At 42.1% G+C, this 144179-nt stretch overlaps 2 protein-coding genes and 1 pseudogene across 6 annotated transcripts; 2 read left to right on the forward strand and 1 right to left on the reverse strand.

The window, feature by feature from the left end:
* Positions 1–374: 374 nt before the first annotated feature.
* On the reverse strand, positions 375–10076 carry GNPDA1 (glucosamine-6-phosphate deaminase 1). 5 transcript variants are annotated; one of them, XM_033096702.1, is made up of 9 exons: positions 9934–10076; positions 9696–9796; positions 9155–9253; positions 8825–8960; positions 5822–5923; positions 4308–4490; positions 3131–3315; positions 1308–1482; positions 375–682 (listed from the first exon to the last, which is right to left on the reverse strand). In XM_033096702.1, exons 4-9 carry the CDS (start codon positions 8946–8948, stop codon positions 582–584), a joined length of 870 nt encoding a protein of 289 aa, XP_032952593.1. In that variant the 5' UTR covers positions 8949–8960; positions 9155–9253; positions 9696–9796; positions 9934–10076; the 3' UTR covers positions 375–581. The 5 variants fall into 5 exon arrangements, with proteins under 5 accessions (XP_032952593.1, XP_032952595.1, XP_032952594.1 ...); XM_033096704.1 differs by having other exon boundaries at positions 9681–9796; XM_033096703.1 differs by having other exon boundaries at positions 9337–9796.
* Positions 10077–10542: 466 nt separating this feature from the next.
* LOC117016601 (uncharacterized) lies at positions 10543–23690 on the forward strand (annotated as a pseudogene).
* A 39979-nt stretch (positions 23691–63669) lies between these two features.
* On the forward strand, positions 63670–107169 carry NDFIP1 (Nedd4 family interacting protein 1). The gene is made up of 8 exons (XM_033096328.1): positions 63670–63957; positions 85777–85864; positions 90219–90349; positions 93875–93962; positions 94857–94981; positions 97329–97395; positions 100268–100373; positions 106150–107169. The coding sequence occupies exons 1-7, from the start codon at positions 63895–63897 to the stop codon at positions 100369–100371; spliced, it is 666 nt and encodes a 221-aa protein (XP_032952219.1). The 5' UTR covers positions 63670–63894; the 3' UTR covers positions 100372–100373; positions 106150–107169.
* Positions 107170–144179: the final 37010 nt, after the last annotated feature.

The following is a 144179-nucleotide window of genomic DNA, read 5'->3' on the forward strand; positions in this document are numbered from 1 at the left end:
GTGCTTGGAGTTCATGGAAAGGCCTATGGAGCGAGCAGAAAAAAACAACTGAGGGAAGAAAAGGACAGTTTTCTTTCCATGGCACTTTTAACTGACCAGAGGGACTGCCTCCTTACACTGATTTTAGACATTGAGAGTTTGTTCCTTAATCTGAACAGTTAATTCTCAAATAAGGAGCAGGCCTGCTCATGAGAGGCTCTCAAAGCCTCTCCAAAGAAGTTCTGTCCAACAGGCCCCTATTCCCCCCATCTAAGAATCTGCTCGTAATGATAGAAATTCCTGACAGGAGTGTGCCGTTCGTCTGAACAGCGTCAGAGACAGAACAAAAAGCTAAAACCCCCTACTCTGTGGCACAGACATCAAAATTATGGAGTGATTTTTTTTTCCTGATTAAAAGTTACAAACAAGTCATGCCTCCCATAGCTGAACTCCACAACTAGGCTCCACCTTGCGTGTCCAAGAACAGTAAGTTCACCCATTTATCTGGAGTACTCCCACTGGATTAAAGAAATACGGTTCTGTCTTCCTAAAGACAAGTTCCAGCAAGACCTGCCTGTCTCACGGGGTACTTGGCACACAGGCTAATCACTGTATGGCTTCTTAGAAGACTGGCTTCTCTCTGTTTCTTTCTCTTTGATACTGTACAAGGGGTCCACCAACTTGTTATGAACGAGCATTAAACCTAAGAAAAAATTAAAAAGTAGTTAATGCAGGTAGAGGCAGAGTTCTATGATAATCAATAGTAACATCCAGGAACTTTCAAATTTGGTCCTAAAACTGATAATCATGTTTTTCCTGTGGCGCTAAATGATAAATACCCTACGAATAGGAAAAGAGTTTGTTATTCCGAGTGAATGCTAAAATCCACACGACTTTTGTAAATGCAATCTCTAGGAGAGTTGGCCATTAAAAGGTTAATCTTTTCAGCAAAGAACAAATTCCTAATTTGCCTGCTCAGTAAATGTGGATTTTCACCTAAGCATCTGTGTCCTTTTTAAGTAAAAGAACAAAAGACCCTCGTGACAGTTCAATGCCTTTCCTATAGGGAAAGAACCCGAGACATGGCCCTCAGACTCCAACTTTTCACTTCATTTTCTTTCCTCCTCCTCAGAGCAAACAGGTCTCCAGAAACAGCCCCTCACAGTCAGATGGACGAGAAATGACTGTGTATTCTGAGACAGTAGGGTCTCATTTTTATTAAAAGCAGAGCTGACGATTAAAATGGCCAGAGCATGAAAGATAGCTCCACTCCCCACTCCTGGCACCCCGAGCCTGGCCACCTCCTCCCAGCCGCACCCCCCCCTCACCTTTGAAATACTTGACGGTCTTCACTTTCAGCTCTAGGGTGGCATCCTCGTCACACACGAACACCGTGCGGGGATGCTGCTGGAAGGCAGACACTGTCCACATGTGGTTCACGCCCTCCTCGATGGCCTTGTATAGAGCGAACGCCTTGTGAGCACCTGTGATAAGGATCATCACCTGGGGACCAGAGAACAAGCCCATGACGGAGGAGGAGGAGGAGCGGCAGAACCCAAAGTCCAGGCTCCTGAATTCTAGTGCGGTCACCCCACACGGCTATAAGGACTCTTTATACCATCGTAAGTCGTTAGCATGTGACACACTGTGCTCCGTGCCCCCATGTGTTACCACACAAGTAGCCTGAGGTAGGGAGCACTATTATCCCCATGTTCTCTAAGGAAATGGGCCGGGGTGGGGGAGAGGGGTAAGTAACGTGCCCACGGTCTTGGCCACCACACTACAGCGCCTCCCACACCTCTGACGGTGATTGTGCAAGTGCCCTGTGACAGACATGCCACACAAAGGCCCACCTCTTACCCCAGCAGTTCTGACACTGGGCCCCAGGAGGTCCTAGGCTGGGTAAGTTTTCACAATCACAGACTGAAAAAGATGCGTCCCCAGTCTGCAAGGGGGCCTTGGAAACAATGGGGAAAGTTATCTGTATGGCCCCTAAGGTCGTATCCCAACAAGGCTGCCCTTTAATCTGGTCACTTTCGGGTCCAAGTATTAGACCTACTAATGTGACTTGGAGTAATACCTTTTGTTTAAATAAAACAAAGGTACAGACTCCCCTCATTTAAAATATCAAAAAAGTAAGTGCTGGACAGTGATTGTGAAGAACTCAGCTCAATGGATTTCCTTTCATTGTTGTAATTCACTTGTACCATGGAGCTGTGAACAAGATTTACTGTTCCTTTCTTAAAAGATGAGAAAACAGAGTCATAGAGAAAATGAGTTTGTTTAGGACTCCAGAACTCATTTTAGAAAAGAGAACTTCCTGATTTCCAGCCCCAGGTCCTTTCTTAGATTAAGATACACTCACAGGACAGGAAGGTTTACAAGCTGCAAGCCACGAACAGAGTGATCTCCCTGGGTAGTGATTCCAATAGGAATCTGGTGCCATCACGCATTTCACAAAAGTTCACTTTAGACAGGGAACCCTTTTCACTGATTTAGATGTTTGTTTATAGACTTGGGCAAAGAAGCCTGAAGCTGCTTCCCACTGAATATACCCCAGAAAGAGAAAATGCTTCTAAAATTCTAATGAAAGACAGTAAGGAAATCGGAACCACAAAAATTCAAATGATACCCGACTTCGTAGGGAAAAATTCACTAAATTCAGTTTAAGACACTTATATTTCACTCATACTTCTCCACATGTATGAATCCCTGAGCACAGGGCTATAACCAGAAATATCCTGGGGTTACAGGGGGAGCTCCCTTCAGTGACCTCCACCCAGTGCAGAGAACCAGAGGGTCCCTCTCAGTACCTGGGCAGGTGCAAATTCCTATTCAGACATTAGTAGTGCTGGGCTCCTCTCTCTCTGCCTGTGATTAGCTCGAAAGGGGCACGTAAGCAGAGGCCAGGGAGCCTGTGGTTTCCTGGGCAATCAATACTCAAAGGATTCACCTAACACTGGGAACAATGGTTCCCTCCAAAGAGGAAGGAGGAACAGTGACAGGGTCCGTGGGGATTTTATCCTTATTTATAATGTCTTCATTTTTAATACGAATGTATTCAGGCAGTACCTGTACAGTTCAAGTTTTTTAACAACAGAAAGACCAGTCTGAACTCCAGTGCAGGCCCATGGACCCCATGCACCCTTACCTCTCTCGCATCCATGACGGTGCCCACGCCCACCGTCAGCGCCATGGTGGGCACCTTGGCGAGATCTCCATCAAAGAACCTCGCGTTGGCCAGGATGGTGTCCATGGCCAGCGTCTTCACACGGGTCCGGGACACCAGACTGGAGCCTGGCTCATTGAAGGCAATGTGTCCGTCGGGGCCGATGCCTGCCCAGGAGAGACAGCCAGGGCAGCCCTGTCAGTCCCAGGAATCCCAAATTTCAAGGGTGGACTATCTCCTTCTTCACCTGGGGTCTGCAAAACTCCTTTTCTCCTTCACACCGCGGCAGGGACTCTAAGCATATGATCTTCCTTTCCCCGGCCTCCTGCCCATTGCTATCTGAGGTACACGCAGCCATTGTTAACTTGCTATTTACCCTCAAAAAGCTAAGTAAGGGGGACTCCAAATAGCTTCTGCCTCCCCATATCATCAAAGTGTAACTCCTCTCTCCTGCTGCTAGTCAGGGCTCCTGCTGCTGGGACAGAGTCACAGCAAATAAAACACACAGGCCTGGAAAGGGGCTGCCAAGTTCATATAGTCTCAGAACATGAGTATTCCTGGACTCCTCCCCTTAAAGCAGAGAAGAGTTAAATCTAGAGCAGTACAGGCAGCCCAACTTCATACTCTTGTGGGTGACTCCAGAGCTGGTGACAGATGGAAATATGACGGCAGCCCAGGGCAGGAACAACTGCACAAATCTGGGAGGGGGACACCCCAAGGTGTCTCCACTGCTCTGTCGGGCTAACCTTGGGCAAATCACAAAACTTCCCAGAGGTTCTCTTGGCTGTCTATAGCGTGCAGGGGCTGAGTATGGAATCTTCTGGAACTACACGAGTCTGTGATTTTAACTGTTTATACAAGTTCCAGGACTGAGCTGTAAAACTTTAAGGCTGGGAAACAGAATCTCAGAGTCCAATTTCAAACCTCTCCAACTTACAGACAAGGCATCAAGGTTCAGAAAGAGGGGCTATCCAAGGTCACACAGCTGCTGAGAGGCAGAGCCAGGGCCGGGAGCGAGGGCCCCACTCCACCTTCCCTACCTCGTCAGAGTAGTAAGTGACCCCCTACTGTCATTAGTACAGAGAAGCTGTTTGGAGACAAGCATGTGTTCCAGCCATGCTGGGTCTGGCCTGGACTCCCGCTGCAGTGTCAAGCTCACCTCCAACAAACAGTTCAATCCCGCCAGCAGCCTTGATCTTCTCTTCAAAGGTGTCACACTCAGCCTGCAGGTCAGCTGCATTCCCATCCAGAATGTGGGTGTTTTCTGGATGGATGTCAATGTGCTTGAAGAAGTTGTTCCACATGAAGGAGTGGTAACTCTCTGGGTGGTCTCGAGGAAGGCCTGTGGGGCCACAGCCAGGCTCAGTCCTGCCCACAGCCAGAGTCTGCCTCCCAAGCAGGATGACAGGATATCCCCAGGCCCCCAGACAGGGAGCTGTGGGCATCAGCCCTCTGACCGTCAACCCCACTCTGCATCGGCTGAGCTGGTGTCCCTAATATCTACCCACCACCACTACCTGTGGCTATAGGCTCGGGCCAGAGCGGCTACACACCAGGGGCCTGAGGAATCCTCTCGTTCTGACCTCCTTTTCACAAGGGAATGACCGTAGGCTGGAGGCCAGGCTCACTTGCAGCTCCTGGAGGTGGCCTAGCTACCCGGGGTGGGGCTGCCATCTGGGAAAGGAAGCAAGCACACCACTCGGCCTGTGCCTGCCACCCCACATCCCCAGTGACACCCGAACTCGAACACCAGGTGGTTAGAATTATCTCAGGGCTTCCCCAAAGGGATTTTTTTCAGCCAAGAAAAGGAATGTTTAACGTGAATATTTAATGTTTAATGTTAAACATGGAGAATGTTTACATTGAGCCTTAAAAAGGAAATTCTAACACATGCTACAACATGGATGAACCTTGAGGACATTATGCTAAATGAAATAAGCCAGTGACAAAAAGAGAAAAGACTGTATATGAGGTACCTAGAGTAGTCAAATTCATAGAGAAAGTAAACTGGTGGCTGCCAGGGGCTGGGGGAGTGGGAAATGGGATTGGTTACACAACAGTATGAATGTGCTAACGCTGCTGAACTTACACAAAAACGGTTAAGTGGTCAATTCTATGTTATGTGTAAGTTTTATGGTTTTAAAAAATGTTTAAAGTGAAGCCATTACAAAATTACAGGGGAGTAGGGGTGGGGGATGGGGATGGCAGGAGGTGACAGACGACCAAGGTGTAGCTGTTCAGCAATGGACAGGACACTAGTCTTAGCTCCCCTCCCCATGTTCCTGGCAGAAAGGGGAGCTAGAAGATGAACACTGGAGAGGAAGTCCAGACACAGACACAAGGGGACGCACCCCAGCCACGATCCCATTTCTAATCATTTGTTTCAAAAAGAAACCATGGAGTTGGAAGGAGACAGAGGAGAAAATACTCTAATATTAAGTGCTTGCTCTGAACAAGAGCTTCTGCTTCTGTGGTACCATTTAATGCTTACAACCTATGAGGTCAGTTTTATTAGCTCCATTTTATAACTGAGTAAACCAAGGCCTGGAAGAGACAGGTATCAGGAATTGAACCTATCACCAAATGCCACTGGTTCCCTGAGACATCGGCATTCCTGTGAGGGGAGGAGTGCAACGCTCCTGGAATCAGGTAAGGACCTTGACAGAGACTCACCCACGTACTCATCCATGTTGAAGGTCTTCACATATTTGAAGGACAGGTCTCCATTCTTGTAGTACTCAATCAGCTTCTTGTAGCAGCCAAGTGGGGTGCTCCCTGCAAGACAGGCCACAGCCATGAACACCCTTCAGCCCCCCAGCTCCTGGAAATCCACAGGACACCCAGGAATGATTCAGGGCTCTTCCAGAAGGAGAGAACCTGTCAGATCTGAGGTACTACCCGAATGCTCCAGTCCTAACGGCCATGCATTCACCGCTTGCTTACTGCCTACTTCCCCACTAGATGGTAAGCTCCAGGAGGGCAGAGCGGTGTCTGTCTTCTTCACTGCTGAACCCCAGTGCCCAGCACCCTAATGATTGAAATGACTGTGAGTAGTCCCTGAGTGGACGTCAGACTTAATGACACTCCCTGAGCAACTACTGCGTGCGAGGCACTGGGGCGTGATGGGAATGCAGAGAAGCGAGACACGCAGCCCCCCTGGAGGAGCTCACTGTCCAGGAGTGGGGACAAGCAGCAGGAACGTCAGCTGTGACGCGATAAGCACAGGCCAGCCTGGAGGTTCGGGAAGACTTCCCCGGCGTTCAGTATCATGAAACAGTCAGGCATAAAACACACAAACATAGGTAGGAAGACCGCAGTCGACTATTAGACTAAAGATGTCCAGAAGGGACACTGGATTAATTTTTTTTTTAAGTTATAAAAGATAAATGTGGACAATGAAGAAAAAATGTTTACTACGGTCAATATGTTACACATTGTGGAATGATTTTTAATTTTCTGAGGTATGTTAATTTTCTGTGGTCATGAAAGAATGTCCTTAGTCTGAGGAGATAGTAGGTGCTGAAGGATGAAAACGCTGCCTGGTGCCTTCATCTTTATTTAGAGGTAAAGTGTCAGGATATCTGGAGCTTACTTTCAAATGGTTCAGAAAAAAATGTGTGTGTGCAGCTAGAACATGAGCCAGAAGAGTTGAAGGCAAATGTGACAAAATGTTAATAATTGGTGAATCTACGTAGATGGTACTGTACTATTCTTTCCGCTTTTCTGAATATTTCACATTTTTCAGAAGAAAAAGATTGAAAGAAAAAAACCCCACCCAAGTCAGATCACTCTTTTACAACACGATGGCTTCTCATTTTACTCTAATAAGCAGCCCTCACAAAGCCTCCACATAACCTGGCCCCTGGCTACCTCTCTCCCTTTTACTTATCCTGCGCCAAGCAGTTCTACCTCAGGGCCTTTGCACATCCCTTTGCCAGTAATGCTCTTCCTTCAGGTATCTGCATGACTACCTCTCACCTCTAGGCCTTTACTCAAAATTTTCTCAATCCCTGCTACCATATCCAACAATGCAACCCCCACCCCTGCCTAGACACTTTCTGTCCTACTGCCTTGCTTCATTTTTCTCCTTCCGTCTTACCACCATCTAACATACTGTCTTATTTTGCTAATTGACTTTTTATCTATCTCTCTCTACAATTTAAGCTTCAGGAAAGCAGGAATTTCTTTTTTGTTCATTGCTGTATCCTTAGCACCTAAAACAGCCTGGCATACAGTGGGTATTCAATAAATATCTGCCGAATGAATGATAGCAGTCCCCTGCTCCCTCCACTCCCCGCCACACACACAGCCTGTCCTCGTAACATGGCCTTAGCCATGCCTGAGCCACACAACTTCCCTGTGCTTCCCTTGGGCTAGTCCATTTTCCAAACCTCTAGCCTTGCCATCAATTCTGTAAGCTCCCCAATATCTAGCCAATAAATTCCTTTTGTTTAAGTTAGCCAGAGTTGGTTTCTGTGGTTTCCACCCAGAATCCCACCCAGTGCTTCATCTAACAGATGGAATGTTCCAAGGAACCTCTTTGGAAATGTGCTGGTTCAGGTGTGACAGGAAGGGGCCAGGTCGTGGGGGGCCCTGAATGCCACTCTGAGGAGCTTGGATCTGATTCTGCAGATCATAGAGAACAAGGGAGGATTTCAGCAGAAGCCCAGACTCGACCCAGTTAGAATACAGGATGTTAGTGCGGCCCCCACAAGGCCTGAGGCATTGGTGCTTTCACAGATACTGGCAGATACTACTCCCACAAACCTCCAGGGCAGAGGGTGGCAAACGTCAGCCCACTGGCCAAATCTAGCCTGCTGCTGGTTTTGTATAGCTCATGAGCTAAGAACAGTTTTTACATTTTTTTGGTTTTTAAAAATCAAAAGATTTTTTGTGACATATGCAAGTTATATCATCTCAAACTTCAGTGTCCATAAATAGAGTTTTATTGATGTTCATTTATGTATTGTCTATGGCTGCTTTTGAGCTATGAGTATAGAGTTAAGCAGTTGCAACAGAGACTGTAGCAAAACATAAAATATTTATTATCTGGCCACTTACAGAAAAACTTTGAAGACCCTGCTCTAGTGGTGGGCCTTTGGGACAAATCCACTCCACTAATGAAAGAATAATTAGGACAGTTGCTTTGAGAAGCTGGGGTCAAAATTCTTCCTATAAAGACAACATTCTGATTTTTCCCAAAGAAACTGGGACTGTTGTTCACTTAGGTCCTGTTTAATTAAGCCTCCCAGAAAATGCTTTGAGTGACTGTCTTCTCAAGTCTCCCAAGGATGGTGGGACTAGCTAGGAGGCACTCCATATGTGCAGAGGATAAATTCATTCACTACATAAAACATGTGCCTTAGGGCGCTGGAACTTAACCCTGTTAAGGAACCCTGGCTGACAGCACTGACTGAGGATGTAGTCAAAAATCAAGTTCTTCCAGCTCTAGGATTCTTCAGGAGCAGGCAGCAATTAAACCAACCCAGAGAGGAAGCTGGGTCCTGTTTTGTATGTCCAGGGGCCAGGGGAGTTGTTCACTCAGCACCAGTACCTCAGAGTCCTCCTTGAAATCCCTTGGCTGAGTAAGCCCACCTACCTGGCCCCCGAAAATCTCCTAATGCCCACCCTCACCCGCAATCCATGGCACCCTCTCCACCCAATACAATAACGCACCAGTGGGGAGCCCCAGGGTGAAGTACTTGTCTGGTCCTGGGTTAAACTGGATGATACGGTTCCTGATGTATTTGGCAGCCCACTCGCTGGCCTGAGAATAGTGGTCCAGGATGATGAGCTTCATCTTCCCCTTGTCCTGCAAGGGGCAGGTGACAAAAGGAATCAGTGGTAAGGGGTCGGGAGAAAGGGATGGAGGTGGTTGGAGAAGGGTGAAGCCTCTCTCACCCAGCAACACCCTCTCCGCAGGCTGTCTGGGCCAGGAAAAGGAAGGCACTAAGTTGGAGCTCACAAGAGAAATTAACAGCTAGGCCCAGTTCCTCCACCACTCACCAGGAGGCGCCGCTGTAGCGCTGACCTGGGCTCCAATCTCGATTCCTGATACCAGCGGCAGGATCTTGGTCAAAGGGCCCAAGTTCTCTTAGCCTTTCTCTTACGTGAAAATAGGCACAAAAGCATTAGGTATGTGCAAAAGTAATTGCGGTTTAAAAGGTTAGAAAATACCTAATACCTACCTGACAAATTTCACGATGGTGAATGTTAAATGAGAAAATGCATGTAACCAGTTAGTACTCAATGTTGGCTATGATCTTGTAGGTCGACCCAGCCAGCCTTCCCCACCCATCCACTTCCACCCGCGGGATATTCTCTACCCACGGGCTCTTCCTCAATAACGAGAGGGGCCATGTGTCCATCTTGGGCCACCAGAGCAGGTGGGGGCTGTGGGCTTTGCCTAGAGAGGTGTGTTCTCACTACTGGAGAGGGGTGCTCCCACCCGCCGGCCTTGCTTATGGAGCTTCCGTTTCCCCGAAAGCACACCGGGTGAAGGTAATCGCTCAGGAAGGAGGGCGTTTGCTACCCGCACTGCGCTCACAGTGGGAAGGCCCGAGGCGAAGGTGGCCGAATCAGCCGTCGGTGGCGTACAGAAGTGTTTTCCTCGCCCAGATGGTGATCCCATCACCCCTCCGGTTCCGCCTGGGGAGAGGGTCCGAGCGGATCGCTGGGGTTTCGGTCCCGGGGTGTCGGAGGCTGAGGCAGCGCCAGGACTCCAACCCATGCCCACCCCTGCTCGCAAGGGGTGGGGGTCCCCGCCAGCCCATCTCCCCACTTACACGGACACCTCCCGCGGCTGCTGCAGGGAAGGCGCTAATGGCCCAGCCCGGCGCCGGTCACATGGGCGCGGGTCACGCGCTGCCAGGCACCGCCCACGGAGCAGACTAGGCAGGGCGGACTCTGCCCGGCTCCCGGCCACCTACCCTTTCAGGCAGGCCTGGGACGCGCAGGCCAGGGGACAGCCCTGGGAGGCGGGGCTTGGAGACGGGTTTTGTGCAGGAGGAGGGAGACTGGAGGCCCCGGGTCCTAGGAATGTGGGCTGGGGTTAGTGCTACGGCAGGGGTCGGGGGAGGAAGAGCAGAATCTCTTCCTCAAAGTCTCACAGGGTTAGGCCTGGTTCTGCCTTCAGTTTCATTGTTTTTGTTTTTCTTTGTTGTTGTTTTAGATGCCTTTTATTTACCAAGATATTACAACCATTATGTTGTTCTAAATATAATTGGGTTTTTTCCTGCCTTATTAAAAAAGGTCAACCTTTGCAGCAGCATATACTAGCGAAAAAGGTTAAGTCCCTGGTCTCCCCAACTCCCCACCCCAAGATAACCATTGCTAACAGTTTAGACTACATTCTAAATCATTCCTTAAATATACTTACATTATATATTACAGAAATGGGAACACACCACGAACGCTGTCCACAATCAGCAAGGTGGCCACATTCTCCAGTTCCTGTGACTCTGCTAACTGTGGACAGCCCAGGGGGCTCACCGCTCCCCTTGGCCCAGCTTCACAAAGGTGGGTTTAACCTGGTGAGACCCTGATGAGACACTGCAGTGGAGCTAATACCTTTACCGTTTGAGGGACTAGTTTGGCTTCAGTGGTGGTGTAGTTTGTTTTTAATTCCATCAGAAATCTCATGTCAGCATGAGGATCGCAGATGTTTCACAGTGAGACTCCCACCCCAATCTTCAAACATATCAAAGATCTGGTATGCAGCAGCTGCCTCCAGATCTTTCCAGGAAGCGCGACTTCATGTGACTAGGGCCTGTTTCCCTCTCTGTAGGGAACTAGTGCAAGGTCTCTTAAGCCTTCAGGCTCTGGAATCAGCCTGGCAACTAATCAGAAAGACCTGGTTTTGAATTCTGGTCTAGAGTGAGTGACTCAAGCAAATGACTCAACTTCTCTAGTTCTCAATTTTCTTATGTGGAACATAGGAGCTTAGTGGAAATTCAGTAAAACTGACCTCATATGGCTGTTGTGAGTATTAAATGAAATATTAGCATCGCTTAGCATTCACAGCTAGCCACGATTACCCCTTATTTCCTCCTACCCTCCTTATAGCCCATCCTCTAACCTTCTAACCTCTATCCTGACCTCCTGCACCCCTCATGCTCCTTCCACTCCAAGCCTGGGTTTAAACTATTACCTACACCCATCTTGTCACCCTTTTGTGTTGGAACTAAAGTTTAGTAAAAGAATTATGAGCTCATTCATACAGCGGAACACTGTGCAGCTCTTTTATGGATGGATGTTTTTGTAGTCTCTGGTATGCCTTTGCCTTGGACAAACACCCTGCCTCCCTTGCCCCCCAAATCTGGCTTGGTTCATGGGTTCATATGGGTTTGATGGAGCTGGCCCTACCAATTAGAGGCCTCCATGCCTCCAGCCGTGATTGGTTCAAGGCTGCGTCATCATGGAAGACACTAATGCATCAGCCAGTCACCAGCTGCCTTCTCCCTTGCTGCTCCTAATGTGGAAGCTGGAAAGTCACTACTCTTCCAGCTTCTCTCCCCTAGGGGGTGGCCAGGTAACCTGGTTCTAGCCAATGAAGTAAAAGGATAGCTTCTGGGAAGATACTTTACTTCCTGAGAAAAGTGGAGAAGCCCACTTGGCAAGGAAACGAGATCTTCTTCCAATAGCCACATGAGTCAACCATCTTGGAAGTGGATCCTCTAGCCCCAGTCAAAGCCTTCAGGTGACTGCAGTCCTGGTCAGTATCTTGAGTGAAATCTCATGAGAGACACTGAATTAGAATCACTCAGCTTACTTGCTCCTGAATTCCTGAACCACGGAAGCTATGAGGTAAAAATCATTTTTTTTTAAGCGGCTAAATCGTGGAATAAATGGTTCTGCAGCAATAGAAAAATTCCACAAGTGGAGTGGATGGTGGCCAGGGGAGTCAACCCTTATCTCTCTCCCTTGTACCTGGAGGTGCATTATCTGACCCACCAGAGACACTCGACTGCTCACCCCCACATTCCCACATTGTGCTGCCCTCCGCCATGTTCGTGGAATCTCCTGCCACGGCTGTCACTGAGCCTTTCTTCCTGTTACTTGGTGTCTTGTACCTTCCAATGAGCCGAGGCCATGTCTTACCTCCATTAATGATAGCTGTATCTCTCTGATCTTTGCATTTCCCATACCACTTAACTTAGTACCTTGTAAGTAAAAGCCAAAGCCCTACATGTTTCAGAGCATTGGTTCTGGAGCCCAGTGGGTTCAGATTCCATGCCAACCACTTATTAGCACATTCTTAACCTCTCTGTGCCTGTTTCCTCAGTTATAAAATAGGGATGAGAATAGTAACGACTGCATAGGGTTGTTGGGGGGATTAAATAAGTCGATGCTGGTAAAGCATTTGGAACTATGCCTGATACATGGTGACAGCTCAATAAATATCAGTTATTCGATTGAACCATATGACATTGTCATTTTTCTGGGTCAAAAACTTAAATATCGGCAATTCCACATAGTTTAACCTAATATTATTGTTTTCACCTGAGTTATATTCAGAGAAACAGTGCAGCAACCAAAAACAATTAAAATTGTTATTAATGTCTCTAGAATAATGTCAAAGAGGATCCAAATTAGAACTCAGAGCACCTGTTCAAATCCTCCTTGCGTCAGTCCTCTTACTGCTGCCACCAGGAAACCTTTCTCCACGTTCATTCTAAGGAAACCAAAAATTTCTTTGCCCCAACACCCTATCCCACAGAACCAGCCTAAGCGGGTTCCTGCCTTTCCCCTTCTTCACTTTACCTGCATTCTCCTCTTTCTTATAGTTCATTTCTCTCAGTCCTCTTTGGTGCAAATGCCTTTGTTTGACTTCTCATTTGTCTCTCTCTTCCTCTCCTCTCAAAAACCCAGACATTAAACTGCCCAAAACTGGCTTCTTAGAGAGCAGAAGAGAGGGGAGAAGCTGAAAAGGCAAAGGCAGAATTCCTTTTTTCTTTTTCGAAATATTAAATTGTGGTAAAAAACACATTTTTAAAAAAAAAAATTATTTATTTTATGTGTGTTTTTCCAGGACCCATCAGCTTCAAGTCAAGTAGTTGTTTCAATCTAGTTGTAGAGGGCGCAGCTCACACTGGCCCATGCGGGGATCGGACTAGCAACCCTGGTGTTATGAGCATCATGCTCTAACCAACTGAGCTAACCCCCGTCTTAACCATTTTTAGGTGCACAATTCAGTAGTGTTAAGACTCGTACATTCACACTGGTGCGCAACCAATCTCCAGAATTCTTTCATCTTGAAAAGCTGAGATTCTATACCCATTAGAGAACAACTCCTCCATTTCCTCCTTTTCCCAGCCTCTGGCAACCACCATTCTACTTTCTCTGTGAATTTGATTACTCTAAATACCTCATATACAGGGGATCATACAGTAGTTGTCGTCTTATGACTGGCTTATTTCACTTAGCATGATGTCCTCAAGGTTCATCCATATGGCAGAACTTCCTTCCTTCTAATGGCTGAAAACTTACACCATTGTATGTATACAGCACATTTTGCTTATCCATTCATCTGTCCATGGACACTGGGGTTGCTCCACCTCTTGGCTAATGCAGAATTCCTTTTAAACGGGGAAAATGAGCACAAATTTAGTAATTTTAGGCTCCTTCCCAAGGGAAAGACAATATAATAAACTGCCCGATTGTATGTTTCAAACATTAAGTGGGAAAGCAGGTCAGAGCCCCAAGAGAGCCACGTGGAGCAGAGCCAGACAGTCGTGGGTGGCAAATCCAGGAATGGGCTCCAGAGCCACACTGTCTGGCTTTGAATCCCAGCTCTGCCATTTACTGATGGGGTAACTTCTGGTAAGTTACTTAATATCTTTGTGCCTAAATTGCTTCATCCATAAAATAGGAAAAATCTTATCTTCCTTATAGTATGTACTATTATTACCAAGAGTAATTACCTCAGGAAGGAATAAATGATGTAATACATGTAAGGTACTTACAGCAGTGCCTGGCACAGGACTAGCCGTTACGAGGGGTCATATTATTATTATTACTACGGTTTTGAGATGGGCCTTGAAAGGGAATTCGGATTTGGTCCCTGAAGAGGAGGGAGGCATGACAGACAGAGATGATCAAAGGTATGGAGGCACAGAGGCTGGGGAAGTAGTGTTTCCACATTTAAGAAATAAAAACCCAGGGCACCCAGTTAAATTAGAATTATTTCTAATTGCCTATGCATATTATGTACTTCGAAATAAAAGAAAAATATTGCATGAAACCTACTTATTCTAAAAATGTATTTGTTGTTTATCTAAAATAAATTATAAGTACCTAAATTACAGGTCGCTTATAGTCCCCAGGTAACTTGGCTCTCCTTAAGAATTCCTCATTTGGCAGAATTTGCTTATAAAATCACTCCAAGTTACAGTCTATGTCCATTTACATTTTGACATGGTTTCTGCAACGATCATATCCAATTTATTTTGCTCTTGGCCATTGAACATGAGAGATTGCACTCAGCATTAACATGAGCCAGTGTACAAAACATGTACTGGCATGAAATTAGGACTCTGAGAAATGCTCTTCCACTTTGATTGGTTGAAGCACATAATACCATCTTTCATAGCATAATTTGCTTTTCCACTCTTCAGGATTACATTGCAATTCTTGATCAACGACTTTTTTAAATGCCCACTAATGAAAAGAAGCACTGTCATCGATTTTTATACCTTTTTTTTTCAAGTGCTACACATGATGATTTCACTCGTTCCTGTGCTGAAAGAGTACTTAGTAGCATCTAAAATAATTGAAGTTTTCAATAGATGAAATCCATTTCAAAAGAGAGTCATAGCAATAATTATCTACTTTGGCCCAAAACTTATTTTCCTGTTCATACATAATGTTGTCCCTTTTAAGAACAGCTTTGATAATCAAAGGGATACACTTTTCATTAATTCTTTAAGATAGTCAAAAAGTTTATTTAAGCAATGGAGTAATTCAATAATGTTGTTTGCTCCTCTGTCAATTTGCATAATCCTATTGCTAAACTGGTATTGAAAACTATGAACAAGAAATAACTAGACTTCCTTCAATGCATTATTTCAAAACTCAACCAGAATTTTGGGGTCCTTTTCTTCAGAATTGAAGTATAACATCGGTGCTCCATATAAATGGAGGATTCTCTCAACTGCGTTTTTTAAAGAGAGCCAATGGTTTTTAAATATGAGAGAAATGAAGAATACTGAATGCCAAGAAAATCACAAAAATCACCAAAACACTCAGTCAGAACAGTTTAAATGCCGAAGTAGAACAATTTCATGACAGTTTCTTCAGTCTCAACAGAAAAGACATCAGACACTACTGAACAGCATTATACAGAATACGGATAGGACAAGCATCACCTTCCATAGAGCTATGCATGCTTTGCTTCAACTTGAATAAACATTGTTTGTACCCTTACACAAACATCCACCAAAAGTTATATTATCCCCAACAAAAGTAGTAAGAAATTTCTCATTAAATCTTTTTTATACGTAAAAAAACTGCATGTATTTAATATGTATAATTTGATGAGTTTGAACATATATGTACACTTGTGAACTATCATCACAATCAAGGTAATAGACATATCCATCACCATCAAAAGTTTCCTGTGTCCCTTTGTTTTGTGTGTGTGTATCATCAACTTTTAAACACAAAGTCTCTGCAAAAATTTGCTGCTGTTTTCTGAAGTTTCACCTGGAAAGAATTCTACTTGCAATGGCCTTATGAGCAAGCCTTTTTCACAAGAAAAATATATTGCACAAAGGAAAAGTTGTTTCTGCATTGGGATTACCTGCATGGTGGTTATGCCATAAAAAGTGAGTCATTTAGAACTTTGATAATCTCTGTAATGATAAATGGAGCTATTACATTTTTATTATGGAAGTAGATTTCATCCTCGCATTTGAAAATTTGCTTGCAACTTTGGAAGCAGAAAACACTTCCGGTAGTAGTACATTCAGTGATTTGAGCTGAAACACTGATGATGGTACACAGTGTGGAAAGCCATTATATCCCTGCTGCGATTGTTTTATCAATCTGAATTTCTCTTAATCAAAAAAAAAATTGTTTATCACTTTCCTTAGGATGAGTTGGGGAAATTATCTCAAATGCTTAGCTGTTAATATATGCTGGTTTATATCTGTCTTTACACCTTTTTAAATGTTAAACAATTGCATACTGTAGAAAGCTTCAAAAGGAACTTTTCCTCATTTAATGTCCACTGCTCAGAAAGTTCACAAAATCTATGCTTACTTTTAATATTTGGGGGTTCAAATATACACAAAAACTAGATAATAGAAACCACGACAGAATCAAAAAGATTGAATTTGGTAATCTCACAGCTGCAACAGTGCATCTGTCACTCACAAATCTGAACTCATTACTGTTGAAAGGGCTTCAAATTTGCGAACTAACATTAAATTGAACATAACACCTAATGCAAAAAAAGTTGAACTTCCTGTTTGTCTGAAAGTGACTGTACTTTTAAGGCAAAGTCTCCCCCACACACAAAGCCAGAGCAGATTTGATGTAAGGTTTTGGGAAGCCTGGCTGGGGCTGGTGGCCTTTCAGAAGAAGAAGTATTTAGGGTAAGGACTTTCAGCTGTGTTAGTGTATCTCTGGGGGAATGCTGCCTTTGACTTGCTGACTTTGCGTATGGTCGTATGGTCCTTGGAGTGACGCACTTGCCGATTGGCTGTTGTCTAGGAGCGTGGGGGCTCTCACTGATTGGCCGGCTTTCAGAAGCTTGGGCTGCCATGGATTTGCTCACTTTCAGAAGCATGGTAGTTACCGACCGGGATGAGAGTAGAGCTGATTGGCTGATTTTTGAAAACAAAAATCGTAAGTTATCTCTTATTAACTAACAGTGGTTACTGTTCATGACTTGGGACTTTGGCCAAAGAACAGTGTTTTCCTTTTTTGAATATGAAAAGAGGTACCTTTAACTCCCAGTGTACCCTTTTGTACTTCCCGCAGCCAAACCTGCAGGAGACCATCCGGGATTGGCCAGATCTTTATTTGTGGAGATATGCTTTTCAGCTAGTGTTGCTATTTAAGAGATTTAAGTACCAATCACTGTGGAGGAAAATTGCTCTGGTGCATTTTTGTAATTTATTGAAAAAAGCTGAATGCAAACTACTCAGGGCATCTTGACTGTCAATACAGGATGCAGGACAAAATATAGGACATGTCCTGTGTCTACAGACACCTCTGTGGGGAAAGTGCGAAGGGATACGGAGGAAGCCCCATCCCCAACAGAAGGAAATCTGATTTTCATTTCCTTCTAGAAGGGCATTCATTATCACCCTGCTTGTTAAAGGAAAATATCGGAAACAGCCTAAATATACATCAATTGTTAACTGGTTGGATAAAGTTTTGTGTGCCTATAAAATGGAATATAATGTATCCATGAAAAAGGAGATAGAGGTCTGTGAACTAATGTGAAGGCTACCATGATAGACAGTTAGGTTAAAAAGAAATGTGAGATGCAGAACTCCATGTGTGGTATCATTTGTGCTAAAGTGTGCATGGAGTCATGGAGGTAGGAATAAATATATGTCCCCATGTATATAGACTATCTCTAGAAGGATTTTCAAGAAGCACTCATGATGATCTCTGGGAAGAGAAACGGAAAGGCTGGAACCCTGAAGGGTAGGGAGCAGAAAGTCTTCCTTCACATAGTATCTCCTTTTGGTACTGTTTGATTTCTTTATCCTTTGTGAATGCATTACCTATACTAAACGAGTGTATTCTTTTGAAAACAATGATTTTAAAAAGTCAAATGTGTGACCTGGGCATGCACCAGAGGTTTGATGTTGGCGGTGGGGGTGGACAGGATGTTTTCTGAGTCTGGTGACCCTCTGCACCAGGGTGGACTTCTGAGGCTGGCTTGCCAGCTGTGTGCAGTGTTTCCCATATCTCAAGTCTCTGCATCGCAGAACACAGGAAATAGCCTAAGGCTGGGAGGGGAGTGATGTCATCCCACATAGCAAGTGACCAAGAAAGAGAGCTCACAGGAAAGGCGCTAAACCGCACAGCAGCCAAAGGAAACGGACCATGCTAATTATTCAGTGTAGAGTTTACTTCCTGGGAGCTCTCTGCTGCTGATGGAAATAAAAATCAAGAAGGGTCCTCCGGACTGTCCATTACTTGGGAATCAGTCTGCTTTGAGGATAATAGCTCCTTTGCTGGCAAAAACAGATCTCTGAAGCACAAAATATATTACAGAGAGATAGTATAGCAAAAACTTTTAAAAATAGGGGGTTGGGAGCAGTGGAACCCCCGGTAGCACATAATCTCCATCATCATAGCAGCTCATAGTTACTGAGCATTTATTGTGTCCTGGGAACCATTCAAGTCCTTTGCATGCATTATAATCTCACTTAGTCCTTAGAGTAACTCTGTGAAGTAGGCAGTTATTCCAACTTGATTGATAAGAAAAATGCATACAGAGGTTTAGAAATTCACCCAAGGTCACGTCCGTGGCTGATCCAGGAGTCTGTACTCCTCGCCATTTGATCATATTGCCTCTAAAAGAGGGCTTCTCCAGCACAGCCTAAAAATCAACTAGTATTCAACCATCAAGTATTCATTACATACCTACTGTGTGCCTGGGGCTGGGAGAGGTGCCATGGGGGAACATGCAGTGTCTCTGAGTATCTGTGTAGCTCCTAGAATGTGATTTTAAAAAATTGAGGTGAAATTTACCTGATAGAATTAACCATTTTAAAGTGAACGATTCAGTGGCATTTAGTGCACTCACGGTGTGATATAACATCACCTCGATTTAGTTCCAAAACTTTCATCACTCCGTAAGGAAAACCCTCCCTCATGAAGCAGGTTCTCCGCTTCCCGCTCGCCCAACCCCAATAGCCACTAAATCTATGTCCTGTCTCTGGATTTACCTATTTTGATTATATGAAATTTACCTATTTCATATAAATGAAATCATACAATATGTGACCTTTTGTGTCTGACTTCTTGTTGCCACGCAGCAGCCTACCCGTCTGTCTCCTCGTACCTGCCCCTAAAGAAAGGAGAGTCTGTGAGACGGATCCTTTCAGGGACTTTGCTTCACCTTTATGTTTGCACCTTATGTCTCCCTGTTTGGTCCCAGAAAGATGGCTGGTCAGCCAATGACGAGTAAGATTCCCCACTGGGGGGCAGACAACTCAAGCCAGGCGCAGTCAGAGTGGGGGCCAACAGGAGAATCCATGGGGTTCATAGAGGTGGGCACAGCCCCCCACCTTCCCCCGGCTAAGGAGAGCCTCTCCCTCTGTGGCTGCATTCCTTCCCACAACCTGCAGGGGAAGAGACTCAGTGAGGTGCTCTCCATCTATTCATATGCACATAGGTTTTGTCCCTGGGGGAAGTACATTCATCCTGAGACTTACGGTTCAGCTGCCTGCAGGCAAGGGTGATTGGCTTGAATCAGTTTTCTATTATGATGTATAGGATTCACAGATCTTGAGATTGACAAACTTTCTCTCCTTTACTTCCCCACCGAACTAATAAAAGCTATGCATAGGCCCAACTCCCCGGCCCAGTCCTTGAGGCTGCAGGTCCCTTGGCCCCACGTAAACACTATTCATGGCTACTGTCTTTTCTTAACCCTGCGCTGGTCCTCGCTCCCCACAACCCTCGTTGCCCGGGATGCGACAACTTATTTCACTAAAGCATAATGTTTTTGAGGTTTATTCACATTGTAACATGTATCAGTACTTTCTTCCTTTTTATGGCTGAATAACATTCGCTTGCAGGCATATGCCAATATTTGTTTATCCATTCATTCAATGGTAGACATTTGGGCTGTTTCCACCTTTTGGCTGCTGTGAACATGTGTGTACATGTATTTGTTTGAGTACCTGTTTTCAGTTCTTTGGGGTATATGTCTATGAGTGGAATTGCAGGGTCATATGGTAATTCTATGGTTTAACTTTCTATGGAAAGTTAAATTCTATGGAACTGCCAAATTGGAATGTGATATTTTGACATTAGTATCTGTCCTTGGTACCTTAGCTTTCTCCTCCCCAAGAAAAGGAGAGCTCCTTTCTAAGGTAAATAAGAGAAATAGTGTAGTGTAGCAGAGAGAAGACACAGGCTGACGTGGTTTTGAGTCCCTATTGCTAGCACGTGGATAGCCTAGTTAGAAGCCTCTTTAAGGTTCGGTTTCCTTGTCTGTAGAAGTAGAGATGATCATACCATTCATTCATTCATTCATTCATTCATTCAGTGAATCTGTTGAGGGCTTATTGTGCGCTAGGCACTGGGGATAGGGTGAGCCATCGTGGAGTTTACAGAATGAGGGGCAGGGGTTGGAAGGGAGGACCCAGGAGCGAATCATTTTGCAAAGGGGAAGAATCTTTTTTGTCATGAGAATAATCTCTCCCTTTAATCACAGGTAGACAGTGAATACATTCTGGTGGGCCTGTGTGTCTTATTTCTGTGTCCCCAGCAGCCAACACAGGATCTACAGAAAGAGATATGTCATTTAGGGTCCTGTGGTGGCAAGTAGCAGAAATGGAGTGGCTTGATTTAACAAGGATTACTGGGAAAAGACTGGGATAGCTCCCAGAATGAAAGAAGGAAACAGTCATTCCTCTGGGAGTTAGGGAAGAGGCCAGGCAGTGACAGGCTTCTCAGCACCAGTGGCTTGTCACTCTGCCTCCCCTGGGGCTGGGGCTTCGGTGACCCTGCTCTGACCTTTGTCCCCCATCTGAGAGTGCCCTGCAGAGCTCCCAGTGCCTAATTGCCCAGGTCAGGGCACGTGTGGCAGGGTGCTGCCTGTAATTGCAGGTTGGGCTTTGTACAACTTCAAGGGGTTCCTTCATGTCACAGCCAATGAGGTTGGAGTTCTAATTAGGACAATCTCTAGCAAATAACTAACTGTACAGTGTCTGCAGGAAGGGTATCTTTGTGCAGAGTCACAATTGGGGCTGTAAGAGCCAAACCCGGTCTGGGACGGAAAGTGAGAGTCAGCTTGGACGTACATAGGAAAAAAGCCGTTTGATGGGAGAGAGAAGATGAAGCAAGCTGCAGAGCCAACTGGAAACCTGGACAAGTACCTAAACAAACACGTACATAAACGACTTTCTCCCAAAGTCATGCAGCAGCTGTGAAATGTCATGAGGACCCCTCTTTGACTACTGCTTCCTGAACTATGACAAAAGACAAAAAAAGGCCTACTTTGCTATTCTCATCTATCACTGGAGATAACCAACCTCTCAGCTGCCCTCACCTTATGACAGCACTCAGTCCGAGTCCAAAAGAACAGCCAGACCAAAAGTGATTCCTGCTTCGCTTAGACCCTCCTTGGAATCCTCGAGCTGGAACCCAAGATTTATGAGACAGCTGCCCTCCTTCCATGGGTCCGCTGGAGTGCCTGCAGCAGGGCAAGAAATCGGGTTCTGTGAGACTGCAGGTTGCATCCTGGTGGCCTCTGGCTGATGAGTCTTTAATGGGACTGTCAGCAGCTGGAATAGGGACTGTGATCGGCAGCCCTGCTAGGATCAGGAGATGGAGGAGTGAAGTTCTCCAAAGGAAAGTGGACTGCTGTCATCAGGAAAAGGTGCAAGTATCGGCATCCAGACCCAAGAGCTGGCTCTTGGAGTAGTGCTCGGTTAATGCTAATTATTAACGAGGCCCTGTGTTTAGAGACATTGCAGCAAATATAACATTATAGATAATAATAATGCCTAATAATGATTGAATATTTGCTTTGCTGCCTGTCAGGTACTATCTATCTACAACCTCATTTAATTCTTAAAGTGACATCACACCTATTTTGTAAGTCTCCGAAGTTTCTAGGACATGTTGTCTGTGCAGGCGGAGTCACCCAGCATGAATGCTGGAGACAGGTTGCTCCCAGCTCTGGATACCACCTGCTGGCCTGACTATGCTGGCCTGGCAGCTGGCCCCTGGATCCCTCTGGATCTTCGTGGGGATATGTGAAGTCAGAAGTGACTATAGATTCAATTCACCCTACTTCAGGACAGGGAACTCACACTCTACTCTGGCAGCAATAGTGATAATAACAACCATTAAAAACACTCATTACTGTGTTTCCCCGAAAATAAGACCTAGCCGGACCATCAGCTCTACTGCATCTTTTGGAGCAAAAATTAATATAAGACCCAGTCTTATTTTACTATAATGTAAGACCTGGCCTTTAATATAATATAATAAATATAATATAACATAATATAACATAACATAATATAATATTACCAGGTCTTATATTAATTTTTGCTCCAAAAGGCGCATTAGAGTAACGGTCTGGCTAGGTCTTATTTTCGGGGAAACACAGTAGCTGTTTTTCTACAAGCAGGGGCTGTGCTAGAAGCTTTGCATGTACCATCTCATTTAATCAGTAGAGCAGCCCTGTGAGGTGCGTGCTTTCTTATTTGACAAATGTGGAAACTGAGGCCAGGGGATGTTCCTTGCTAAGGTCATGCAGTTAATGAATGACACCCAGGACTTGAACTTGAGGCTGTCTAGAGCTCATGTGCTAAACCACAAGGCTGCACGGCTTGCCTGACCGGCAGCCATCTGTAAATGCGGCTTCTGATTATATTTTGCACTTGTTTATTTATATACTTGTTCATATGTAAATATATTTTTAATGAAGTAGTGAAGAAAGCACTCAGCACGGGGCCTGGCTCATGAGTCTCATGAGTCATTATTCTTACAGTTACAAACAGGAGTGTTCTTGAAAAGTATGTAAATCCTATGGTCTCTGTGACGTTAGCTTGCGATTTTCATTTTATCTTCACTGCTCGGTGATGTTCAGTTTGCTAAAGCTCTAAAATGCTCTCCCCTGACTGCCATCTGTCAGACTTCTCCCACACGCTCTTAATGGGGCAAACAAACACATAAAGGCAAGAGCCTAAAATAATACCAGCATCTCTTAGCAAATTCTTTGGGGAAGGGAAGAACCCTGTTGTCATGGGGTAAAAAAGTCACCCCTCCCCTGTTCATAATCTCAGGAATTTGGGAGGAATTTGGGGATGGAGACTGCGATGGCTGTCCCACTGTGATGGAAGCCCAGGGAAGTCTCCCTGTTGGGAGGAGCCAGAGGCGCTCAGAGCGGAGCCATGATCATCTGGCATCGTGGGCAGGTGGGTCAAACTGCAGGTTCCTGGGCTCCACCCCAGGCCCACGGAGGTGGTATTTTTGAAGATGGTGACAATGAACCTGCATTCAGCATGCTTCCTGAAGGAAAGAGCTATAGTCTTATTCTAACATGGAAAGGACCCTGGACCCGGGCTGGGGTCACCGACACAGTAGGAAGTATGTTTAAAAAATGCTTCGTGGATGGTGGCCTTTTTAGGGAGTTTCCTGAGTTTGCTCTCACATGTCTTCCCTGCACAACTCTTCATCCTGGCTACACTTGTCTTATCAACACCAACTTACTTATCACACTGTTGTGCTATGTGAGACTCCACCTCCGGAGAATGTGATGGGGGAGACATCACTCTTCCTGCTTCTCCCCCCAGACACGTTGCTGCTCCCAGAAGGCTGCTTGCACAGGACCTGACATCTTTCCAGGCCCCTCACTCTTTTTCTTATTTCTTCTGGTCTTGCCTGCTGCTGTCCCTCGGTGGAGGAGGCAGGGACAGTGCTCCTAGAATGTGCAAAGGCCCATTCCCCTTGTAAAGTTCAAGGATGGAATTCACATGAACCACTTCACATTTGGATTTGAGGCACTGAGATTTTGTACAGTATTCAGTATGGACTATATCAAGAGAGTTGGAGCCTGTTTGTTTATCCCCTTGGCTGACCGTCCCCGCCCTCCTTTCTGCTTTTATTTCTTGTCTCTCGCTACTACTGATGCAGGTTCCATTTGTCAGTCTGGTCTGCCTTGGTGATGCCTGCAGAGGAGGCAGGGCCTGAACCTGTCTGTACCTGGCTGGGGGTGGGGTGGGGGTGTTAAGAGGAGACTCTAGGGCATTGTGGGAAGAAAGGAATAAATGCATATAAAGCACCTTGCTACAACTCAACAACAGCAACAAAAAACCCAACTCAAATTCAAAAATGAGCAAAGGACTTAAATACACATTTTTCCAGGAAGATACACTGGTATACTACTGAAATCATCAGATATGTGTACCCCACCTTGGGAACACTGGCTTAAATTATGGGGCTCAGAGTAAATGGGGGTGGATTCTCTGAGGCTTCAGGGGAACAAGGGTCAACTGTGGCCGTGGGGACCTTCTTGGCAGTGGGTCGAGATCTCACCTGAGCCTTCTCTTGAACTGGGGACAAACCCAGTTAGAAGGCACTGTATTTAAACTTTTAGAATCACTTCACACTCCAATTACCATGTTTCCCCAAAAATAAGACCGGGTCTTATACCCTATTTCCCCGAAAATAAGACTAGATCTTATATTAATTTTTGCTCCAAAAGACGCATTAGGGCAGTTTTTCAGGGATGTCTTATTTTTTCATCTACAACAATCTACATCTATTCAAATACAGTCATGTCATCTTCTTCTGGAACATCGTCATACCGTACTAAATGCATCCGTCTGGCTGATGATCTTAACGGGCTTATTTTTGGGGTAGGTCTTATTTTCGGGGAAATACGATGTTCTCCCCAAGTTTCTGTTCTTTTTGTGGAGCTGGTTGCACCCTTCTCCACCACACCTAGGGTCAAGCCTCTGTAGTGCAGGCAGTAGTGTAGTGTAGTGAGCTGTGACCTTGGGACAGTGTTCTCTGTCCCAGAGAGGGCTGGTCAGCTGAGCTGAAAACTCACAAGCTGCTTTGCTTTGCTTGATATGTCTCCTAACCCTCTTTATTAAAAAGGTTTATTTAAAAGTTAAAAATATGTATTTTCTCGAGGAATAGCTTTGATATCTTAAATGTACAGCTGGATGAATTTTTATGTAAGTATACAGCCATGAAGCCACCACTCAGCTCTAGGTCCAGTCCCGTGCTGTTCAGTGCGGTAGCTACCAGCCACATGGGGCTGTTGAGTGATCGCAGTGTGGCCGGTTGGAATTGAGATGTGTTGCAAGTGTAAACACACTCTTGACAATTTAATACAAAAAACAAACAAACAAAAAAGGAAACGTATCGTTGATCATTTTAAAATAGTGATTAAATATCCAAATGACAATATTTGGGGTATATTGCATTAAATGAAAGCACACTGTTAACATTAATTTCACCTGTTTCTTTTAGCTTTTTAAATAAGCCTTTTCCTAGCTATAAGGCTGCTGAGAAACTTTAAATTATGTACATGTGCAGCTTGCATTATATTTCTTTTGCACAGTGCTGGTGTAGAACATTCCAGCACCCTGAAGTCTCCCTCATGTTCCTTTCCTATCAACACCATTCAGATCTCTGTCATCATAGATCCACTTGGCCTGTTCTTGACCTTCCTGTAAGTGGAATTACATAGTATGTACTTTTTCGTATCAGGCTTTTTTCACTCGACATTAAATCTGTGACAGTCATTTGTTCTTTTTCACTGTTCTGTAGTAGTCTGTGGTACCAACTGATTTTACCCAATTCTGTTGCTGCTGAGCACTGGTGTTTTTTCAGTGTTGGGCTGTTAATAAGGCTCTACTGAATGATTTCGTATATGTACTTTGATGTACGTACATAAACACTCATTTCTACTGGTGTGCACCCAGGAAAGGAACTGCTGGGTCATGGGGTAGATGTATGTTTGGTTTTGCTGATACTGCCCAGCAGTTTCCCAGAGTGGGTGTTACAATTTATACTCCCATCAGCCATGGGTGAGGGTCCCAGTTGCTCCACGTCCCCACCAATACTTTGTATTATCAGTCCTTTTGATTTCGGCCAGTCTAGTAGGGAGACAGTCAAGTTTTGAAATGAAAATAATTCTTACATTTTTTTTCCTCTTTACATGGTAGCAGACACCCACCTAGAAGATCTGTAGAACATACACGTAGACAAAACGAAGACAATAAAAAATCATCTCAATTACTGTTACCATTTGGTATATTTCTACCCATACATTTATCAATATGTATATGACAAAAACAGCATCATACCACAATAACTTTTTTCTGAGACTTGATCATGATCATGTCTCCATATCTATGAATATTTGTCTATGGCATCGTTTTTAGAAGCTAAATAATGTTCCATTTAATGGATGTGCTATACTTTAATCAATGCTGTTACTCTTAGCATTCACTAGAAGTTACTAAGTCCAGTCGATACTTAAGGGGAAGGGAATTAAATGCCACCATTTAAAGGGAATTGTCATGGCTTTATGCACATATTTTAAAACAACAACAACCACAGCCCAGTGTACTTCTTCCTCCTCCTACTCTGAACCTCTATAAAACATTACTGGGAGTGAAGAGAATTACTAGTCAATAAGTGTTATTGTGGTAACTGATTAACCATTTAGAGAAAACAAAAACGAAAACCCAAAACTACAAAATCTTAGATCCCTACCTCACATTTTGCACCAAAATAAATTCCAGATAATTTAAATATTTAAGTGTACAAAAGTACAAAAATATTGGAAGAAAATTCAGATGAAAATGGAAGTAGGAAGGATATGGGGGCAACTGTTCTTCATTCTGTCACATTCAAGTTATGGCAAACGAGCATTTAAGGGAAGGTTCAGTGGTTTTATAATAAATTGTTTTCTCTGGTTCAAAAAAAACTTGAAGTAGAGAAGATTATTGAATCATGACATCAAACCTTAGGCAACACAAAATAAATGATTGATATGATCACATATGAAAATTAAATACTGCGAGAGAGAAAAACAAGCTAAAAGGCAAATGAAAGCTGGAGAGAAATATTTGCAATTTATAAGACAAACAAGAACTAAACTCTTCGTGTAAAGTGCTCTTCCAAATTAGTGCGAAGAAGAAAATAAACTCTAAAATATGCCCCAGATATATTCTCCTCTTTTGGGTGCAAGGAGAGGCTGGCTGAAACGTCTTTGTACTGCCCACAGAACATTGCATGCTGTCAGGACATAATCTGTTCATTTTAGCTCTATCTTTCAGTTCCAAGATGTCTGCATCTCTTTCTGTTCTTCACCCTCAAGAGCTCTCCTCTCTCACTCAGAGAAATCTCATTAAGATGCTTCCTGTGCAGTTTGTGACCCACAGCTAGATTATGGCACGAACAGTGCTGATTTCAGCAAGAAACCCTCCCCACGGCGTAGATTAGGTTCCTGCAGTGCCCACGGAGTGAGTTAAAACTGGAAAGTGTTCATATCCATTCAGCACCTCTGTCTGATGCCCTTTACTATATGTCTGGAGCTGTATTTTTTTAAATCTAAGCCTGTGCTCACCAGGAAGCGTGCAGACAAGAAGCCTGGTCAAGAAGAGAAGTTGTGGGCTGGGAGAGCTGGGTTGCGTGCTGGCTCTGCCACTTCTTATCTGCGTGGCCAGACAGGCCCCTTGCAGCTCTGGGCTTCAGTTGCTCCCTCTGTAAAATGTGTGTGGGGGGGACCAGGCAGTCCCACAGGCTCCTCCAGCTCTGACATCCAAGGATTTAGCTCATTTTCTTCTTTTTAACATTTGGGCTCTAATATGTAGCCATTTAACCGTGTTTGAGACATTTTGGAAGTCCCTTGAGAGTCCTTCTCAGATTTGGGAACCCACTGAGAGTAAAATAGAAAATGCTTTCAATTACTGAAGTTGTTCTCTATTTTCTAAAAAAGATTCTGTTCCACTCATTTGGAAAAGGTAAAATTGCACACAGAGTGAAATGACTAAGGAGGCAGTCACCAGGGAGCGTGTGGCGGTCATGCGTATTGCCCTATAATCTGTGAAGTGCCTGTTGGGTTTCTAGGGACTCTGTATCTTCTGTTACCCCAGGAAACTGTCCAGAGCAGGGCTGGCTCCAGACTGAGAGTAAGCTACGCGGTTGTTTTCAGTTCCCTCCTGCCCCACAATTTCCTTCTGTTTACTGTGATGTTGGAAATCTCTAACACGCTTACCCTTTGAATTAAGGTCCTTAGTGATTATTGTCAGTTGCCCAGCATGTCCCTGCCACCACCTCCCCTCGTATGTTTAGTCCCCTTCTTCTTTTTTTTTTTTTTTTTTTTTTAAAGATTTTATTGGGGAAGGGGAACAGGACTTTATTGGGGAACTGTGTACTTCCAGGACTTTTTTCCAAGTCAAGTTGTTGTCCTATCTTAGTTGTGGAGGGAGCAGCTCAGCTCCAGGTCCAGTTGCCGTTTTCTAGTTGCAGGGGGCGCTGCCCACCATCCCTTCTGGGAGTCGAACTGGCAACCTTGTTGGTTGAGAGGACACACTCCAATCAACTGAGCCATCCAGAAGCTCAGCGGCAGCTCAGCTGAAGGTGCCGTGTTCAATCTTAGTTGCAGGGGGCGGAGCCCACCATCCCTTGCGGGACTCGAGGAATTGAACTGGCAACCTTGTGGTTGAGAGCCCACTGGCCCATGTGGGAATCGAACCGGCAGCCTTTGGAGTTAGAAGCATGGAGCTCTAACCTCCTGAGCCACCGGGCCAGCCCTAGTCCCCTTCTTCTGATCTGGCCACGGATGTGGCTGTGGGGGCCAAACATTAGACTTCATTTGCCTGGACACGTGATTGATCCAGGTATGGGCATGACGTAGCTGATGCTGGGACAGAGAGAGTTCCTGTCCCTAGATCTAAAACTACCCCTGGCGTTACGAAGCTGGGAGGATGTAAGTCTGAACTGCTGGCGACCATATTCTTGCCCTTGGGAAGAGGGCAACAATTCCACCTGCCGTGGAATGAGGCCAAGAATTCCACCTGCCGTGGAATGAGGCCAAGCAGAGGCTGCAGAAATGAGAGATGGAGAGAGTTTTGTAGGAAGAGGGCCCCAAAGAAACAAGAAATGAGGGGACTCAGAAAGGGGGAGGTGGCAAGAGTGAGAGGCAGAGATTCACCTTGAAGTCTTGGTTCCCATAACTCTTTCTTAGAATCTGTAAGCTACCCCACTATCTTCCCAGCTGCATAAGTAAATAAATCCTCTTTTTGCTTCAGACAGTTTGAATTTGAGTTCAAGTGTCCGGAATAATGTATCCGTGGATTTCCAGGAAGCTCTTCTTAAATTGTGAATGTCTTATCCAGGGGGAGGACACATGAAGCCAGTAATGTAGATTAGCTGTAAATAGTACACAGAACAGATACATTTTGACAAGGAAGATAAAGCAAGAGTATTGCTAAGAGAAAGGAGGAATTGCTAGAGAAGGGCAGAACCCTCGTTCATTGCCGGTGGGAATGTAAGATGGTGCAGCCACTGTGGAAAACAGTTTGACACTTCCTCAAAAAATTGAACAGATGTTACCTTATTACCCAGCAATTCCACTCCTAGGTATATACCCAAGAGAACTGAAAACATATGTTCACACAAAACCTGTATGTGAATGTTATTCGTAATAGCCAAAAAAGGGAAACAACCCAATTTCCATTAACTGATGAATGGATCAACAAAATATGGTATGTCCATACAACGGAGTATTATTCAACAATAAAAAGAAATTAAGTTCTGATACATATTACAACATGGATGAACTTTAAAATTATGATGCTAAGTGAAAGGAGCCAGTCACAAAAGACAACATACTGCATGATTCCATTTATGTGAAATGCCCATAAAAGGCAAACAGAAGTAGATTAATGGGTGCCAGGTGCTGGGATAAAGTGACTTGTATCCATTAAAAGGTTGAATTTTTGGTATGTGAATTACATGTCAATTAAAAAGAAAAAATATTACTCTTATTATCCTGTACCATCCAGGGTACATTTTGTGGTTTGATTCTAATTCTTCCCCAGACATCTCTCCTCTCATCGCCCATCCCACCCCAATCCTCCGCAATATTTAGAACCCTTGGACACTGCCGGGTATGGATAGGAACTGGGGCTGACCTCCCTTTCCAAGGAGCTAGACCCTTTTTTGCTTGCTCAGTTATTCTTCTCGGGTAAAGGACCAGTCTTATCAACTCAAAGGGGATAGGCAGCAGTGGGCTGAAACTAATTCACAATTCTGTTTAAATTTACTTGTCAAGGGCAGAAATATTCAATTTCATGCACACTCCCAATTCTCTGCACTGGGAGCAGATTTCCAGGAAGCAATTATGTAGAACAAAATGTAATGGGTAACAGGGGGTGCCTTGTGAATTATTCATAATCCGATAATGATTTTAACCCATTTTTACCATGACTTGCTATTGGTGTTAGCTTCTGGAAAGTTCCCAAAGTAAGCAACAGAGGCTTCCTTTAGTTATACTTATATAACCGTAAACCTCCTGCCTTTCCCCAAACCACCTGAATAATTAAAATCAAAAGAGGCCTAGGATCCTTTTTCCTCTGCATGTCTACAAAGCAAAGGTAAATGCTGCCTTACAGATATCTCCCTCCTTAGTCTTCTCAGCGAGGCTGGTGTGGCATAATGCCCAGCAGAGGGCAGGGCTCAGAGAAGGCACACAATACATATTTGTTTTTGATTGTTTGAATGAATGAATGAATGAATGAATGAACGAACGAATGAACCATGGAAAGAATGAGGTATTTGTAATAAGGAAGACGTGGGCTAAGCAGTTTTGTTACTTACCAGCTGTGTGATTTGGGCAAGTGTCTTGCTCTCAGTTTTGTTTTGTTTTTTAATCTGGAAAATGGAAAAAAAATACCTGGTTTACTGGGTTATTGGAAGACTTTGAAAACAGAATAAGTGTTCAGTAAACAATAGCTGTTATTATGGTCGTTCTTTCTAGCAGCAGCCCTCTCACGTCTCTAAATCGGGTAAATCTGAGAGTCAGCCAAAGCTTACGAAGGAGCCAAAGTTTCCCAAACCTGGCTGTGTGTCAGAAGTACCTGGGGAGTTTTTTAACTATTAAATTTCAGATTCTACTTCTGGAGATACCAATTCGGTAGGAATGGGATGGGGCCAGAGGGTATATTTTTTACTTTTGTTGTTTAAATTTAGGTAATATTTACCTACAGTGCAATGCGCAGATCTTCAGAGTATGCTTGTGTGAATTTTGACAAATGTTTGAATATAGAGCGTTCCCATGGCCCCAGAAAGTGAAATCAATCCCCATCCTGTGTAAACAACCAGTACTCCGATTTCCATCACCATAGATGAGTTTTGCCTATTCTACAATGTCATATCAGTATGCACTTTTTTGTGTCTGGTTTCTTTTGCTTCTGTTTGGGGATTCATCCATGTTGTTGCATGTATCACATCAACGTTCACTCCTTTGTATCGCTGAGTAGTATTCCACTGTATAGCTATACCTCAGTTTGTTTCTCTCTTCACCTTTTAGGGTTGTTTTTGGCTATTATGAATACGGCTGATATAGATATGTTGTCATTTGTCATGGGTAAATACCTAGGAGTGGAATTGTTGCGTAATTCATAGGGATATGTTTACGTTTATTTATTTATTTATTTAATTTACTGGGGTGACATTGGTTAATAATATCATATAAGTTTTAAGTGTACCATTTTATAATACATCCTCTGTATATTGCATTGTGTGCCCACCACCCAAAGTCTAGTCTTCTTCTGTCACCATGTATTTGACCCCCTTTACCCTCTTCAACTTGCCCCTACCTCTCTTCCCTTCTGATAACCACCATACTGTTGTCTGTGTCTGTGAGTTTGTTTTGTTTTTTCATTTGTTGCTTTCTGTTTTACATCCCACGTATGAGTGAAATCATATGATTCTTGTCCTTTTCTAGCTGACTTATTTTGCTTAGCATGATACTCTCAAGATCCATCCATGTTGTTGCAAATGGCAGTATTTCATCCTGTTTTATGGCTGAGTAGTATTCCATTGTACACACGTGCCACTTCGTTAAATTTATTTTTGAAAATCCTTCAAGTGATTCTGATGATCAGCCAGGTTTGAGAATACCTGAGGTGACAAAAGATCAACCTTGGCGATTAACCTGGTAGTTTTCAGTTTTTGTTCTGTCATGCAGGTCCGTCTTTCCTCAGGATGAGTCCTTCTGTTTCCCCTCGCCAGCTGAGGTGCCTAACTCTCCTCTCTCTCACTTGCCTATTTCTTATCAGAGAAGAGAGTTCACAGCCAAGGATCCCTTTGAGTCTCTTGATTGTGTCATCCAAATAGTTCCAGGAAGCAATGGAGTATTAGGGAATCAGAGCTGCCAACCCGACAAAGACTTGATCTCACCTTGGGATTGCTTGCTTAGGATGAAAGGCCAACCATTCAGTCACTTGGCGGGTGGGGAGTGGCCAACCCTTTCCCACTGGGCCACAGGTGCAGGCCTGGGGCAGTTTGGGACTGAGGCCTGCAGTAGACCACGTGGAACTCTGACGTACTTCTGAGGGAAGAGCGGAGGGCATGGTTGGTGAACTCCTCAAGGTCATGCTGGTTGTTGGCTCAGTACTAATATATACATTATTATATATACATTTATATATATATATATATATATATATATATATAATGAAATTGCTTTTCATTTGGGGATTATTAGAATTTCACAATGGGGTGAAGACATTTGGGAATTGAAGGGATGCTGTAATCCAGTGTTTCCCAAAGAGTGGCAAATGTGTATGGCACCCAGCATGGTTTCAAGGATTATGCAGATGAATATGTTTTAGCGCATAGTAGGAATAATAAAACTAGCACATTAAATATGTGACTTCATGGATATATTGCTTAGCATGAAGCCAAGTTAAAAAAATAATTCAGCGGCTGGCTCGGTGGCTCAGGCGGTTAGAGCTCCATGCTCCTAAATCCGAAGGCTGCCGGTTCGATTCCCACATGGGCCAGTGGGCTCTCAACCACAAGGCTGCCAGTTCAACACCTCGAGTCCCGCAAGGGATGGTGGGCTCCGCCCCCTGCATCTAAGATTGAACACAGCACCTTGATGCTGAGCTGTCTCCCGGATGGCTCAGTTGGTTGGAGCACGGGCTCTCAACCACAAGGTTGCCACTTGGACTCCCGCAAGGGATGGTGGGCTGTGCCCCCTGCAACTAGCAACGGCAACTGGACCTGGAGCTGAGCTGCACCCTCCACAACTAAGACTGAAAGGACAACAACTTGAAGCTGAATGGCACCCTCCACAACTAAGATTGAAAAGACAACAACTTGACTTGGAAAAAAAAGAAAAAAAAAGGCCTGGAAGTACACACTGTTCCCCAATAAAGTCCTGTTCCCCTTTCCCAATAAAAAAATAAAATAAAATAATAATTCAATTAATAAAAAATTAAGTATATAACAGTACAGGTGATACAGAGATGTGACAAAACGTATGAAGGTGGAGATGAGTAGCCTGGAGTTATGAAAACTGCCCCTGTCAAACCATGCATTTAACAGGTGAGGAAAGCAAGGCCCTGAGATACAAGTGATTTGCTCAGTCAAACTTCATCAGAACTAGGACTAGATCCCCAAAGTTACCTGGTTCCTGGCCCGTCCTCATGCCACTAACCCTGTTACTTCTCTCTTTTAAGAAGGGGAAGGGATCTCAACGACCATGTAGCCTAGCCCCTAGCTTCAAAGTCAAATGCATTTGCATCAATAGTTTGCTCAGACCACAAGTCAGAAGGAGTTCATTCATAGGTCCAGGCTCCAGGAAATCGGACTTAATGAGAAGGAACCAGCCTTCGAAGGAATAAGCACCAAGATTTTGGTAACTCGACTCATAATTGGGGAGAAGAGGGCAGAAGCAGAATGGGCAGCTGACCTCCCCATCCCCGCCTCCCCTCCCTCTAGAAGATTCAAAATGGCCTCCAAGGCAAGACATTAGAACCATGCATGAGTGCCCTGTGTGGTTTTTCAATGCCACAAAGAGGGCTCTGATTGTTCACAGAAATAGCTTCAGGCAGCTAGAAACCTGTAAGGGCACAACTTTCTAGATGACTGTCATCCTTGAATCTCCAATAGGGAGATTTATAGGAGGCAACTTGGTTAGAATTCTAGCATGTGCTGCTCCCCACAGCACTGAGAGTGAAAAGGGCAGGCCTTAGAAATGTAAGCACGGACTTGAACTTTTTCAGCTGGAAAATATAACTGACAATGGGACAGAGGGTCCCTGTTACTCTTTGTCTTCTCTGTATTAGATCTTGTGTCCCTTGCTGACGCCTACAGTTTGGGAGCTGTTCATTCCTCCTCTGTGTCACCCTCAAAGTGTTGGACTATGTTGTCACCTCTGAGCCCACCCCTCAAAGGAGGTCTAAGGGATCCAAACATTGGACGCCATCTAACCTCAAAGGCGACGTAATGGGCTATACCACGTGTAAGGTTTCCCAGTCACCCTTGCAAGAGCTCAGCACTGAAATGGACATCACCTTATCCTGGGGCCAAACCAGAGTCTGTGCACGAACCTCTCCACCCCCACCTCCTGTCCTTGCGCTGGTTGGTGGGGAGGGGAGCCCTAACAATTGGACAGTGGATAAGTTAAAGTAGTAACTTCAGTATCAATGCTTCTCCTCTTCTTTGCAGACTCAGATTGAAGACCCTTTGGCAAAGATATAATGTGTTTAGCAAAGCACTTTAATGTGTCTTTAGATATGCCAGCGTGGGCCCAGGAACCTGATCTGAGTAGAGGTAGAAAGCTGAATACTTCTGCATTAAAAAGTAACAAGGAATTTCAGGGTGCCTGCTGCGATTTCTAGGGGAAAGGTCAAGGAGGGAAGGAAACAATGTGATATCCTTAATCTGAACACTAAGGACAGAAGACAATGAGAATCGATTTACGGTTGGATTTCAAATTGGTCTTGTTCTGAGCTACAGGGTGTTTCCTATCTGTCACCCCCTAGACCTTCAGTAAAACCTGCTATACACAACAGCTGGTGTTGGTGGTGACTTGGGGTCATGCGTGGAGTGGCTGGGACTCCACATGAGGGTGACACAGGCGAGGCAGGAAGAGAAGCCCCCAGAGCAGAGGGTTACCTTAAGAATTGGGACTGAACTGGGGCACCCGCCACAAAATTGCCTCTCAGGCACAGAAGGGAAACCATAAACGTGGCAAAGCAGGAGTAGGGTAGGGTGGGGTGAGGATGAGGGAGTGGCGACACACATTGGATGGGTCTCACTGTGTAGAGGTGGTCTGGACCCCGGGCTACCTGCCTTCCCCAACCGCAGGGAGCTAACCAGAACTAGGGAGACTCCTTATTAGATCCAACCGTGGCCTTTGCTCATTATTCCACGCCTGGGAACCTCTGATCTGGGCCAACGTGTGTCTTCCCTTGGAGTGTTGGTCTTGGAATGGAGGAATGCTTGAGATCAGGCTGTCTTTCATGACTGAGGCTGTGGAAAGTAAAACTCATAGGGTCTGTCAGCCGCAGGGAGAAGAAAGGAAGCTGATGGCCCAAGAGAGGGATAAGATGGTGAGGGGGCCCTGATGACTTCCGGACCTCAGGCCTCCAGGTGTGTCACTGCCTAAAGAACCTTTTCCCCTAAGTCTGGTCTCTGCCACTTGCATCCAAGAGTGGCCCCTGGACACCATGCACCATCTCCTCATCCCTGTCATCTGTATTCCCCTCGCTCTGGGGAACTTAGGTGAGGATTGGAGTGCCTTTATCGTCACACTTAAACCACTATCCAAAGTTCTTTGTATTTGTTTATTTACCTGTTGACTTTTATCACCCACTCCCAGGAAAATATAAAGTCCCATTCTATCTTGTTTGACATAGTATCCCTACAGCCTAGAACATAGTAAGTGCTCATTAATCATTGAATGAGCACATGAACGAAGAAACCCAGCTTGAAATTGGGCACTGCAGACCCCCAACGAGATCACAATTGCGGCAGAAAAATCTTGGTGCCAGATACTAAGTCCCAGGTGTTCGAAATGTATGTGTCCAAGGTATCTGCCCATGTTGGTGTGTGAGTAGACTGGGGACAAACTTGGATTCAAAACCAGTGCTTCATAAACCACAGATAAAGAGCAGGGGGCCCTGATGTGACACACAGGCTGTGGGGAGGAGAAGCTCAATGTAGATGAGAAAGATTTCAGGCAGGACCAGGGAAATGAGAGGCAGCTCTAATTAGAAAGCATAGGCATTCAAAGCTGCCCGGAGGTCAGATGGGCTGCTGGCGGGCTGGGCGCTTGGACAGGAAATGGACAGGAGGCCCTGTGGTCTGGGTTGACATAATTGGACAGAGATGGGTAACCAGTTGCCATGGTAGCAGCCAATCCGAGGGGCTGCTTATGCAGTAAGGAGTCAAGGTTTCTAAAGAAGAGGCTAAAAGAGCTGCCTTTGTTCTCTCTCTGAGCCAGTTGCTGCGGCTCCCGTGGGGGTGATGTGGCATGGGGTCAGAGCCAGCAATTGCTGGCCACCATGGCCACGGGAGGACCCAAGGGGCTGGCTGGGGCTGGAGAAGCTAAATGTGTCATGCCCTGTAGCTGTGTGTGCCTCCCAGTGTGGAACAGTGGCCATGGCGTGGGTTTCCCAGTCTGAGAGTGCAGTGTTCAGAAGGCAGCTTGGCCTCTTAGCAGCCCCGTGACCCCAGGAACTATGGAGCCTATTTCTTTCCATGGAAAAAGGGACGACGAATACCTTTTCCAGGTAGTTATAAGGGTTGAGAGAAGTGCTGTGTGCCACACATTCACTCAGTGAGTGCTAGATCCTATGGGCATTGTTTTGACAAATGACACAGACTGTTTCACAGCAGCTTCCTCAAAGGGCTCTTAGCTTCTGGGAAGTAAAAGGCAGGTTTTGCTAAATTTAGAAGGACCAAAAAGACAGCCAACAGAGACTCCAAAACTCCAGGAGGTGACCAGTTAGACTAACAGAGTAGCATTTAAAAAGAAAACATTCTTAAGGCAGCCTTGAGAGCTGTGAGCCATCAGAGGATCCTTCTCCTTTGTTCTTCTGGCCAATCCATGGGCCTGGACAGGATACAAAGATGAGGCCATCGGGCCCCTCTCCCTCCACAGCGGGAGAGAGAAAACAGGCGAAGTCTCTGAAGGGAGTGCTTCCTCAGAGGTTCAGTGAGGGGGGCGGGCAGAAGAGGGTGCTCTGCTCAGAGAGACCAGGACAGGCCAGAGGCAGACAGAGCAAGGGGCACACCTGTGGACCGACTCCCCCGCTCCTGCCCCTCACTCTCCCCAGATGAAGTGCTGGGAGATGCACACCTCCCTATTTGGACTCTGGCACAGTCCTCTGTTGCTATGACAACTGGTGCTCTCTGGTGGGAGCAAGAAGGCAGCGGCTGTGTGGAAATCAGCATTGGAGGCAGCAGCTCTGCCCTTTGGCTGCGGTGGTCAAAGCATTTCTGAGTGACTGGAGATGTTCCCTCTGCCATTTCAGGAGGCCGCGGGGAGGCCTTGGGACCTCAGGCTGTCACTCCTGGCTGATCTGCCTCCGTCTCACCGGGGTGCACCAGGCTCCTCTATGGAGACTTGGCTCCTTTGGAGTCTCTCCTCCGATCGCACGTTCTCCTGGAGGTTTCCTCTTCATTTTCCTTGATGTATTAATATGTTTGCTTGTTCATTCATTCAACAAGTATATGCTGTGTGCTTACATGCAGGGTGCTGGGGACAGAACAGCGAACAAGACAGACAAAGCGCCTACCTCCACGGAGCTCACTGCTTTGTGGGGAGCAGACAGTAAACATGGATGGAGAGAGAGGGGAGGTAATTACCGGAGCAGTATGATCCAGAGAAATTGGGGGGGAGGGCGATGAGAGTGGGTGGCGGGGAAGGTCTTTCTGTGCTGAAACTGGCAAGCTGAAAAGTGGCCACTAGAGTTGCTGCTGTAAGAAGAATGTTCCAGGGAAGAGCTAGTGCAAAGGCTCAGGCGGCTGGGGCATGGCGTTGGGAGGGGCAGAAAGGAGGTGAGTTGTGAGGGCAGCAGAAGATGGAGCTGGAGAAGCAGCAGGCGGGTCAGGCAGAGCCCTCTTGGCCTTGCACGCAGCCTGGCTGTTACTCTAAAGGCAATAGGAAGCACTGACAGAATTTTAGCAGGATTGGGAAATGATGTGATTTATGTTTTTAAATGACTCTGCTAGCCTGTTAGATGATGGGTTGTAGGAAGGCAAGATGAAAGCAAGGAGACTGTTGCAGTGGCCCCGGTGGGAGCTGATGGTGGCCCGGCCTGGGGAGGTGGTGGTGGAGATAGAGAATTTGCAGGTAAACACAACAGGCCTTGCTGTGGACTGAGGGAGGGGATACGGGAAAGGTGGACTCAGAGATGACTCCCAAGTGTCCAATTTGAAGGCCTGAGTGGGTGGAGGTGCCATCTGCGAAGGGTGGGGTGATAGCAGAGTGCGAAGAGGGGCCAACTGCAGTGAATCTCAGCTCTGTGGCCTGGATGGAGCTCATTTACTTTGTCCCAGAGCCTCTTGTCATATTTATCATGAAACCCCTGAGAACTGAAGCATTTCATAAGCAGCATTTCTGAGGAGTTAAGCAGGAAGGAAGCTTCCTTACAACACAGTCACGAGGAAGAAATAATTACTTTAAAAGCAAAATGTCCTAGGTGGTGGCAGAACTCACTTAGGGTAGTAACTGCTCTTTCGAGAGGTCATTTCCTACCATGAGAAGTGATATCCTCATGGACATGATAGGAACTAATGTACCAGGTACTGTGCTAAATGCTTTCAATACATTCTTATGTCACTCCTGCTACATATTAAGAAACTGGAGCTCAGAGAGGCTAAGTAATTTGCCCAAGGTCACACAGGAAGCGAGTAGCAGAGCCAGAGTTTGAACAGATGGAGCCTGTTCACCACTCTGCAAGACCAAGAAAGTTAAAATGTTGGGCCAAATAAGAATAAAGCAATATGAATTGAGGAGCTGTTCCCCAGACAGCGGAATTAGAAGAGATTTGGAGAGATGACAGAGGGCCCTTGGGAGGGAGGAGGTGACCTGGCAAGTTGCCATGAGAAGTTCAGCGTACAGTGTACAGTGGTCAAGGAGATTTTCAGAAGAGCGTGGCCTGGTATTCTCTGTAATGTACTTCCTGCTCTACAGTGTGCTATGACCCCTCTCGTTTACCCACAAACCTCAGTAAACTCGTTGGTATTTGGGAGAACAGAGAGAGAATACTGGTGATGATGAGCATGGGCAGAGAGGTGAGAACAGAGAGGCCGATAGCACATTCAAGGATAGCACAGGACAGGGGCAGGAGGACATAAGCAGCCCTGGAATCCACAGAAATCTTCGGGCGGGACCTGGCCTTGCCATAGGTTGTGAAATGGAGAAAGAAGCCATTTTATTTGGATGTTAAAGGAAAGGGTAATGCCTGAAGGCTGGATGACTGGGGGAAATCAGACCACTCATGATTTTATTACAGCACAAACCGAGGAGCAGGGCATTTCCAGCAAGAGGCCCAGTGGAATGAAAAATTCTGTCTGGGTCAGTACAATTAGCCATCAACCGTTTGCTCAAAAGGTATGCTGACGGCATCCCCCTGACGTCTGTGTTAGAGCACATATCCATTTTTATTCTGCGTGGCTCCATCTGAAGTCCTCTCTCTCTCTCTCTCTCTCTCTCTCTCTCTCTTCCATGTGTCCATATTGCTTTATTAAACCAGAGAGTAGGAGGGACCCAGAGAGTAGGAGTGGAAGCTAGAGGAGGGAAGAGTGAGAAGGGGGCTTTCTGCTGGCCCATCTCTGCCCCCATCCTTGATGATGGTGCAAATGGGGCTTTATTTATTTTTTTAGAGTTTGCATCATCCTGTGGCTTTGCATGCCTCTTTTTGCTCATGAATACTACTTCAGCTTTAGACCACAATCTCCAACGCTAAAACAACCGTCCTGTACAACTTACTATATCACTGCCTAGTGGAGACTCCTGAACTTCCCTTTTGGAGGGGAATTTGGGAGTATCTTCAAATTTTAAATGTGCATAGACTTTACCTCAGAAATCCTTCTCTATTTTTAGAGAAATTACTTTACCTGTGCATAGTTTTCACCTACAGCCCTGGGTATAATGACAAAAAATTAGGATCAATCTAAGTGTCCATCAAGAGGGAAATACTTACATGAACAATGGTGTATCCGTACCATGGAATCGTAACGTGGTGGTGGTTCAAAGAAGGAGCACATCCACAGACCCTGAAATGGAAATAATGCCAAGACAAAATGTTAAATGAGAAAAACAAGTAGATTACATAGAGTATGACCTTGTGTAGGAAAACAGAACAAAAACAACCTCCCACAAAACCAAAGACTCAAAATGCACAAAGTACCAAATTGACTGCAGTGGATACTCCTAGGTAGAGTGGATGTGGGTTTATGGAGTCAAACAGGCTTTTACTTCAATTGTGTTTTTTTTTTTTTCCAGCAGGAATATATTTGTATGTTTCCTGGTTCATTAAAAATGAATAAATAGCTCTAAAAATAAACAAGTGTCCCTGAGCAATGGCAGAGGGAGGCTGGTGCTGACGGTGTGACCCCAGGTCGGCCTCACTACCCTGCTGGCCCCTGAGCTGCCCTCGCTCAGATGATGAGCTCCGAGGTCACCTGAGGAAATAGGGGCCCAGCTCCCCAGCCCCACCTCAGACAGTTTTAGTTTGGCTGCTACCACCTCCCTCGTGCCCACGAGGAATCACACGCACACAGCCCCATGACAGTGCTTTGTGACAGTCACATGGAATAAAGCTGGGCCTCAAGATAAACCGTTGACTGAAAAAGCAAGGTGGGAAAAAAAGCAAGGCACCGGACATTGCAAATCAAATTCCACGATGTGAATGAAAATAAAAACTGCAAACATGCAGATGTATGTATGCCTAGACTAGTTCTAGGAACTCATAACACTGATTGCTTCTGGAGAGGGCAACAGGATGGCTGAAAGACAGGGATGGGATGCAGCCTTTATTACAGGTATTCTTGCACCTTCGGAATTTCAAAAGGTTGTATGTTGCCATTTTAAAATAAGTACTTTCTTAAAAAAATAAAAATAAAATTGGACCAGCAAGGGAAAACTGTCAGAAAGGGCCCTTTTCTAAATTCTAAGGGCCTGGTTGGGGGAAGTTCCCCTGACTTAGGGACCTACGTGTCACTGCTAAGATGATATTGACACATAGGCTACTGTCTTAGGTTATAACTCTGCTTCTCCTCATGCACCTCAGGACGCCCTTTCAGTGACCCAGAAATCATGCTGATGCTGTGACAGAGTACCTCTGCAGGCATCTCGTCCCTTAATTTCCTTCCAGGAGTTTTAGGATAATAAAACACTCATTTATTATTGTTGTACATTGTAGTTGGTTATACCACAGTTAAAATTCTCAAAACATAGCTGAGAAAGCTTGCTGTTGTTGCCTGCCCAGGAAACATTGACATATGCAGCCACTCCAATTCCTTTGTGGAATGAGGCAGGACCTAAATAAAAATACATAAATAAATAAATTTGTCCTTCTGTGTGACAAATGAAGCCTGTACTAATGTCATGTGACAGTTTAAAAATACTATACACCCTCCTTTGCAAGAACGTATGTGCTTGCATGCACGTGTGCCAGCACGCACACCTCCTCACAAGTAGGTGCTCTTCCCAAGGGTACTAACCATGGGAAGCTGTTGAAGGGTGTTAAGCAGAGGAGTGACCCGATCAGATGTGCACCGTTAGAAGATGTCTGCCTGCAGTGTGGAAAATGGAAGTGGTCAGGGTGAGGCCAGAGTGGACGAGGGGAGAAAAGGTGGGAGGGGAGGCAGCAGCTGCTGTGGTCCAGGCTAGAAGTGATGATAGATGATGACTGGGGTGGGCGTGGTGAGGCAATAGAAGTGCTTCGTAATTTGTTAAGGCCTCATGTAGGGTCTCACTGTGGCCACCCTGTGTTGGCCCTTTGCAGCTCCCCCCCCATGCTATAGTTCAGGCAGCGACGATAGGGAGTTACGCGTAGCTGGGGAAAGAGGAGCAGGGGGCATGCTCAGGTTGCCACAGCTCCTGAAGTGAGAAGGAAACTTGAGTCTGTGCAGGAGCCCTGAGCTGCTCAGGATTGCAGGCCTCTAAGGTGTCACTGACAGTGGGGCTTGTGGAAATGATATGCATGCAGGTGAAGGCAGAGGAAGGCCGAGTTTCAGACAGAGGGGCAGGACTCCCTGCTTTTGCTTTGAGTTTATTTCAACCCACCTCAGCTCTCTTCTTCAGAAGTTCCCAGCATTCAGTGCATGGACAAACTCTGATGGAGCTGCAGAGTTAGAGACATGCGACCCCCAAGTAAGAGCGAGGAGGCCTAGCTTCTGGTTCTTCACTTCGTCATTTACCATCTGTCCTGAGCCTGGGACTTCACACGTAATCTCTTTGGACCTCAGTTTCTGCATCTGTAAAATGCTGATTATCCTCCCTCATGTGAAATTTAATATGAACAAATTATTAACCGCTCTTCTTTTTGTAACACAGAAAGCAACAGTCGCATAAAACAGTGAATTTTCAGACTGTGCTCCGGCTGCCACATGAGGAGTGAAGAGGACGGTGAGTTGTACTCTAGACCTCTCACTTCCCTGTTTCAACAAGGACGGCTCCACTCTGTACAATTTTGGAATGTTGAGTAAGATTTCATTGGTACAAAGGGTTCTGCTGCTAAAAGAGTTTGAAAACCTTTATGATGGAGCATTCCTCCTTGGACAATTCAGATCTCTGACCTGAATGCAGGAATGGCAAATAAATCAACCACCACATCTGAATCCTGTGCCTGTGGCAGACATCACTAATCGATCACAGCCCTTTCCTGCGACCTTAATACAGCCTCCAAATTATTTGCAGTACAACACCTCCAGCAGCCCACAGTGGGCATGTCTGATGAAACCAATTTTCCACTCTTTTGACTTTTCATTGTAGGTTGATCTTGAATGTTCAATTGAACTGGGGACAGTAGCTGCTCTAAAACTTCATTTGGATAAAGAAGTTTTAAAGCAAGTTTGGAGAGAGAAATCGCTCTCGTGACTCCAAGAAGGGCTCTAATCTCATGACCTATTACTTTTACTTCCCAAAGGCCCCACCTCCAAATACCATCTCACTGGGGATTAGAGCTTCAGTTTAGGAATTTTGAGGGGGACACATTCAGGCCACACAGCAGCTTTCAGAACCTTGTTTTACCAGCTTGTTTATTAGAAAATAAGATCAGTTACTTTTTGATCAGTTACAGATTGTTATCCTAGTTTGCTTTGCCCCTTCCCATTTAATGTACAAGTCAGACTAAATTCTTTAAATCCTAATTCAAACACCACCTCGTTACCTCCATGAAGCTCAATTTCCCTGAATTTTCACAGCATTCTGTCTGCCTTGGTCATGGCATTTAATGCCTTGTAGTATTGTTTTTTTCTATCAATGCTTTATGTTTCCAGCTAAACAGTGAGCTCCGTGAAAGCACAATCCCTGTCGTCACACACAGTTGTATTGCTCTAGAGTAGCCCAGTAGTTACCCAGTAAATATTTGCTGAGAGAATGAATCGACACAAGAAACTCGGAATACTAGCCCAAAAGCCTATTTCGTTTTGTTCAACAACACACTGACGTGTGCTTGGCTTCTATTGGTGAATTGAAAGTAGTGGCTAAATTGTAAATTCTAGGACAGCAGGTGATCTTTTTTTGTTTGTGCTTCACTGATGCCTAGAAATGTGTCTGGCATACAGTAGGCCCTGAATTTATGTTAGATGAATAAACAAAAGAATGAATGAATAAATTATGGTTTGCGAAAATACTGTAGCCTGGCAATGACTTCCTTTGTGTTTATCTCGCACGAGGTAAGGCATTAAATGATTAACAGGGTCTACCCACTTTTGAAACCAGCTGGACAATTGCTTGGTTATTTCACTGGACACTTGCCCATTTCACATTTTTCCAAACAGTTAAGATTTGGGGGTGTGTGTGGTTCTGTGACTTTTACCTCTTTCTAGGAATTCACTTACTCTTCCTTGGGGAAGTCTGAGTAGATGTGGTCCTTTAAAGGATGACAATATTCTGCATATTTTAAAATTTATATTTGTTATCAGAATTGCTCCTGAAAATTCTGTTGTTTACACTGTGCTTGGGAAATAGAGAGTTCTGTCTTCCAGGTCCACCCTGCCAAGGGAAGTATTGTTGGATTTTCCATTTTTCCTTGCTATGGGAAATTATTTGCTACTTTGGTGTCAAGTAGCATTGTTCGAAAGTTTGCTTTTCTGCTGGTTGTGCACTCACTGATGGAGAAATCCACATTAAGAGTGATGCGGTAACATCCCCAATCTCCAGGCAAAATATTGACATCAGAGAGGTGGCTTTTTAAAGCCTGATATTAGTATTAGGGTGGTACAAAAGTAATTGCGGTTTTTGCAGTTATTTTCAACCTTTTAAACTGCAATTACTTTTGCACCAACTAATAACTCACTGTCTGGCACATAAGAAGTGCTTGAGTAAAAGTTGAATTCTGACATTTAGTCATTCAACAGGTATTTATTCAAAGCTTACCCTCCACCTGAGGTTACCAACATTAAATTCAAGTTCTAAGAACATTACTGGTGTTGTCTCTCAGAGTCAAGTTGCCTAATTAATGTGGTCATGCTATTATTGTCTGCCTAGTACTGCCAAATGGCTCAATTAAAGCAATAAAACTGAAGAGGGCTTGATCTTCCTTTAACATTTGCCATTAACAGGGGCTCAGTTCTGCGCTAAAAAGGCCTGGGTGGAGATTTTATTGGGCCCTTTGCCGATTCAAACTACTATATAACCATTAACTAGTTAATCCAAATAGGTCCTCAGGGAGGCCTGACAGAGCCATTATCTTTACATCACTGAGAGTCAGGTGGCTTGTGCAAGACGCTGAATACGGTCAGAGCTGGTTCACAACGGTGGCAGACAGGAGTCCGTTCTTCTTTGCCAGGATTGGTCAACTGTCCCCTCCCCAGGCATTTGCACATCCGTCTTTATTTTTCCCACATAAGAGGAGCTCCATTTTGCCACCCGTGACCTCATTCTGACTGTCCTCTCTTCTCAGATACCATTCCCCAAGAAGCTCTCTGGTGAAAGTGCTGCCCCCTGGAAGTGACACTTGATGGCCTTCTAGTTCAGAAATTATGCCAAATTGCTGTGTAGACATCACCAACTAAAGCTTCAGAGTCCAGCAACTTGGGTTCAACCCTTGGTTTTGTTGCTTAGTGACCATATGACTTTAGGCAAGTCATTTAACTTTTCTCAAACCTCAATTTCTTCTGTAAAATGGGGGTGTTAATAATAGTACATACTTGTGTTGTTGCAACACTTAAATGACAGAATGTCTGTAAGCAGATTGCCTGGCACATAATAGGTGTCTGATGTATAATAGCTAACAAATTATTAGGCAACCGTTACACATTGCCTCCAGACAGAAAAATAAGAGACTCCTAAACCAGTCACATCTGATCTTCCCAAAAAAACTCACCCGAAAAATGTATAGAAAGAATAGAAAGCAGGCTCCCAAAGTGCGATGGAGTAGAACTGACCTACATACATCTGTGTTGGCTAAAACTTGGGGGGAAATGTATATCTAATGAAAAAGGAGTATGCCTTGTCGAACTTATTTATTTACCTGGATGCAGCAAATTGAAGGGAAAGCAGACACACTTTAGAGAGATGCATTTATTACCTTTGGGAGGCTGAGCTGAAGTGCAGTTGAGCAACCAAGATTCTGACATTTATCTGTTTTCCTGATGCTTTATGGGCTCTGTATAAAACCGGTGTAATGACCTTCCCACCAAGGCTGAACGATTTGCGGGTAGAGCTGCAGCTTTCTGTGGGCCTTGTATGTGTGTGAGTGGCTTTAATTTCATTTCTGGAATAAAGGAAGCACAAAGACATGAACTCCAAATCCATCAAGGAAAGAACTCTATAATTGCAATTTGGCAGCAAATGTGCTTGGGCTGTACGTACTCTGAAAGCCAGTGCTGATTCATCCTGCACGTTTATCTGATCCCAAGAGCAGACGTGTCGTAATAACAACTGTATCAGGCAAGAGAACGTTGTGTTTGATCACTGCAGACTTAGGCCTGCTGTGACATACACAAGTAGGAGCATCAGCCAGATCTCTCAGCCAAGAATTCCAGACCCGCATGTCCACTCTGGTAACCACTAGGCACGCGTGGCTGTTGAGCACTTGAAATGGGGCTAGTCTGAACTGAGATGCGCTTTAAGTGTAAAACACACACTGGGCCTCAAAGACTTACATATAAAACAGAATGTAAACTATTTTTGGCTTGACTGCATGTTAGAGTAATCATATTTTGGATCTATTGGGCAGAATAGGTCAGTAAAATTAACCTCATCTGTTTCTTTATATTTCTTTAATGTGTCTGCAAAAAAATGTAAGTGACATTTATGGCTCATGTTTGTGGTTCACATTATGTTTCTATGGGATGGGGCTGCTCTGCAGTCAGAGACTCACACGTGAGGCAGACACCTCTTGAGTTTGCTCCCTGGCTCGCAGTAATTCCCTTTACAGGTGACTGCCTGTGTTCTGATCTCAGGGTTGGCGTGCCCTCCCAGTTGCCATGGTGCTGGCTTTTGACCCAAGGATGGACAGCTGACTCAAGTCTGTCAATCAGAATTCTTCCTTGGGAAGTTGGACTGGGAGCTGGTGGTTAGAGCTATAACTCGTAAACTGGAGTGGTCTGGGTGGCTCCAAGGTCAGAAAAGCAGATGGAGCTGATCTGCCATGAGAAAGATGAGAAATGAAGCACCTGTGTAGGTTCAGCGAGGAAGAGATAAAACATGGGGAGTCCTGCGGATGTTTGAGTCTCTGGTTGCAGTATGTATTTGGCCGACCTAGATTCTCATCCTTGGGTCCTGTGAGATGTCCTGGATGCTTATCATAAATGTCAACTTTTATCACTTTATCTATCTCATATGGGTTTCTGACTACCAAAAGAGTCTGAATGATTCATACTTCAAAACTACTTCTCTTGGGGGCCGGCCCGGTGGCTCAGGTGGTTAGAGCTCCATGCTCCTAACTCTGAAGGCTGCTGGTTCGATTCCCACATGGGCCAGTGGGCTCTCAACCACAAGGTTGCCAGTTCAATTCCTCGACTCCACAAGGGATGGTGGGCAGTGCCCCCTGCAACTAAGATTGAACACGGCACCTTGAGCTGAGCTGCTGCTGAGCTCCCAGATGGCTCAGTTGGTTGGAGCGCGTCCTCTCAACCACAAGGTTACCAGGAGTTCCTTCAAGGGATGGTGGGCTGCACCCCCTGCAACTAGCAATGGCAACTGGACCTGGAGCTGAGCTGCACCCTCCACAACTAAGACTGAAAGGACAACAACTTGACTTGGAAAAACGTCCTGGAAGTACACACTGTTCCCCAATAAAGTTCTGTTCCCCTTCCCCAATAAAGTCTTAAAAAAAACAACAGCAACAAAAAAAACTACTTCTCTTTATAATCTCAGGTCTAAACAGGAATAGATTTTCCATGAAGTTCATGAAGCTTAAGCTTCAGTTCCTCTCATTTGCAAAGACCCTTCCAAAGCCCCATTTTTGTATTTGCACTTTTGTCTTATTTTTCTTTTCTTTTTTTAAATTAACCTTTTTCTTTTAATGGTTATCTTTTTTTTATTATTTTATTTTATTGGGGAACAGTGTGTTTCTCCAGGGCCCATCAGTTCCAAGTCGTTGTCCTTCAATGTAGTTGTGGAAGGTGCAGCTCAGCTCCAAGTCCAGTCGCCATTTTCAATCTTTAGTTGCAGGGGGCGCAGCCCACCTTCCCATGTGGGAATTGAACGGGCAAACTTGTTGTTGAGAGCTCACGCTCTAACCAACTGAGCCGTCCGGCTGCCCCTCCAGAAGCTCAGCGGCAGCTCATTGCCTTCAGTCTGGTTGTGGAGGGCGCAGCTCACTGGCCCATGTGGGAATCGAACCGGGAACCCTGTTGTTCAGAGGTTGCTCTCTAACCAACTGAGCCATCCGGCTGCCCCTTATTTTTCTTAAAGAGGGTCCCTCAAACTGTATAAGTTTCAGGCCACGTGAAATGTGGATTTGCATTGTGTATGCATTCGTGTCTGTGGTTGCAAATGCAAACCTTTGGTGACTTCAGGAAAACTATTCCTCCATAACACCAAACTCACCAAGCCACCATAGGGCTTTGACAAGCCTCCCTCTGCCTGGTGTGTACTTCCCCCAGACCTTTGCAGAGTTGGCTCCTTCTTATGTGATGGATCAGGTCTTACCTTCAATGTCACCACCTCCAAGAGGCCTTCACTAAATACCCTCCCCAAGGAGCGCTATCATACCATCCTCTTTTATTTGCATGACAATGTCTTATTTATTTGTCTATTTGCTTATTGTTCAGCTCCTGCTGCTCCTTCTAAAATCAAAGTACCCTAGGAGCAGGAACGCCTGTCTTGTTCATTGCTGTATTTCCACAATCTAGAATCATGCCTGGCACATTGTAGGCATTCAATAAACATTTGTTAGGATTATATCTATTTATCAAATATTTGTAAAAAGCTTCTTGTGTGCATAATTTGAAGAACTTTACAAATGAATAAATAAAGTTCTTAACTTTCTATTAGAGTCCATGCTCTGTGACTGATTTTCAATTCCTAATTCCTTCTTACTAGGCAGAAAATTAGAACTCATCAACAAATATTTATTAAGTTATGCCTGTGTTCCAGACCTTGGGCTAAGTGGCTGACAAACATCTTATCTGAATCCGCACAGCAACCCTATTCTTTTGGGACTTCATTTGGCTGCATGTAACTGGATTCTAACAACAGTGGCTTCACCTACTAAAGGTTTATTTTTCTCATGTAACATGAAGTCTAAGGTATGTGGTCCAGGATTTTTATAGCATCTCCATGAAGTCATCAAGGACCTGGTGTCTTCCTGATTTTCTTCTCTGTCACTCTTAGTAGGTGGCTCTTATACTCATCGTTGCAAAGTTGGCTGCTGCCCCTTTAAGTGTCATTTTCTTGCTTCAGACAGGAATAGTGGAAAGAGTTAGAGGCAAAGAGCATATGTCAGCTGCATCTCTCCCTTCTGATCAGGGATACAACGATTTTCTTGGAAGCCCCTTGTAATATGTAAGAATGCTCCTTATATCTCGTTGGTCAAACTGGATCACGTGGCCACCCCTAACTGCAAGGAAGTCCAGGAGGTGAGTATTTTTAACTGGGCACATTCCTGCCCTGCATAAAATCCAAGTTCTGTTGGTAAAGAGAACAGGAAACATAGATACTGTGTAGAGAATTAGCTGTGTTGGCCATGACAAGGATCTATTGTTGTATCCAGGGCCCTAAAGAGTGACAAGGTCGCAAGAACTCTAGGAATTCAGTGTGGTCAGAGTAGCTAGAGACACTGAAAGATCCGAGGGTGTATAGGATTTGGGTGACTGGATGAAGGGAAAAGCATTTTATTTTGCAGATGGAGGGACCAAGGCTAGAGCTAGTGAAGTGTTTTGCTCAAGATGTAGCAGCTAAAAAGATTGAGAGGGAAGAAGAAAATATAGAACTGGGGTTTAAATCTGGGACTCTGATTTCAAAGCCCGTATCCCTAAGGATTGGGCTTTGTGAGTCTTAAATATAGTTAACTGGTGATTTTGTGGGATCGAACGAGCCATCTTTTCATGATAGGTTTTCACAGTAATCACATTTACCATTGATTGAGCACTTACTGTGTATGATTTTCTTTATATGCATTATCTAATTTTGAAATGGCTTTATGTTTTCTGTAAAAATCATTCCTAATTATTGTAAAAAAAAAAAAATTAAATTCCCAAAGCAAACAAACCTAAATAGTGTGGGAAAAAAGCTAAGAAATCCAAATCCCCAAGAAAAGCAAGGTTAACCTTTTGGTAAACATCTTTCCAGACATCTCTTTTTTCAGATTAACATATTTGATATGTGTTTAAATATATAAGTGGAAACATACCGTATGTTTTCCTGTAGACAAAAATTGTCCCAGCTAATCATCCCAACAACCCTCCGGGGTCAGCATCATTATCTCCATTTTATAGGCTTAGAATGGTTAGGTGACATGCCTAGGACACCGAGTTAAGTGGTCAAATGAGGCTAGTTTCAATTTTACCTGAACCGATTACCCCAATTCCCTGGCAGAACTAGAACTGGACAAAGCAAAAGTCTCTTTTCCTGGCAAATTTTTAAATATGAAAATATATATCGAGATGGTTTTACTCTCAAGGCACCTTGGTGATAGGAAAGCATGTCTGATTTAGCGGAGTCAGCAGCCGTAATGAGTATACCATTATGAGTAAAATAAAGCCTGTCAGTGCCCTAAGTCTTCTGACACCTTGTTAATCTGAAGTCTCTGTATGAAGCAGTGCTGTGCTGACGTCACCCAGGGTGATACCACCTGGCCCCGTCACGTGACCCAGTCTTCTCGGACTGTCAGTGTTTGCTGCTTATGATCGTGGCAAGTGGTCTTAATTCTAGTGCATCACAAATGACTTTGTTCATCCCCAGCCCCACCCTGGCTCCGCGGATGCTTTGCTTTGTACTTATATTTGCCAGATGTGTGGACCAAGTGGAATAATCGTTGGATCTGCAGGATTTTGAGTGAATGAATGAAATAGGGGTCCCTCCGCTCTTATGGATGAGTAGAGTATCAACTGCCAAGGGCCCCACTGACGCCTTTAACAGATGTTTTGCCGTTAATGGGGTACTGATGAAATATATTATGGTGCATCCATATTTTGGAAAACCATGCACTGATAAAATGAATGAGGTAGATCAGGAAAGAATGCCAAGATATATTATTTAGTAAAAAAAAAAGCAAGTTGTAGAACCTAATATAAAGCACAGTCTTTCACCCTTTTTTGGGTAAATTTAAACAGAATGTGTGTGTGTGTTTGTGTGTGTGTGTGTGTGTGTGTGTGTGTGTCTATACAGACACATACTTTTTCTGGAAGGACTCATAACAAACTATTACTAATTAATATATTTTTTTTTTTTATTGGGGAAGGGGTACAGGACTTTATTGGGGAACAGTGTGTACTTCCAGGCCTTTTTTCCGAGTCAAGTTGTTGTCCTTTCAGTCTTAGTTGTGTAGGGCGCAGCTCAGCTCCAGGTCCAGTTGCAGGGGGCACAGCCCACCATCCCTTGTGGGAGTCGAGCCGGCAACCTTGTGGTTGAGAGCCTGTACTCCAACCAACTGAGCCATCCGGGAGCTCAGCGGCAGCTCAGCTCAAGGTGCCCTGTTCAATCTTAATTGCAGGGCACGGAGCCCACCATCCCTCGCAGGACTTGAGGAATTGAACTAGCAACCTTGTGGTTGAGAGCCCACTGGCCCATGTGGGAATCGAACCGGCAGCCTTCAGAGTTAGGAGCATGGAGCTCTAACTGCCTGAGCCACCGGGCCGGCCCCTAATTAATAATTTTTACCATTAGGAGGGGCAGGAACAGAAGCTATCTCTTGTTATTGTATACTTTACTGTTTAACATTCCAAAACGTATACATGTATTAAAAAATGCTCCTACTCTCAAGGCACCTTGGTGATAGGAAAGCAGCTATCAGTGGACTGAGCAGCTGTAGTGAATATTGGAATTATTGTTATAAATATTATCTTATATCAACAGGAATGATCTGGGCGATGAGAACTGGGGCCATTAAATGTTTTCTTCTCTTTACTTCTCCTTGCTTCAAAAACATTAAGACTTATTTTTAAAAGATATTTTCAGAGAGATTTCCTTCCCCCTTAAAGGAACAAGGGGCCTTCTCACCTTATAGACTTTTGAGGTTGGGAAAATTAATGTAACAGCACTACATGTATGGGGAACACGAGCTGAGCAACAGTGTAACTGAATCCAGTTTGGTGGACTGATTTATTTTTTCTTTTTCAATTATTGTACTAAACCAAGCAGGACTACTAAATAGGGCCAATTCAGTTCAGTTGGTCCTGGCTGCCTGGAGTGCAGTTGAGAAGAACCCAGACAGCATTTTCAGGTTTAGCTGTAGGTGCCCTGGGTGTGCAGGTGGGAAGTCTAGAGAGCAAGCTTCGTGCGAGTGGGTGTCGCCAAGGGACAAGTTCTCCTCAGGTTAGTTTTGGCCTCCCCCACCCCCCAGCATGCCAATACATCACAATGTGTTCCCTATAATGTTCTAACATCCCAGAGGGGGAAACAAGGTCTAATGGAAACATGAGAGAACACGAAACCTGATGGTGCATGAAATTAGCAAAGAACACTGGGAAACAAGTCACAGCTCTGTTTGCTCTGGGACAGGGTGAAACTCACAATCATTTCATCAGAGTAGGAGCTAAAACCAGAGAAAAACTGTCAGCTAATCAAAAGGACCACTGCCACCCTTGCAGATGGTGGCCTTGGCACCCCTCACCCTTAGTGAGCTTCTGTGGCTAAAAGGGAGGCAGGACTCGGGCACTGTGATGGCTGTCACCAACAGCAATGTCATCTTTAGGGTCTCAAGGGCTTTGTGAGGCGCCAGGGCAGTCCCCTCAGAGGAGGGAACATCTGATCTGATTACCAACCGCACATCCACAACCGCCATTTTCTAGTCAGGGCTAAGACTTCTGTGGGATTTGGGGCACTTACGGATGGAACATGTCACCTCTGGCCTGTCATGTCTGCCAAGGTTTAACTAATGAGGTGCAAAGAGGCTTTTTCTCACAGGGGCATTTTGGACTTCCCTGCAGTTTGTCTCCAGTGGATCTGAGGGAGCACATGGCTGTCCGGTCCGTGAAGGTACTTCTTGCACAAAACCCGATGTCTGCTGCCAGCCTGCAAAAATCCAACACGGTGCTTAAAACAGCAGCATCGAATGGTTGGCTTATTGTGTTACTCCCAGAGCTGCCGTGAGATAACACTGAGGGGTCAGAGAGCCCTGGGAGGAGGGTTAGAATCTCACAGTGCTGGGACTGCTCACCTCCACAGCCACCTGTGGGACTAGGTTGAATCAATTTGATTTAGCATGCAAACTCTTTGTGTGTTTGTTGTTGCCTCTTAGTACAACCTCCAGAGTATGAAGAAATTACTTTTCTTTCATAATTGGCAGATGAAGGACATGACTGAATAGGATCATTTGGTTTTCTACTGTTGATGCTACCCCCTCCCTTGCTCCCAAAACCAAAGACACTCTTCCAACTAGCCCGTCTCAGAGAAATCATCATTTGAGAATTTACCTTAGAACTTGGTGAGGCTGGGGTCTGCGGAGGAGCATAAACAATAGGGCGGGAGGGGATGTGGGGGGACAAAGGCTAGAATTTTATTTTATTTAACAAATACATTACATTTATTGTCTACCTACCACAAACAAGAAGCAGTCCTTGTTCTCAAGAACTTAAAGAGTCCACTGGGAGAATCAGGCCTGTGAAAAAACTATGTCTGTCTTTGTTTTGCTTCTTTGATTTCTTGCATTGAACCTTGTCTCCAGTAATCCTGTTAATGACAGGATTAATAGGCAAAATCTATTAAATGTTTAAGCTAGTCTAAAACTTGAACCTCTAGCCCATAAGCGAATGGAAGGAATTACCTGGATCCTCTTCTTGCAAAGAAAGGAACTTAAAAAGTGTAACTAGTGACTTTGCAGTTCTTTGTAATGCAGCACCACCTCCATCGTTATTCCTGGATCCTTTTGAGCACTCACCTACTCACAACCTACACCAGATCGAAGTTTCTTAATTAATTTTTTAATGGACTTTACTTAAGGGTGGTTCAAATTAGCATAGACTGACAGGATTAAGGCTTCCACGAATGAAATCACATTTGGCTTTAAAGAAACAAGGCTATGAGCAAATAAACTCCCTAATCGTTAGGAAAAGATGGCTCACAGGACTGGTGTTGCAAAGTATGTGACTTTATGCAAAAGATAATGCTCCTTTTCAAAGAAGTGTATAGTTCACGCAAAATGTGTACCTGGATGTTCATAGCAACATTATTCATAATAGCCAGAAAGTTGAAATGACCAAAAAGTCCATCAACTGATGAATGGATAAACAAAGTGTGGTGTATCTATACCGTGGAATATTCAACAATAAAAAAGAAATGAAATATGGTTACACATGCTCTAGTATGGATGAACTTTGACAATGGTATGTGTGCTAAGTGAAAGAAGCCAGACAAAAAAGGTCACATGCTATATGATTCTATTTCTATGAAATGTTCAGACTAGGCAGATCCATAGAGACAGAAAGTTGATTAGTGGTTGCCAGGGGCTGCGGGTGGGGGAGAAATAGGGAATGATTGCTGATTGAGTGCAGGGTTTCCTTTTGGGGTGATGAAAATCTTTTAGAACTAGATGGAGGTAGTGGTTGCACAACATAATGAAGGTACTAAATTCCACTGAACTGTACACTTTTAAATAGTTGATTTCATGTTATATAAATCATATCTCGATTTAAAAAAAAAGAAAGGTACAGATACGTGTTAAGTTATGGATGAACTTTGAAAACATTATGCTAAGTGAAAGAAGTGAGATACAAAGGCCACGTATTGTATGATTTCATTTATATGAAATGTCCAAAATAGGCAAATCTATACAGACAAAAAGTAGGTTGGTGGTTGCCTAGGCTGCAGTGGGTTGGGAGGAAGTGGGAAGTAACTGCTAATGAATACAGGGTTTCTTTTGGGGGTGACGAAAATGTTCTACTATTGATTATGATGACAGTCGCACATTACAAATATAATAAAAACTACTGAATTGTACATTTTAAATCGGTGAATTGTGTGGCAGGAGAATTCCATGTCAATAAAGCTGATGTTTAAAAAGATATGCATAAATTTAAACTTTAAAAAATTTCACTAATTTCTGGAGCAATTAGGGCAGCTTGCTATCTGCAGCCTAAAGAATCCTTTCTTTAGTTTATCAATGTGTATGTTGAGGTTTTTGTGAATTGAGTTTTCTAAAAAGCAGGACTTCTAATACCATGTATGAACAGAGGAGTGAAAAATAATCAGGGATCCAGAAATAAGTACAAGTATATATGGAGATTTTGTATATGATAAAGGAGACTTTTTAAATGATTATTCAACAAATGGTATGAGATTTAGCTAGCCATTTTTTTAAAAAACTGGATTCCTACCATATTCCCTACCCTAAAATAAATTGCAACTTGATCAAATATATGTAAAAAAGAAAACCGTAAAAGTATTAGAAGAAAATATTGGTGCATGTTTTTTCATAACCTTGAGAGTGAGGAAGACCTCTCTATATTAAAGCCAGAAGTCATTTTTAAAAAAGAGAGACATAGATTTGACTACATATTTTAAAACGCAAAAAAACTTCAGTACAGCAAATACTATTCTTCCTCCCTCCTGTTTCCTAGTATTTACCCCCTCTACCCAAATTTAATCGATCCTTCAAGATGATGCTAAAATTAACCTCCCCTGTGGCATCTTTCCCAACCACTCCAGAGCACATGGCCATTTCTTTCTTTCCTGAACTTCTGTTGAATTTGGTTAAAAATACATGGATGGAAAGAGGAGATGGATGGATTGTATTTTACCTGCCAACTGTATACAACTGGCAGTGACTGCTCAGAGCACCAGTTGAGAAGGAGTCTTAGTGGCATCTGCCCTCAGTGGGTGTTGTGATGGATTAGTGCAATCTCTCCTGGGCAGAGGATAGGTAGCATGAGTTGTATACCTGGCCCCTGCCTTTGGGCATTAACTATTTTGCATATTCACCTTCACTTGATGGTGCCATTGTTAAGTACCTAAAGCCCAGGCACATCTTACACTTATTGTTCTTGTTGTTATTATTATTGTTATTGCTTTTATATTCTCTCAGGATCGCTTGTGGAGCTAGGCACAAGAGTGCCCAATAAATACTGTAAAAACAAAATTACTATACAAAGAGTATAATGGCATTCTGAAAATCTTTCCTGGAGCACAACGGTTCCCAGGAACAGAAAATATCCCCAAAGTGACCTCTAGTTTATTGCGAAGGGCAAGGTGGGTGGCAGGGAGTGGATGCAACGGAAATAGGCACATCTTTACTTTTTGTAGTTAAACAAAACCAGTTTACCGTCAAGCTATGCTCACGGTATGTGGGCTTTGAATGTGGGCAGAAAATGGAGGCGTTTTTTAAAAGCTGCCCCTGGAGTAAGAATTAAATACCTATTTATTGACTGGATGAATGCATGAATAAAGTAAAAGAACTGGAAACACTTCTAACATGACAGGGTGTTCCAGGGAGCTCAAGCATCACATGCCCCGTGGCAAGAAAGTAGCAAACATGTCTTTGTCTTAAGAACAACCCCAGGTTAACACAGTGGCAGAGACTCAATTGGGAGGTCCTCCCGCAGCTGAACAAGGCTCTCTCTCTGTCTCCTCAATGCTGTTGACTGATTGAAATTCATTCTGACTCATTCTGGCACCTGCACCCCATATTAGCTGGCATGAGCCCAGCCTCAGAATTGCTTTTTGTAGTGGTCTTAATTTCATCTCAGCACACCAGGAGTTACCCATGGAAAGCCCAGGCTGGGAAAACTTCCTGGGTCTCTGCCAGCTGGAAAATCTGTGTCACCAGAGGTATCACAAGAAAGTCATCCCTTCTGCTCGCTATTTTGAAGATGCAGGGGACACATGCAGAGACACATGAAAACTCCCGGTATTTGCAGTTTACAAAGCACTTTTACATACATTGTCCCATTTAGTTGATTTTCAGGAGGTAAAAGACTAGGCCAAAGAACCACACCTCCTTCCTTGAAGTCCGTCATTTTTAGAAGAGCAATTTTTGCTGAAGCCATTTAAGAGGTCTTTCCTGCTGGTCAGGGACACTTCTCTCCCTTCCTCAAGAAGAAATTCTAGGCTCCAGAGGGGAGTAAGGCTTCTCTTTATGCAACTGCTGAGTTGGGAAGGAAGGGCTTTACTCCAGGAAGTGATGTCTGTGTTTTGGAAGGGAGAAGGGTATGGCATTTTTAGGCTGCAAACCTCTTCTGGGAGAGCTGGGGACCGATCTATTTTCAGATGTATTCTTTGCCACCCACGAAAAACTCAAAAGGTAACCAAGCACCTGGTGGGTTTCCTTGTGGGGAAAGTTGTAAGGGCCAGAGTGATTCTGAGTGTTCTGAGGCATGCAGCTTGCTATCATCATCAATCTGATGCAGAGAGAATACGATACCCACCCCCTTTTTGAATCATAGCTTAGTTGCATGAGGACAGCACACTTGGGCATGACACAAATCCTCAAATCATAAAAGGCTGGTTCACAGACTCACAGAGAACAGGAGACCAGGGTGATGTGGAAGGAAATTTGTGTTAGGTATCAGCTCTTGCCTCTTCCTGGCTGTGTGATTATAGGCACATGACTTAACCTCTCTGAGCTCAGTTTCCTCATCTATGAAGTGAAGGATCAGATCAAATGATCTCTAAAGCCCTTTTGAGACAGGTTAGTTAGCATGTTGTTAGGTAGACAGGAAAGTCCGGTGGAATAAACAAAGGCAACCATAACCTGAAACTCCAGGTTCTGAAATAACTCATTCACTTCAGGACAAAAATGTAACTGCGCCCTGAGGTTAATAAGTTATCTCGTAAATCCCTTTGGGCCTGGACAAACAGAGCAGACCTGATAGACAGAAATGGGTTTTTGTTAATCCCCTCAGGATAGACAAACACAGCAAATCTGATAGACAAATTCCATTAGAAGGCGCCAGCTCCCTTCTCCAAACAGACAAAGGAAAATATAAGAATAAGAGCCTTTTGCCTTAGTTGGTTGGGTACCCCCTTTCGCTTGAGAGCTGCAACTCTTTGCTTTAATAAACTATCCTCTTTTGCAACTTCTTGCCTCTCTGGTTTGTTGCTTCCATTCTTTGGTTTCGCGAGACTACGGTCCCTGCACACACAGAAATTTCCTACATCACTTTCAGCCCTAATTTTCTGTGACACACTGACACAGGCAAGATAATTAGCCTCCATGCGACTTATTCCCTATCTATAGAATAGAGATAGAAATAGACTCTACCCCACATATTTATTGTGAGTGGTAAAAACAGATAATAAATATAAATTGCTTGGCATAGTCCCTGTCATAAAGCAAATACTTGATACACTTACTGAGTTATTAAAGTAGTGTTCCGGGGCCCGTGACATCAGAGCACCTTTGTTAGGACAGTGAACAATTAAAGATGTGCCTTAAAACTTTTTCTGGGGAGAAAAATCAGTGGAATTTAAGCTGGTGTTCTGGATGACTTGCAGACTAGTATACTGACCATGTTTGCTTATGGAGGGACACTGGCTTAACAGGTCAGGAAAAGACAAGGCAAGAGGATGTTTGGTGTTTCAAGAGCCCAGAACAGCTTCCATTCAGCCACTTAGCAGGGGGGCATTTAAAATTGAAATCTGAGGGTTTTGTGACATGCTTTGGGGGAAGGGGGCCTGTCTTCCAATCTGTGGGCTTTAGTTACTGAAGATGTGGTGATGAGCCCCACACAGCATAGTGTTAGGGAGGAGTTCCTGAATAATTTGGCCATGATTTCAACACTGCATGAAAAGGAAGGCATTATTCCCTGGTCCTTATGTAACCTTACTTAGAACTGGAGATTCTCTTCTGCTTTGCCTGAGGCCTACTCTAAGTCACCCAGGCCGAGTTCCCTGAAGACCTGCAGGAAGCAGCCTGCATGCCCTCAAGCTGCTGCTGAGTTGGAGCCAACATCAGCTTCTTCCAGTGGGGGCCCCCTGCGTCATCATTAACACACATTGTTTCTCTCTTGACACACCACCGGCAGTGCAGAGCTCCCAGCTTTAGTATTTCCTTTGTGTAATTGTGTTTCTTATGATACTCCCTAAACACAGTAAGAAAACTACCATCCTGGGAAATGTGAGAAACCCTTTTCTTACTTCATGAATCAGCCTGAGGGTTGGAGTGAAGCGCTTTCCCTACTCACCACTTTAATTGCACACCAAATTCACGGTGCCTTTGTAACATGTCTAACTTCATTTTTGTGTTAACCTCATTCCTGATGTTATTTCAATCCTATAAGGGCTCACTGTGTGCCAGGCTCTGTTCCCATGGAGACAACAGAGAATGAGAAGGTAAAGTCTATTTCATGTGCTGCTCTTGTTTTGCTTTACTTTCTCATCTACTTCTATGATTTCTTGCAATCCTGTAAACACTAAGTTTCTTTTGGGTAAAGACACTATATAAAATAAGTAAATGCTATAAATATGTATGTACCTAACAATAGATCACTAAAATATATGAAGCAAAAACAGACAGAGTTGAAGGGATAAATAGATAATTTAACAATGGTAGTTGGAGATTTCAACAATCCATTTTCGATTATGGCTAAAACAACTAGGCAAAAGATGAACACGGAAATAGAAGACTTGAATTACACTATAACGCAACTAAACCTAATAGACACCAATAGAACACCTCACCCAACAACAGCAAAATATACCTTCTTCTCTAGCGGACATGGAAGATTATCCAGGCTAGACCGCATGCTGGGGCATAAAGCAAACCTTAATAAATTTAAAAGATTTGAAACAATACAAAGAATGTTCTCTAACCATAATGGAATGAAATTACAAATCAATAACAAAGGAATCTGGGAAGTTTACAGATATGTGGCAATTAAACCAGACACTGCTAAATAACCAATCAGTCATGAAGAAGAAATCACAAAGGAAGTCAGAAAATACTTTGAGATGAATGAAAATAAAGAAATAACATGCCAAATAAATAAATAAGGTACAAAAAATATAAAAAAAAGAAATAACATGCCAAAACTTATGATATGCAACTAAAATAAATAACCACCCCTACTATTTCTTAATGTCATTGTAGAGAATAAATGTTTTATAGTTTTAGGTTCTAGGCATAAGGCCACAGTGCTTGCACATATTGGTGCTAAATTAATATTTGTTGAATGAATGAATCAATTGTGTCCAGTGGCAAAAATATAAACCAAGGAATCAGGAGTCCATGTTGAGTTCCTACTCCGGTAATCCTTTTCCTCTCAGTTACATTTTTGCACAAGCCATTTATGTTTTAAGATCTTTTTTGAATTCCCATCTTCCTCTCTCTTTCCCTTCCCTCTCCATTAGGCCTTCTGCATTACTCTGTGGTTTCAGTTTCCTACTCAGGCTCTTAGCACATAAACTTTTTTTGCCCTGCTACTAAGCTAAGAGGTTGGCAGACTACTGCCTGGGAGCCAAATCTAGCCCATTGCCTGTTTTGGATGACTGGAGAGTTTTTACATTTTTAAATAATTAAAAAAAAATCAGAAGAAAAATAATATTTTATGACATGTGACAATGACAGGAAATTCAAATTTCAGTGTCCATAAATAAAGTTTTATTAGAACACAGCCATGCCAATTTGTTTGGTATTGTCTATAGCTGTGTTTACGATACCATGGCAAAGTTGGAGGCGTTGTGACAGAAAGCTTGTAGCCCTTAGAGTCCAAAATATTTACTATTTATCCTTTTGCATAAAAGTTTGCTGACCCCTGTTCTGAGATTTTTGTACAAGCATATTCCTAACTTGGGTGCCTTCTCCTCCTCCCATTACAATAAAATCTTTCTCTCATTCAAAACCCTTTCTCCTCAATCCTTACCTGGTTATCCCACTTGGTCACATAATTTTCTTCACCATCTCTCAGCATTAGTTAATATAGTTCAACACAGATGTAATCAACTTGCAGTTTTTATATTTAAAAAGTCTTGAATATCTTCTCTGTTTCATTGTGAAGACCCCAAGGGAGGACCCGATCATTTTGTATCTTGTATTTCCCTCCACACCCAGAGTAGAGCTCAACTTTTGTAGTCAGATGGATGGGTTTGAGCTGTGGTTCCACCACTCACTAGCTGAGCAAGGGATATACATTTCTTTAATCTCTTCATCTGCAGAATGAATTTGTCATGAGGATTAAGGAGATGATGTATGGAGCATCAGAAGGTGCTCCATAGATAGTGGTAATTATCGGTGGGTAATATCTTCATTTGCAGTATGAAGATAATACCTTTTGCCCTTAATGAAACTCAGCAATATAGTGAGAATAAAAAGAAGTAGTAAGTCTGTAGAAATGGAACTGCATGGTTTACTTAAGCCTGTAAAGATTAGCTGGGGAAGAAAAGAAAAGAATGAAAGGAAAGGAAAAGGAAGGGAAGGGAAGGGAAAGATGGGAAAGGAAGGGAAAGAAAGGAAAGGAAAGGATTAGCTGAAGACATTTAAGGCCTGAAATGAGATATTAGACCAGTGAGACTTTGTTTAAAATTTAACAAACCCTTCTTGGTTACCCATTGAGCTCAGTGCTAGCTAGGACAGGTCTCAGGTGGATGTGAAAGACAGAAGACCACATTTATCCTGGAGGAGAGGTTTTATCTAAACTGGGGGCATAAAGGGAAACAGACATGAGCTGTGCTCTTACTTGTCCATAATATTTTTCCTCTCTCTCAGGATGGATGATTCAGAATCAGCAATTCACATAAAAAGTATTGCACATGGAAAGTATTACTGTTATTCTGTGGGGAAATAAGTTTCTAAGTGCAGCAATCTGAAATTAATAACTTTCTCTGTGGAAACTCTCTCGACAACATCTCGAAATGAAGCCAAAGAGTGCAATTTTTACGGCCTTGGATTATCTTCTCTGTCTGCTCGGCTTGCAGCAGGCATGGATCCATGAGTTAGAAATTCAGTTTTTCCCTTCCCTGTGCAATTTGCTTGCCAGCTGGAGACGTTATACAGTGGTGACTCAGTTTCTCAATCCCCCTATTTATCAGTCCATTGAATCAATGCAAATCACCTCAACTTACGAAAGAATTTGGAGGAACACAGAGAAAAAAAAAAAGACCTGTCTTTACTGTTCACACAAAACATTTTGGTTTAGGGCATCAGAAAAGGAGTAGGAAAGGGAGGTTGGAAACTGGGATCAACTTTTTTTCTTTACAGGGGAAATTTTCCTGTGAGAAAACCCAGTATTTATATTGTGATAAATATTTATGACCACATGCAGGGAAAGTATAGCTGTTGAGGAAGAAAGTAATTTTGGAAAGAAGTAGATGGGAAGGATAGCAAATTCTTTTCCACAAAAGTCACAGTGCTGCAGACATGCATAAAGATGGTAGCTGTGCTTCCAGCGGCCATATGTGACATCTTTTTTATTCCTTCTTACATGTAAGTTTAGAAAATATGGGCGAAGAATTCTGAATTTCTACTCTTTATTGATAAGATTTAAAATTTTTTCAAATTAGACTTTTTTTCCTTTATATAAGACCACATTATGTTTGGGATGATTCACTGTACCTTATTTTTTACTTTTAAAGTTTTTTTGTTTTTTTCTGGGTTAAAAACAACAACTGAGGGACAGAGTAAGGAGCGTACCACTTTGAAACTCTCAGATTGGCATGTGGCTGGATTTGTTCACTCTCCCAGGCTATAAATGCGTGAAGCTAGGGCTTGGAAATAGGGACAAACACGTAGGATACTGGTAGAGAACTCAAAGCAAGGATGATACATATCTATAATTTATATTGATTACAATTGGCTCTTATATACAGAAACCTCAGGGTAGATTACAAACACAGCTGTCCTTTAGAATTCGTAGTTAACTAAACTAGAAAATTAGAAGCTAAACCAATAATCATATTAATGCCAACCCTAGACTTCCAACTTGGAAAGGCAATCAAGAATAATTGCAACAAGCCTCAAAGATCAAGTTTTCTTCTGTGTTGGACCTGTGGGTAGAAGCAATCCCAGATGGCTGGGTGTGACAAAGAAACAAGACACCTCAAATGCCTGCTAGATAAACTATCCTGTGCAAGATGCTGTGGGGGATATCAAAATATTTAAAAGACAAATACTCTTGTCTATAAAGTTTATAATTTAATTGCATGATAATGGTTTTAAAAACTGGCTTAATGGGTTTCCATTCTAGCTTTACCACTTACTAGCGCTGTGCTCTTGGGTCAAATATTTAGTCTCTTCAGGCATAATTTCCTCATCTGTGAAACAGTAATAATTATCTCCTACATAGCAGTTACATCTGCCTCCTTTCAGTTCTTCCAACCTGGCAAGTCTTGGATAACGCTGTAGTTTGCCTTTCATGTCAGCTCTTCAGAGAGCTTTGGTTCAGAAAAGATCGTTGTCTATATCCACAGATGAGGCTGTTAAAACACTAAAGGACTGCATAAAAATGAGGATGCTATTATTACCCACCCTAAATAGGCTTTGAGAGCTAAGAAGTTTTCGAGGATTTAGGGTCAGCAAACTTTTTCTGTAAAGGGCCAGATAGCAAGTAATTTAGGGTTTGTTTGCAAGTCATACTAAACTAAATGGGAGCAGCTGTGTTCCAATAAAACTTAATTTATGGACACTGAAATTTGAATTTCATATACTTTCCACAGTCACTAGATGCGATTTGGCCTCTGCCCTATTGCTGACTGACGTCTGATGGAGGAGGATGGCTGACTAAGAAGGGAGTGGTAAGAACCGGCCTTCTGCAGCCAGATACCAGGATCAACAACCTCTGAAATAAGGCTGTGGACAGAGTCAGGGGTGTGTGATAAGGGTTAGCTAGACCACGTAGGGAAAACTCAGTGCTTGAGGCGCGAAGGGCTGATCACCAACGTCGCCTTCTCGGTGGTGGCCTGTGAGTAACTCGTTTTTAGTGGCCGCGAATCCCACGCTCCAGCCTGGGAGCGCGGGAGGAGGGGCAGACCCCACCCCGGCTGCAGCTCCGGGCGAGGCCGGGCCGGGCGGTGCGAGTCGGGGAGTCGGGGGCGGGGCAGCGGCGCAGCGTCGTCGTCGTCGTCGTCGTCGTCCCCGCCTCCTCCCCGGGGGCCGCGTCTGAGCCTTGGCCGCGGCTGCGCTCACAGCCCGAGGAGAGCGGCTGGCCTGGAAGCGGCGGCGGCCATCGAGACCCACCCGAGGCGCGTCTCCCTCGGGCTCCAGCGCTCCTGTGCCGCGGCGCCCGCGCCCCTTCAGCTCGCTCGCTCCCTCTCCTGCCTGTTCCCTGCGGCTGGCTGCGCCATGGCGTTGGCGTTGGCGGCGCTGGCTGCGGTCGAGCCGGCCTGCGGCAGCGGGTACCAGCAGGTGAGCAACGCCGGGTCCCGCCCCGGGCCGGGGCGTCGGACCCCAGACCCTGGCCCTGCCCTGCCCGCCGGCCACTTCGGTCCTTGTGGGCCCGGCCTGTGGCTAATTCGACGCCGCGGCGTGGCAGGCCGCGCTGGGCCTGGACGGGCCGGTCAGGCCCCGGGCTCGGATTCGAGGCCGCCGCGGGCCGGGCAGGTCTCTCCGCGACCTCGGGTGGTGGAAAAACCTCTGCCCGGCCGCGTTTCCAGCATTTCCCACGACGGGCGGGTCCCCGAGTCAGAACCCGCGACCCTCAGGCGGCATCGACCTGGGGACATTCGGTTTTCCTTTTTCCACCTTTGGTTTGATGTCTTTGGAAAGGGAAAAAAAAAAAAAAAAGGAAAGCAAGCATGAAATGGAAAAGGAAACTAGATGGAGAGAAAAGATTAAAATCGCTGCTGCTGCCGCCGACAGCTCCCCGCAGCGAGATGCGGTTACTCAGGGTTTCAGAGCTTCGTCTGTGTGGCGAAACCCATCCCCCCGCCTTCGTTTTCAGACAAAAGTAAAAAATGAGCCCGCATTTTGCAGTAAATTTGGAAAGGGGGATGTTTAATTGCTGATGCCCCAAAATGTCGAGCTACGTTGAAGGCTGCAGGGCGTGTTCCTTGGCGTGTGTTTTAATAGCTTGGAAATGACGTTCAAAGAGATTTAATAGCATAGCTGGGGAGGAAATGTATAGGGGATGATTGGAGTATTATCTAGGGTGTGATTTATAAATTGAGGCCCTAGGGAAAAGAGCTGCTTGTTTCACTCGCCACTGTCTGTAGCCGGGTTTCCCTCAGAAATTCAGAGATCTTCTGCAGGGGTTTTAGAGGTATTTAATCTAACACATCGTAATTGTGGGACTCGAGCCAAGTAGTAAATGACGTTGATTGGGACCGCAATAAATTGCTTGCGTTTTGTCGTGTTTCAAATGCTTTCAGTATAATTTGCATAAATTGTCAATCGTGCTTCTGTAAAATGAACTGTTCAGTCATAATGATTTACAGTTTTATATTTTACAAATAAGGAAAAAACAATACGATTAACATCTGAATTAACCGTGGTGCACCCAGTTACTGTTTTGTTTGCTGTCATCAGCTCTGTGTTGTAATTTCCTCCCTCCTCCAGCCGGACTCTTGAAATGACTGGTTAAGAATTTAGCTTCTTGGTTTCATAAACATGCCCAAATTGTGGCAATGCAGTCTAGCCTTTAGATCTCTCATAGCCTGGGATCTGGCATATGCTTTTTTGTATGACCTTGGGCAAGGCTCTGTGTTCCTCTCTGCTTTAATAAAATATGAATGACAGTTGTCACTTAACTGCCACCAGGGTGTTTTAAAATCACCTGTACCCCATAGTGTGATTTAATTCATTTCTTTCATCCTGCCTTGGATAAGGCAAACAAGCCAAAAGCTGTAGCTTTTCTTTGTACTGCCATCTTCTTGAGCTATTAGGTAATGCTCACATACTGCTAGAATACAAAAAATTTGGTGGAGTATCAAAATCATGCGTTCCTTGGTATAGTATTTAATAGCTTTAAATATGCAGAATTGAGGTATGTCAAGGACAGGTCATCTTTATTTTAAAATCATTATTTTGAAGAAATAGTCTTAAAAACAAGTGAAAAAAATCTTCCTAGAAAAATTGGAAAATATGAAAGCCCCCCCCCAAAAAAACCCAACAACAAAATCCTATAACCCAGAAATAATCAAAGTTAATATTTTGATGTGTATCTGTGTGGACTTATAGCTGTGTAAATATTCACAGGTATAGATCAGTATACAAGTGACAGATAAGGAAAGCTAATGTTGATTGAGCATTGACTGTACACCGATCACGGTACTAAGTGCTTTATATCCATTATTTCATTTAATCCTCACAAAAGCCCTATGAGGCAGGGTTTGGTATTATTGTATAGAAGACCAAAGTCAAGACTCCAAGAGGCTCAGTAACTTGCTCAAGGTCGCAGCTTCTAAGTAGTGATTACGAGGATAAATACACATCTACTTAAAACACAGGCTCACAGTCCAAATATAGGCATATGCATCAGCAGATATTTATGCACCCATACGTACTATACAGGCACATCTTTGCACACAATCAATTTCATGGGCCCGATGATACTTGCACTATGTGCATATGTGCCCATGTATATCGTGTTCGCAGACATGTGCATTCACAAATTTGCATGTGTATTCACGCTCATGTATGTAGAAAGACACACAATATATCTATATAATAAGATGGGTTCACATTTTTATGTCTGCATTGCATGTAATTGCATGACTGAATCATAATTTATCCACTTGGCCATTTTGGTCACTAAGGATGTTTATAATATTTTTTCATTCACGGTCGTTTCTTTTACACACATCTTCATCTCTTTCCTTAGTATAAATTTCCAGATGTGGAAATGCTTAGTCAGAGAATATGCATATTTAAAAGGCTTTTGAATTATAGAATGTTGGTGAATTATCCAAGCAACTTGATAAGGAGCACGATACTCTGGTTGTCACAGAAGGGCGTTCTGACTTCTATTTGATCTGGTTAATCAAATTGAGCTGGTCTTCTGTTGAAGTAAATGTAATGAAAACTGTATTATTCATTCATAAATGCAAGCACTGTTTTGTCCTTAAGGTCTTTTTATTGGTAGTGCAGTATGTGCACAACTTGCATTGAGCATCGTGACAGACTACACAGAAAGGCGGGGCTTATGGCTTTCTTGCAGCTTTATTATTTATTTCCCCTTTTGCATTTTAAAACTGAGATTGTGTATCCAAACATGTGGAAGCACTGTTTGAGAAAGGTCTAGGTAGGCCCAGTGTTGAGAAACATGTTATGTGTTACTCTCTCTGAAGACATTTATTCTTGTTCACTCATTCAGAGTCCACTTTGCCTCACTGGAATAGGTTGCCTGTATCATTAATTTTGCCAAATACTTCCTGAAGTGTTTTGAGATATTTGTATTTGAATCCAGTATAAGTGGGCAATTATGACGCTGCCATATAGGCAATTATGACGCTGCCATAAAGTAGACTGCAGAATGTTTAGTTTGGGACTTGACTCATTGCCTGCGAAAGAAGTTGCCTGCTTGAGAGCAGTTTCTCTTGTGGTTTGATGATAATTGTGGAGCACTTTGGGAATGATACCTTTTTGGATAAGTTCTCTTAGGATTGTGGAGGAAGGGAAAGAATTTCATCTCTGGTAGGCCAAAACCTTATTCATGTTCAGATAAAGTCAGGATCCTGGAGCAAGGGCTGAATATTGCCCGTGTGGTTTAATTTTTGTAGTTTCAAGTCATTGTAGTTATACCATGAAATGCCTCTTAGAATGTATTTCAAGATTTTAAGGTTATTTTGCTGTGTTTGTGGCTTATATGACCAATGATCAAAGAAAACTTACAAAAGTATTGAGAAGGTGGGTAGAATTATTTCTTCAAAAATTTTTAAACTGTGGTAAATATATATATACATACCTATATAATTTGCCATTTTAACCATTTTTAAGTGTACAGTCAGTTCAGTGGCATTAAATATTCACATTGCTGGGCAACCGTCACCACCATCCATTTCCAGAACTTTTTCATCTTCCTCAACTGCAGCTCCATACCCGTTAAGTGGTAACTCGCCATTTCTCCCTCCTCCCACCCCTGACAGACACCATTACATTTTCTGTCTATGAATTTGATTAAGTACCTCATATGTATGAAGTCATATAGTATTTTCCTTTTGTCACTGACTTATTTCATTTAGCATAATGTCCTCAAGGTTGATCCATGTTGTAGCATGTGTCAGAATTTACTTGCGTTTTAAGCCTGAATAATATTCCATTTTGTGCGTGCTTGTCCACACACACGCACACACACACACATACACACCATATTTTGTTTATCCATTTATCTGTTGATGGACAACACTTGCGGTGGTTTCATTTTTTTTTTTTTTTAAAGATTTTATTGGGGAAGAGGAACAGGACTTGATTGGGGAACTGTGTGTACTTGCAGGACTTTTTTTTTTTTTCCAAGTCAAGTTATTGTCCTTTCAATCTTAGTTGTGGAGGGTGCCTTTCAGCTTCAAGTCTTAGTTGTGGAGAGCGCAGCTCACCTCCAGGTCCAGTTGCCGTTGCTAGCTGCAGGGGCCGCAGCCCACCATCCCTTGCAGGATTCGAACTGGCAACCTTGTGGTTGAGAGGACGCGCTCCAACCAACTGAGCCATCTGGGAGGCAGCTCAGCTCAAGGTGCCATATTCAATCTTAGTTGCAGGGGGCGCTGCCCACCATCCCTTGTGGGAGTGGAGGAGTTGAACTGACAACCTTGTGGTTGAGAGCCCACTGGCCTATGTGGGAATCGAACCGGCAGCCTTCAGAGTTAGGAGCACGGAACTCTAACTGCCTGAGCCACTGGGCCGTCCTGGTGGTTTCATCTTTTGATCATTGTGAATAATGCTGCTGTGAACATGGGCATACAAGTACCTCTTGACTCTTTAAATTCTTTGGGCTATCTACTCAGAAGTGGAGTTGCTGGTTTAAATAGTAATGCTATTTTTAATTTTTTGAGAACCTGCCATACTGTTTTCCACAGCAGTGCACCATTTTACATTCCCACCAGCAATGCCTAAGGGCTCCAATTTTATTTTTTTAAAGGGGAACAGGACTTTATTGGGGAACAGTGTGTATTCCAGGACTTTTTTCCAAGTCAGGTTGTTGTCCTTTCAGTCTTAGTTGTGGAGGGCGTAGCTCAGCTCCAGTTGCCGTTGTTAGTTGCAGGGGGCACAGCCCACCATCCCTTGTGGGAGTCGAATGGGCAACCTTGTGGTTGAGAGGACGAGCTCCAACCAACAACTGAGCCATCCGGGAGGCAGCTCAGCTCAAGGTGTCATGTTCAATCTTAGTTGCAGGGGGCAGGGCTCCAATTTTTTTACATAGTCATGAACACTTGTTATTTTGTTTGCTTTTTGATAAAGCCATCTTAATGGATGTGAAGTAGTATCATGTTTTTGGTTTGCATTTCCCTAATGGTCAGTGATATTGAGCATCTTTTTAATGCACTTATTGGCCATTTATGTATCTTTGGGGAAATATGTATTCAACTCCTTGGCTCATTTTTGAATTGGGTTGTTTGCTTTTTGTTGTAATTTTTAAATATTTATTTGCATTTTCAACTTTTACTATGAAAATTTTAAATATATACAAATATAACAAACCTTATGCATCCATCACTCAGCTTTAACAATTATCAACAAATGGCTAATCTTGTTTCATTTATACTCTGTACCATTTTGAAGTAAATCCTAGACATAACATTTCATCCATAAGTACTTCTGTGTATAACTCTAAAAATAGTATGATGTCTTAGGCAGATATTGTCACATGAGAAATATATCACGAGAGCACTTTTATAATCTATTACAAATAGGGAAACAGGATTTGTGAATGTCAGGAGCTGCACAGGAGCTACAGATCTGCAACTACCGTTTGCATTTCACTCTTGGTAAGCTATGTATACTTTGTTTTTGTAGCAGTGATGGACTGCTGTTAATCCATTCTTATTTTCTTGTCTGGTCCTACTGGCGACTACTTATTAGGGGAGATTTAATTGTTTTAATCATTCTATCTTTGCTCTGGAAACAGGGCAGAACTCCCTGTTTTTAATAGAAATCAAGGCACAGTTAGGTGAGATACCCTAGGAAATCCTGGCATCATCTAAACTGAAGCCACCCATTAGTTTGCACATAACTTCAAATTACTTTGTTCTAGACACCAATTATAGCACATTATATTAAATTGTATTATAAAGTAAATCCTACCGTGAGAGTGGTTTTTGTATTTTTATTAATAAAAAGAGGAAGGCTTGAAGAGATTCAAGTGACATCATCTGATTTATTTGTTCTTAGGGCTTTAAAATAATTACTTTGGTTTCTTAATGATTTATTCGTATGTTATCTTTGAAGATGTACAACTGTTTAGTGGAACCATATTCTTATAGTAATAGTGATGATGGCCATTTAGATAAAGCAGCTTTTAACACTTTAATTAGAGATTAATGCTGTAAATCAGCTTGATGGTCTTATCTTTTATTCTCAAGTCATTTTTGCCAGTATGCGAGGCAATTGGTAAATATTATGCGTCAAATTTACATTTTCCAGTTGTAATTTTTTTCTTTACATACTCCAGTTATAATTGCTTCTAGTGGCTGTCTAGATAGAAGTACAGTCTGTGTTGCCTTCACCAAGCGAGTGTTATCAGATGTTTAGCAGCACATCCTGCTGTTACAATTAGGCTGGCTAATTTTTTTCTGAATAATGCAATTTACATTAAAAATTCTAAATACTGATAGAATTTAAATGTTCCTGGTGGAATATTTCCTTACTGATTAAAGTTGTTCGTTTCATAGGTATATTTGTGTACCTCCCCCCGCCCTAGCAATTTAGTATAACCTTTGACAGATTTATTTTTTAATTTGTATATTGCAATGATATCAGTTAGTAGTTAATCAGAGGCTTGAATGTGATTTGTAGGTCTCTCTGGAGATAGGATAGTTTATGAATAGAAATACAAGGGTTTAGGGAGTGGATTCTGTTTAATAACAGTTTAATTTTTGTCCTACAGTGCTTAAATGTGGCATTTATAATTAAACATTGCTTGTTATACATTAGTTCACAGATACAGTCTTCATATACTAGAGTCAAACAGTAACTTTGGGAAGGAAAACTTGATTTTCTTTAACTCAAGTTTGGTGTGCGTTCTTCAGGTTTTTTGCTTAGTTTTCTTTTTCTTAAAAAATGTTTTTTTTTAATTTTTATTTTTTAAAATAACTTGACTTTTTGTAATGTTTGTAGATTTTCAAAAACATTGAGAAGATTTTACAGTTCCTATATATTGCACACCCATTTCCCGGATTACCATCTTACATCCCTGTGGAACATTTGTTGATAATTAATGAACCAGTATTGATACATTATTATTAACTAAAGTCCAAACTTTATTCAGATTTTAAGTTCTTACCTAACCTCCTTTTTCTGTTCCATGATCCCATACAGGTTACTATCTTACATTTGGTCATCGTGTCTTTTTCGGTTCCTCTTGGCTGTGATAGTTTCTCAAATTTTCGTTATTGATGATCTTCACAGTTTTTAGGAGTAGGGGTCAGATATTTGTAGAATGTCCCTCAACTGGGGTTTGTTTGATGCTTTTTTCCTGATTAGACTGACGTTGTGTATTTTGGGGAGGAGGACTGTAGAGGTAAAGTGCCATTCCCATCACATTATATCAAGAATGCGTACTACTGGGGTGGCCGGTTAGCGGGTGCTCTTAACATTTGCCTGTTCGATCCTCGCATGGACCACTGTGAGCTGCGCCCTCCACAACTAGATTGAAACAACTGCTTGACTTCGAGCTGATGGGTCCTGGAAAAACACATTTGAAAAAAAGAATGCACACTCTCAGCATGACCTGTCACTGTCCATGTTGACCTTGATCACCTGGTTGAAGTAGTGTTTGTCAGGTTTCTGTACTGTAAAGTTACTTCCATCCCACCCCTCTTTGCATATTGCGCACTTTGGAAGGGGGTCACTATGTGCAAGGCTCACTTAAGGATTGGAGAGTTATGCTGTACCACCTCAGTGAGGGCAGAGGATCTATGTAAATTAATGTGGGGTTTTTCTGCATGAGACATTTGTCTTTTCTCCATGAATTTATTTATTCAGTGATATCGGTATGGATTCATTGATTTTATTTGGGTTACAATCTAATGCTACTTTATTTTGTTGATCAAACTGTTCCAGTTTTGGCCATTGGGAACTCTCTCATTTGGCACCTGTGTCCCTTTGACATAGCTCCATCATTGTGGGTGTTTGTTTGTTTTTTAAAGCACTTTCTTACTTTTTGGTACTACGCTCATCATGAATATTTCTATACCATCGTAGAATCAGCCATTTCTCCAAGGAGCCCTGGTTCCTTTTATTAAAGAAGGATACTAGAAACCAAGATGTGCTCATTGCTACTAGCGTGTCATTCATTGCTTCTAGGCCTCCTAAGCCGACAGAGTAAAGAAATGTATGTGTGTATATGTATCTGTAAACATCTATATGTAACTATCTGTATCTATATTAAACTAACAACTCTAATCTATTGCTACATGGATCACTCTAGCTTCCTCCCCTCTCTTATCTGTAAACTCCCACTCCAACAGTGAGAAAACTGGCTCCCAATACCTGCTATCCATTTACTTAATTCTTCAGTTCTAATATAAATGTGTGGCAGTATCAGAATTGTTAACTCACACCCCTGTGGGAATCAGTTTGGTTAACTGGAAGACAGGCTATGTGTACAGTTTCTTTTGCTTTTAGTCATACTGATTCACTCATTTCCAAAGTTACTTAGGTCAGCACCTTTTTTCCCTACCCGCTTCAGTGGGGTGGTTTCATACATTTATAATACGGTTAGATTGTTTTGTCGAATTCTGCCTACCATCCTGAGAACCAGCAGCCACCTAAATGTTTTTTTTCTTTAATTTTGCAAAAATTACAGTTTACTCTTTGTGCTGTAAAATTCTATAGGTTTTTACAAATGTAGTCCCCCCCCTTTTTTTTTTTTGCATTTTAAGCTATACTTTTTAAGGAAAATGGTAGGAATGAGTTCTTTTTATTTTCCAATTTTTCTATTAATATGTTTTGCTTTAAAAAATTCTTTAAATTGTTTTATTTGGAAATAATTTCGAACTTACGGAAAATTGCAAGAACAAGTATATGTATTGCCCACGTTCACCTTAAAGATTAAGGTTTGATTAACAATGAATACAAATCTTTAAAAATTGTAAACTATAGGTAAAATCCAAGTCCCTTTAATCACCACAATCCTTTCTCTATAGAAGTCAGTGCTTATGCTATTTACTTTGTTATTCAATTATTTTTAATTTACTTTGTCCGCATTACATTTAGATGAAATTTTGTAGACTAGGGACTCAGGAATATAGTATTCTTGAATTTTGAAACTTTTAAGATTTTTATGTTATAGCATCCAAACTTTTGATATAAGTTTGTGTTAATAAGCAGCTTTTGAAGCTTGTAATGTAGACTTCAGTATCTGGAAGGTTCGCCTTGGGCCTTGTCTAAGTAGAGACTGATTCAGGAGAACATAAAAGGACTTTATTAAAGCACTTAATCAGTAACAGTCGGCTTCTGTCATGAAGTAAGTAGTAGTGTGACTGGGCAAGTACTTGAACCTCCTTTTAGCCTTCGTTTTCTTCTTTTGTAATATGAAGTAGTTGGACTAGACAATTTTGACTCCTTGCAGCTTTATAATTGATTTTGTGTGAGCGTGTGTGCGCATGTGTGTGTAGAAGTTGGTGGCTTTGCTCCAACAAGACAGTATTCAAGTGATGATTTAGCAAATTTCTTTCATGATGAATAATTATTTTTAAAAGTGATGTCTAAATACAGATGGGTGAGTTTATGCCAAAAGAAAAAAAATTATGCATGGTTTAAACAGACCGATAATATCTCCTTAATAGTATACTTTAAAAGAATGAGTCACTGATAAGTACAGAATACTGTTTTGTAATTTTGCAGTAGTAAAAACATTCTGTTTGTAAGTCTTAACCTTTTGGTAAGCTTCAAACAACATTGTGTATATCATAGCAGAAAATTAATAATGCTTTTAGAAATCAGGAAAATTAATCATTTTTTAATTTTTTAAATAAACTATTTTTAGGTCAACTTTAGGTTCACAATAAAACAATCTTTTAAAAACAAGAAAAGACAGATTTCAAAAGTTAAGCTTTTTTTAAAGAAGCTGGCTCTTTGATTTTTAGTATTCTTATTTATTGCTTTTAGTAGTTGCATTTTCAGAAGTTAAGAAAATCTGCTCATGTTACTGTAGAAACAGCATAAGATGTATGATTTGAGAATTATCTGTAGCCTTGGAGATCTTAGACATAATTGAAAGTTGATAGAAGATTATTTTCAACACTTTTGTCCTTGTGTCACAGAGTTGCATTTTCAGATACAGTATTTTAAAGTGCTTGCAATCCATTCTACTCAGTCATGCATGTGAGGGTAGGCCACAGGTGGTCCAGTTTCATTTTACGTGACTGATTTATCAAATTGAGGTGAGCCCTGTTATGTGATCTTGTGAGCTTTCTGGCCATCTTCCCACAGTTGAGCCCTGGCCAAAATGACTAGCTGAGTAGAGAGGGAGAAAATAAATTAATTGTTAGGCATGAAAGCTAATCATTGGCTTATATTAGCATCTACTATTGTTTGGAAGGTTAACGTATCTTCGTTTTCTCCATAGATCAGTTTAATGTAATCCAAATGCCATTATAAGTTTAAGACTTCACATTTCAATGCAAATATTTTAAGTGAGAATCTGTAATTATGTTTAAAAGGATCTCAACAATTAATGAGATGAGTTAATTGATTTTGTATTTCTCTTAACAGGTTGCTTAAATTATTATTTTGCTGTCCCTACTTAATGCTGTAATTATTTCTGAGAAATAAACCTTTTTTCCCTTTAAAAAATATATACTGACTTTCAAGTACTACAGTGATATTACGAAAGGATATTTAATGATGAAGGAAAATTCCACCATGGAGTGAGTGAAAAAGGGTATAAGATTATTTGTATTTCCCCCAAAGGCTGGAAGGATATCTGAAAGATGGGATTATGGTGGTTTTATTTTCTTCTCTATATTTTTATCAAGTTTTCTTGTGAATTTTTTTTTTTTAATTTTTATTGGGGAACAGTGTGTTTCTCCAGGGCCCATCAGCTCCAAGTCGTTGTCCTTCAGTCTAGCTGTGGAGGGCGCAGCTCAGCTCCAAGTCCAGTCACCGTTTTCAATCTTTAGTTGCGGGGGGCACAGTCCACCATCCCATGTGGGAATTGAACCGGCAACCTTGTTGTTGAGAGCTCGTGCTCTAACCACGCCACCCCCTCTTCTTGTGAGTTTATACATTTTGTAACCAAGAAGAAAAAAGTATTTAAAAAAATCCCTCTGTGCTGTCTTCATTATTATAAAAATGTTACTTTTATGCTTGTCTTAGAATATGTATAGAATTCAATGTTTTGGGTTTGTTTTTTTCAAAATTTGTCTCTTGGTTTTAAAAATGTCAAGCTATCATTCATCAAAATCTTTTTATGTTATGAGCCATTTGTAGTTAAATGAATAAGTGGCATTTATGAAGTGCCTCCTTGCGTGTTTAAATACCATTACGGAATGCACAAAGGTGTGCCTCAGTTCTGCTGGTTAAAAGTTTTCTAAGCACCTGTGACTGCTGCTTTGTTTGTTCTTTTTCCCTCTTTTCCTCCCCTTTTTTTCCCCCTTCTGTTACTTGATAGCACCTTGCACAATTTTATACATGTAGTAACTATTCCTTAAATACCCGTTGAGTGACTCTAATCAATGAGAATGTACTATGATATTGATAAAATATTAATTAATTCAGAGAATGAGATAGTAGATAATTTAGAGAGTAGAATAATAGATAAAAGGCATCATTTTGAGATGGAAGAGATCACCTGTTTCCTGACACTTCTGGGAAGCTTCTGAGAAGATGAAACTTGAGCCTGGCCTTGAAAAATGGGTAAGATGTACATAAGGGAGACAGAGACTTGGGGGAAACGGTGAACTCCTGTGATTTGTTGTTTCCCACGGGGACCTCGCTCCAGTTCCTAGAATGCATCATGCTGTCTGGTCTGGAGGCCTCCCCTCTATTTCCTCTTCCTGGAAGGCCCCCTTCCTTCTAGTCCCTCATCTTAGTTTAGGTGGTCTGTCCTAAGGTGAGTGTGAGTACCTCCCCCATTTAGGTTAGTTTCCCCTGCGCATGAGATTCCCCTTTTGTGACACGTTTCGTAATTACATTTTTACCTTTTTTTTTTTTTTACTTTTTAATTGCATTTTTATATCAAAGTTTTACACACATAAAGGTTAGAGTTAAATAGATCCTTTAGGCTTACCAACAGCAGTCTCCTGTTTACTTGTTTACCTGCCTGTTCCTTAGCTCTTTCAACTGTTTCTTTTGCTGTTTTGCTATTATCCCTGTAGCTAAATGACATTTATAGTGTTCTGCGTAATTTCTCAGTTTTTAGCATTTTTAAAATTGACATACCAGTATGGGATGTAAGGATTTTAGCTCTTTTACCACCCTCCCACAACTGCAGTACTCACACGTCCTGTTTCTCCATTTTTCGAATACAGTTATATCCATAGTATGGTTAAATCAATATTCAGCATTCACAATAATTGAAAGTAATAAACACTGTTCACAGCTGAGATGTGTAATGTATTGTGGTTACTTTAATTTGCTTGAACAGTACTTTATTTTTCCTAAAATTAATTTTTTATTTGGTTAATTTTCTATGTACCTGTCATAAATTTGCCAATAGCAATCAATAATTCATCGTCAGACTCACCCAATAATCTTAATAGTTTTGATATGTTCAAACACATCAGGTATTTCCTTGACTTCGTTTAATGGGGGTGGAGATCTTTCTTGGCCTTTTGACTCATTCTAGATATTGCTCTCAAGGCTTGCTGTTTAGTTGTCATCCTGGGGATTTGCATTCCCAATCATTTTAATTGAAGTGCCTTTCCTTGAGTCACATCTTTGTCCCTTGGTTTATATCCTCGTTTTCCTGGAACACACCTCCAAGTATCTTTCTGAGGAAGAATGCATGGGAGGTTAACTTTTTTTTTTTTTTTTTTTAAGACTTTGGACATCTAAGAATCTTTAAAAAAAAAATCTTCATAGTTACTTAGACTTCTGCAGTGGAAACATTTTCCTTTAGAATTCTGAAGGCATTTGCTTCATTGCCTTCTAGGTTCCACTGTTGCTGTTAGGAAGCCTAAAGCCAATTATGATGTCTGATTCCTTAGATGTGGGGTGTCTCTCTCACTCTCTCTCTCTCAGCTTTTAGTAGCCTCCTTTTCTCCCCAGTGTTCTTAAATTTCACTGTGTTGTATCTTTCTGTGGATTTGTTTTCATCCATTGTGCCAGGTACTCAGTTGGTCTGAAAGCTCGTGTCTGTTGGTTCTGGGAAATTTTTTTAAAGTATGTATTTGATTTTTTTTTTTTTTGCTTTGATATTTTTTTCCCTTCTCTCATTGGATCTTGGGCTTCATGTACTGATTCTTTAAATATTTTTAATCTCTTATATTTTCCATGTCTTTCTATTTTCTGTGAGATTTTCTCAATTTCATCTATTGATAATTTTTTTTTTTTTTAAAGATTTTATTGGGGAAGGGAAACAGGACTTCATTGGGGAACAGTGTGTACACTTCAGGATTTTTTCCAAGTCGAGTTGTTGTCCTTTCCATGGTAGTTGTAGAGGGTGTCGTTCAGCTCCAGGTCCAGTTGCAGTTGTTAGTTGCAGGGGGCACAGCCCACCATCCCTTGCGGGAGTGGAGGAGTTGAACCTCCTCGGCAACCTTGTGGTTGAGAGCCCATTGGCCCACGTGGGAATGGAACCAGCAGCCTTTGGTGTTAGGAGCACGGAGTGCCAACTGCCTGAGCCGCCCAGCCGCCCCTGATAAAATTTTAATTTCTGTTGCCACTTACAATTTGCAGAAATTCTTCTGTAATTGTTCCCCATCTTTTTTAAAAAAAGAAAAAATTGCGCCCTGTCCTTTTTTTATGGTTCTAATTTTTTCTCCTGTTTCTCTGAGAGTATTGAAAGTATTTTCTTTCTTTTTTAAATTTTCATCTTCCTGCATGCTTGTTTCCTCTGCGTTGCATTTGCTCTCTTTGCTTTGGTCTTTTATGACCTTTTGTGTTACAAGCTTTCTTTTGGTGCATGGTGCTCTTTGCTGCCTGGTTAAGAGTGTGTGTGTGGTCTGTAATGCAGTTGGGAAGCTGCTCAGAATGCTTGGTGGAGCTTTTCACTGAAGCCTGCATCATGTGACCTGACCGAGACTGTTTCTTTGAATAACAGTGTCTTTAGGTCTCTTCTCTCTGGCTGGTCAGTTTTCCCCGAGAAAAGGCCTGGTTGCTGGTATCCTGGCAGCTGATGGGGGAAGAAGGCTGGGAGATCTCAACATCTAGTACATACACCTGTCAAGCACTTTTGTCTGATATGCTACCCTTTCTCCTAAACTCGGATGTCTCCAGTCCAGAACTCTTTGCTTGACTCTCTCCAGAGAATAAACCTCTAGTCTTCTAATGGGGAGTTTGGGAGCTGTGTGTAACTGTGTCTCCAACCTTTCTCTCTGCTTTTAAATCTCATTTTCACTCCTACTTCTACCAGTATCTGGTGCCATCAGTTCTTGAGCATTTTGGGAGTATAGTGTGAGACAGGTTGCTTTTCTGTTTTCTGGTTTAAGATTCCTTTTTCTAGGGTTTACTGTATTACCTGTCACCCAGTTTCTAGCTTTCAGGATTTTATTTCTGCTTCCTCTCCCGGTACTTGTCTTTGTAGTTAGTGGTTTTTTGTTTTGTTTTTTTTTTGCCTTAAAATTAACAAAACTTGACTAACATTTACATTTAAGAGGGTGTTGGAAAGGATAAAAGGAAAATGTGTGTGTTTAATCTTTAACTGGAACATTATAATTGTCATTACTTCTTTTGATTACGTCTTTTTTTGCTAAACTGCAGACTTACTGAGGTCAGAAACAGCAGTCACATTCCTTGCTGTGTCCTCAGACCCCACACAGGTCATGGCCTGTCATGTTCTTTGAGTGGTGTTAGATTAATCTAGCAGTTAAACACCTGCATAATGGAACATTCTGTGTTGAAGGGGTGGAGGGAAAGATAGGAAATGCTTAATGCATTTCCCTCTCGGCTCTCATTGTTCTTGCAGGAGAAGGGAACCTCATGACTAGGCCTAAATTAAGGCAGGCTCTCTTCAGTAGAGTGCCTTTTCCTTGCCATAATCTCTGCCCTCGTATATTCTGCTCCAGTCGTCATCGTGCTCTTCACGATCATCAAGCATAGTTTTGGAACTTCACAGCCAGAGCGTGAATTCTGGTAGCTCCTGGGCTGCCCAAGCAGGCTGCCACCAGCACACGTGCCCGGGTTGGAGGCATGTCTGTCACTGTCTGTCTGTACATTTGACGTCACTGTCTTTCTAGTGTAGAATATTCCTTTTTTTTTTTATTGTTCTTAGGAGGAAAAAATATTCTAGGTATTACAGTGTGATCAAAATACCAATTTTCCTTCATATGTACCACAAATATTTACTGAAACACCTATTTGTATCCAGTACTCTGTGCTAAGTGTTACGGGTTAAATACTAAATGTTGAACATTTTTTATTTCTAAAGAGAAAGGTTGGATGGCGTCTTCTTTATGTTTCTTGTGCTTTTGTTACCATTTCTTTTTAAAATTGGGAATTATAGAACCATAATCTTTTCATTTTTATTACGAAATACTGGATACATACAAAAGGACCTTACGAAACATGAAAATAAATAAAACACCAGTAAGTCTACAACTCAGGTCATAGCAATCTTTTTGTGAAAGTTTTTTGTTTCTCAGACCTCCTTGCTTTTAGAGCAGTCAGTAAGAGATGCTTTTGCCTTCATTGCTCGATAAAGCCCTGTTTCTCCTTGGTTCTCCCCATGTTTTCTGTGCTCCTTGTGCTAAGGCTCTGATTACTCCTGGAGCCATCATCACTGTCCCTTCCACAGATGTGGCAGTCATCTGCCTGTGCCTACATGTCTAGCCTATACATTTATTCAGTAAGTTGTAACATCATTTGAATACATTAAATAAATGTGAACGGGTATGTTAAGATGGCATTGAGGTAGCTACCATTTCTTCGGGTAGGATTCTGTTAGAGTTCCACATCCATGCCTGCTTCAGGCAACATATGCTGATAGGGTATCCGTGATGTGCCACTCGCTGTGACATGCTGGGTGAATGTAGCAATAAATCATGCAAAGGTCCCCGTCTGCAGATAGCCCACAGAACTTCACAAATCCTCTGACAGGCTCTTTTTCTCCTCTTCCAGAATTGTTAATGAAGTATGATTTACATACACAGATTATAAATGTACAGCTCAGTAAATTTTCACAAGCTGAAAACACATTTAACTAGTACCCAGACCAAGAACCAGCATTACCAGCACTCAGCTCCCTTCGGGTGCCCTTCCAGTTGCCCCTCTCCCAGGATAACCACTTACTAGCAAATGAGGTTTGCCTGGTTGGTCATTGTCACATGCACCTAAGGAACTACTTCCTCTGGTGTTTCAGTGTAATGGTGTATAAGAATAGTGCTTCTGTCAATAGATTTAACGAAAAAATTATTTGTCCTTGTTGACATATGTTGATCCTAACAATTACATATAAAGCAACATTTAACAAATCTCATCAAATTAAATTTTTAACATCCAAAATTAACAGCCTAAATCGTGTTATGGCTTAAAGTAACAATCAGTCTGTCTAGTAAATTAATGAAAACAATGGAAGTGTTCTTTCAGGAACATTAAGGGGAAAAAGTAAAAAATTGGTGTGTTTCTGGCTTGTTGTAGTAGTGCCTGGTAAAATTTCATTGAGTGAAATATTCACATTTCTGACTGTCCAGGAGGAAGGTTGTTATGAGCTATGGCAGAAGAAAAGGCAGGGGAGGGCATGGGAAGCTTGAATCGCAATGCATTTGCTTGTGATATAGCAGCCAGTCCCTCCCCCTTCTTCCTTTCCTCAGCATCTGGCAACCACTAACCTACTTTCTGTCTCCATTGGAGTCCTTTTCTGGACATTTTATGTAAACGGAATCATGCAATATGTGGTCCTTTGTGACTGGCTTCTTTTGCTTAGCAAAATGTTTTCAAGTTTCATCTGTGTGATGGCATGTGTCAGTACTTCATTCTTTTTGGATAGGATGGGTTATTAATACCATATTTTGTTTATCCATTCATTCGTTGAACATTTTCGCTATTATAAATAATGCTGTTATGAACATTCATGTACATGTTTTTCTGTGCAAATATGTTTCCAGTTTTTTTGGATATAAGGAATGGAAGTGCAGGATCTTTTTGTAACTCTATGTTTAACTTTTTTTGGAGGAATTCCCAAGCTTTCCTTATAGTGGCTGCATCACTTTCCATTCCCACCAGTGATATACAAGGGTTCCAAATTCTCTATATACTCAACAGCTCTTGTTATTTCCCTTTTTAATTTTTTATGGCCATGCCAATGGGTGTGAAGTGGTATCTCATGGTTTTGATTGGCATTTCTCTGGTGACTAATGATGTTGAACATCTTGTGTGTACTGGCCATTGGTATATCTTCGGTTACATTTTTTGCCCTTTAAAAAATTAGATTGTCTTTCTATTGTTCAGTATCTCTTTGTCAGAATTACTTATTTTAAATGTCATCATCCCCTAATAACAACATAATAGAGAACTGTTCTTGATGTAAAGAATTTTGGTGATGTTAGAATAACATAATTTACAGTCATTGTACAATTAAAAGTCTACCATCTATATATAATAGAGAAATTACAGCCTCACCAACGTGGGCTGTTTCTGAACGGCAGAGTACAATAGCATACTCAGTTGTTTACCTAAAGAAGTGTGCTTGTTTACTTTCTGATAAGTATACTGTCTCATTTGGTAGGATTTAAAGAGTATGCAGAAGTAGTGGGTTGGTAATGAGAGGTTTAAAAAATTGCATTTTAAGGTAAAAGTTTTAGAAATTAACTCTAAAATTAGAAGTGGTAAACAACATTTAAAGCTAGAGTTTAGGTATTAATTCAGGATTTTGAGACTTATTATTTACAATTTAAAAACGGGATTTAGAACTTAAAAGAATTTTCTTGCTGTTATAATCGGGCTCAACCAAGAAGAAAATAATGAGTGGTATACAAATACTTGTAACTTCATGGAATCATTGGATAGGTCAACATTATTTTCCACATACTTGTTGTTTTTGTGTGAATTATGCGGTATGTTTTGAAACCTCTTGTGTATAAGAATTTTTTGGGGGTTTTGTTTTTGTTGTTTAGTAGTGTTGTTGTTGTCCCATTCTTAGTAAATAGAATCCAAGAATGACTTTTAAGTGCCTTTAGGTACTGCCTTGGGTACAGTTGTAAATGTTTTTCTTTACTTAGGCCTAATCCTAGCCCTGGCTCTGCAATTGCTTAAAAACAGCTCATTTCTAAATGAAAGGTAGCTTTAAAATTACTTAGGGGAGCGTAGTGATAAAGTCTTCTAGCTGGGGTGGGAACTCAAATCAAAATTGAAACCCATAGCGTATAAATGTCTTTAAACTTGTTAAATTCAAGTTTCCTTCTAGTGGAACTAGAGCCATGAATAATTTCTCATGGAACTTCCTTTAAACTGTTATTTAGCTAAAACATCATGTTTATTTCTAATAGCAGCAGTACAGGTAGGGTACAGAGGACTGTAGTAAGGAAAACACCCTTTATTTTAGATGTGCTGTATTTCACAGGCTAAATCTACAATACATTATTAGCACCTATGTGCAGGTAAATATTTAAAAAATATATCGAGAGTGATCAAGGCCAAGAGGCACCCAGAAGATCGTGATGTATCTAAAGTGGGAACATGGACGAGTTTTAGGGTTTTTTTGGGGGAGCCATGACAGAGTCCGTTTGGAGTATAGAGAGGAGTGTCAGGAAAGTGGGAGCGAGGCACAGTCTGGGGTGTGCTAAAGAGAAGGCCACCTGAATTTTCAGATGGTTGGATTATTCCTATCTCAGCAATGGGGACACAGGTAGTTTTGTACTAAACTCAGGACTTTATATGGCATGCATAGGAAAAAAATACCATTTTTACATATTTTAGAGATAAGTAAAAGTGGATCAGCAATGTTGAAAAAAAAATTACGTGGCAGGAAAGAATCCAGCCCCCAGCAGGTATTTATTATCTGTCAGTTACACAATGAAATGATTCCCCCTTTCCCCCACCCCGCCGCCCAATAGCACCGTGCAGGGAGAGAGCAGAAGGTCCCGCCACTTTCCAAACCTGCCTCTCACAGTCTCCCCTACAACCAGGATGCTGTGACAGGTAGGCTGTGCTCAGGCTCTCACTGATCCAGGTGATACCTAGAAGAGACTGAGTCTCTTTCTAATGCCAGCCCGAAGTGACAATGATGCTTGTCTTCTGAGGGGAGCCTCAGGAAAGAGCCTGAAGATCCCTCAGCCCTAGGGATGTGGCAGGGAGGACTGCACAGGAAGGGTTCTCAGGGACGGAAAAGGGGGACCTTAAAAGTACATTGTGGAACCAAGTAACCATTGTATTAGCCTTAGAGATAAGCCCCACTCCAGGCCCAGTGCACGTGTCTCCGCTTATCCGTGTGCCTGACTTGTTTGGCTGGCAGAGCCTAATTTGATGGCTGTAGATGCCCCCAAAGTGTAAAAAGATGTATAATAGGGATTCGGTGGTTTAGCCAGTTATTCACACAGATGGTGGTCACTAAATACTTTTTTGCAGGTGATTGCCTCTTTTCCTCCCACACTGTGATATTTTATTTTAAATACCTTTCTTGATGGAGCCTAAACCTACCACCAGCATCATACCGTTTCCCCGAAAATAAGACCTAGCCGGACAATCAGCTCTGATGCGTCTTACGGAGCAAAAATTAATGGAAGACCAAGTCTTATGTTATTTTAGATAAGACTTGGTTTTATATTATAGTAAAATAAAACTGGGTCGTATATTAATGTTTGCTCCAAAAGATGCAGTAGAGCTGATTGTCCAGGCTAGGTCTTATTTTTGGGGAAACACTAGAAAACAAGCCAGCGCTGGGAAGCCTGTACAGTGAGGTCCTGGGGTCTTCTCAGTATGTGTAGTTTCCGTAGTCAGAGTGGGTATTTTTTGTTGTTTATGTTTTCAGTTGGAAATAATATTAGTACATGATGCTGAAGTGGTGAATTTTAATGGAGCAAAAAACGTCACCCGGAAATGTTTCTTTTTTGCTCACCAAAGAGAAAATGGGGGTTTCTGAGATGGTTGGAATTTCTTTGCTCTGTTATCTGTTACCCTGATGTGGGATGATCAAATTTCTTATTTCCAGGTTGCTAGGAAACAGGCAACCTATCTTGTAGATACTGGCATATAAGACCTCTTTGTTCTTTGGACCTCTGTATTTCTTAGAATCGTCACACTTCCTTTCTAAAACCTAAATTATGCAGAGGCAATATGAGTATTTGACCAAGCTCAGGAAATATAAAAACAGGTTGAAAGAGTATTACTAGGTTTAACGAAAATTACTAGCTGCAGTATATTAAGGCAACATTCTTGAAAAGTCTGTATTTGCCTTTGTTTTTGCCCTAGACTCTTCTTTTTGCGATGTTCCCAGGGCACAAGAATGGTTAGGTGGGAGTAGGCTGAGAAAACCCTGTCTAGAGCTTCAGATAATGAGAATAGTATTCCAGGTGAACCATGGCCCCAGGAACCCTACTTACTGATTTGGTGTCCCAGGAACACTGGCTTTACTATAGCTATCTTGCCCATAGCCTTCCTTTAAAAGGCAAATTCATCTTAGGTTACAATACAATTATTTTGGGAGTCCTTTTAGTTTAACATTAGATGACAAGAGTTTAAAAAACTGTGACCAGATGGCAGATGGTGATGAAAATATGGCACAGGAATTTATCTGAAACAGAATGCTTTGTAGTATTAATCAGAAAAGTTTTGTTGGCTTCCAATTTTGAATAGCATAGGGGTTGGAGATTGAGATGGCTGGTTAAAACTGAATGAATTAGGGAGTTGTACTTCACGTTATGACAGGTCAGGCTCTCTGTTTTTTTCTTTCAATTCAAGAGAGAGTTCTTCGTAGCAGTTGGTTTAGAGTGTGTGTTTTTTACAGGTGGCTTAGTTGACTCTATATATCATGATTGTACACAGTGGGGACCCAGACCCCTGTCAGATACACTGATAAATACTCTGTTATTACTTTACAGATGGACTCCCATTCTTAGCCGATTCACCATGTGAATGTAGTCTGTTGTCACCTTGGAAAAATTAAATCAAATGCCATTGTTCTATGAAGATGAATGAGTTGGGTAGACTATCCAGATTGGCAATGGCAGGAAGACACACTTTTAGTGTGAGTTATTTAAAGTAACAGGAGCTGTAGATTTGACCAATGAGAAAGTTGGCGAGATAAGGAAGAGAGATGTGTTGACAGGTTATAAGTAGAATCAGGTAGAATTTTATGTTTTCTTAAATGTCTCAATTAAGATCTAATTTCTATGCACAAACTGAATATAATGGTAAACTTTGGTTTCCTATAATTTATCTTTGCCGTAACAGATTATTATTAGATTATTTTTCTAACTTAAAAATTATACAAATGATTAATGTTCATTACAAAAAATTAGGACATACGTATAAATAACAAGAAAAAATCCCTTACGATTGCATCATCTGGAGATAAACAGTGAAAATGTAGGTGTCTATCATTTTGGACCTTCTTTCCATTATATATCTGTCTATCGAAACCAAATTATATAATGTATACTGTTTGGTAAATTTAGCTTTTTTCATGTTACAGTACAGCATAGGTATATATCTGTTTGAGTCATCAAGTTTTCTTCATTTTCATTTTTGTGGCTGCTTAGTCTTTTGTGAGATTAACTGTATTTTATTTAATGTTTCCTATGACTGGAGTTTAGGTTGTTACTAATTTTTGCTGCAGTAGCATTTATATCTACCGTTTTGCCTTTTTGTTTATTTCCTTAGGATAAGTGCCTGGGAGTAGAATTCTTGGTAAAGGATTTGCACATTTTAAGGCTTGAAACACATTGCCAAATAGCTTTCCAGAAAGGTTATTCTAGTTTTCTGGTTCTCTTCTGTCTTACTGGCTTTCGACTTGCATTAAAATGTGAATTTTTTATTTAGTTGCAGAATGAGGAAGAGCCCGGGGAGCCGGAGCAGGCTGCAGGTGACGCTCCGCCACCTTACAGCAGCATCTCTGCGGAGAGCGCAGGTAGGTGGCGCGAGGTGACTGCTGAGCTCTGGAAATGCTCTTCGCCCTGGGCTTTTGTCTGCTCTGTGTTTATTGGTGTCTGCCTTAGCTTCAGCTTTCCTTAAGTTGTCTTTGACATTATTTTTAGTTTGTAGTCTGAGGTAAAAAAACAACTCATGTTACTGTTCTGAAAAACAAGTAAAATCCCATTTTGGTGTGGCTTTTTCAGTTCCATAAAAAAGTCTTAATATTATATAAAGGAAGTAGACATCCAGGAACTAGGTGATCACCTAATTTTTGTTCTTTTTGTAGTTTCCTCATTAGCTGTTCTGCTCTTTGTGATTTTAGTACCTATAACCTGGAATATGTAGTATGTTAGATTTCTTTTTTTCTATTCTTTTTTCTTCAAAAAAATTTTTTTTCAGTCTTTTATGTTAGATTTCTTTTATGATAGTAAATTCTTAATTAAAAAAGATTAGAAGTCCCCCAACTCTTTCATTCCGTTCCTGAAGGGTTAAGTGTTCCTCATAGTTTAAACCCCTTAATTAACCTTAAGTCTACCCATCTTATGCCAGATTATTCTTTTAATTTTCATGTACCGTGTTTCCCCGAAAATAAGACCTAGCTGGACAATCAGTTCTAATGCGTCTTTTGAAGCAAAAATTAATATAAGACCTGGTCTTATAAGACCGGGTATGATATGATATGATATGATATGATATGATATTGGGTATAATATAATATAATACCAGGTATAATATAATATAATATAATAATGAGTCTAATATAATATATAACATAATATAATACAATATAATACATAATACTGGATGTAATATAATACAATATAACATAATATACCATAATATACTGGGTGTTATATTAATTTTGGATCCAAAAGATGCACTAGAGCTGATGGTCCAGCTAGGTCTTGTTTTCGGGGAAACATGGTATGTGTAGAAGCGAAGGGGGAGAAGAAAGAAAATCTCAGTAGTCGAGGACTTTTGGTACCACGAGCTTCCTGGTAACCAGTTCTGCTTTAATTGCTGAAAGTTGACCAGTTTTGATGCAGTCCCTTCCATATTCTCTAACACAGAACTGTGGCAGAGTGGCACGTACAGGGCCCATGGCGCCACAACAGAAACCCAACGTACTCCCAGGGTAGATACGCACGATGAAGACAGCATTCATCCCAAACACATCCCTGTCAGAATCCTTTTCAACACAGCACTTCAGGCAGCTGTTGTCAGTTGATGTGAGAGTTAATCTGTTGGTATTGTCTGTGGCCCTGAGGCTGCCATTATAATTAGGAGAAACGTAGGTCAGAAAGTTCCTCACTTCCACTCTGGCTTCAAATTCTGAACTCGGTCTCCTTGTATTAGGTGAGATTCTTTTATTTATAAGCATCTGAAACTAACAATGCTAAGATAAGGTTTTGGAAGAATTCTAGGGTGTTTTATGGAATTAAATTTTAAGAACACCAAGATTTAGGAAAGAATTGCAGTGCCATGCCTTACTTACTCGTCTCTGCCCAGACTATAAGTACTAGTTTTCCATTAACTACCTGCAGTGAAAATTCCAACCAATTAATAAGAAATTGGACTCCTATTTTATTAATGAGAAAAGTCCTTTATATTTATTTATAGGAGGTAATTTTTCCTGAATATCTGAGTTTCTACTTTCTGTCGTTATAAAAATTTATAACCATTTTAGATAGAAATTTTTCTCAAACACTGCTCTCCCTATTCACTTACATTTCATATTCTTTGTTTAAATTTTTCTTTATGATTTAGGGGTTATAGTCAGAAACATTCTCCAGTAGGTATTCTGTTCTATACTATAGTGATGCTTTTATTCATTAAGATCTATAGAACTTTTTGACTCAAGCATCAAATTTCCTCCTTGCTGTCAGATGGCATCTCCTGTTGCTGTCAGCCTGAGGTCTTTTACCTCTTTCTCTCTTGTTTTTGTTAATTTTGCTGTGGGCCTCAATAGCAAGTAACAAAATTTCTTCAGATTGGGTATAAAGGTAAAGGTAAACTGTTTCTAGTTATAAGGCCTGAAGAACTCCCTCTTGAATAGTCTTTGGGTTTTGTGGCATTTCATCTTGTAACTGCAGAACCAGCTCAAAATGGTCCTATTCTGTTGAACAGTCCACTGAGTTGCTCTTCAGAGATAATAGACAAAAACCACATGTCACGTAGCTGAAGCATGCGCAGAAGAGAGAACTTTGACTCCCACTGCGCCCCCTACCCCACACACCAAAGGACTGGGGCATAACCAGAACTTGAACACTAGAACCCTTTCAGAAGTCAAGGGCCTGTTGTCAGGAAGATGCAGTGCTGACACCCCTTACCCATTTATGGTCTTCCAATTAAAGCTTGCCACTAGCACTTCCGCATACCTGTTCCCCCCAGCCCCTTAAAAACCCTGAATCTAGTACAGTGAACAAGATGAATTTGAGGCACCATTAAGTTTCCCGTCTTCTTGGTTGGCGCCTTCTTGATCAGTAAACCTCTCCTTATTTGAAACTCTGATGTTTTGAGTTTTGGCCTTTAACTTGGGTTCGGTAACAACCTGACTATGTGGAGGCTTTAACAAAACAAAACAAAATGAAAAAAAACTCCAAACTTAACTTCCTGGGTCTTTACTGAGCTCTTGAGTTTCAGGTAAATGAAGTGTCGAGGAAGTATGGTTTCAGAGATCATAAGTTACTCAAGACCATTAATTTTTTTATTATTTATAACCTGGAGTTTTCCATTTTTACTGTTTTTAAAGGCAACCTCTAAAATGGTTTAAACAGCCCTTCCCCCTTTGTTGTTAAATTAACATGGCTTATTTTTTTTGGATAATTGTTGAGTTGTGTATACCTATTAGTCCATATATGAGAAAAAGGGTTAGAAACAGAATGGCACAGACATGGGTAGATGGAAAAAAAGCACAAGTCATTATTTTGTACATTTATTTTACCTATTTTAATTGTGACGTGTACATTTAAGCAATCTAACAAATTGGATTTGTTTTGTTTTGAATGTACTAAGTAAACTTGAAAAGATTGTCATTAAACTTTTCATGGAAATTAAAATTATGCGAGGTATCTATATTGATGTATCTCATTAAAAAAATCTTTTGAAATAGGGAAATAAAAATGTTTTCTCCCCCCTCAACATAATGTAGTAGGTACCCGTTTTATTCATGTATTCAGAATTACTATGGCAGTGGGCTAATTCAAAATTGTACATTTCAATTTGTGATATGACTTTAGTATGATTTGATTAAAAGTAAAGTTTTATCGGAAATTATATGGGGAATGTTTTGTAATATATACATATTCATGTCTGTATATGTGTACATGTGTGTTATATGTGTGTGTGTGTATGTTAAATAGTTGTTCTGACATGGAAAAAAACCCACGTTCCTTCAGTTGCATTAGGTGGCAGCAGCTTTAGTTCAATAACACATTTTCCTATATTTTTTTCTAAAAGTTTGATATTTTATTTTTGTCATTTAGATCTGCATTCCACCTGGAGTTGTTTTTTCTGTATAATGTGAGATAGCAGTTAAGATTAAGTTGTTTTTCCATATGGATATTCAGTTGGTCCCACACCATTTATTGAAAAAAACAAAAACATTCTTTCTCCTCTGCACCACAGCGTCACCTTTGTCAAAATAGGTGACCATATATGTGTTTCTGGATTCAATATTCTGTCCTTTCGTCTATTGATCTTTGTGCCTGAGCCCTACTGTTTTAATTGTGGAGCTTTATAATCTTGATATCTGGTATTGTAGGTCCTTCAGCCTTTTTGTTCTTTAAGATTGCTTTGGTTCTTTTTGACCTTTTTTAGTTCCGTGTACATTTTACAATCAGTTTGTCAAGTTTTATAAAACAAACAAAAACCCTGCTGGAATTTTAGTTGGGATTGTATTGAATCGATAAATCAAAGACTCAAAGTACCCAAACAAACCTGTGAGAAATGAGTTTTAACTTTTTTTAAAGTTGATTTTCATGTTTGTAAATGGGAAGAAACCATGGCTTCCACCAGATTTACACACACACACAGGTGAAGTGTTTTTAATTTAAATGTGTTCCTTATGCCACAATTAATATTCAATGCCTTTGTGAACACACTACATAACAATTGAGAAAAGTGTACTAAATCACTTGGGAAGGCAAAGTGAGTCTGGAATTCAAATGATTGAAAAGTGGATAAATTTAAAAATCATTCCCGCCTACTCATCTGTATTACATCTTTTGATTCAATTATATGTCCGGTTAGAGGAATGCCTGGTTTTTGTTTGCCAGGTAGTGGAAATCCTTTTTTCCTCTCAAGTCAGCTAATCATCAGATAATTGTGGCTTCCTTTTTATTTTTCAGCATATTTTGACTACAAAGACGAGTCTGGGTTCCCAAAGCCCCCATCTTACAATGTGGCTACAACACTGCCCAGTTATGATGAAGCCGAGAGAACCAAGGCTGAAGCTACTATCCCTTTGGTTCCCGGAAGAGTAAGTCTAATTTACTGTGTTTACTGTGTGGCTGCTTTATGGGAATTAAGTTATTTTCATTACCCACTTTTGATTTATTACTTAGGATGATAGAAGTACAACTAGTTTTTTAAAAACAACAAGCACATTTTCTTTTGGGACAATAAACTCATGTCCCTGAAAATGATGAGGTAGAAGGTACAAATGAGCAGAAAATCACCAGTCAAGCCTGCTTATTATCCCTATATCTTTATTGCTACCACCACTTCTCAAGTCTCCTGGCGCAGCTGAAATGTCTTGGAGCAGGAGCTGGTTTAGGAAATACACTGACTTCGCCTGGATTCTGCACACTTAATATTTCAGTGTTAGGTCGATAGCGGTTAGGGAGATCTATGGAAGGAATAAATAAGTACAACTTTATAGAATTAAACCGATAAAAGGGTCCTCACAATCATGTAGATGAACCCCTGTGCCTCCAGCAGTCCAGATTACACCATCTGTGGGGGCACAGTGAATTCAGATCCCATCTGTCCTGATGTTAATTCGTGGACGTTGGGGGTGGGGTATGATGAAAGGGACCTGGAGATTTTTGGGGGCATTCTTAGTTCTTGATGTCAGACCTGTAAATAATGTAGATGTGGTTTAAATATTCATCCAGGTTGAAGCAGATACAAGTAGGGCCTTGGGCCAGATCTTGGGAGAATGGGGAGCAGGATCCAGTCTCCAGGAATGTGGGGTGACCAGGGCTCCAGACCCTAGTCCCTGTAGAAAACTAGAGTGAAAAATAAGAAAGAACAGAAACTCAATCTGGGCAGTGCAATGGCACAGGTCCCAGACGTTCAGGCCTTAGAGCCGCAAACTGTTTACAGGCCACACCTTTAGGGCTGGGGCTCCTAAAACCACTGCTTGACAGACATAGTAGTTTGTCAGTGCACTCTAGACTGATTTTTCATGGTGATGTGGATTCAGTTCTTTTAGGTGCCTGGGAAACTAAGGACCCACATAGAGCTTACTGTCTCAAGGCAAAACAGTTTCAGTATAAATACTATGTATTGGAAGCAAACAACAGGGTTGTTCCTATGTTTGGTATATAGTAGTATTTATATAGTAGTATTTTTATATATTTCCAGTCCTCACAGTAACCTCACAGGGTGAGGATTATATTATCTCCATTTTATAGATGCAAAAACTGAGTCCCAGAAAGATTAAATAATTTGCCCAAAGTCTTATAGCTAATAAGTAGCACAGGTGAGAGCCAAACCCAAATATTCTAAACTCCAAAGTCCTTGTGTGTACTCTCTAGATCTGTTGAAATATATGGCAACTGTCCCATAGAAGTAAACCAGGAGATTAGCTCTGACTAATCCCAGAACTCTTTAGAATACTTTTGTTTGACAAGTGTATGTATTTAGGAACATCTTAAAGGGTTCTGTATTATTCAGCAAACCTATGTAGAGCACTTGTTTATACAATGTACAGTCTATGTATTTTGCAGTGGATAGGTAGGAAGCTTTGTATAAGACAGTGTTCCTGCCATGCAAGAGCTTAAAATCCAGCTGGGGAAAAGGCCCGCAAATACGCATATCTAAGCAGCACAGGAGCAGTGAGCGATAAAAATTGACTTTTTACTATGTGATCGTGGGGAAGATGGGATTTGAAATGGGCCCCAAATTTTAATGGATGATAAGAACATTCAGAGGGAAAAGCCCAGAAAGGTGGTATGAATTCATCTAGGTGCAGGGCAGATTTTGTGCATGTAGTGATTGAACCAGAACTGGAGGTCGTAGCAATCTCCTGAATGCTAGGCTGAGGCATTTAGACTTAATTTGCAGGTCACACAGAATCTTCAAAAGTTTTTGAGAAGCTATGATAAGACAAGTATGGTGTTTTAGAAACATTAGCCGGCAACAGTTCGTAGGAGGAATCCCAGTAGTATGGACATCAGTTAGGAGGCATTTTGATTTTCAATGGGGTTACATCCTAATAAACCATTGAAGGTTGAAAATATTGTCATTTGAAACTACATTTAATCCACTTAACCTATTAACATTATAGCTTAGTTTAGCTTAGCCAGCTTCTGTTGGTGTGTATCACTTTGGCACCACCGTTAAGTTGAAAAAACTGGTAAGTCAAACCATCGTTAGTTGAGGACCATCCATCAGTGTTAGAAATTACCTCCATGCATTTTTGTAGTATTATCTTTGAGTAATTATGGAAAAAAAGAATTAGTTTCTAATTTGGCAAAGAATTATCCTGCTAATATGAATTCAGAATACGAGGTATTTAGTATTTTTAAATATATAACAAACACATTCTTGTAAAAATTTCAAACAGTAGAGGAAATGTGTTAAGTTAGAAGTGGAAGCTACCACTGACCCGTTTTCTCTAGTTCCCGCTCCCCAAGGAAAGCACTACTAACAGCTTGTTAAGGATTTCTGAGCCCCTTTTCTGTGTAGGGCAAGTATTGATTGCCCCGAAATTTTTTTATTTGATTTAATTTGAGGAACCCTCATTGGATTGTACAAGTCTGTCACTTTTACTTTTAAGCATATATTCATTTATTTTTCAACATATCTACATAAGTTGAAAAGGTAGGCTACAATATGTTGGTGTCAGTGTTGGTCAAGATCATATTCTTTCTAGACTTGGAAGGTTATATTTTCAAGTTAGGATGGAAGGGATCCTGTTTGCCAATAAAATTGGAAGTGAGGTTATTTCCGACCTGTATACCAATATAAACAAATGGTGATGGAGTTGAGCAGGGGGCTGCCCCAGAGACTCTTCATGTATGGTCACGCTGTCCTTTTCCCTATGTCAGTCTCAGAAAATACTTGAGCCACTCAATTGTATCTCCTTACTAGGCCCTGGGTTACTGATATTTTGGGCCCTAAACAGGGTCTGGATTATTGACGTTCTAGAATTTAAGCCAAATGTGTAAGTAAATTTTCTCCTTCATATATATAGGAGAAAATTTACTTACACATTTGGCTTAAATTCTGGAATATATGTATACATATATATGAAGGAGAAAATTATATATATAAATATGTCATATGTAAAATATATAATATATACTGTGTATATTATATATGTATATGTATATAATATATATGTATATATGTATATATACATATACACACTTATGTACGAATGTCTATATATGAACTTTGTGAACTTTATATTATTTGAAGTGTATTGTTAAAAAACTTGGATTATAAAATGAAAAACTTTCATTTAGAAAACTATGGAGATAGACGAAAGATTTTTTTTTCTTTAATTTATCTTTTACCTTTAGACAATGAAGTTAAAAACAAACTTAGGTCTTTTTAAAAATTTACTTTTATTGAGGTAACATTGGTTTATAACATTATAAAGGTTTCCGGTGCAAAATGAAAATTTTTAGCATATACTGAGCCGTAATGCTCATAGTTTTAAATTGAGCCAAAGCAGTACATTTCCCCTTGGTACTGCTTATGTCCCTTTCTCTATTTTCCTTTGCCTAGAATTAGTTCACTGTGAATTTACCTTCTTTTTCTTTTCGTTTAGGATGAGGATTTTGTGGGTCGGGATGATTTTGATGACGCTGACCAGCTCAGGATAGGAAATGATGGGATTTTTATGTTAACTTTTTTCAGTAAGTATATCCTCATAGAGCCACTTCCCACAAACCAGAGTGCTTTGGATTATGGGTGAATCTGATGGAATTAAAATAACTAGTTGAACTAATATTTTAATAACATTATATTTATTTGGTACCTTTTACTGAGATGACAGAGCATAGTACACTTTTATCTTAATATCCCTTCTCTTCATCTTCTACTATGAATATCTATGGAAAATACAATTAAAGCAGTTAAGGAGATGTCGCATTTTTACATGAGCTATGTAAGCCTCATCTTTCAGGTCTGCAGGTCCCCTTACTTGTGCTTCTTTCTGCTGATACCTGACCTAGGCTAGGAATTAAATGCCTTTCTCTGATGAACTTTGTTTTGGAAGCTTTATTTTCTAGCGGCAGATCAAAGTCAGCATGATTTTTATCCCTTGATGTTATTCTGCATTATCTTTCCATGTGCCTCTCTTAGAAGTGAGCCACCATTTCTATTATTTGTGGTATTTAGAAGATATAAAGAAATGCAGTGCTTTTAGAGGTGATGTTAACTATCAAAATTCTTAAAAGTAGCAGGATGAATGACTTGGATCAGATTGTTTGGGAGCACTAATGTAATGTTCAAGACATTTATTTACTGAAGTGTAACATACAGTAAAGTCATAAGTACACAGTTTGGTGAATGTTAAGGCATTTTTTAAAGTGAGCAGCAGTAGACAATAGTGTAACACCTGATACTCAGAGAGGATGTTTTCTTGTTTGCTTTGGGGAGGAGGGGTAGGGGTAAAGGTGGTGGAGGGCGGGCTGGGCTGTCTTTTATCCTTGGGAAAGTCATGTAAGCAGGAGAAAGTAGAGAAGGCACTCTTGCTTCTTGGGTAACAGGACCTGTCTGACATATTTTTCACCTCTCTCCTTTTACAGTGGCATTCCTCTTTAACTGGATTGGGTTTTTCCTGTCTTTTTGCCTGACCACTTCAGCTGCAGGACGGTATGGGGCCATTTCAGGATTTGGTCTCTCTCTAATTAAGTGGATCCTGATTGTCAGGGTAAGTTGTACAGCAGAAAAGATAGACTCTGTAGAGAAATAATAAGTAGAATAACTTTGAGTGTTTGATTTTTTTTTTCCCATTTGCTTTTTTTGCATTATGTCAGCATTTAAAATTATTTTCAAACCTTTGTGCTAGTTTCACGAAGATGAACCTAATCAGTTACAATTGATTCATGCAAACAAGTTTTGTAGTTAAATCTAGTGACTATTGGTGATCCAGGGACATCTATCCTACAAGTTGTTCACTACCTGCTTTCTCTGTTTTTAATGTTTCTAATATATGTGTTTGTTCTGAAATTAGTTGTTTTTATAATAAAAAGAAGGATATCACGTCTCATTACTTCTAAAGTTTTAGTTTATCTTCTTCCCTCCTTCGCTCTCTTCTTTTCTCCCCGTTTTCTCCCTTTCTTCCTTGTTCTCTTCCTCCCTCCCTTCTACGATTGTTTATCAGTAGTATCACTGGTTATGCCAAAATGTTTGGGGAGTCAAAACTGTTTAACAAGTGCTACTCCATGAGGGACCTTATCTGTAAAGTAAATTAAAGATATCTTCGGTTATTTATTTGGAAGTTACCGGTTAAAATTGCATGAAATAATTTAAAGTTATAAAATATCTAGTCTCTTCAAGTACCCTCAGATAAGTTTATTCAGATAAGTTTATTATTATTTTTTATTCAGATAAAAAATTATTATTATTATTATTTATTCAGATAAGTTTATTGTTATTGTCAACTTTCTAGATGAAAACAATGTATTCATCATAAATTGACATTATTAACTAATTAATGGGTGTTAACTGACCACTGGAGTTTTTTCAAACTTATTTATTCTAAAGAATTTGTTAATATTTTTTGGGATTCCAAGTTCCTTTGAGAATCTGATAAAAATTACGGGCTTTCCCCCCAGGTAGTTAATGTATATACTCATCTAAAACATGGACTTTAGGTTAATAACCCAAGCCCTAAAGCGGTTTTTCATTCCTTCTCTAAATCTTAATTGTCATTAAGAAATAAAACATTATATTTTAATGCTCAAACTACATTAAACTTACCACCAAAGCCCCCAATAGAAAACAGATAAAATTAGTTACCAATTTTTTTAAACTAAAATTTTGAGTAAAGTGACTAAACTTTAAAGTTGAATTTAATGAATCAACTTGTATCAGTTAGGATGACTTTGTCTGCAAATAACAGAAAACTTAGTTCAAACTGGCGTAGAAAACAGTGGGAAAAATTTATGCTTACGAAAATAAGTCCTGACATGGAGGTTAGTTAAATCAGTGTTTCTTTGACGTCATCAGAGAAACTGACGTTTCTGCCCAGCATGCTGGTATAGCCGCTGCTCCCCGAGGGTCAGGGCAGCTCAGCACATCAGAAACACAGTGGTTGTTCAACAGAAGAGAAGGAACTATTTCTTCTTTCCCTTTCTCTTTAAGAGCAGGGAAGCTTTCTCAGCAGCCCCCAGTTCCCATCGACCAGAATAACATCGTGTGCCAGTCCCTGGCAAAGGAATGGGGTTATCATGATGAACATAGAAAGCTTCCAAGGTCAAGGCATGGCTGGAGGAGTAAGAACAGACGCAGGGCTTATTAGAAAGGAGGCCAGATAGTTGGTTTGGGCACTGGGTAAGCAAAGTAAAAGCATCATCCAAACACATTTCTGGGGGCCGGCCCAGTGGCTCAGGTGGTAGGAGTGCCGTGCTCCTAATGCCGAGGCCACTGGTTCAATTCCCACATGGGCCAGTGAGCTGCGCCCTCCACGGCTAAGATTGCAAATAACAGCTCTCCCTCTCCCATGAGCAGCTGGAGGTTGGTGTGGCTGCCGTGGGCTGCAGCTGGCGAGAGCTTCCATGAGCTGCTGTGAGCGGCCGACTGACTGCTGGCAACCGACTGCCTCAGCCGGAGGGAGCGCAAGGCTCATAACACCAGCGTGGGCCAGGGAGCTGTGTCCTACACAACTAGACTGAGAAACAACGGCTTGAACTGGAGTGGGGGGGGGGGAGGAAGGAAAAAGGGGGGGAGCATTTCTAGAAGGACCAGTCTTATGTGGGCCAAAAATAAAGATTTAAAAAACAGATTTGAGCACTTTCAAAACAAGTAGTCTATAAATCTGAATGTTATCATACTTCAAGATTGCTTTTTCATGGAAGGAAATACATTTGCATGTGTCATAAGCATTCCCAAACAGTAATATATGAAATACTTTCACTTATTTAAAAAATGTTATTATAAGAGCTAAATGACAGCCTTCGTGTACACAATAAAGTCTTGTGTTTTGTGTGCCCTTAAGTTAAAATGGGAAATTGTATCTGCTAAGCTGCTATGAAATGTTTTGCTTTATTTTTCAGTTTTCCACCTATTTCCCTGGATACTTTGACGGTCAGTATTGGCTGTGGTGGGTGTTCCTGGTCTTAGGTAAGTGCTTTTAACATAGACAAAGAGAGAAAAGATTATGTTAAATTTTAGAAGTAAAATTACTTTTAGTAAACCCTCACCTTGCTTGCATATATTACTATAGGGTAATAAATTAGTCAGCAATACGTATAATTTTAAAAATATTTCTCTCAAAGATTAGGCTGTTATCACCATCAGAATAACATGCGTGTTAATAAAATGCCTCTCAGTGGTGGTAGGTTTTTCCTAATCTATTCATATACACTTCTCAGGTTCCCAACGTGTCCCAGTGGGACATATTCATAAGACGACTTTATAGCCTGTAGATTTTTTTTCTCCTTGTGGGTTATTACCGCAGAGGGTTCACAAACAACCCCAAGTTGCTTATAGGCTTGTTGTAATCAGTTGAGCTACTCCTGAGTGTATGTGTCCCATCTTCAGCTGAATCTGTCAGTAGAAAACAGAAAATATATAGCCTTGCTAAACAGAACTTCTGGAAGAACCACTATTGGGTTTCCAGAATTCTTTAGTTCATTATTAGTGAGAATAAGAATTATTTTGTGATGGGGAAGAGGCTGTGTTTTTTTTAATGTCAGACATTTCAGGTTGTTGGTCTTAAGATTGTATTTTTCGCTCTAAATATTTATTTCAAAATCTTTTCTTCCAAGACATTTTAAAGCAAAGAAATGAACATTGAGATGAATGAACATCATTTCTCTACAATAATAGCAGGGCTGCTCCATAGCTATTGCTCTGCTTCTGTGACATCACTTTTTTCTGTCTCCTATTTTGGGCCTCTTGTTGCCTCCTTAATGAAGATCCTCGATGGCAGTGCTGTTAATGGGTCTGGGTAGCACAGTACAGCTTCATGCCCAACAGGTACTTAGTACGTCAGGACCTGCCTTTCTCACCGAGGGTGACAGAGCCATCCATGCATTGCTGACCCTCAATTTTATTTAAAAAGTGCAAGTCCTCCATCATGCCGTCCCTCACCGCCCCACGAGCATCGTCTACTCTGCTGTTAGTCACTGGAATTCTAAGGAAAGAGAAGTAGTGATTCCCCCCCTCCTTTGATTATTGAGGAGCTTATTAATAAAAATGACTACAGGAGAGTTACTTTGCAGGCAGTCCTTTGGTTGCTTATTCTCAAACTGTGTCTTTAAGAGAAAGGCTGACCCCTTCCTCTTCCCGTAAGCCTAAAGTCCAAGCAAATCCTGCATGGATCAAAGAAGAACCACTAAGGTGATTATTGACAGCATAGATAGTTTAAAGAAATTTAATGGACTGATTTTCTGCCTATGTTAAAGTTTCATGGGAGATAAATTTATAATACTTTATAATTGATCATTCTTGCTATCTTACTGCTTACTAGTAAGCAAATAATAGTGAGGCTTTAGATGTGTACTTAGTTTATTTGGTCCCAATGTTTGGGTCATTTTTGGAACTTCTCTTGTGGAGAGAACCAACTTTTTTGGAGTTTTTCCTACAAGGTGCAGAGTTCTTAAACTGGCAGCTCATGAGCTACATCGAGCCTGTAAGTTGTGGTTTGTTTGTTCTACAGTTATTTTCAGAATATTTTTTATTAGTTGCCATCATTTAAAAATCAAGAGTCTACACATAAAATATTTGATTTTTTTTTTTTACTTTTGTTACAAATTGGAATATCTACCAAAACTGGCTTACACTCCCACATGGCACCCACCTTTTGACTGGAGCTGACTTGTAGCTGCCCCCTCCATACAGGTTATGTGCGCTCTAGTTCACTAGGATCCCCGCACCCAGCACTTGAGCGGGTGACCCCTGCTCTGTAGTCCTGTTGCTTTTGGTGCCAAACAGTGGTGTTCACTGAGCCCGTGCTAATGAGTCTTGGTTACTGACAAAACCCCATTCTGAGCACAGAGTTTTCTGCCACTAAGTATATGTTAAAATGTGTCCAGAAGAAGTGGTTTCCTAGGGCTGGGGAGAGGGGGTGTGGGGGAGAACAGGCTAATGGGGAGTGACTGCTAATGGGTACACATTTTTTAGGGGTGATAAAAACGTTCTAAAATTAATTATGGTTTTGGTTGTACAACTCTATATAACTATACTAAAGGCCAGTGAATCATATACATTAAATGGGTGAACTTTATGGTATGTAAATTATATCTCCATAAAGGTGTTTACAAAAAATGTGTCTAAGACTCAGGGACCGTCTCTGAAGGAGGAGGCCGGAGTGTCTGAGCCCCCATTGGAGGGGCACGTCACCTTCCAGCTGCCTCTCCCAAGTGGTGCAGACTGCAGGGAATGTATGGATTCTGGTGTAGCCGTGCAAAATCAGTCTTACTCCTTTACCCGCCTGGTGAAGAAACGAAAGGCCCCTGTTTGTATGGAGTTCTTAAGACTAAAGAAAAGGAGTTGAATGTTGAGATTACTGCCGTGTAATAGGTGAGGAGGTCCTGACATCTAGTGGACAACGTTCTGTACTGTCGATGGGGGAAGAAGCCCATGACAGGAAAAGATGAAACTCGTTTTCACTTGAGAAAAGCAGTTTATGATCTCTCTTTTTTGGAGTTAACTCTCTTGGAATACTTTTTTGGAACTCAGAAGGAAGGTTTTGATAGTGCTTCTCAATGAGGCTCCCAAATGTGAATGTTTGGCCACATCTTATTTTTTATTTCCTTTTTAGACCAATTAGATTCTGAATATGCAAAAGAGACTTTTATTTGGTTCTTGAGATTGTTTGCTTACTGAGAAATGGAAAACTTGGAAATTTTGGAGGAAATTGCTCGTGTTTCGATGGCTTTTAGCAGAAAAACGATGAAGTAGTGCCACCAAGAGGGAGGGGTATTTCTGGGGAGAGGACTTAATGTAGATATTATAAATTCATTTTTAACTTTTTTTTTTTTTTAATTAGGCTTTCTCCTGTTTCTCAGAGGATTTATCAATTATGCAAAAGTTCGGAAGATGCCAGAAACTTTCTCAAATCTCCCCAGGACCAGAGTTCTCTTTATTTATTAAAGGTATTAATGGAAAGAAAATGTATTCTAGTCCCAGTGTGTCTTGTGATGCATTGCAGCTTTCTGTTCAGGTTTAGGGTAGAGTGTTCCTCCTGTGGGTAGGGGATATAGAAAAGGTAAGGAAGCCGCAGTCCTGGCCTTTAGCAGTTTCTGGTTTTGAGTGGTGTTTCTACAAAAAGCTGTGGAAAAAGGTAAGTTACAAAAAACTGCCGTAGGAGAAAACATTATCTCATATTCTGACAATGCAGAAAAGACGGGGTCTTAGTAGTCATCAGGGAGCTAGGATATTTGGCTGGGACTTGGGGTTTTAGATCTTTCAATCCTAAATCCCAAAGTCACTGCTTACTGTTGTGCCAGTTCCAGAGGGCAGTATCGAGAAGGAGCCTTTGAGGCCCTTCTCGGCTCAGCTCTGATTATATGGGGCCCCGAAACCCCGAGTTGGAGACACCATGGGGTCCTTTAGGAGCTCCTTTTACCTGGGCTGCTAACAAGCACACCAAGGTTTCCATTTCTTACAGTTAGAGAGGCTTTCTGGTGCTTTGCTTCAGGGTCACACCCTGATGTTACCACGCTGGTGCTATGAGGATCAAACCCATGGAAAGGAAGGGGAGAAGGGGCCTTTTCCCGGCCTAGAACCGGAGGACAAGCCCTGCCGAGGCTCACCTTTCATTCACCCGTGGTCTTCCCCAGAGGCTGACTCCATCTTACATCAGTAGCTGCAAAAAAGAAGAGTTAGGGAGTCTTGGGAAAGAGTACCGGAGAGCAGCTTTTCTGGCAACAAGGTCTGATAGGCCTTCTTGGACTTCACTCTTCGTTCCTTCCGACTGTTGAGTGAGTCAGTCCTGGCCTGGCCCCTAGGTATCTTCAGTAACACCTGGGGGCCAGGCCGATCAAAGGGCTCAGGCAGGGCTTTGTAAAGGGTGTAGGGAGTGAGATAAACCAGAAATGGTAGGCAGAATTTCTACTAGTGAGAGTTTGGATGGTGTGGGGAAGAATTTCAGAATCACTTGAGGCAGAGTGGAGAGCGGAAATACAGGCATGGGAGTGTGGTGCTTGCTCAGGAATAGCAGTCTGATTGTAGTATAAGGAGTGTTGAAGGTCAAGGCTGGACAGCCAGGTTGAGACAGTGTTCTCAAATATCTTGAGTACTAAGGCCATTTACAATGGGGTCAGTAGAATTTGTAGAGTAGCCCTTTTTTAAGCCCAGGGACGGTTGGCTCAGTGCAAGGCTAACCCCATGTGAACATCAGTTTGTTCTGTATTCACTGTTGGGTTATCATAGTTTGTATACAGTTAATATGCTAAGAGTGGACTTCTCAGTTTATAGATTCATGTAGGTCTTAGAATGTGTGTTTCTCAACAAGACAGTATCTACCATATTTAATTTTCCAGGTGGTGGGGCAGCATTGAAGGTTTTTAAGCAACAGAATAATATGATGTACATTCAAACAGAACTTCTTGAATGTAACAAAATTTTTTTCAAACATGGTATAATAATAACATTTATCAACTTTCCTATATATCAGATGCTGTGTTAAGCACTTTACATGTATAGTTAAATGTACTTATGCAGGTAACAGAAGGCTTTAGTGATAGATAAGCTCTACAACATGCATGGTGGAGTGGATTCATAATGCATTTTTTATGCATGTTAAAGCATACAAAGGACTCAGTCTTGTGTTGGTTATAAAGTTGGTTTCCTCAAGGGAATATGTACTTTTATTTGAAAGAAAATTTTAGTCATTAAGAGTACCATTCGTGTTTATGATTTTTTAAAAGAAAGGTAATGTTTTATTGTGTGTTTAAAAGTGTGTAGCATGTCCTGAATTTGAAACACCTTGCAAAGACTGGATACTGACCCGCTGGCATGGCCCTAATGCCCGTGATGGGTCTTTCTTTGTGTGTAAGACATCCTAACTTCAGGAGGCTTATCAGATGTTCTGTGCAGGTTTATGCAATGATCATTGTCATCTTGTTTTCCTCTCCATGTCTGATTATAATTTATAGTTACTTCTGAGCCTTAGGTTTAACTATTACCTACCAGAGATTCAAAAGTTAATTCTTTGGGATTGCCACAGTTTGCCTTCTTGCAAAGGGCGCTGAAATCACCTACAGATTTCCCCTAATCCATTGGTGCCCGAAATATACTAAGGGGACAGATTCCTTGTTTTTCTATAAGTCTAGTTGAAAGGTAGCTTTGAATTTCTAAATGGACTGAGGTCACACCTCTGTCTATTCTCTTCATTCTTCTGTTAGAGGGAAATTTCCATCTTTATTGGGGGATTACACATCTTCTTCATCTTGTTTCTAATACGTAACAAATAACCAGGTGGAGAGAAACCCTGAACTCAAGGTTTTCTGAATTGTTAAGGACTTTATTGAGGTTTTTTTGTTTATAAAATTCATTATTGTTTTGTTTTAATTTTCTAAACTCCATGAAATGTTTTATGGGAGTATCCTAAATGTAAAGAAAAGCATCTTTAGGGTTATGATTTGAACTAGGCGGTCCTTAGTAATAAAGCTGTTGGAGTTGTGAAGGGAGATTACAGGCCTGCTTGTTTCTGTGTTTTGGAGTCAGGAGCCTTAACGGTGCTTCAGGAGTTCTCAGGAAATCAGAGTCTGTGAGCTTCCCCCGTTGGAGGGCAGAGGAGGGTTTCTTTGCTTTTCTGTCTGACTTTGCTATTCTAGTTGATTTGAAATCATTCCTGACATGCCCAGAGGATTCAGAGCTCTAAATGAAAGGTTTGGGGGCTTAGAGCAGCATTTAGAATTCTAATGACTTCCTTACTAATTTTCAGTATCCCCAGAGGGGATAAGCCATAATATCCCATGAGACTGAAGTTCTTTTGTCCGTAGGCAGGGTAAGAACTGTCCGGACGGAATGTTTTCTTTAGTTCAGAGGAAATTTAGTTTAATTAAGTTTAAAGATGTACTACAGAAACATCATGTAAAGTATGAAGAATTTATTGTTTTTCATTGAGACTTCTTACTTTCTTTAATGGAGATGTCACTAGTTAAATGTCAGCTGTAGGCTTACTTTTTGCCAGAAAGACACCGGGTAGGGAATTTTTAAAATAACTTTGCTGTATCAGAATAACAACTCAATTCCTATGCTGTACTAAGATCTAGCATTTTACTGGAAAAAAGTATAAGCATAGTGACTTTTCTATTCAGGCTACCCAAAACATAGTACACACAAACAAACCTTGAAATGATTCCAAAAGGCCTCTTTCTAATCAGCCAAAGTAGATGTTACAAGCCGAACACTATCATAGGGGCAGCTCAGGTTCCTTTTGAAGCCCATTTAAGCTTAAAAAAGGAAATTTGGTTTCCTACCCCACAGTAAGAAAAGCTAGAAGGAACTACTAGAGGTGGGCACAGTGGCATCAAGGAGACGTATGACTGAGGAAGCAGAAAAAACAATATTCCTTCTATGTTGTTGAAAGAGAAACAGGTACCTTTTAGAAACATCTTTATCTGAAATGGTAAAAAATGTAAGGTATTCATACTTTTTCTTATTTACCAGTTAATGGGAAAATAAATTTTTATGGCTTACCATTTCCTCTGGTGCTGCCAGGTAATTGAGTGGTTAGCTCCAGCAGCTATAAGGTGGTAACACAGTTAAATGGGATCTAACACTATTCCAAAAGCTCTTGTATATATGAAGCTTGCTCGATTTTAAATTCTGTAATTTTAACCACATCTGAAATAGAAGGTGAGAGAGAGTTTGTAAGTCCTGGCATTAGTGAGATAGAGAGGGGGCCCTTTGTAGTCAGTGACTGCTGTGACCTGGTGAGCTATATGTGCCATCAGACTTTTTCCATATGATGAGAAATGCTTTTATTTCTCCCTTTCTATAATCTCCCTCCTCTTTTGTACCTCTCTTACTAAAGAAAATTCTCCTTGAGTTAAAGTTTGATTTGTTGGACTCTTATAAAGTAGCAGGACAAAAATGTTTCCATGGAATTTTTGCTTAAAAAAAAAAAATCACAGTGTCCAAGAAGAAATGGTTGTCTTTCTCTTGGAATTAAGTGATCTGTAGGCTGTTGGATTCCTGTTGTTCCTGAAGTGATAGGATAGGATCTACAGTTTAGTAATGACGTACATGGTCCCTAAAACCTGTCTTCCAGTTCGTGTTCCACCCTTGTTTTTGCAACAACTTGAGAGTTAAGTTGATGTAAACAGGCCTCCAGGTCTTAGAGAACAGTGAGCGACTCTCAAGCAGTTTTCATTTGGCATTGGTGTGGTGATTAAGATCACCCGTTAGTAAACTACCTGGGTCCTCTTAGTGGATCTTTAATTTTTGTTGGGTGACTATGACTTTGGGGGTTCTATTATAAGCTAATTAACTTCTGCGGAAGCTGCAGGAACTAAGGAAAGTGGCCAGGTAGTTATCTGGGTCATATGATACGTTCTTTTAAACGCTAGTGTTTTGACCTAATAGTAATTATTACATTAGTTTTCATCTATTAATAGAAATTGATAAAACTAAAGTTATTTAGGTTTCTGTTGAGTTCAGGCTCATTGCAAAAACCTCCATTTGACATTGGTCTACCAGTTTTCTTTTTGCTCTTTCTTGGCTTTTAGAGTTCCTTATATATTCTTGTGTTTTTGTCCCTGTACATTTTGAGGCCTCTCAATCTAAAGAATAGTTGCACTTGTGTGGCCTCTCAATCTAAAGAATAGCTGCACTTGTGTTGGTATCATTGGTTTACTTCAAAAACACCAACTGAATTTGGAATTTGGAAAAATGCTAACAGTTTTAAAAAGAATATGTTGATTTCCTCCAATGTTGTAGCTTCTCTGCATGTTGTCAGCCTTTTAAAGACTCATGCAGTTGTCTAATCAGAAAAGATATAAAAGGGCTGGTTGTGGTTTTTACAGTAATTTGGAAAGATGGAAAAATAAGCTAACGGGCTATACATGAGTCCATCCAACTCTCATTTGGTGCGGAGTAGCAGAGTAGTTTCTCAATAAATATTTGTTAAGTACTGTATGTCTTTAGTGTGTGTTTAGTTACTTGTACTTTTTCCTGTTATTTCCATGAGAACCAAAACAATTTAGTATGCTGGTACAGAAATGCCTCAAAGTATTGGGTGAAAACTACATTTAACAAAACAGAGATATTATTGTTAGAGCATTGATTTCAGTCCTGTACTTTCCTTTTTAAAAATTAGTTTGGGACTACAGATATTTCTTTCCCCCAGAGATAAGTGCCCAAAAGTATATTGCCTTTTTTTCCTAATTGATTAAAAAAAGTATTTGTGATGCCTGTGAGTTTACAGTCGTTTTTTAGCTATGCCACGCTCTAAGTACAGTATGACATCACTGGTGTCCTTACTGGGAATCTTCCTCGCATGAAATCGGGCAGAATTGTCAGGGTAAACAGCTCAGGTGTTCGGAAAATGACCTGTGTGCTTGGATCGTACTGTCTCTTTATCCCCAAGTTTCAGTTGTTGCTGTTGAGGGTAAGTGTGCGGTGGTGATGATGATGAAGGAAGTGCTATTTGCATTCTGTTCTTTTGTTAGGAGGTTTGGAGAGAGAGAGACCCCTAACCTCATGGGTCTTAAAGAAAGTATTTAAGTTCTTTCTAGTTCTAGAGTCTTTGATAACTTCCAGAAATTTTGATGTTATGATGTCAGTGTATAGTAATCTTAAAGCTGTGTTAAAATGGACTTCTTGTGTCTCTAAACATCCTGCCTTCTTTTGTGACCACATCCTTCTTTCAGCCAAAATAAGCTAACTGGAGTTTCAATATTCAATATCCTTCTCTGGCAGATGTTTTCTGGCAAAGGCCTTCCTGCGTTTATGAATTCTCTCTCAAGAAGCAAGAGAACACCTGCAGGAAGTGAATCAAGATGCAGAACACAGAGGAATAATCACCTGCTTTAAAAAAAAATAAAGTACTGTTGAAAAAGATCATTTCTCTCTCTTTGTTGCTAGGTGTAAAATTTTAATAGTTAATGCAGAATTCTGTAATCATGGAATCATTAGTGGTTAATGTTTGAAAAAGCTCTCAATCAAGTCTGTGATGTATTAATAATGCCTTATCTATTGTTTGTAGTCATTTTAAATAGCATGAGCCCTGTCCCTGTAGTCAGTAGGGGGCAGTCTTGCTTTACTCATCCTCCATCTCAAATGAATTTGGAATTAAATATTTTAGTGTAAGATATGTATAACGCTGGCCATTTTAAAGGGGTTTTCTCAAAAGTTAAAACTTTTGTTATGACTGAATTTCTGCACATAATTCATATTTGCTGTTATAATTTAGAAATATATTCAATTGTACTGTGAGCCCTTGGAAGCAAAACCATAGTGCAAAATACATTTAAGGTGTGGTCAAGAATATGTTCTTAATTGGTAAATAATAAGCATTAATTTTTTTATAGTCTGTATTCTAAATTTGCAGTATCCATTGTTTGTTGTGTAAAGGTGTTGTCACTGTACAAAATAGAAAGGACAAGGACAAATGCAGCTTAACTACTAAAATGCAGTTTTGACACTTTCTGTATGATTCAAGTCCCTATCCCTTTTTCTTCTTTTCTATCGCCTGATGATTAGGCCAGGGGTTAGGAGTAGGGAGGCGATTAGCTACTTAGGAGCAAAGAAAGAATTAGCTTGGAACTTTTGAGATGATCCCTAACATACTGTACTACTTGCTTTTATGATGTGTTAGCAGAAACTGATGCGTTATAAATGTAGAATGATGTGCTTTCTGCCAAGTGGTAATTCACCTTGGTTTGCTATGTTAAAACTGTAAATACAACAGAACATTAATAAACGTCTCTTGTGTAGCAACTTTTGCTGTAGATTAGTGTTTAATTTCTTGGTTTGCATTTATTGTTTGATAAGGCAGTTTTTTCTAATCTTCATTCATACAGAGTCATTCAGTAACTATAAAGAAATTGATCTTGAGCCAATTTTTTCTTCTTTATTGGCACGAGAATTTCTCTTCTTTCATATCATACTTAATGCATTCCTAAAAACGTATGTGAAAATTGGTTCTGTAAAAGATAATGGAATAAAATAGGGAGGAGTTGTAGAGATGTTAAATCATTCTGGAATTCCCAATTATGCTTCATTTTATAGATATAATCTTAGATAATTTATTTCCAATATTTTCTGCATGTCCCCTGCATTTGCCCTTTCTCTCAGTTGAATGCAGCTAACTGGTATAAGTCCTGTGAGCACCAAGTTGAGGCTAAAGATTCCTCACTCCTGATTTCTGTTTTTGTCTCAGTTGTGTTAAATTTAGAGACCAATGGTTCTTAAAATATCAGCCATTTGATTTTTTTCCCCTTTTCCACTTAAATAAAGTATAAAGAAAAAATGCAGCAAAATGGTCAAATAACTACACAAAACTCGCACTAACATGGTGTGACAGCTGCACGTGTTTATCTGTTGCACGTGAGCATCTGGGATCAGCATAGCAAGTCTGTTTAGGGGCGTCCGTGTGTAATGCACAGAAACGGAGGTTGTTTGAAAGCCAAACAAGGAAATTGAGAGCCTCTTGGACTGACATATCAATGATCATTCTAACTAGTTTATTAATTATTGTAAGTAATGGGATAGTATGTTCTTGTTCAAAAGTTATATTTTGCTATAGATAAATGGGTTTCACAAAAGTCTCTTTGAAGATTTTAAAATTTTGATTTCAATTATACCAACAATAGAGTTTGGACGAGTGTATAGCCTGTAATCTGTTTCATAATGAATATATCTCTAACAGTCTGAATAAATGTGGACATGTGCATCAGAGAGAACTATTTAAATTATCTTAGAGGCCAAAATAGAAGGGCCCTAAATCACGTTAACGCAAACATTGTAGACTCGTTTTGTGTTTATTCTTTAGTTCCTTGTGCCTTATTTGGTTCTGTATATTCAGAGAACTGAAATATTTGGAATTCCTATTTCTACATATTTGACGATCTGTAAGACTTTGTGAAATGTAAACCTATAGTTTGATATGCTGTAAGAGTCAGGAGGATATTTTTTTTCTTTTAAATATTCTAAAAATTAAAGTCTCTTCAGATGCCTGAAGTTGGTGCCGTAGGTCACCTAGAGTCCTTACTGTTCAGGGTGGAAATGTTTATACTGAACTGTTACTTTTCATTTTTTTCTCATTCTGTCTGCCTTTGGTAGGTTCATTGTTATTTTTTCTTTTCAAAGATTTTTTTTTTTTTTTAATTTTACATCTTACAGTTCCCACTGTTTTAAATTTTAAACCCAAATTTAGGTAATTGAGTTTTTTTCAATCCTGTAAAGTTGTTTCTTTTTTCTTTTCTTTTTTTTTTTTAAGATTTTATTGGGGAAGGAGAACAGGACTTTATTGGGGAACAGTGTGTACTTCCAGGACTTTTTTGCAAGTCAAGTTGTTGTCCTTTCAATCTTAGTTGTGGAGGGCGCAGCTCAGCTCCAGGTCCAGTTGTCGTTGCTAGTTGCAGGGGGCGCAGCCCACCATTCCTTGCAGGAGTCCAGGAATCGAACTGGCAACCTTGTGGTTGAGAGGATGCGCTCCAGCCAACTGAGCTGGGAGGCAGCTCAGCTCAAGGTGCCCTGTTCAATCTTAGTTGCAGGGGCCACTGCCCACCATCCCTTGCGGAACTCAAGGAGTTGAACCGGCAACCTTGTGGTTGAGAGCCCACTGGCCCATGTGGGAATCAAACCGGCAGCCTTCGGAGTTAGGAGCACGGAACGCCAACCGCCTAAGCCACCAGGCCGGCCCTTAGAGGGTTATCATTCTTAATAATGAACCTACTGGGCTGGCCTGGTGGCTCATTATTAACAGGGCACCTTGAGCTGAGCTGCCTCCTGGATGGCTCAGTTGGATGGAGCGCGGGCTCTCCAACCACAAGGTTGCTGGTTTGATTTCCGCAAGGGATGGTGGGCTGCACCCCCTGCAACTAGCAACTGGCAACTGGACCTGGAGCTGAGCTGCGCCCTCCACAACTAAGACTGAAAGGACAACAACTTGACTTGGAAAAAAAAGTCCTGGAAGTACACACTGTTCCCCAATAAAGTCCTGTTCCCCTTCCCCAATTAAAAAAAAAAATAACCCTCTAAGAAAGAGGGTGGGTCTTTAAAATAAATTATTTGAAAGGGGATATTGAGGAACCACTGTTATTTGCCCAAGGTCATGAAATAAACTGGCTTGACCCTCTTGGCTAAGGGACAACAAGGGCTCCTTGACCACAGAGGTCCTTCATGTCTCTTACTTGTTACCATTTGGAGTTATATAAACTGTTTAAAGGATTCTCTATAGCCATTTCTCTTTTCCAGAAAATTAGATTGCTTTGTGTGAGAATAAAAGGTGTTACTAAAATTTACGTGTTAAAAAATGTTAAGAATGAATATATTAATGGGATCAATTTTGTTCAGAGTTTTAAAGAAACAAGATTTTTAGTGATCAAATGATATTCCAATGTTTTTGGTGTGTTTATTTTCTTTTTTCTTTTTTCGCATTCTTGGTAAGTGTAAGTTATCTGACTTGAGCTGTGGCCCATCATGAGTCATTAGTAGCACAGATGAAATGGCCTTTGCTATATTCTGACACTAGGATATGCTACCCTTAGCCATAAAGTGTTTATATTTAAAGGAAGAAATAACTACTGAAAGGGAGTTTCAGAGCCAATAGAAATGCTAATTCAATTAAGTGGTTGCCTGAGGCAGCAGAGTTCTGGGGTGAGAATCAACAAAAACATACCCCTGGAATGGAATGGAGCACTGGCCTTAGCTTTCAATCCAGCCCTCCCACCTCTACCCAATGTCCGATGTCTGGGCATTGTAAGGGTTGGCATAGTAGGTATTGAAAAATCACTTAGCTCTGATTCTAATAAATACTAATAAACAACTCTTAAAACATGCCAATAATAGAACTGTACGTTTATATAAAGTGTGAGGGAATATTTTATGGAAAAGTAATTGTGGCTCCTATTACATACCCGAATCTGGTTCTTGGTGAAACTGCAATGATGAATCCAGGTAAATCACGTGCAAAATAGAGTTTAACTTTATATATAGTTAACTAATATGTGTGTGTGTGTGTGTGTGTACATATATAAAACTATATATAAACTATATATATGTGTGTGTGTGTTTATATATAGATAAGGTAGATTGAGTGAAAGCATTTATTAAACCAACACTAAAGTACTTGTGGTTTAGCTTTCCCTTTTGCATATACCTGTGTGCTTTTGTGTGTGTGTATAGCTGTACTCATTTAGAGCACCCTCAAAAACTGCTCTTTGACAGGTAGCCTCTGATTATTGGCGCTGCTACTAAAATGGAGGACATGTCAAAGAAATACACCAGGAATTCTCGAAGGGGAGAGTAAGTGTAGGTTGAGATTAAAAGGTTTTCCGGAGGAAAAGATAGTGACAGACACTGATATTTATACCATCCCCACTCTAAAATGAGGCTATTTCATAACCCAGTTCATGCATTACCTACAACTCGATAGCCTATACAAAGACCAGTTCTTATGGCAGATGTATGAATGGAGAGCTGTCCTCCTGAGAACAGGTTACAAGTCTATAAAATTTGAAATAGTCCATCTACTGCGTGGCATTTTGATCCCCTCAGTTCTCTAGTTAGTCTCAGAATTTGTCATTTGTAGAATAGATATAACTCAAGTTTTGGTTTGATACCTGTTTTTACTTAAATGCCTGTTTTTTTCTTTTCTTTACCAAAGAGCATGTTTTCTGATTTTGAGAGTTTTAATTTTTAAGTTCATCAACTGGTGAATTAGTAAGATGTAAAACTTTTAAACCTGAATAGAGAATATATTAAATATAGAGAATTCTCTTGCGTTTATGCAGGTTTCCATCCAGGTCAGAAATTGTGATGCATGCAACTGTGCGAAATAGACATCTTCCAATCCTGCTTTGTACGTTGTTCATCCTGCTGTAAAAGTAATTGGTTTTTATCGTTTATGGTGGAAATGAAATGTTTCACAAACTTTCCCTCATCCCTATGTGATTGCAGGTTTACAGACACCAAAACTGAGAAAAATGGTTTCCTTCAAGTCTGACAAAGATTAGTTCTGGAGCTCTGAGAAGGCTATTCATTGTTGTGCATTAGTTGTTGGGAAGGTTCACGAGTGGTATATGCAGCCTGGGAAACAAGAAAATGGGGCAAACACCTAAAAAGAATCTCTCAAGTAGAGAAGGTGATTTTTTGACACAAAGCATTGTCAGCTTAACTATAGAACTAAAGAAGGGCTGCGTTCTGACTATGAAACCCAGCCTGACTCTTCTGGAATTCATCCTGAGCCGCAGTGATTTTTCACCTTGCATGTTAGGGTTTGCATTATGTCCCCTACTGAGAGCTGCTTCCCCCGTTTAAGCCAGTTATTTCCTGAGCCAAGTAGAGAACATTGGAGCAACCTATTATCATAACTCGGCTAGCGTTACACTTGATGAAACATCCATCTTTTCATTTGCACAACTGTCAGGAATGCCTAAAATGTTCCCTTAAATGAGGTTTTAGAAAGAATTTTGCCATCTGCTTCCTGATTCCACGTCTTTATTTTGACAACATTTCACAGGCTGTATTTGGCAGTCACTGGGTTTAGATGTCATTGTGGTCATTTTAATGTTTTTCCCCCTCTGGTTATTAACACTGAGGATTTTTACATCCATGATTTATTTCCAGTTTATATGTTAACTGGGATTGCAGATACATTAATAAGTGAGCCACTGGATAGATCAATATTTTCACCCACACTTTTATTACTAGCATCATTTGGTATTGTTAAAAACAAGAAAGGGAGGGAGGGAAGGAGGGAAAGAGAGAGAGAAAGAAAGATGGTGTCCTAAAACAAAATTAGCAGGCCATGTTTTTCTAGGTCTCAGTGACTCAAGCCTTAGATGTGTGTGCCCATGGTCATGTGATGAGAAAAGCCTTGTTTGGGGTAGTTAAGAATGTTTATACTGAGGTATATGTGTGAAATGGGGTTTAATCTGTACTAGGTCTCCCACATGCTTCTGGCCTTAAGCCCTTCTCTGATTTAGCAGTTCCCCAGATTTAGGTATTAAAGTCAAATTTTTTAATGTTTTTCTAACACCCATCCTGTAGAGGTATAAAAATGGTCAGACTCGGTTCCTGCAGCAGTTCTGCAGAGCTTCCAAATAAGGATAATAGGTAAGTACTCATTCCAAATCTTCACTCCATAGAAGAAGGTTGAATAGAAGAAACTTGCAGACCATGTATAGCTATATGTAAAATTGTGAGTTAGTTTTTCATTAAAATATTTGATTGTTGGGTAAAATGAAGAATTATTTTGTCTTCATGTAGGTCTTCTCAAAGCTCATGGCTACAATATTTCCCTCTTCTTTATGCCAGGACTGTAAGAAGGAATGTGTACGCACAGCAGTGGGGAAAGGCAGTGGGGAAATTAATTTCTAAATATTTGGGTAAGAGTGATTGTGGACTCTTCCTTGGAGGTCTTTAGAAATAGGGTAGCTTCTCCTTGTTTGGAATGGTTTAAGGGTGAAGGGAAAGGAATGGAATTAGCAGTCCCTTAAAGAGCTCTAGAGGTTTATATGTGGCCCATGTCAGTGACAGATGGGACAGTAAGTGCGACAGATGTCATGTCTGCTGTTCCCAGGCCATGCACCCTTTAATGTGGTGACCTTCGGGAGCACTGTCCTCAGTAGTCTGCGAGAGGGAAAGGAGTGTGTCTAAACTATGGTTAACCTAACTTGGGTGGCTTATTACCTACTGCTACATTTTTTTTTTTTTTGAGAGCCAATGATCAAAAGAAGTCGCACTTGGCTCAGAATTCCAAAATAAGAAAACAAAAATGCACCCTCTAGTTTCCAAAGCCATTTTCAAAGCTTTGTATATTCTGAAGGAATTTTATTTCGGTGGTGGTCCCTAATATTATCTTTAAGAATCCTTCCCCTAAGAGACCATGGGTAGAAGGAAGAAAGAAGATTAGGTAGGTAAGAAGGGCCCTGGAGGAAATGAAGTCTGATTTGTTAAGAAAGGAGGACAGAGAGGAGAGTATAGCAAATCGGTTCCTTTTGTTCTGTGCTCCTGCTTTAATCCTGTAGACTCACAGGATAAGATTGCCAGCTAATTGCTATGAGCTCCCTATAAAAGAGGATTGGCCTAAATTGAAGAATAAATTTAAAGAGTGACTAAGGATATTTTTTAAATTCCTCTTTTATTCAGGTCACCTTTCTTTACATACGATTATGTCTCCCCGAAGTGGTTAGATACCCTCTCGAGAGGTTTTCTTTACAAAAAAGAAAGAAAAAAGTCCCTGAAATTCCAAAGACTCTTTCACCCTCCACTGTAGCATTTATGTAAGAGTGTGATGAACTAACTAGACTGTAGTTTAAACTTTAAAAAAACAAAAAGACTAATGTGTTTTATGGTGGCATTTTTATACAAGTGACTCATTGGTAAAAGTATATGGACCATTTTAAAGTGCAATCCGATCTTTCAGGGAGAGACATTTAAATTCTCTGAGTACAGACACTGTACTTAGGACAAATTATTTTGTTTGTACCTTAGTGCCAGTCTCAATCATGTCCACATTGGCTGCTTATTTTTAAGTAATACCTGATCCATCCAAAACCAGTATACTAAAAATTGTCGTTAAAAACATATCAAGTTTTAATAGCAAGCCATGGATACTTTTACTGCTTTTTATTTATTGCCGGGTGTATTTTATTAGAAAGAAAGGTAAATAAATGTGTTTTGCAGAAAATCTGTAGTGTAAGTCAGCTCCGGTAGCAGTTAGGTTATTATTTTTTAAGTAGATGGTGGAGCATTTACACACTTAGTTTATTAGTGACCTTCCCATAAATTTTTTAGGAACACAGAGCCAAAGAGAGGTCATAAGTTTATCCAAGCTGGTCCTTGAGAGCACTGCCTTGGTGACATCAGACAGCTGAAGAGAAGCCAAGACACCTTCCCTTCATCTTCAGATTCCAAGTTCCTCGGCTTCACCTCCATCTACAGTATTTTATTCCCCTCAGAAGGACTTACAGACGAAATTTGGAAAATCACCTGTGTTAAGAGTGACGAAGTTCTACTTTTGAAAAGTTTCTGTTGTTAGAAATACTTGTGCTCTTTTTTCTTTTTATTAGCTTGGTGCAAAAGTCATCGTGGTTCAAAACGTTAAAAATTGCAAAAACTTCAATTACTTTTGCACCAACCTAATACTTGCTTTACACCACTTTTTTGAGCTATAACTGACGTACAAAACCTGTACATATTTAATGTATACAACTTGATGACTTTGGAGATAAATATACGGCGATGGTTTCACCACAAACATATCTATCACCTCCCAAAGTTTCCTCCCACCTTCTTTATTGTTATCTTTTTGTGTGTGTGATAAGACCACAGCATACGAGTAAGATCTACCCCCTTAGCAAATGTTTAAGTACACAGAACAGTATTGTTACCTATGGGTACTCTGCTGTACAGTAGATTGCTAGGACTTCATTCATCTTGTGTAGCGGAAGTGCTCTGGCTTCTTGCATATAGTTGTTTTAGGCTTCTGTTTAATAAATACTCATTTTTTAGCCGGTTACGATGTGTATGACCATGTGCTGGCTATAGCGCCACATTTGTACAAGACAGACCCTGGCCACACAAGGAGGTTTTGCTCTAGGTAGAGGGTTGTGTAGGACAGAAGACAGTGCTTTTCTATCCAAGGAATCTTAATACTCTATCCTTTTCTCTGCCTTATTTGTGTAGTGGCGGAAGAGGCTTTTTATGCTTTGCAAGTTATGATTACCTGCCTCTAGTTTGCACCAGAAGGGCCCTAGAGATCTTCATAAACCCAAATACCCTTCAAGGAAGGAAACAGTACTGCCACCTGGGGAAGCCACCTCGAGGGGCCTAGGAGAGGGGAGGGGGCAGCTTTTTCCGGTGCTGCAGGTCTGAGACCTAGAATAGCAGCTGCGAGGGGAGAGAGAAACACACGAGTCCGTCCACTAGACCAGGGCTTGGAGACTCGCTCCTCTCTTACTAGCTCTGTGATCTTAGGTCATTTGCATGCACTACCCAAGTTCTGGTTTCCTAATCTGAACTAGAATATTTTCTCACTGGGCTGTCTTTAGTTCTAAAGAGAATAATGGAGGTAAAGTGTCTGGCAATGGAAGACAGCTCCTTGCAACTCTCCAACCAACTATAGCATTGGATCCAAGGGTCGGACATGAAAAGCGCAGACCTGTAATTCAAACCAAGGGCGTTCGTTTCCTTCTCAGGACCATGTCGCTTTCCTAAGTTCTGCCTTGCCTCATTCCTTCTTTCCTAAAGGCTGTCATTAGACCATCCCTGGTAAATCAGACCACTCTTCCTCCTAAATTCCTGCAGCCCTGATGAGAATATGACTTCCTCTTGCTTTCCTGGTAATACCATCATGCGTTTACATGGGACCTTATATTCATATACATGTTTGTTTGATCCTCATAGGTTACTATAAAAGGGATTATTACGCGTTCTTTACCATCAAGTAAAAAAAACCTCCCTCCTCCCCGACAAATAATTTTTCGACACTCATCACATTAAAACACTATAAATCCAATCAACTCTGATTCTCATTTCCTTTCCTGAGTCCTATACGCTCACATTCTAGCCTCCTTTTCTCTTGGGCCATTTGTATTACAGAATCTGCTGTACACTATTTTTGTGTGGATTTAGGTCTTCAAAGCATCCTTTGAACTTCTCATCCTTTGCCTTGTTTCTTTCCACACTTGCTTTCAATTCTTTGCAATTTCTTCACATATCCTCTATGCCAGCCTCTCTGCACATCCCCCTAACAAAGTTTCTAGTACTTCTTAGGTAATTCTACTTCTCTGCCTTTTCCTGGCCTACATGCCTATACATCTTTCTATGACTGCAGAGAGAGCCATTTTCTCAGTGGCTACCTCTTCCTTTACTTTCTCCTCAACTCTGGCCCAAGTCAATTCTAGTTATTACTTTCTGCCTTCCATCACCATCCCACTTAGCCCCACCCAAAAAGAAAATCACAGGCTTTATTTTCCTTCCTGAAGCCCTCCAGGTCACATGCCTGAAAACATCTAGATAGATATTCTCAGCCTGTGTGTCTGCCTTCATCCCGCAAATCCAAGCCTGCTAGGTATGACTTACCTGCTTTCTCCTTTAATTTGGGGTCTGTGAGGCGTTTCACAGATGTGGCCTTTGTCACAGTGTCCCCAGGCTCGCCTTTTCTCTCTCCATGCCCCTCTGTGTTGATTTGGTCATAAAACAGAAGATGTTGGGGTGTCCTCTGCTTGCTGTCCTTCCACACTTTACATGAACACAAAGGAACTGTGCATGAACCCTGGAGTATGTACGGAAAAGCACCTGGCAATTGATTGGCCCCAATTTTCATAATCCTCTCGATGTCTCTGAACTACCTTCCAAGAAACACTAGGATTCGGTAAGCTTTTAATGGGAGTTTATCTTCTAAAAATATATTTAATCATTAAAAACATAATAAAATGTCTTTATTCAAATGTGTATTCAACCTTTGTAGTTATTTGTGCTTTCATTTACACACCTAAGTGGATCAAGGATTAAAAATGAATGAATTTGCTCAATAAAAGTAGCATTTTATCTGATTCATATATTGGGGTCTCAATAAGGATTTATTGACCAAAAAAAAAAAAAAAACAGTTCTGCAGTCAAAAAAAAAAAAAAAAAGGTTTTAAAAATCACTGCCCTTGGTGAATACCCCAGCTGATCTCTGCATTGTACCCAAAACTTAGAACATCATACATGTGTTCTCCTTGATTTTCCAGGAGTTTCTAAAAATACCCTGATTTTGCAAAAATAACCAACAAATCTAACAGTCACTCTAATCCCACTACCCACCAAAATCAACTGTTGTTCTTTTCAGCCTTGTTTTTATGAAGTTACCCTGTTTACATACATAGTACGGTACTCGCTTACCAGTACAGTCTGGTGAGATGAGGTCTCTTATAAAAGCCATTCTGCTGATGTCAGACATTACGTTTTTTTACAGTCTTTTGTTAACACGGGAGACTATCTTGCCTTTTCCTGCTTTTCAACTAGTTTTAATGAATCTTCAAATGATAGTGTTTTTTAAGCCAACTACTAATGCTGCTGCTTTTCACTGTTGCATTGCTAAGGAGAATGACTAGGCTTTTGTAACAGTTAACAACAAAGGCTCCTATAATCTTTGTCTTTCATTGATAGGTGTCCAAAAGAGACCCAATTTCTCTGTTGATCTCAAATTCACATCAAATTCCTTGATCCCAGGGATTAACCGGACAGTAAATACGTGTATTAATTGTTCTGTTGCAGATGCCCACTGTAGATGGATAAAGTATTGGGTACCACTGATGAAGCATTTACCATGTGCTAAGTACCCTGCTTCATTCTTTATAGACATACCTCATTTAATCATTGTCCCAAACCTTTGAGGTGGGTAGTGATATTAGCCTCATTTTATACTTTTAAAAAGGAGGCTCAGAGCAGTTAACTGATTTACCCCTTGAATGGTGAGGCCCAGACTAATTTGGTTTGTGTTGTCATAGCATGACGTGTTAGCGGGGATACAACACCTGCCCCTCCCATTGTGCACCTGTTTCCATTCCCTCTTTGTATTTTCCTGCCCATTCTTGATCCATTTTTAACTTACTCCTTTCTCTTCCCCCAGGGCTTCAGGTCTGCCAACTCCCCTTCATTGGAGGTGGGAATGGGGGATTCTGGCCTAGAGGCACAGAATATTCACGCTAACACAGCTACCTGAGATGGTCTCTGGTCCTTGCATATTCTCCATGAAGTGGGCTCATGCCCTCCTCTCACTGCTGTGCCACCCCCACCTGGCCTGGCCTTTGACCTTGGCCTCAGCCTCCCCAGCTTGCACTACAGGGCTTTTTATTTCCCCTCTAAGCCAATGAGGCAGGACTAGATGAAGACAGGAATCTTTCAAGCTACTGCTCAATTGAAGTGCAGGCTCTGCAGGCTTGTAGAGCTAGCCCTGGACAGACAGGACAAGGTCCTGGTGTCTTCACTCTCAAATTACACAGAATGACATCTTGAGACAGTATTTCAATACTAAATTCTTATTAATAGTTTACATTTATTCAGCACTTACTGTGTCCAAATGCTGTTATAGTGCTTTTCATGCATAATATCTTTAACCCTATAATATTAGGGTGGTGCATATGTAATTGTGGTTTTTGCAATTTTTAACCTCTTAAACCACAATTACTTTTGCACCAACCTAATAATTCAACAGCAAAAGTGCTATTATCCTCATTTTATGCTGAGGGAGCTGGCTTAGAGAAGTCCAGTAACTTGGGGAGGGTCACACAGTGGATAGAGCAAGGATCCAAATCTTGACCACCACTAGTCAATACTTCTTCCTCCTCCCCTACCCTTTTATTTTTCCCAAAGGTAAAATCCATGTTGATTATGGAAACATTTCAGCTCTGATTTTGTAAAATCTGCCTTCTGTCAATAATGCTAAATCTGGAGTACTTTTTTTAATCTCTTAAAATACCACTAATGTGTACAGCTGTGACCCTTCCTGTAGTCGTTAGACTTCTAAGAATAGCCTGTTTTCATGTCAAAGGGTGTTTGAAGTTGCCGTACTGATGTCATATATAATGAGCTATTCATGAGAAATATTTCTTTATTTAGATTTGAGGACTGATTACTGAAAACAAAATTTGTTATATTAACAGGTCTATTATTATTAGTCTCATTTTTTTAAATTGAACTTTATTTTTTTTATACTCGATATTTAGGTTAAGATCTGTTGCAAACCTGAAAGGAAACAATCTACAATTTCTTATTATCCGTTCATACGCCTTTCCAGGAGCTTTACAAATCTCTAACCAGTACTTCTCAAAACGTAGCATGCATTTGAATTGCCTGGGAATCTTGTTCAAATGTAGATTCGGCTTTAGGAGGTCTAGTCTGCAGCTCAAGGCTCTGCATTTGTAGCGGAGTTCCCAGATGCTGCCCAAACCGCTCTAATCCACTTAATATTCAAGAAAGAAATTCACATTCAAAACTCTTACGTTACAAATGCTATTTCCTAAGTAAACCCAAACTCGGAATGGTTAAAAGAAACAACCCCTGTCCTCTGACTTCATAGCAATCTGATTTTCTGGGAGTTTCTGGGGGCTTGACCTTGACTCCCTTTTCGGTTTACATTAGTGCATGCAGGTAAACTCACCAGCTTCCTCTCCGTGCTTCTCTGTGAGCTGAGTCATTCATCTCTTACTACCAGTGTGATGTGGGCGGGTCATGGCTTGGACTAGCACTTTAGGTCTTGCTTCAAGGAACTGCAGTGAATTTTCTAGAAAACATTTTCTCAGTCTCAATTGTTACGAGATCTCTGTGAGGTGGGGCAGGAGCCAGGGACAAAGATTCGGAGCCCCAGGACGGAAGATCAGCTTGGTCCTACCTGTGTGCGTTTATCTGATAAAGTACAGGAAAGGTTTGCCTCTCTCCCACCCCCACTCCGCCTACCCTGAGCCTTGGTCTCGTCTAGAATGGACTCCGGATGGCAGTTGTGGATGCTCAGAGCACAAAAGGTTTCTTGTTTGCTCAAGGGTCTATCAGTGTTTAAATAGAACCGGCGGAAGCACAGGCACACCATATCAGCAGCTTATCGGGGCCCATGGTTTCCCAGGTACATTGCTAGTCCCTTGAGTTTACCCAGCTCCATCAGCACTGAGTTAAAAATTGCAAGGCCACGCTGAACTGTCCCGAGATAGGGCAGGGAGAACAAGCCAGTTACCGAGTGTAGTGGTGTGTGTGGGTCCTCGAGACCATATTTGCATTGTGCCCATGTAGAGAATAAAGCTGTGGTGGCCTGTGTGTTAAGAGGCACCCAGAGAGAACCCAAGTCTGGATTAGGAATGCATCCATGCCTTTCTGGGGTGGAGATACTTCTTGGTATCCTGGCTTTCCCTCTTAGTTTACCAGGTAGTCAGCTGAGGAAGTGGTTAAAGGAGGTGTCAACTGGAACACCTTAAAACTATGCAATTTTGGCGTTTGCAAGTGTGCCTGCATGCATATTTTTCTGGGAGTGGATCCACTCCCACATGACCCACAGGGCTAAATGCTCCTGTGCTATTTGGGCTGCATCTTCTTGGAAGGAACTTTTCAGGACAGATAGGCGGGTAGCCCGCTTTAGAACGAGTCCTGTCCATAATCATCGCTCCTACTGTCTAAACACTTGCTCTGTGCCCGGTGCTGTGCTAAGTACTTTATGAGTATTACCTCATTTAATTCTAAGAACAATCTTAGGAGATAGGAATTTTTATTTTACAGATGAAGAAACTGAAGTTTAAAGAGTTATGATTTGTCCAAGATCACAGAGTTAAGTATAAAGCTAGCATCTGAACCTGGGCTTTCTGATTCCATAGCTCTTAGCACCATGGAAGGCTGTCTCTAATGTTTTAACATACTTGTTCGAGCTTTTCGTAGACATCGGTTAATTTGTTTAACTGGCACAGAATTGTCCCAAATTTTAGCCATCTAAAAATCAGCTTCATGGGGTGGCCAGATAGCTCAGTTGGTTGGAGCGTGGTGCTGATAACACCAAGGTTGCCGGTTCAATCCCCACATGGGCCACTGTGAGGTGCGTACTCCTTAAAAAAAATAAAATAAATAAAAATCAGCTTCATGAAATTATTTCCCTATTTATATACCACCTATATTATTAGATTACTATTTAATTAAAATTTTTATTATTAAATATCATTAGATTTGTTATTACTTAGCCTCATTCATGAAATAACCATTGATGTGCTGGTTTCATTTTTCTTGAATTCACACTGAAATAACTACATAACCCTTCAAATGGAAAATGTTATGCCCCACCTAACATCACTGAAGGTACCATCAGTGGATGGGTACCGACTGTACTTTGAGCAGTTATGATGAGATGTAAAGGCTGCATGTCTCTATTGCAGCAAAACTGGGGGTGAACTACAATAGCCTTTAGACCCCCACCCCAGGCAGTCTTTCCTGCCCAGTTCTGGACTGCCTCAGGGTGGTGCTAGGAGCCTGTCAGGTGGCTGGGCTGATTCCAGAGAAGCCACTTTCCTGGTGGCGACCACCCTCTGTATCTTTCAGGGCCTGTTTTCACTACTGTCATGAGAAAGTGGTGCCAAGAAAAAGAATATTACTTAGCTTGTCTTGAAGGGGTTGAAGTGTTCTGGGGACTGGGGCAAGAATCTGTACTCAGTCATTGTGTGCTCCTACTGAAGAGAATTGTGGGGGTACTGGGGTGATGGAAGAAATAGCTTTGCCAGAGGAAGAATTTGAGTGGTAAGGGGTCCCAGTCTAAGCTGAAAGAGGCCTCTAACGACTCCATTTGTTCCCATTTTCTTTCTATCTAAATGTTCTTCCCTAAATTCCATCCCCTCTGGGACATAAATTAAAGGGAAATCCGAAGTCCTATGGTCTGAAATTGTGTTTGCATCTTATTTACATTGCTGTGTCTTTAATACAAGCAGCTAAAGAATAATTCCTCACTTCCTGACATAGCTGTAATACTCCAAATATGCTAAGACCCTCCGTAACCGAGCACCTTCATTTTTACTCCCAATAAAGTTGCATTGTACATGTTAAACTTCCCAGTCTTGGGCCTTTTGCAACTTTATACTTGGCAATCCCGCTAACTGTCAAGTAAGAGAGGATGGCAGCATACTTGTATGGTGGTGGTGGTGGTGTGGGGTGGGGGTTGAGTTCCTGGAGTCTGTCTTCTTTCACCCGCCTGAAGAAATTAGCAAGCGGGAAAGTTTCTTTTAGAGGACTGGCTTTCACATCTCTGACTAGGCCGCCTGTAGCAGAAAAGTGGTATCTGTCTGCCCCACAGCTGATCCGGCATCTCCATCATCCCAGATGATGATTGCCTGTCCGTGGTGATTCTGCTTGTTACTACTTCAGTACCGGCATGCTTCTTTTCAGTGCGCTTAGCTTTATTGTGCTTCACAGATGTTGCGTGTGTTAAAAGTTGAAGGCAAGACCCTCCATCAGCAAAAGATTATGACTGCTTTACTGCAAGTCTCGTTTTACGTCAAGTCTCGCTTTACTGCAAGACTTGCTTTACCTCAAGGCTCATTTTGCCGGAAGGCTCGCTTTATTACAGTGGTCTAGAACCCAACCTGCAACATCTCTGAGGACTGCCTGTACTAAGATGTGAAAAAAAAAAAATCTGTAAAGAAGAAAGAAGAAAAAAAAGGCAAGTCTGCTCTTGGATTGCACTGGGCATTTTGCATTCTGACCATCCTCATCCTTGTGGGTCAGCAGTAGCTGTCCTGGGAGACTCCTCTGGGAACCGCAGCAGTTCTGGTCCCGAAAACAGAATTTCAGCGCTTGGGGGTGTGGTTCCTAGTCTTCCTCTACTGTCTATCCCCCAAAATGGCTTGGCCTGACCAAGGACTGGCAGGTATGGTGTTTTCAAAAATGTCTGTCACCAGCTTTCAACTTCATAATTCCATTCTCACCTCCTTCCACTGGGAGCCTGTGGGTCGAATTTACAGGAACACCAGGCACAGATGGAATGCTGCCAGTCACAGGAGATTCCAAGGGAGATAAAAAGCACATCTTTGACCACTTCTTTACCAAACAGACCCAAGATGTGTAATTAAAGGCCCCGGGACTCTGCTGGAAATAGGTTTAAACTTGAGGTAATCCCTTCTGGCACTTCCTCTTTCTAATAACCATCAACAGAAATCAAACAAATCCACCTGGCTCCAGCCAGTGAGTCTGTAACCAGCAAAGGTCACAGAGGAGCGATAAGAGAAGAAAGCGGCCACAAAGAGCGTTACTGGAAACACATGTCAGGACGTGTTAGAAAGTGACTCCTGCCAGGACCATCCTGGCCCTGAGATGGGCCCGCTGTGGAGAAACGCATTCTCTCCCACTGAGAAGGAATGTCAGTGGAACGGAGTTTGGGAGCTCGCGGGTGCCCTGGGCCTTCGTCTCTTCCCTCTGTAAGATGTGACTCAACCAGAAAGACTAGAGGTGAGGCAATTCTTAACGTTCTTTTAAAGTTAATGTTTTCCTCTTTCCAAAAGTAATGCATGCCCATTATTGAAAATACTTTTGATAAGCAAAACAAAGAATGAAATCATTACCCTTAATTCTACCACACAGTAGTGGCCCCTGCGAACAGTTTGGTGCATCGTCTTCCAGTCTGTTTTTGGTGCATGCACGTGTATCCAGGTGTAAAATGTATCAACACGTATGCATGGGAAAAGTTCAAAATGTTTTTTCAAACTGCATTACACTGTGCAAACTATTTTTAGCCTGCTTTTTGTTTCGATCTGTCTCGAGCATCTGTTGTCATAGTCTTGTTTCACCTGATTTTAAGTGGCTGAATCTATTCCATCACCTGATTGTACCATAATTTACTTTAATCATCTCCTGTTATTCAATGTTTAGGTTGTGACCCAATCCCCACCCCTTCTCTCCCCCCATTAAGCTATGTTGCGGAAACATCCTGACTATTGGGTTTTTCGTTGAAAGGGCGGGTGTCAGCTGGTTTGAGCCTGCCCAGGTGAGCTCAGTATCACCTACCTCCACTTAGAGAGGAAGGAGACTTTGGGTTTCTCAGAGACAGTTGGACCCTCACTGGGTGAGCCCGTGCCCCTCGTACCTTGAGGACAACCAGAGCAACCCCGGGGTAAGGGCCAAGCAGGTCCCTCCCTGGTGCTGAGGAGATGTGAGCTGCAGAAGCCAAGGAGGTTAATCCAGGATGACGTGTCTCGGGAGGGGGGTGGTGGTTTGCTGAGGGTAGTGAAACAGAACTGCATGAGAGCTTTAAAGAACAGGAGTCTTCACTCCTTTCCTGGGTGTCTGTGGTCCTCTGGGCTCAATGCTGGGTCCATGCTAGACTGAGGGTTGTGATTCTAAGATATAGTTAGGTGACCTTGGCCCCCTAAGGTTATGCAGACTGCTTATCTCTGTGTCCTGTTCCCCCCCCGCCCACTCCCCCCGTGTGTTCTATCTGTGACATTTGCCGCAGGGGATTGCAGTTAGGGAAAACTGCAAAGTCAGGACAAACAGAACAAAATGAGCAGTGAGTGTGTACCGAGCACCTACTATGTGTCAGGCTGGTGTCTGTTTCCATCCCCATGGACCAGGAGCCTACACAAGGCCCTACAGCTGGGAAGGTGGAGCTGGGACTCTATCCCAGGTCTGACTCCAGAAGCTGCCCCAAACCAGGGTGCACCACTACCTCATTATGAAGCATTTACAAAAACTTTATACCCAGGCGGGTTTATATACATAACTTAATTACAGTTAACAGGACAAACTAAGGTCTTGGAAAAAATGCCATTGATTAGTGGTATTTAGACAACGTGCTTCGCAAAAAGCTGGGGTTGGTTGGGGCAGAGGGAGAGGGCGGGTCTTGGAAGCATCCTGTCAGAATGGTTTTGTATGAATTTGTCACAACAGGAAATAGGACTAATAGGACTACATTGAGTATTTGTATCTTGGAGTAGGAGACAACTTCAAATGTTTACTATTTTGAACTGAATTTCTTAATTCAAATATCTTGAGTGAATATGAATATGTAACTTCAGAATTGTTCAATCTAAAATTTGAGTATGCCTTCCAAAATTTGCCGTATAGCTTTAAAAACAAACAGGGACAGAATTCCAGTTTTGTGCTTTACAAAACTGTTTTCAGGCTTCCGATTCTGCCTGTGATACTAATGATTTTGACCTGATTGATCAAAATGAAAAAAGGCCTTGAAAGCGAATGTGCTCGGCATTATGCATGTTGTAGGGTCTAAAAACTGTGTCAGTGAATAGCGTAGAGTGAAGAATACTGTGGAGTCATTACAGCCACGTGGGAGCCTGGAAATCATGCATCTTCAGTACCATCCCCGGGAAGGAGGGAGCAAAACGTGGCACTGAGCCACCAGCCCACACTGAATGTGACATTCCAGCCCATAGAGGCACAGACGACGGGGGAGGGATATTTCCTTGGGAGTGGCTACTATTGCGAAGATTCCAATTTGGCCACCTACCCCCTCAGCGGAAAGACACTTGCACCAGGTCTGTGTGGGGTTATTTGCCCACTTGGGACTCTTGGGGAGACCCATGTCCTTGGGGCCCCGCTGTGTGTTATGCTGTTGTCCTGCCAGAGCCCAGAGGACTTGCTGAGGGAGCCAGGCCTGACCCAGGAAATAGTCTTAGCAACGCGGCTAAGACAAACACGGCTTTATCTTGATTTGTGTGGGGAGGGGGGCGGGGGAGAGGGGTCTCCTATGCTCTCTGCTCCCTTGCCCAGGTCTCTGGGCTGGATCGAAGGCAGTGGATCCCATTTGCCTAGTGAGTTCCCATCACCGATGGAGAACACTGGACGGCCTAGAAGCCGGGGGTTGGGGGAAATAGGGACTAGCACTGACAAGGTACCCACCGCCTAAGGATGGAATAGCCAGGCGGGGCTCAAGGCCTGGAGGACACCTTTGGTTCCAGCAGAGCCCTTAGTACCTGTGTACCAGGCTCTGTCAGAAGCAACAGCACCCCCCTCCACAGCTGGAGAGGAAATCAAGAGAAACTGGGCCAACTAGAGGATTTCAGGATGATTGGGGTGTGGGGAGGATAGAGGGCAGTAGGACAGTAATGTGGCTGGTTCCCAGGACTCAGCCGGGCAGATAAGGTGGGGCATTGGATGATGTCTGCACACCGAGTCACTCTCTTTCCTACCTGCATTCAGTATGGCCCACACCCTCTCTGTGCCAGCAGCATTGTGGCTTAAGGAGCCCATAGTCGCTAAACTGCAGAGGTAGGGGACCGTCGGTGCAGTGTGACGAGTAGAGTAGCAGGAGGAACCAGGTGCGAAAGGTAGTGTTGGTGTAGGTGCCATACAGTCTAGTATGTTATTCTTTCTAATTATGTCATGTTGTCTTTACAAATGGATTGGAAGTGCTTTTAGGCCAGAGACCAGTTTTCTGCCTCTGGCATCTTCACGAACTTCACCCAGTTCAGAGTTCATGGTTAAGTGGTGGTCACAGTGCTTTTCAATTGACCAACCAGCCTTGAACCCTGCAGGAATGGGGTGGGTACTGATATGTTTGGAGATTATAACCCTAGAGTCTTTTTAAGGGAAGAGGCAGGAAAGGTTCCTGGGCAGGTTAACTCAGGCTCTGCTTTCTGAAATGTCTGTTTATAATCTATCGCACATCAACTGAGCTGCTTTGGGCAAGTTACTTAACCTCTCTGAGGCTGTTGCCCTAGCTGTAAGAGTGGATCACCATACTGACCTCATGGAATCTGGAGAGCTGCCTTAGAACTGTGACTGGCTGCAATAAGCATTCAGCATAGGTGTGGCTTCTCAGGACTCCAGGGTCTGAGACTCTGTATCTTGTTTCATCAGGCATTGGCTCTTTCTAGAATGGACTTTCTCTGTTCTGCTCTGAGCCAAACTCTGTGGAGGTCCAGAAAGGTCCTTAAGGTTTACTTTTAAGAGAAAAGGAGGATTAAAAAAAAAAAAAAAAGCTTTGGCCTCCTATTGGCTTTTTGAAAGACTTAGGGTTGTAAGTAGGAGAAAAGACCAGGTGACCAGAATGGTGTTTATTAGTCTTTTAAAAAAGTCTTTATTTTGAAAAGTTTCAAACTAACAGAAAAGTAGAAAGAATAGTAATAGTATAATGAACACCCACCACCGAAGTTTTTTTATTGTGGTAAAGTATACATATAAAACTTAATCATTTTTACCATTTTTAAGTGTAGAGTTCGGTGGTATTAAGTACATTCATATTGTTGTGTAACCTGGGGGGAGTGGGGAGGGCAGAGGGTGGAGAGAACAGTAAGGTTCATTCCAGCTCCTGTGTTGGCTCCATTTTTGGAATTAGCCGGGAGGGCCTTGTGAGTGGGGGTAGGGTTATTTTTCCCCAGGGGTTCTCTATCTTGGCTCTCTGCTTGTGGGAGGTTATGGAATTTACCAGCCTTTTCCTGAGTGGCCAAATATTTCGAGTCCTTTTTGCTCTTCTTCATATGATTAATAATGGGCCAAATGGATAGCAAATTATCATTCACCTAATATTTACGGAGCATTGTCTATGGGCTTCGTTCTCAGGCTAACCCAGAGGAGGCCCCCCTAAGGGGCTCCCTGTCTTGTTCGGGAGGAAAGACATATACACATAGGACGTGGAGCAGAGAACAGTGTGAGCCCAGAGACCCCTGGGCTGAAGCGTGCTCCTACCACAGAGCCAGAGGACAGGAAGGAAGGGGAGCTGGGCTAGGCCCACATTCTGGCCTGGAGAAAGAACAAGACGTACCATCCCTCACTCCATCTCTCACCCCCTGGGGCATGTGGGGTACCTCAAAGAATGCTACATAAAGAGGCTCTACTGGGTGATCGGTGGATAGACCCCCTCCCCTTTCCGACCTGGGAAAGTTGGTTAAAGACCCTGTCTCCCCTTCACCCCCAAACTCCCCTGATCCCCCACCCCTCAGAAGGGCACTGATGGGAACTATTCAGTAGAACAGGCCACTTAGCGTTATCTCGTCTCCTCTGGGAGAGTCTGCTCCACTCAGAGAAGGCCTCGGGCGTGTACCTCTGGGCAAAGCATCTACAGGAGAAACCAGAGGATGTTAGGCAAAAGATAGATCACATTATGATTTATCAGGTATCTTATTATGTTACTCAGAGAAGTGATTTGACAAAATCTCTTTGGGAAGTGGTCTTATCTTTTGGAACAGTTTGACCATGTTACAGGCTTGGAGCTACGTAAACTTGATCTTTGAGGAAGCTTCCCGACCTCAACTCTGTAGGTAGAAAGATTAGACCTCCTGGTTTGCCTGGGGCATGCCAAGTTTATGCCTGTCTGACTCTTTTCCTTTTAAAAAGTATCTTGGTTTGGACAAGAAATTATGGCCACCCTACACATAAGGACTGACCAGTCTCAGGAAAGAACATAGAATTTGGGAGCGAGAAGGGATTTCCAGAGGTCTTTTCAATCATTCTGTTGCTGGAAGACAAGGAGCAGAGCACACCCACACCACCACCGCTCTTCCATCAAGGGAGAAGCCCCCCCTTGCCTCTTTCAGTGGCCCTGGGCCCAGCCCTTTACAGGTTTCTCAATGGGAAGATTTTCCTTTCCTCTTTGCCTCTTCTTCCTTCTGCTCAGAATTCTCTGATAAGAGATAAGAAAGGTAAGAAAAGCTGGGACCTCCGGAGGAATGGCCTCCTGTTCTGATGAAGAGAAAGCCCTTGGCCTTGAAGATCAGCCAAGGAGGTAACTTGTTTTCCTGGCTCCCTTGTGACAAAGGTAATGAGATTGTAGAGAACCCGCCGAGGGAAGGAGGCCAGAGATTGTGCAGGCCCACAGAAGAATGCAGGAGTGGCATTCTGCAGGCCTTGTCTGTGGGGTCAGGGCTATGACGACCCAAAGCCCAAATGGCCTTGAACCATCTGAGCTGGACCGCTCCTTGCTCGTCACAATGGCTGCTGAGGGAAGGTAGAAAGGCCACCGCTGGCTCTTTCTGAGCCTGGACCCCTGTCCAGGGCTGTTTGGCAAGACTCAGTCTAATTCTTATCTTTTTTCTCTCCCCACCCCATTGGTCAGTCACTTCCTGGAGAACAGACAGGGGACCAGAAGGGGCATATCCCAGAATGATTTGGGGGTTTACAGTCATGCACTACTTATCGACGGGGATAGATTCCGAGAAATGCGTCACTAGGTGATCTTGTTCGTGTGCAAACATCAGAGTACATCCTTGCACAACCCTGGATGGTACAGCCTGCTACATACCTAGACTACGTGGTATAGCCTACCTCCTAGGCTACACACCTGTACAGCCTGTTCTCTGCTGAACGCTGCAGGCAGTTGTAACACAATGGCAAATATTTGTGTATCTAAATATATGTCATCATAGAACAGGTACCGTAAAAATACAGTATAAAAGATAAAACATGGTACCTGTATAGGGCATTTACCATGAATGGAGCTGGCCGGACTGGAAGTTGCTCTCGGTGAGTCGGGGAGCGAGTAAATGTGAAGGCCTAGAACATTTCTGTACACGACTGTGGATTTTATAAACAGTGTGTGCTTAGGCTACTCTAAACTTATTAGACAACACGAGATTAAATCAAGGACAAGAGAAAATAATGCAACCAAGAGACGCGGTAAACATGAGATATATGAGGCTGCCGCCGGTGTAACACGGCATACTGTTTTATAGCAAAAAAAAATTTATAGGTAGAAAGAGTACACTCTAAAATAATAAGTATAGTATAGGAAATACGGAAACCAGGAACATAGTCATTTATTATCATTATCAAGTATGATGTACTGTACAGAATTGTACGTGCTGTACTTTTATATGCCTGGCAGTGCAGTAGCTTTTTTCACACCAGCAGCACCACAAACACCTGAGTCGTGTGTTGTGCTAAGACCTCACGACGCTCCAATGTCAATAGACGATAGGAATTTTTTCAGCTTCATTGTAATCTTATGGGACCACGGTCATCGACCAAAACTGTGTCATGTGGTAGATGACTGTACTTTTCTATTTTGTTATTCAAGGAAGGAATGACACAATTTTACGTAGTTATAGGACATCGATTGTGTCCCTGCTGTGTGGCGGGCAGGTGACCATGCTAGGTGTTGGATGGAGGTACAGTGGCACCGGATCCTGACCCTCCCTGTCAGAGCAGTGAGTTTGTGGTACAATGCTCGGAACTGATGACACAGAGAAGGAGCGGGGCTTCCACCTTGGCTGTGGGGGCCTGGCTGGGGGAAGCTTCAGAAAGGAGCAGCATGGGACACGGTCTTGGAGAATGAGGGAGGCTTTCCGTGTGAGAAACATGGGAAGGGCTTTCCAGGCCAAGGAAAGTGTTTGAACAAACGTCTGAAGTATTTGAGGAATGGACGCAGTTGGGTGGGTTTGGGAACTGGTGCAGGCTGGAGAGTCAGTGCTCAGAGATGAGATAAGCCCTCTGGAGTCTCACAGACTGGCTCTGAGCAGCCTTGGGCAAGTTATTTCACTTCTCTCAGCCGTAGTTTATTTATCTGTATAATGGGGATAATATAACCTACTTCATAGAATTGCTGTGAGAATTAAAGTATATACTGGAAGTAAATCAACTTGCATGTATCTGTCCTATAAGTGCTCACAAAATGTAAATTACTGGCCCAGTTTCTACTACTACTACTAATAAAGGTGAGCTGTTCTTTTCCAAAACATGTGGCTTGAGTCACTGGAGTGAGCTGACAAAGCTCCACTCCCACAGCAGGTCTGGCCTTGTGATTTCGTTTAGGAAGATACAATCTGGTACAAGACGCTAAGGAAAGGAAACGCATGCGGCTGCCCTGCTTGGGGCTCTGCTGCCATCTTTCTGACAATTGCATCAGGCCAGCGGTGTGGCTCTTGACATCAGGAGATGCATTTATTAATTATTTTTTATCCCACCAATATTTATTGTGAACCTGCTATGTGAGATCCTAGGTCCAATGTCTTAGGAAGAATATGTGGGTAGGGAGGCCGGGTGGCTAAGTGGTAACACCATAACACCAAGGTCGCCGGTTTGATCCCCGCATGGGCCACTGTGAGCTGCGCCCTCCACAACTAGATTGAAAAAACAGCGACTTCACTTGGAGCTGATGCGTCCTGGAAAAACACACTGTTTCCCAAAATTCCCCAATAAAAAAAAATTAAAAAAAAGAATAAAGACAAAATTATAAAACAAACAAACAAACAAAAAAAGAATATGTGGGTAAAGGTGATGAGAGGCAGAAAGTGGAGAGAAAAAAACTTCAATTCTTTCCAAAACTAACCTCATAATCAAAACGTATTTGGAGGCCATAGTTCATCTGCGTTTTGTTACACTATACCTGGCAATTTGGTGAAGGGGGGAACCAATTTCTTTCTATATGTCTTTTTCATGGGCATGTGATGCTTCAAGAGTAATCATTGTGGGGACCATTGTATGTGTCCATCTGGCCACCCAACAGGTATCTGTTGGCACCTACTACGTGCTTGGCAGTCTTCTGTGCACTAGCTGTTTAAATGATCTTTGAGATACGAAGAGCTTTTCCTTGTCAAATAGAGTTGGAAAGAGAAAGGTGGAAAACCCATGGACCTATGGTATTGTCCATGCTGGAATCAAATGCTACTCAGGGACTGGGGAGTGATGGGTGGGAAAGGCCGGGGGGCGAAGGGGCCTCTGCCCCTATTTTACAGTTCTCTCTCTCTGCGGGGGTGAGGTATTTCCCTAAAGAACAGCCTGCTGGACTCTCCTATGCAAGAAGTCACATTTTACTGTCAGTTGGGCATGGGGTGGTGGTGTTTCATTCTGTTTCTGGAAGAGCAACTGCTTACTCTCCCCTCACTCCACACACCTTGAAATCAGTCTCTTCAGAAGGAAGTTTATCCCCTCGTATTTCATTGGAGGAAACGGCTACCTCAGACATGTTGAGAAGGAGACTGAAGAGTAATAATGAAACTAATTTCATAGTAGCGGCAGCCATCATGCTTGAATGCTTATAATGTTCCAGGCAAACAAGTGCTTTTCACACATCGTCTCCTTTAATCCTCACAGCAACCCCACCAAGTTTGTACCGTCATCCTCATTTCACAGACAAGAAAAAAGGAGACCAAGAGAATGGTCACATAGATGGTAAATAGAAGAGCTGGGAGTTGAACCCATTTCTCTCAGTCTTCAGATGCCTTTACTCATACACTATCCTGCTGGAGGGCTAGACCCTCCCTTCTCCTTGACCCCCGCCCCTCCCCGTCCCTCCCTGCCCCTCCCCTCTCCTCTCCTCCTCTCCCTTCCCCTCCTTCCCTCCTTCTCTTTCTTAATGATTCTTCAATTAACCAAACCAGGCTCAGAAAATTCTGGTGAGCTTTCTCTAGCAGTGCGGCCAGTAGAGCTTTCTCTCCTAGTGCGGCTAGTAGCAAGGCACCCACCCTGGAGATGCAGGGGTTAAGTCTGGCTTAGAGCTTCAGAGATGGACGCCATGGCCTTGGGAGACGGCTATCAGTCCTGCTTTCTAATTAAAAATCGCCACCACTGGCTTTCATCCCTGTGCTAACTAGAAGAGTCTGTGTGTGTGTGTGTGTGTGTGTGTGTGTGTGTGTGTGTGTGCACAGCTCTTTATCTCCATTTCCTGTTTCATATTTAATTCGGCATTTTTTCCAGTTTGTGGATGTGGAACATGTGTAAGGTTGGGACATCGTCTGTTAGTAATCATTCCGCATTTTGGGGCTGGCTGGCTCCCACTGAGCCTGACCAAAGGCTTATGCATCCTAATCCCCCAGCCTCCATTAGGTACTTGGTCCTGATCGCTCTGGTTTCTAAGGGGACTGCCTTTGGGGTAGTGGTTTGGCCTTGCTCCTTGCTTTCTGTCAGGTCTGGGATGGTCCTTGTGTAGAAAGGGCAGGTAGCATGGAAACCCGACTTCGGGTTAATATAAACACTGAAGGCTCTGGGAAAAATAACCCCCATCAATGGTCAGCTGGATTGGGAGGAGACGTGGCTCCAGACCTTTGTTCTTTGTCACAGTGACTAGTATATGTATGTTCACTTTCTGACCTTTCTCTGAAGTCTGGGTCCCAAACCAATCTGCACTGGACTCTCAGGCTGCCTCTGCTCAGTCACATGGTTTTACAGACCCCTGTCGTGGAGTGTGGGGTTGAGGCCACATGAGAGGATGGTGACACTGGGGACGGGAAGCTCCACCTTCTCATTGGTTGGTCCTCAGCTTGGTAGTGGGTCTGATGAGGCAGTTGGGAATCCTTTTGAGCCTTAGGGTCCTAGAGACCCCTCCCGGTGTCATGGGTGAGAGTTAGGGTTCAGACCTGCTGTCCAGGGGCCTGCCCGATGAATACCCTGGTGGTAACAGTTCTCCTGCTCACTTGAGCTTCTCACTCTCCGGGGTGTTTCTGAGCCACTGAAATGTTTTTGTAATTAGACGCTGGTTGTTAAGGATTATCTCATATATAGAATGGAATTAAAGCAGTTACAGAATGAGAGCTAGAAGGAAGCTTACCAGTCGGTCTGATCTGAGAGGGACAGAACCTGGGATCTTTGGAGCCTTTGAATGTGCTTGGGGGGCATGAGGAGGAGTCTTAGACCCCTCGATGCTGTACGGTTCTGCATGGTGTGCACACATGCATTCCCAAGGAGTCTGGGAATTCTCCAAAAAGTTGAGAATCACTGCCCTAATCACTTTCTCGGCTCACCAAAGAGTGCTGTGGAAAAAGTCCTAGCAGAATATGGTAGGGGGTGAGGTTCAGAATGGACACGGGTGAGTCTAAGCACTTCTAGATCTCATACTTTCAGGTGGCTTCTGGTGATGGGAGGGGGACACTCAGAAGAGTGGATGAGGTAGAAATAAATAGTTCGTATGGCTTTGCAGACAAGAGTAATCCATTTTTATTATTTGCTCTTAGCTTTGAGGATATGCAGTGCGGAGTCTCAAATACAAATTATAACCAGCCCAGACGCCCTGACTTTGAATGATCCATTATAAGAGCACAGTCCCTTTTATCACAATATTCTTATCTTCTGTTTGTTTCGGAGCTGAACAGAAATGCCCTAAGCTACACCCCAGCTGTAGAGTTTCTAGACCAAAGGCTACTGTTTTCTTCCTGCAGGAACCCTGGGGTGTTTGGGGGTTAAAAGGCCTAGGCCAGCCATGTGTGTTTAAAAAACAAGGCTGATTCCGCAGCCGGTGGCTCCAGCCTGACTCCATCCTGCTGTTAATGGAGGACAGAGGACCACTTATAGCTTCCTCTTCACCCCATAACAAATAACCTGGTGCTCCCCCAGGCCTTCCTGCGCCCCCACCCCCACCGCCCTCCCAGTGGTGGCAGCAGTAGGCCTGTTCTGAGTCTGGTTTCTCAGCCCCTACCAAGTGTCAGGCCCAGCTCCACTCTGTGATAAGCCCTAACTAACCACATTAGCAGGGTGGTGGGCAGTTCGCCTTGCCTCTGCTTTGTCTTTGGCCACTCCAGGGCCTCCCGAGCAGGGTGGAGGCCTCTCTTGCAAACAAAGCTTGGTAGGGCTTTGAGCACAGGCTCCTGTGGCACCTCCTCTGGGAAGTCCTCCATGATTGTTCTAGCCCAGGTGGGTTGCCTCTTTGTTGTATTCATTTAACACATATTTGTCGTGTATCCTTAAAAAAATGCTTTATCACAGCCTGTACACACACAATTTAGCAAATTATTATTAATATTGTTAATATTCCCATTTATTGGAATTCACTATGCACTCAGCTTGGCACTAAGCATTTCACATGAAATGTTTTATTGGCTCAGCACAAGAGTCCTTAGGAAGTTGGTACCACTGGCATCCCACCTGACATACATGGAAATTGAGGCATTTCTGTATTTCCTTTTCGGAGCTTTTATCAGTCTTTGTGGTCACATTATGTATTTATTTGGTCACTTGTTTCATATCTGACTCCCATATTATATCACGAGCTCCCAGAGGGCAGGGATTTCCCACCGGAGGTGCTGGGGACCTGGCATGAGCAGTGCTTGGCAGCTAGGCGGTCCTCAATAAATGCTTGTTCCGTGGTTCACTGAGACACAGGTGGCCATCACTTGTCCATAGACTCACAGCTGGTCAGCGGGGCAGCTGGGATCTGAACCCGGGTCCACGAGTGCAGTTTCTGCATCCGGCAGTGCTTCTCGTATGTGCGCGTCCTTTCCCCCAGGCAGACCTTCAGCTCTTTGGGTAGGGCCCGGTCTTACCTGGAAGGGCATATGGGCTTTGGAGTGGGACCCCTCTGGGTTCAAACACGGGTCCTGCCATTCAGTTGGGTGACATTTGGAAAGATACCTATCCTTTCTGAACCTGAGTTTCCACATTCTGAAATTGGAGAAATCATGCCCACCTGCTTGGGTTGTTGTGAAAATTAGAAATACTATGTGGGTTGCCTGGTTTGTCACAGGTACTCAAGTGAAATGACAGCTAACATGAAACTAGGTTTATCCTAAATTCTCAGGTCAGTGGACTGAGTTGAAAAGGCTTAGAAATCTATTTGTCATCTCTTATTAGATTATAAAACGAATGAGTACATACTCATTGCAAAAAAAAAAAAATCAAACAATTGCAGAAATAAAAAAACTAGTAGTTTCTGCATTCTTTTTTTGTTCCCCAAACCCATCTTTCTTCTGGAAGTAACTACTATTAATGGTTTGGTGTGTATGCATTTATCTAAATAATCAATATTTCCCATGCAATTATATTAGGCATATTGTTCTGAAATTTGCTTTCATTAATCTGCCTTGGGGGCCTTTCTGTGTCGTTATATTCAGATTTACTTCAGTCTTCTTAATGGCTGCACAGTATGGCTAGACCATAACTTAGGTAACTTTTCTCCTATTGATGGCTTTTTAATTTGTTTCTAGTTTTTCTCCATTTCATACGAGATGACAATGAATGTTGTTTCTGTTATCTATTGCTAAGGAACAAAGCCCTCAAAACTTAGTGGCTTAGAACAACAGTTTATTAGTTCTCACGTTTCTATGGACTGACTGACTGGTTCTTTTGCCAGTGGTTTGGCAAAGATGGAGGGTCCAAAATGTACTCGCATGGCTAGCTCCTCGTGCTGACTAGTGGCTGAGCTGGGGCTGTCACCAGAAGATCCTTGGCTCCCCTCTAACTGGTCTCTACCTGTGGCTTGGGTTTCTCACAACAGGGGGCTGGGTTCTATAACGTCACTTCTGCTATCTACTATTGATCAATTCCAGTCACTGGGCAAGCCCAGATTCAAGCTCTACATCTTGATGTGGGAGCAGCATGTGTGCTCGTGCAGGGAGCGGGGGTGTGGGGGTGGACCATTTTTGGAGACTGGCTCCCATAAATATAGAAATATAAATATGTGTGTATATCCTTATTCTTCATATATCTTTGTAAATAGATGGGAGTGTTTTTTTGTAGGTTAATTCTTTTGTTTTTTTGTCTTATGTTGTTCACCTGTTAGTTTTTTTTTTTTTTTAAAGATTTTATTGGGGTAGGGGAACAGGACTTTATTGGGGAACAGTGTGTACTACTTCTAGGACTTTTTTCCAAGTCAAGTTGTTGTCCTTTCAATCTTAGTTGTGCCATTCAGCTTCAAGTTGTTGTCCTTTCAGCCTTAGTTGTGGAGGGTGCAGCTCAGCTCCAGGTCCAGTTGCCATTGCTAGTTGCAGGGGGCGCAGCCCACCATCCCTTGCGGGTACTCGAAGAATCGAACCGACAACCTTGTGATTGAGAGGATGTGCTCCAACTAACTGAGCCATCCGGGAGCTCAGCGGCAGCTCAGCTCAGCTCAAGGTGCTGTGTTCAGTCTTAGTTGCAGGGGGCGCAGCCCACTATCCCTTGCGGGACTTGAGGAATTGAACTGGCAACCTTGTGGTTGAGAGCCCACTGGCCTATGTGGGAATCGAACTGGCAGCCTTCAGAGTTAGGAGCACAGAGCTCTAACCACCTGAGCGACCGTGCCAGCCCTGTAGGTTAATTCTGAGAAGGGAGTTGTTAGGTCAAAAGATATGCACGTTTCCAGGTGGGAGGGGTTGGGGGAATGGGTGAAAAAGATGAAAGGGATTAAGAAGTACAAATTGCCAGTTATAAAAATAGTCATGGGAATGTAAAGTACAGCATAGGGAATATAGTCAATAATATTGTAGTAACTCAATAATATTGTGATAACTATATATGGTGTCAGATGAGTCCTAGACTTATTGGGGTGATCACTTCGTAAGGTATATATAAATGTGTAACCACTATGTTGTACACCTGAAACTCATATAATACTGTATGTCAACTGTAATTTGAAAAGAAAATTTTAAAACTACACATTTCCGATTGGAGCTACTGCAAAGTTGCCATTGACAAAGCTGCACGAACACACACTTTCCTCCGTGAGGAACAAGAGTACCCATTTCTCCGTACCCTCACCAGTATTGTTTTCATCTTTGTCAATCTAATGGGTGAAAATGAAATCTTGTTTTTCTCATTAGTAGTGTTGAGCATCTTTGTAATGTTTCATTCTTCTTTATACTTGAGAGTTCAATCCAGGCATATGCCCGTGAATTTCCTATACCTCTGGCGCCATCAAAGAAAGAGGGAGGTGGTCTGGGGGGGTCGGGGGAGCAAATACAGCCTATGACGACTCTGAATCAGGGCCTTGTCAAACTGCTCCGCTGCCTGCCCACCTACCTTTGAGAGAAGGCTTTCGCAGTGTTGGTGAGCAAATCATTAACCTTGTACTATCTTCAGGCTCATTACTTACTTGGAAAGGTTTTCAGAGGACCCTGAAACTCCCAGTAAGTGAATGTTCTGCCGTTCACTGGAATCCTGAGGCCAGCTCTGAACTCTGAGCCCAGGGGCAGGGCTGAAAAAGCCTGATTAGGAATGAGTAGGGAGTACCCACGAACAGGTAGGGAAATCAGGAGGAAAACCGCCATTTAACGCCCTCCCTTTAACATGCTTTTCAGGCTTTTTCCCTCTTGTATTCCCATTTTCCCACAAAAGGGAGATGAGAGAATATAGGCAATGATGATTTGATAGAGGATCTGGGGTTTAAGTGAAAGCCACTCGCTGGTCCACGTTGGCCCCCTGCTTTTCCAGCTTTGGATCTAAGTTTAGTCTCCTAGACTTTGCACATTATCATGTCAGATGGACGTGCTCATTGTAAGAGACAGAAAAGCCAATCCACACGCTGGCTTAAGCAGGAAAAACACAAAAGGTATTTATTGGATCATATACTAGGATGTCTGGGGTGGAGATGGGAATAGATTGGCTTCAGGGCTCAGAGATGACATTTGTCAACCCTGGACTCTGTCTCTCGGATCTCCTGTCCTCAGACCTTGTGAGCAAGATGGTGGTGACATGTGGCCCCTAGTCCTTGGGAGCTGGAGTGAAGCCCAAGAGAAGGCCTGTCTGCGTTCCCAGCAAAGGCCTCTGTGGTTCATGGGCTCCGGCTCCCGTGGGGCCGCTTTCCCATCCCTGATTCAAGCCCTGTGTCCCTGGGAATCTGGCAATGTGTGTCCTCCCCAGGCCTGTGTTTTGGAACCTCACCTTGAGCATGGAGGAGGGGTGGACCTCAGACAAACCCTGGGAGCTGTTTCCTGAAGGCAGAAGGAACAACATTGGGGTGTCAAGGTCAAAAGTCCCTGTCCCTGGGTCCTCCATGGTGCACCTCACATAGTCATTCATTTAGGATATAAAATCTGGGGATCCACCCCATTTTCACGTAATGGTAATTCATTTCATCGCGGGGTCAGCAGCAGCAGCAGCAAGCAGAAAACTGCAGACGGTCCAAGAACAATTAGCAGTGACCCAAAAGCCGAACTGTGGTCACCGGCTATAGTCTGTTCATCCACCTTCACCAAGTGGGTAAGTAAGAGGCTCAATGTGACCCCTTCTCGGCCCTCTTGCTATAAGAGAAGGTGTCTGAGTGGTGAAAAGACCAAGAAGGGAGGGCAGGAGATCCAGTGCTCCTTTCAAAAGTCAGTTATAGGATTTGTATTTGTAAAATTGATTATCCTTATTACAAATTATCTGTGCAGCTTTAGGTCAGGGATATACAGAGGGTGCCAAACAAATGTATACACATTTTAAGAAAGGAAAAAACTATTAAAATTGTGATACTCAATATTTCCCGATAGCAAAAGATGAATACAAGTCACATTTGAGATTGCAATTACAAGAGGTGCTCAAAGTGGTTACCATCACCGTCCAGACACTTCTGATTACGGCGAACTACTGCTTGAGCAATGTTGACCAAAGTGTCCACCTATATATATATATTTTTGTTACCCCTAGTATTCTCTTTAACCACAAACCTAAACAGTTTGGAGACGTGAAATGTCCTTCTTTGCCAGGCTAAGTGAATAACCCCAGGATGTGCTAACAGGCCCCATGGGATCGCTAGCCTCCTGTTAATCCTTTTATTGTTTACTTTTTTGTTTTTGTTTTTTAGAGAAAACGCAGGTTAAATATTTATTGTAGAGGAAAGGAATGCTACTACTTCCTCCTGCTTTGTTGCTGTTAGTTGTTTAATAGACAGTAGCATGCAAACAGTATAAAATCTAAAAGGTACAAAATGCTCTCTGGGGAAAGTCTGTTGCCCCTGGATCTCTGCCCTCCCCCCACCCCCCCACCACCACCTCAGAGGCGGTCCCTGTAACCAGTCTCCATTGTGTCCTGCCTGAGACAGTCCCTACACTATTCCTTTTTCATAGAGAAGTGTACCACATACACATTACTGAATGACAACTTATTCTTTCATTCTTTAAAATAAAACAATGAGAGTTTTCCACCACAGTGACTTTTACAGCCCCCGAGTGAAAGCCACAGAGTTAAAGAAACACATCAGACCTCACCTCCAGTCGCTAACCTGCTGACCCCTGATGAATGCTCACTGATTCCAGAGGTTCATACTCCTCTGTGGGTTCTCTTCCCACAGCGCTCCCCCACTCGCAGGGCTGGCACCGTGGATTGCTTCCTAGCACCTCTGACCATAACTGGTTTCACTCAGCATTATCTGACAAGCTCCCCCTCGCCGTGTTGGCCGTCTGGGTTCCAAATGGCCCGCAGTTTCCAAAAATAAAGCCCATCCTCAAAGTTAAAGACTTGTCACCACGGAGGGTGTACCAAAGCTGCTGGCTCAGAACCTGAAGGCACCTCTGAAAGAACAGGCCAAAAAACATCTCCAACAAGGGCAAGGCTCCTCTGGGGAACGTCACACACCCCTCTGTGTCCCTGGCCTTGTGTTGGGCCCTAGGGATAAAGTGACGAATAGCGCCCAGTCCCCTTCCTTGAGTAGCTTGGTGCAGTCCTGGGGGAATGGGCCTGGGCCCTGTTGTGACAACTACTCATTGCCCCTCATGTGGGTCTCAGTCCCATGGAGATGTCTATGAATGAACAGCATTATTTGAGACATAAAAGTTCTGCTGTGTTTCAGAATAACAAATCAATCACTCTGCAGTCCCTTACGATGCAGCAAACAGAAGGATGTGGAAATGATAATACTGGTAATAATCCTCACTCACTGATGAGCAGAAATAATAATTGCCGAGCACAGGGGTCAGGCCCTGTCCCAAGGCCTTCTAAGCTTTCCCTCGAAAGAGCCCTGTGAGGTAGGGCTGAGTGCCACACTCGTTTCACAGGCGAGCGCTTGGCCTCAGAGAGAGAGGAAGTTAGCAGCCGGAGGCCACGAAGTTGGGGCTTCCACACCGGGTCCTTCTGAGTCCCGTGCCCACACCTTAGGCTCTGTGGAAAACCACTGCCCATCTGGCACCGTGAAGCCACCAATCCAGCCTTTGGGGATTCGTGATGAAATAAAAGTATTTTTTAAAGTGAGCGATAATTCCTGATTCCGGGTCGACAGGTTCTTCCTACTGAGCTGGATTTGTGTTCCATTAAGAAGTAACATAATTATTTAATAAAAAAATAAACCCTTCATTAGTTTGTAGTAGGGCCATAAATTTTGTTCACGCCGCTCTCACACGTGCAGAGAGAGTACAATGTCTTTCTTTAAGGCTGTCACTGTTTGAAGCCCCCCCTCACCTCTGTGGACTGGGGGGCAGGGAAAAAAGGCAGTGCCGTCCAGTGCAACTTACAATGGAGTCTGATCTTTCAGACAGTCTCCTGAGGTTTTGCTCGGTCTCTTCTCCCTGATCTGACAGGGTGTGTGGCGAGGGGTGTGGGAGAAGTCGCCGTCCGGGGCAGAGGTCCCTCTGTCCTTCTGCTTGTCCTTGGGTGTGAGCAGATTGGTGTCAGAGGACTGTCCCTGAGCCCTCGTGGTATCCGCTGTACGTCTGAGTCGATTCCTCCTCAGCTCAGACAGCTTCTGACAGGACATCCTTGCTGACTTGTTTTCCCCTTGGTGAATCCTCCCGTCTCTGCGTGGCCTTCCATCTTGGTCCCTGGCGGGAGTTCCACCCTCAGCCTCTGGCTCTTAACTCTGTGTGCCACCCACCCACCCACCCACCCACCACAGGAACTGAGGAAGGCGACGATGGGAACCCAGACGTCTCCTCCGGGCGACACCGCTTGGCCCACTGTTCTCCTCCGCCTCGTGCTGTGTTGGTAACCCTTCCGGAGGCCACATCAGAAGCGGGGCAAGAACCTTCTCTGCTCACCGCATTCTCCTCACTGATCCAGCCGCTGGCACCTCTCAGAGTGAAAATTGGGAGTTGCAAGTCTACCTCTGGATTCTTCTGCTTGTCGTCTTTTCTCCACAATCCTTTGGACAGCAAGTGTAGGCTTCTCTTTTCCTTCCTCTGCCTTCTATTTGTTTTCCTAACTCCAACCTCATAGCTAAGTCTAATGGCCAACAGGAGTGAGAGGTGGCTCAGCACGCCAATAATTTTCTCCAGAGAAACGACCATTTCTAACTTCTGCAGTCTTTTCCTTTGATGCCTTTAACGTGGATGTTAGCCAAGGGTTGTGAAGTCGTTTTTGACAACCCCCTTTCAGATCCCACATTGGGGTATAGGAATGCTTGGCATCAAAGGTTTTGTTCAAAGTCACAGGAACCTCAGAAAACCAAAGCATGAGAGTCATCCTTCACATCTGCGGTCTCAAGTGTTACAGTATATAAGTGTCTGTATAGACACTCCGTTCTGAGCCTCTCAACAAGCCTATAGCGTGGGCAGGTAAACTGAAGCTTAAAGAGCTTAAATTATTGAGTCAGCCAAAATGAGTTGGGCTAATAAAAGAAGGTTATGGTAGGGGGTGGCTGGTGAGCTCAGTTGGTTAGAATGCAGTGCTGGTAGCACCAAGATTGCCGGTTTGATCCCCACCTGGGCCACTGTGAGCCGCATGGCCACTGTGAGCTACACCCTCCTTAAAAAAAAAAAGGGAAAAAAAAAAAGGTCAAGGTAGACATTGTTGAGTTTGAGATAATTTTAGATTCTTTTTGTCTTCCAGATTTACGCCATGTTTGTTTGATCTTGTTTGGCTTGTTGAGTTCGACTTTCACTTTAGATAGGTAGGCTTATGTTGATTTAAAACATTTTTTTTAATCATTTCGTGTTTCAAATACTTGTGTTCTTTTTTTTTAAAATTTATTGGGGGTGACAATTAGTAAAATTACATAGATTTCAGGTGTACAATTCTGTTTTACATCATCTATAAATCCCATTGTGTGTTCACCACCCAGAGTCAGTTCTCCTTCCATCACCATATATTTGATCCCCCTTACCCTCATCTCCCAGCCTCCTCCCCCCTTACCCTCTGGTAACCACTAAACTATTGTCTGTGTCTATGAGTTTTTGTTTCTCATTTGTTTGTCTTGTTCTTTTGTTGTTTTTGGTTTATATACCACATATCAGTGAAATCATATGGTTCTCTGCTTTTTCTGTCTGACTTATTTCGCTTAGCATCATACTCTCAAGATCCATCCATGTTGTCACAAATGTTCCTATATCATCTTTTCTTACCACCAAATAGTATTCCATTATGTATATATACCACAACTTCTTTATCCATTCATCTATCGAAGGACATTTTGGTTGTTTCCATGTCTTGGCCACCATAAACAAAGCTGCAATGAACATTGGAGCACACGTGTCTTTATGTATAAATGTTTGTAGATTTTTTGGATAGATACCCAGGAGAGGGATTGCTGGGTCATATGGTAATTCTATTCGTAATTTTTTTTGAGGAACCTCCACACTGCCTTCCATAACGGCTGCACCAGTCTGCATTCCCACCAACAGTGTATGAGGGTTCCTTTTTCTCCACAGCCTCTCCAACACTTGTTACTATTTGTCTTGTTGATGATAGCCATTCTGACTGGGGTGAGGTGATATCTCATTGTGGTTTTTATTTGCATTTCTCTGATGATTAGTGATGTTGAGCATTTTTTTCATATGTCTATTTGCCATTTGTATGTCCTCTTTGGAGAAATGTCTCTTCAGGTCCTCTGCCCATTTTTCACTTGGGTTGTTTGTTTTTTTTGTTGTTGAGTTTCATGAGTTCCTTGTATATTTTGGATATTAGCCCCTTATCGGAGGCACTGTTTGCAAAAATCTTCTCCCATTCAGTTGGTTGCCTCTTTATTTTGTCGATGGTTTCTTTTGCTGTGCAGAAGCTTTTAAGTTTCATATAGTCCCATTCGTTTATTTTAGCTTTTACTTCCATTGCCTTTGGAGTCCAAGTCATAAAATGCTCTTTGAACCCAAGGTCCGTAAGTTTAGTACCTATGTTTTCTTCTATGCAGTTTATTGTGTCAGGTCTTATGCTTAAGTCTTTGATTCATTTTGAATTAATTTTGGTACATGGTGACAGATAGCAGTCCAGTTTCATTCTTTTGCACGTGGCTATCCAGTTCTCCCAGCACCATTTACTGAAGAGGCTGTCTTTCCTCCATTGTATGTTTTTAGCTTCTTTGTCAAAAATTATCTGTCCATATTTATGTGGTTTTATTTCTGAGTTCTCAATTCTATTCCATTGGTCTATGTGTCTGTTTTTCTGCCAATACCATGCTGTTTTGATTATTGTAGCCCTGTAGTACAAGCTAAAGTCAGGGAGTGTGATACTTCCAGTATTGTTCTTTTTTCTTAAGATTGCTTTGGCTATTCAGGGTCTTTTGTGGTTCCAAACAAATCTAATGAATTTTTGTTCTATTTCTTTAAAAAATGCCATTGGGATTTTAATGGAGATTGCATTAAATCTGTATATTGCTTTGGGTAATATGGCCATTTTAACTATGTTGATTCTTCCAATCCATGAGCACGGAATGTCTTTCCATTTCTTTGTGTCTTCTTCAATTTCTTTAAAAAATGTCTTATAGTTTTCAGCATATAGGTCCTTCACATCGTAGGTTAAGTTTATTCCTAGGTATTTTATTCTTTTTGCTGCAATTGCAAAAGGAATTGTTTTTT

The sequence above is a fragment of the Rhinolophus ferrumequinum genome, chromosome 24 (genome assembly GCF_004115265.2).
Source record: "Rhinolophus ferrumequinum isolate MPI-CBG mRhiFer1 chromosome 24, mRhiFer1_v1.p, whole genome shotgun sequence".
NCBI classification, from domain to species: Eukaryota; Metazoa; Chordata; class Mammalia; order Chiroptera; family Rhinolophidae; genus Rhinolophus; species Rhinolophus ferrumequinum.

Coding starts and splice junctions, on each gene's coding strand:
- NDFIP1 (XM_033096328.1), top strand. CDS start 63,895: ATGGCGTTGGCGTTGGCGGCGCTGGCTGCGGTCGAGCCGGCCTGCGGC. Junction 63,958..85,776: donor GCGGCAGCGGGTACCAGCAG/GTGAGCAACGCC, acceptor TTTTTTATTTAG/TTGCAGAATGAGGAAGAGCC. Junction 85,865..90,218: donor CATCTCTGCGGAGAGCGCAG/GTAGGTGGCGCG, acceptor TTTATTTTTCAG/CATATTTTGACTACAAAGAC.
- GNPDA1 (XM_033096702.1), bottom strand. CDS start 8,948: ATGAAGCTCATCATCCTGGACCACTATTCTCAGGCCAGCGAGTGGGCT. Junction 4,491..5,821: donor CAACATGGATGAGTACGTGG/GTGAGTCTCTGT, acceptor GTGGCCCCACAG/GCCTTCCTCGAGACCACCCA. Junction 3,316..4,307: donor GATTGAACTGTTTGTTGGAG/GTGAGCTTGACA, acceptor TCTCCTGGGCAG/GCATCGGCCCCGACGGACAC.